Source organism: Podarcis liolepis (genome assembly GCF_965112155.1).
Source record: "Podarcis liolepis genome assembly, chromosome: 5".
NCBI lineage: Eukaryota > Metazoa > Chordata > Lepidosauria > Squamata > Lacertidae > Podarcis > Podarcis liolepis.
Genome location: NC_139556.1, coordinates 34,711,235 through 34,855,413, shown reverse-complemented (window position 1 = coordinate 34,855,413; position 144,179 = coordinate 34,711,235). Strand labels below are relative to the sequence as shown.

Sequence of the window (144,179 nt, the reverse complement as noted above, 5' to 3'; positions counted from 1 at the left end):
ACATAGGTTACATGCCCAAGAGTGTGTTGTGTTTTCTTGCAAAACCTTGTTTTGGTGTAATAAGACTTTGGCTCTTTTTTTATTCAAAATACTTGCCGTCCACAAAGATGGGGGACATGCTTTACACTGTGGTGAACTGGCAAGATAACTCGGAAGCAAAAGCAAAAAGTGAGGAACGTTTTGTTATTGTTATCAAGGGTCACATTCCCTTGAGGGAACTCTGCCAGGTGGGCACATAATAGCGGTGAGCAGGGCAGAAGCTGGCAATGGATGAAGCCACAACCAGAGATGGCTCCCTTTCCCCTCTCTGCCAATCACTTTCTACCTTGTTACCAGCATGAAATGAGACTGAGAGAGACATGTGGTCCTAGAACAGAGGTTGCCCACCCCAAATAATAATAATAATAATAATAATAATAATAATAATAATAATAATAATAATAATTTATACCCCCGCCCATCTGGCTGGGCTTCCCCAGTCACTCTGGGTGGCTTCCAACAAAATATTAAAATACAGTAATGCATCAAACATTAAAAGCTCCCCAAACAGGGCTGCCTTCAGATGTCTTCTAAAAGTCTGGTAGCTGTTCTCTTTGACATCTGGTGGGAGGGCGTTCCACAGTGCGGGTGCCACTACCGAGAAGGCCCTCTGCCTGGTTCCCTGTAACTTGGCTTCTCGCAGTGAGGGAACCACCAAAAGGCCCTCAGCGCTGGACCTCAGTGTCCAGATAGAACGATGGGTGTGGAGACGCTACTTCAGATATGATAGGCTCTTACTCTCACCTTCCCATGTGAAGAGTGAGGAGGCGGCAGCTAGGTTAATTCTGGCTTTCCCTGTCTCACTTGTAAGTGTCCAGTGTTCTGAAAGCTTGTGGAATCACTTCCAGGGCAGTCTCTGGACCACAACGCTTGCATAAATACACGCCAAACTAGATCTGCCCAGATGTGTGTGGGAGACTAACCTTCCCTATGAGGAAGTGAATTTCATTCAAGTCAACCGATCCCATTCCAAACAAAAATTAGGTCCTGGCTAGCAGTTGTCCAAGGAGATTAATGAGAGAAATTCAAAGTGATGGTTCATTTCGCTGAAACAAGGAATGTTTGGCTGGTCAGATATACCTCATGTACAGGATATTCTTGGAAATTAAGAGGTGGAAATGTGGCTTTGCAGAGGTCTGCAGATTCAGTTGGTAGAGCGTGATACTCTTAATCTCAGGGTTGTGGGTTTGAGCCCCATGTTGGGCAAAAGATTTCCTGCATTGCAGGGGAACTGGATTGGACTAGATGAAGCCCCGTGCTCCCTCCCAGCTTTATAATTCTATGATTCTATTATTTCAACTGGCTGTCGTGGAGCATGAAGGCCGAGGATTGTCATAGCAGCTTATTGTGCTCTGTGTGCTGGACCTTGGAGACTTGCACCAATTCATTCAATTGGCGAAGAAGGTCCATAGCTTAGCATCTGCTTTGTATGCAGAAGGTCACATGTTCAACCCCCAGCATTTCCTAATAGGGCTCAAAGAAAACTCTGCCTGAAATCCTGCGGGGAATTGCTGCCAGTCCATGTAGATCACAGTGAGCTAGATAGACCCGTGATCTGACTGGGTATGAGGCAGCTTCCTAACCATTTCCCCACCATTTTCTTTCCAGAGAATTTGTTAGTAGACAAATTTTCATATGGAAAAAAGTCTACATGCCAGCAAAAAAAAGTTAGTCATGTTTATATGGCCCACTGACTCAAAGTATGTGCTCAAGTCTCCTGCTGAAATCCATGATTTTTTTAAAAATTCCCAATTAATTCATTTAAAGTTTTTTTGCAATTGCTAGCATAGCTTAGAACTGTTATAGAAATGCCCATTTGTAGACACTCATAGGGAAAGTATAACTACATGGTTTGAGTACCCATTGACAACAGTGCTTTTTGACTTAAATGCTTTGGGTTGATGTGCTGTCTTCAGCTTTTGGGGTAGAAACTCCTATCAGCTGAGTTAGTGGCTAAAAAAGCTTTATTCTTGATGAGGCCTCGAAACCTACACAGAGTAGGCAGCCCTCTGAGCTAGCTGCTTCTGTTAAAGGGGCCACATGCCAGGTTTTTAGTCAATAACACCTACACTGCATGTCTGTTCTAAGCATCATTTAACTAAATAAAATTCCACGTTTCTAAATGCTGCAATAAGCAAGCCATTCACCTTATTCTCCAATTTTTTTAAACAGTTTATTCTTCTACGCTGGAGACAATCTTAGCTCTGGTTCTTACCTGGGTGCACATAATTTGATTTCTCATACAGTTCCCTGTGAGTGTGTGAACCAATTTCAGGTTCAAGTGACTGACCTGAATATTCTGTCTGTGGTTTAGTTCACATCAGCCTGAACAATTATTTGATGACTTCAATGCCCAGAGACATTGACTTGACTTGCATCTGTGAATATGCTGGCAAGGCTCTGATAGAACCAATATACCAAGTGCTTCTCAGTGGAATCTGTTTGCATGCGCAACTGCCCATCAAATGTACATTAAACAACGATAGCAAAATCAAATAATGTCTATGCATACATAAATAAGCACTCCATGCAGAAAGTGAAGTGCAAGCTGTCATTGCTGCATTGTGACACATATACATTTTTTAAAAAAAATACAAACTCCTGGATTGGGAAGTTGGTATATGCTATAACTTCCTGGGCTTTTATCCTAGCAAAACTCTCTTACACAAGTTTATATTCAATGAATACTAAAAAAGTAAGGGTTTTGAAAGTAAAGTAAGAGGCTTGCTTGTTTCAGCATTTTGTGGTGGCATATCTGTTTTTCCTCTACATAGAAGTTATCTCTGAGTATGAAACAAAAAGTTGTGTCTGAAATGGCCTTCTGACCTAGAGATTTTTATTTATTTTTTCTTTTTTGCTTTTGGACTAGGATTTGATCTTTGTGCCTCAGTCTTATCTGGGGGTCTCATTTCAACACGGTACATTAGAAAAGATGTCAGCACAATTTTTAAAACTCAGCAGTGCATAGACCTCGGCTTCTGAGACTGTTTGACTAAGGAGGGAAACTTCAACATGAGGAGAGGGGTGCTTAAGAAGAGGGGGAAGGGGGAAAGGCTGAACCAACTCTTATCAAGAGCCAGATACAAGGTCTTTTATCTGCCTGTGAAAAGGATAGTTGACAGAAGACAAGCTGGGTAAGCAACACTGTTGACAAGGTATCAAGGCCCCCAGGCAATCTTCCTTCAAACAATTAAAGGCGATAAAGCTGTATAGCTTTTGAGACCCTAAAGTGATATGCCCTAATGTTTCAGTGGGTTTGAAATGGATGGTAAAACAAAGGAGCTAGGAGCTAGCCGCCTGCTATCAGCACAACAATTCAGAAAATTGGAGGTGAAGCATTTTTAAATGATGCCCTGATGAGGAAGAGCATGCTGATAGGCTATGCCCGGGTCACTATAGGTTTATCTACAGTATATCAGCTTTATTTCAGTTTAACTGCCATCACTTTCACACAAAAAATAAAAAAATAAATGCTGCAAAACTGCACTTTAAGAACATAAGAATAGCCTGCTGGATCAGGCCAATGGCCCATCTAGTCCAGAGTCCTGTTCTCACAGCGGCCAGCCAGAGGCCTGTGGGAAACCCACAAGCAGGGCTTAAGCACAAGAGACTCTCCTTCCTGTGGTATCTAGCAACCAAATAATTCATGGGTAGGCAAACTAAGGCCTGGGGGTCAGATCCGGCCCAATTGCCTTCTAAATCCGGCCCGCGGACAGTCCAGGAATCAGTGTGTTTTTACATGAGTAGTATGTGTCCTTTTATTTAAAATGCATCTCTGTGTTATTTGTGGGGCATAGGAATTCGTTCATTTCCCCCCAAAAAATATAGTTCGGCCCCGCACAAGTTCTGAGGGACAGTGGACCGGCCCCCTGCTGAAAAAGTTTGCTGACCCCTGGATAATTACTGCAAAACACAGCCATCATGGCTAGTAGCCATTGATTGCCTTATCCTACATGAATTTGTCTAATCCTCTTTTGAAGCCCATTCAAAATGGTGGCTGTCACTGCCTCTTGTGACAGTGACTTCCGCAGTTTAACCAGGCATGTTGTGAATCCTCTGTTAGATATTCTTAGAGATGCCTAGGACAACTCCTCCAGGGATTCCCTGAAGACAGGGATAGACTGTTAAACCAGTTTAAGGCCTCGATCCAGTCAAAATTAGGCTGAAACAATTTATCGCTTGGGACTCTTCCTCCACTCAAGTGATCACACAGTACCACTGTTCTCGTGTTAAACTGCATGTCACCACAGCTAATGTAGAAGAAGACACTCCCTCCATCACCTATCCTAATGCAGAGGAAATTCCACAGGTATATTTCGAAATAAACTGTGGAAGATATATTCCACCACAACCATTTTCTTCGTTGCCTGCCCTCACGGTGCTTTCATGAGACAGCAAAGAAGCTGAGACAATGAAGGAAATGGGCACTAGCCAAATTAATACTGTCTGCCCTTGATTTGGTCAGTTTCACTGGAGATCAGAGGAAGTCGTTATTTAAGGGAATCTGTGCTGGCAAAACCATCAAGGATAATGTGCCATGCTTCTATACGGAAAGAAGACATGAACATTAGAGATGGTGCCACGCTTAGTATTTTCCAGCTCAGAAATCCAAATCTCGTCAGCTCTTAACGATCACCTCAAAAGTCATTCCCCAGTTTGGATTTTAATCCAAACCAAAAAAAGAATGAGTTATTCCTTCTCCCACCCACTTGTCTACCTCACTCATCCTGAGCCAGGAACCTTCCTTGCTTCCCCAATGGCAACCCGACAGAGTAAGGGAGAAGTGTCTTTTAGGAACACAGGGTGAACTACATTTCCCAACACCCCTCATGTTAGGCACCAAAGAAGGAAGGGGAAAGCGCATGCGGGCGCACACACACACACACACAGAGAGAGAGAGAGAGAGAGAGAGAGAACTTCTTTGCCTCTTTCATCCCTGCACCATTTCTGCCAGTTAAACAAGTTAGGTGGTTGAGAGGGAAAGGTGAGAATGAGGTGGGAGGAAGCAGGAAAGCTCTCAATGCAAACTTATATTCAGGCTGCAAAACCTGGCTTTGGAGGAGTAGAATTTATGTTTCCTTGGTTCAGGCATTATTATTATTATTATTATTATTAAGAGCTTTTGACACAAATAATTATAGTCATGAACACACCTGTCAATCTTCCAAGATGGTCAGGGCAATGGATGGTGTGGTTCACCTTGAGAACTAACAGGCTATCCATTGATAACAAAAATAATTTTCCTGAGCGAGCGCACACATCGCCCTCTGACCTTTTAAACAAGCAATATTGGTTTGTTTAAAAACTGCCTGGGGTTTATCTTGCAGCAATAAACTTCTGGATTTCCAAGCAACAATCTGATGCTGGTGAACTACTAATGGCTTTTCTCAGCAGAGTAACCTCTGCCTCCAGCTTTAATGGAATTTGCAGAAAAGATTCAGAGGAGACAGTGCCTGGGGATGTTTGTTTATTTCTGTATACCATACAATTGATTTTTACATCCAGGTAACTTGATTAATGGAGAATGACTGGTGCAGAGTAATTCAACATTGAATCGTTGTATTTATACAACATTTTAAAGAAGGGCTTCTCATAACTACCTCAAAGAGGCCAAAATTATGTTCCTATATTGCAGTTGGGGAGCTGAGTAAATATAAGAACTGGAGAGATTTTCATCCATCCATTCGTTCATTCATTTTATTTGTGTGCTACTTTCCCACACAAAAATATCATACTCAAACAAACACTACACAAACACTTTTCTAAAAACATAGCACAACAATAGCATAACAATTTCCTAATGGCTTTGCAAAACAATAGCAATTATAATAATTACGTACTTAAACAACAAGCAGCACCCAATAGCAAAAATAGCAAGATTTTAACCAGGGACCTCCTGTGTTTATCAAGAAACAAGAGCTGTAGCAACATAAGTAACCCGAGTGTGAACTGTAAGCTGGCAAGCGCTGTGCTTCGAATCTTGCCTGAGCTGCAAACGCAGTGGGTGGCCTTTAGCTAAGTCACCATTTCCTCAGCTCCTCAGGCACCCACACAGTCTCAGTGACATGAATATGCAGGGTGAATACACAGAGACATTTCTTAAGTGGTAAATTATCACATGCTGCATCTCACCACTGGGTGAGCCAATAGTCTGTGCTGCCCTGGCAAGCAGTGAGAAGAATCCAACCTGATTGCTGAGACTTTCTTCCCTACCTGACAGGGCATGTCAGGTGATCAGATTACTGAATAGATAGATAGATGACAGATAGATAGATGATAGATAGATAGAGATAGAGAGATAGAGAGATAGAGAGATAGAGAGATAGAGAGATAGAGAGATAGAGAGATAGATAGATAGATAGATAGATAGATAGATAGAGGAACCTTCGCTGTGTTTATGATGTATATTTATTTCAAAACTGCTCAGTATCTCTATTTTGATTATTTTTATTTGTTTTGCAAAGTTTGCCTTTATTAGTATTTTCTTATCCATTGTATTGTTTTATGCTGCTTAGAGGTCTTTTGCTGATCAGGTGGTATATGCATACAGAAATACATACATACAGGGCCATTTCGGCAGCATCAGGTATCTGCTGAGGCCCACAGCCCAGCAGGTGACACAGGGCAAAACCCCAAAGGCTTGTGACTGGGCTACTTCCTTGCCTGTTCACCTGTCCTCTCCAGGTAGGAGAGTACTAACAGGGGCAAGGAGGAAGAGTTGCAGCCTCTTCTCCTGGGCACTGGTGTCGCTTTGGCCTTCAGGGACAGGACAAACAAAACACCAGCAGCCATCACAAGGAAATGGTGATGTGGGACTATTGAGAGGAGGAAGAGCCTGCAAAGATTTCTTAGCCAAGCGGTTCCTCCCCTTCCCTCTAAAAACCTACCCTGGAACTGCAACCGGTGAAGTGTTTTTGAACACCTGAACTGGGCTATATAACAAACATTTGAAATGTGCCATGTGGAAACTGAGTGAATTTATGGTGTTCATGAAACTTTCCCAATGCGATTCTGAGCTCAGCCCACGCATAGGTAATCTGGCTGGATTTTGTGTTCCCAAAGCACCGAGTTGGTAAGGCTGCCTTAAACTGAGATGGTTGACTTTTCCCAGCTGCAGCAAAGCGTTTGAACTCTGCCAGCTTACTAGGCGTGAGTGACGGTGCAGAATGTAGCCTTTCCGTTTTTCATGGCTTTGTCTACTAGCAACGTGGTTGTGGCCATGTGCTCTGAGAGACCCAGTTGGGAGGTGGTGGTCTCTACCACAGGGGGGTCGGAATGACCCTATCCGTCTCCTACCTGACAAAACTGAATGGTGCCTACCTTCTGCCAGGGAACATGGACAGCAGAGCACAAGATGGAAACACAAGATCCACACTGGTCAAAACTGGAAGCTTCTGTGTGTGGGTATTTAGGCATGAGCATCAGCTTACCATTTGCTTCCCTTCAACCTACAAGAAGGGGTAGACTTGTGTCAAGGGCCATAGTCCCTCTGGGGTGATCAGCTGGGGGCCTCATGTTGATGAGCGGCCTAATTCAGCAGCCCCGGAGTCAAAAGGGTCTCTCTCTTGCTCTTTGCTTCCTTCCCTCCGTTGTCTTTTTCTGCCACCAATTTACTCTCTTCCCTCCTCTTCTTCCCCCCTGCTCTGTTCATTGCTGTGCCAGGTGCAGCACCAATCACATTTGCCAGAGGTCTGTACTGAATGCTTGCAGAGGGCCACTTGAAATGAGGCTGGGGGCCACAGGTTGCCAACCCTTGCCTGGAACGTGAGCTCAGAAGACCCGTCCACTCTAAAACACCTCCCTGGTGAGAATCCTTCAGCAGGATTTTTTATTTAATAATGTTTCTTCACTTATGCATGCAATAGAATGAACATCTCTATTATTATTTTTCATTGCCCCGGCTTTTCTTTTCCCAAGGTCTATCGATGTGCCAGTCACACATTTTCAAACTCTTCCCCCACAACCGTGAGGGCTAGTAATGTACTATTTTGAGATTATTATTTTTGTTAAAGGAGAGAACACTGAGTGTCTCAGGAAGCCACATTCTGCACCAGATTTAGCACAGCACAGGATGTCGATGAGCATGCAAAGCAGGCAGAGTCTTGTTCACAGGTGGCTGCACAGAATATGACAGAGGTTCTCACACACCATGGCTGCTCATGCACCATGCATTTGGAGAGCACGGCTTCAACCCCCCTCCCAAAGAATCCTGGGAACTGTAGTTTGTTAAGGGTGCTGGCGATTGCAGCTCTGCAAAGGATAAACTGGGGTTGTGGGGTATTTGGAGGCCACCCAAGACAGACTGAGCACATCTAGTTTAGTATTGTCTACTCTGACAGGGGAGTGGCACTCGGGGTCTCAAAAATATATCTTTCCCATCCCTTGCTACCTGAGCCTTTAAATCAGGGGTCGGGAACACGTGTTGCTCCAGATGTTGCCAAACTGCATTTCCCATCATCCCTGCCCATTAGCCATGTTGGCTGAGGCTGAGGGGAGTTGGAATCCAACAACATCTGGAGGGCAGCTAGGTTCCTCAATGTTTCATTTCTTCCTTTCTTACATTTCTAGACCACCTTTACCTTCCAAGGAGCCTAAGGTGATGTGCATGGTTCTTCTCCTCCCCATTTAAATCTTTACGCCAACCCTCTGAGGTAGGGTTAGGCTAAGAGATGGTGACTGGCCCAAGATCACCCAAGGAGCTTCATGGCTGAGTGGGGATTCGAACCCTGCTCTCCCAGGTCCCAGTCCGATACTCTAACCATTATGCCACACTGGCTCTGAACATGGCTTTTGATGGAGATTCCAGGGATTGAACCCGGCTATTCAAAAAACAAACAAAAAACCCCAGCCTCCTGCTTCTGTTTCAATACCAGGGTGCAGGTCTGCAAGAGATGAAGTAAACATAATTCTAAAAGCCCTCAATGTCAAGTACATCACCATCTCTATGTAAGATTAGGGACGCTATTGGAGGTCTTTGAGCCTGCAAGCTCTACCTGTCCCTAGAGTAGCAGTAGCCAACGTGGTGCCCTCAGCTGCCATCAGCCTCGGCCAATATGGCCAATGCTCAGGGATTATGAGAGTCGTAGTCCACATATGGAGGGCACCACATTGGCTACTCCTGCCCTAGAACTGTGATTCCAATGAGCGTGAACAAATTGATACTTACGTAACTCACACACTATTCAGAGAAGGCTGCCTGGATACAAGACTCAGGCGGCGTTACTCGTCAAAGTGTATGTGTTCCATATTATAAGAAATGATTAAGAAGTGCCCAGATGAAAGGGTTGTGGAATAGGGAAAGATTTGTGGCATCAGGGTTTTTATTATTATTATTTCTCAAAATGCTTGAGTGTATTTAAAAACAACAACAACGAAAAGCGGGCTACAAAAAGAACAAAACAATAAAATTACCAGCAAAAAAAACCAGTTGAAACAACTATTTAAAACATTCAAATCATAATAATTAAAACCAGATTAAAACATGTGTCAACATATGTGGCTCTGGATAGGCTTGCCTAGACAAAAATGTTTATCAGCTGCTGGAAAGAATACAGCCAAGGCACCTGCCTGAGGTAATGTGGCAGGGAGTTCCAAAGTCTGAGTGCCGCCTCACTAAAACACAGAACATTGTGTTTTGTCTATCTTTTTTGGTCTTTTTTGTGTCTCTTTTTGTGTGTCTTTTTCTCTGCAGCAGGCCGGGCAATAGAGAGCTGTTAGTGGCTCACTTTTACAGCCAGAGAAACCAAAAAAGGCAGTCACCAAAGACCAGGATGACAGCTCACCGGTCTCCAACTCCTGTTTGCAAGCTGTAATTACAGCACCTCAGGTGATGGCTGGTGTCATTCTAGCAACGCCTCTCCGGTGAGCAATTAGGATTGCTCCACTTCTCCAGCCTTGTTGCGGGAGGCGGGTGGAGAAGGAAAAGGCAAGTTATTTCTGTGATCAATAGGAGCCTAGTGAACACTTGCCCCATCTGTATAATTAAAGCCGTGACTCAAGAGGAGTGAGAATGCCATTGCTGTTCCTTGGGGGTGGCTTTCTCAAACGCTCTTCATAATGAGAGGCTGGAAAAAAGCAGCAACATTCAGGCTCTTTAAACCAAGAGCCTCAGCAAAGGGTGTCATTTAGCATTTCACAGAGGAAGGGGAGACATGTTGGGGTGTGGGAAGAGAAGCAAGATTCTCACAAAGGTTTACAGGCCCTCTTTTCTGTATATATTTGAGGTAAAATTAATGGCAGGACGTAAAACAACATGCGAAAGAAAGTGGCGGCTGCAATATACCACACACCCCAGGACCCTGGGAACTAAGATTTGTTAAAGAGAGCTGGGAATTACAGCTTTGTGAAGGGTAAACTACGGTTCCCAGGACCCAGGAGGGGTGTTCTTTAAATGTTTGGTATGTATCCAGCCAGGGAATCTGTGGTGGCAAGCCAGCTCTCGGAGTGAAGGAGCCTCAGCAACATGAGTCTCTTCCTACGCTAATCACCCTGCCGCCATTTAAAATTTCCCACAATGCCCCACAGCACCCAACCTAACAGGGCTACAAGGCATTGGGGGATTTTAAAATGGCAGGATCCAGAGGAGGTAAATAATTTGTTTATCCCCATGCTATGATTTCTACCCATCAAACTGCTGTCCTTTGACATAGGGGGCAGCCCTCCCCCCCACAACCCTTGTCATTTGGTAGTCTTAATAGTCAGTGACAGAGTCATACACTGGAATCTAGTGCATGTCTGCTCAGAAGTAAGTCCCTCTGAATTCAGTGAGACTTACTCCCAGGTAAATTTATATAGTAGGGATAGGGAATTTTAGATCTGGCCTCTGTCTTTTAATCTTGAGACTCTTCCCCAGATTATACACCCCTTCACCCCAGGCTGCACCCCTTCCCAAGCTAAGTCCCCTACCTGTCGAATTTTAAAGAGGTTTTTGTTTTGTTTTTTACATCTCATCTCCCCTTGTATCTAAACCTGTATTTTCAGTTGAACAAGCTGATTTCAACATGTCACTATTAGTAATCCTCCGCATGATCTGGTTATTATGGACCTTGACTCATTAGTCAAAACATTTGTTCATATTTCGTATTATCGGCCACTGTGTTGCTAGCATCATGGACCACTCCAAAATAGGGAAACTTCCTCATGCCAATCCATTGTTTGGTTCATCTTCCCCTATTTTAATATAGCACCCTTCTGTCCAACACAAACTTCCAGGACGGCCTACAATGGAATTAAACAGATAGTTAAAACAATCAAAATAAAGTTATAAAACAATGGCCAAGGCAGCAGTACAGACTGAAAGGATCAATAGCATGAAACAGATCGAAAAAAATGCATAGGAAACTGTGTAATCCTATGCACATCTATTTAGAAGTAAGCCCCATTGAAGGAATGATACTTCCAGGTAAGTTGGTATAGGATATTTGTTTGAGAGTCCCATGGACTGCAAGAAGATCAAACCTATCCATTCTTAAGGAAATCAGCCCTGAGTGCTCACTGGAAGGACAGATCCTGAAGCTGAGGCTTCAATACTTTGGCTACCTCATGAGAAGAGAAGACTCCCTGGAAAAGACTGGGAAAGATGGAGGGCACAAGGAGAAGGGGGCGACAGAGGACGAGATGGTTGGACAGTGTTCTGGAAGCTACCAGCATGAGTTTGACCAAACTGCGGGAGGCAGTAGAAGATAGGAGTGCCTGGCGTGCTCTGTTCCATGGGGTCACAAAGAGACGGACATGACTAAACAACTAAACAACAACAAAATTTGTTTACCTGGCACAAGAAATACATGATAAGTGAATCTGTCTGGCGAGAGAATTCCACAGACAGGGAGCCACCACTAAGAAGGTCCTTTGCCTTTGCAGCACTAGTCTTGCCTCCAAAAGCAGGAACACCCATAGAAGACAATTTCGGCATTCAGCCATGCCCATGACACTCATTCCAAGTCTAAGGGAAAACCAAAGGAAATGAGGAAGATCAGGACAACATGCTCTCAATCCTTGTCTATTTTGTATTTATTTATTGTATTTATTTATATAGGCATTTCTGTGCCATGGTTTCAGAACCATGTTCTGGAGAATTAGGAATGTTGTTGCACTGAAATTGACAGAGGGTGTGTATCATTACTATCCCCAGCAACCTACAGCTACAAGGACATACTGGGTTTCTTCTATGCTGAGAATGCTGGTGAAGCCTAAGAGGTTTGGCTGTGTGAACTTAGTGTGTCTTTAGAATGGTCCCCAGAATCCTTTGCAACATGCATGGATTCCATGACAACTAGTCAAGACAGGTGGAGCCGCTGTGGCACCCTCCTGATGTTGCCAGCTACAACTCCCCATTAGTCATACCAGCTTGGAGCTGATGGAAGTTGTAGTACAACAACTGGAGGGTGCACAGTGGCTACCCCTGACATGAGAGTTCCTCAATGGACAATTTTGTTTTGGAAAGGGTTTACGTTGACGTTACAAAACTTGGAAAACACCACCATGGATTTATTTCAAGAGTTACCCTACAGAGTTGAGTTCTTCTGATCTGGCTGGCCCAAAAGGAACAGCTGGTATCTGGCAGAGGGACGAAGGATGTTTGGCTGGTACTACCTGTACCTACTTTCTTCTCCAGAGCAATAACTGGGGGTTTTGAATTACATTGTGCAGCAGACTCCCATCAGCCTGTGAGGATCGTGTGATGCTTGCCTTGTGCTCAGTTAGCCTGACTTGCCTCCTGCAGCCAATCGCCATCTCATCTGCTCTCCTCCTACCAGTCCCATTCCAAAGCCAGCGTTCTCGGAATTCTGCAGAGCAGATTCCTTCTTTCTCAGAAACACACCGGAATGTGTTTCTTGACATTTCAGAGACTCCAGAAGAAGAGCAGGATAGCAAGGGAGAAAGAGCTTTGTTTTCATCTACGTATGGGATTTTGGTGTCCTCCTGAACAGCTGTGATTGTCCACTGAAGTAATTTGGGTTCTTTTATTTGTCACACCTCACACTGAACTGCAGCCCAGCGAGGAATTAATTTGTTTAGAAACGACTGGTGGTAATATGTGTGCCAGTCAACTGCATGGAAAGCTAAATTCCCTGAGTGCAATCTGCAAGCTTGATTCAGAGGTAAAGGTAAAGGGACCCCTGACCATTAGGTCCAGTCATGGACGACTCTGGGGTTGCGGCGCTCATCTTGCTTTATTGGCCGAGGGAGCTGGTGTACAGCTTCTGGGTCATGTGGCCAGCATGACTAAGCCGCTTCTGGCGAACCAGAGCAACGCACGGAAATGCCATTTACCTTCCCGCCGGAGCGGTACCTATTTATCTACTTGCACTTTAGCATGCTTTCAAACTGCTAGGTGGGCAGGAGCAGGGACTGAGCAATGGGAGCTCACCCTGTCTCGGGGATTCGAACCACCAACCTTCTGATCTGCAAGCCCTAGGCTTTGTTGTTTAACCCACAGTGCCAGAGGTACCAGCTCACAATAGGGTACTGAATAGGACTAAGGTTGGGCATGTTTCCTTGATGCTGGTGTGCAGTTGCCCCTACACAGGGATACTGTTACCGCCTAATATGGGCCACATTCACACACTTTGCCATGGGTGGGGTTTGATCCAGGCACCAATCCCTGCATGAAGATGCTCATAGTCCAACAGGAACATTAGTTGGCTGTCTACACATTGTGCCCAGCTCTCCGTTTGCAACACCTTCCAAATACAGAAACAGTTTTTTGCAGGCTCTTTTGCACGGAATTGCTTCGATTCTGGGCGGGTTTCAGTGTGCAAAAGGAATGGCAGTGAATATGAAGAAGAAGAAGAAGAAGAAGAAGAAGAAGAAGAAGAAGAAGAAGAAGAAGAAGAGTTTGGATTTGATATCCCGCTTTATCACTACCCGAAGGAGTCTCAAAGCGTCTAACATTCTCCTTTCCCTTCCTCCTCCACAACAAACACTCTGTGAGGTGAGTGGGGCTGAGAGACTTCAAAGAAGTGTGACTAGCCCAAGGTCACCCAGCAGCTGCATGTGGAGGAGCGGAGACACGAACCTGGTTCCCCAGATTACGAGTCTATCACTCTTAACCACTTGGAAAAGGAATGGACTTCCTTTTCCATAGACGGAGGAATCCCATGGTTATATGTGCACAACAGCTGATCGTGCAACATGCTTCCATGTCCTTGCATGCTAAAATGTGAAGACAGGAGAGCTGTCTTATCAGCCCCTTACTTGGCTGACCTTATTGAGTTTTAATTTGCAAACAGCTTAATGATGTTTTTGGTGAAACAGCTCAGTTGGTTAGAGCGTGGTGCTGATAGTGTCAGGGTTGCAGGGTCAATCCCTGTATAGCAGAGCTTCATAGTTCTGCATTTCAGGGGGTTGGACTAGGTGATCCTCAGGGTCCCTTCCAACTCTACAAATCTATGATATAATTGCACATTTAGAGAATTACCCATTCCTGAACCTTATTCTTCACGATCGAAGCACCAGGTTCAGGAGACGGGACTGGCCTCTCCTTGGATTCTTTGCTTTACATTCAGCTCCTTTCTGTGAGCCTCTGAATGAAGCTTGTACATTGTACCCAGGTGTTATTTTTTATGTGCGTCAAGTCTTTTGGCTGAACTTCTTCTTGGACGATTTGTGTCGCATCCCAGAGTTGGGTGCAGAAGTACTGGTCAGCAAATTCACAGTTTGACCACAGAAGACTCCCCCCCCACACACACACTTTGCAGGATCAACATTGAGGTTTAGCATCATAATGTGGGAAGAGGGATTATTCTGCCTACAATTATGTCATTATAGGCATTTTCCAGTGGATGCACCCAAAATCACATCCCGGAGACTTGCTTCAAGGAAGTATGCAGGCAGACTTTGTTCGAATGGCCCAGCTGCTGTGGTAGGACACACATCACCTTGAATACCAATGTACAATTCTCTGCCAAGGATTGAACTTAGGGGTACCGGTTTGGCCAGTTTTCTGCATCAACTCTTGGGGTTTGTGTTGTGACAAACCTATCTCTTCCCCCCACTGCTCACAAATCTCTAGAGAGCTGTTTCTAAGTGGGTGCTTTTTATCTGTTTTCCTCAAAAAATAAAGCTACAAATTAAATTTTAAATGAATAAATGTCACTTAATGCATCTAAACGCTGGAAGAGATGTAAGCAAGACAGGTGATTGAAATCAAGCTTTTTAATGGCTGGTAAATACATGTGCTGAATGTGTCATGAAGGTAGAGGGAAGTCTGGACAGGGGCAGGTATGTCCTGCTTAAGGGTGCATAGACCAGTACTCTATAATGCTATGGTTCAATATTTCCCTACTTTCCAGCACCAATGAAGGGCCATAGCTCTCAGGCATAGGACCTGCATACAGCCCCTGGTTGAATCACCAGTATCTCCAGGTCAGGACAAGAAGGTTCCCAGTCCAAAAGCCTGGAGAGCTGCTTCCAGTCAGTGCAGGCAACACTTAGCTACGTGGGCCAATGGCCTGTCTCGGCATAAGGCAGCTTCCTAGGTTCCTATGGAAAATGCAATACTCCCGAGGCAGTGGATCAACAGCAAGAATCCTCTGCTGGATTGCAGCAAGCTCTAAAACAATTTCACTCAAGGTTCTGCTTAAGAATCTCAAACTAAGTCAGTTTTAATGGAACACCTAAATCCAAAATGCATTGTCCCAAACAACAATTGTTGTTTTTAAACATTTGACTGTACTAGAATGCTTTTGAGGGATTCTTTAAACATTTGCTTCTGTTCTATCCATCTCCAGCAGTTTTCCTTGAATAAAGTGGCAATGGTCTAAGTTAAGAGAGATGGCTTAGGATGGTGGCACAGGTGCACCACAGTTGAAGTTGGTCGTATTTCAGGGACATCCCTAGGAAAGAATGTGGATTATACCTGTGTTGTAGATTGCTCTCATCCTTCCTTTAAAGTGTAACTGAACCCCATGCAATCCAATGCACTTACCTGGAATAAGTAACACCGAAGTAAGTCTTAGGCTATTCTTCCCCCACTCACTAGAAGGAATGAGTTTGTGCATGTGCTTTTACTAATAGCAAGGTGCCTTTTCTGGGTATGTCATGATGGGGTCTTACATTCTCATAAATATGTAAAATGATAGCTGTCAGGGTCTCACATCATCCATGAGCAGATAGACTCATCCTGGGGAAAATATGCTTGTCTAGCAGCAACCATATGCTGCTTCTGCAATGCATAATGGAGAAACGGAAGCCTGTTGCCCATTCCGCAATGTGCTGACATCGAGCTGAAGTCAAACATTCGTGGTCAGCACTGTGAAACGGAATGCACTGCTAGGCTTGTTAGGCGATTCTACAAACTTTTGTCGAGAGGCCACTTGTAGAATTCTGCTCCGCACATCACATATTCTGTGTATTATACCTATCAAATAGAAATCTATAGCAAAAACAGAGAGGTAGTGTGTGCCACTGTCACCTTCACAACATACATATGATCAGGAAGACACTTGTCTGCAGACGGTTATGGCTCTGGAGCTAGTAAGGCTGCTGGGCTGCGCTCATCCACAGGTGTCACAATGCAGCAGGCGTATCCCCATTTGCAGGAGTTCATGGTCTCCTTCCATGTTTGGGTAGCATGGGGCCATTATTGGCAGCACAGTCCCTACCTGGTGGGCTGTATCCATGTTTGCACGGATGCTGTGGGTGTCTCTCTTTCCCATACCATGTTGGTATAATTGCCTTTTGTGGTGCCCCCTCCCCTTCAGTCCCAGATTCTACTTAAAGACAGGTAAAGGATTACTCAGCCAAGTCTTAAAATACCAGTTGGTGGGAAGAGGACTGTTGCGCTCATGTTCTGCTGTAGACTTTTTTGTCCGACAGGCCACTCTTGAAGCAGGATATTGGACATTGTGGGCTTTTAGGCTCATCTAGCAGGGATCTTATGTTTGCCTATGCCTAACATTCCCACCAAAATTGATGGCTCTTCAGCTGGATTACGCACTCAGCTTTTTCCCTTTTTACTCTTATGTTGCGGGGGCTCCAGGCCTGACTTCAGTACACTTCCCCAAATTCTGTATGTTATCTGCCAAAAGTACAACTCATGAAACTTGACAAGATGGGCTCTGCATTACAGCAGCTTATGTCACACTCAATGGCTCAATATTTATTTTTTACCTTTTACTCAGTATTAGCCTTTAACTTGCCACTTAAACAAAAAATCTACAGCTGACTTACACACGGGACTGGTTACTTTTGTTGAGGTTTTTGATTTGTTTCCTCAAGTAACCTTCTTAGGGCAAACACACCCTCTATTGTACCACTGATTTCAGTCATTAGGGAAGAATTCTCATGCATATTCACCACTCTGCCTTCCTGCAGCAGATATTCGAGACATTGGCAACTTAAAGCCAATCCCTTGGTTTTCTGCGGAGGGAGTGCTCCCTAAGGACTGATAACGATACTTATCAGTTCTATTCACCAGCCCCTGCAAGGAGAATGGCTAACAATGGAGCAGGCCCCAGGAGAGCATTTGATGCAAGGCCCCTTCTGTGGTGGCTTTGGGAGTAGTTGTGGGGAGGGAAGTAAAGTAATTCAGATAGGTACAACACACAAGGCCTTCTGCCCTTGATGGAATGATCTCCATTGTACTGGTAGACATGTCCATATCCTTCTGAGGCCTATAGGCTAGTTGGTTTAAACCCCATTTGACAACCTGGTCATGAACAGGCATTTTTGGCTACAGGTCAATTGTACTCTAGGGCTTAGCAAATTTGAAGAGGCAACCACAGAACTTCTGACCAAGGTGTCCATTCCAATCTTACATCAAAGCAAGGGGCTTTTCTCTCCAGCTCGCTCCCAGCTTCTTAAGACAGTACAATCTGAAGGAAGGAGGTATGTCCGGAAGATGTTTGAAATTTGGGATTCGGGTGGAGAGAGGCACAGTGGGAACAGAGTGCATTGTTTTCCCCTCACTCAACCATATTTGAAAATAGAGGCCGCAGGCCAAATCTGATTCTAGGAAACCTCCAGTGTCCCAAAGTCCATTTCAGAAATCAATCATCCAATTTCAGAAGTCAATCATCCAACTCCCATCACCTTTTTGCAGCCCCAGTTAAAACACTGGCAAGGAAAAGGAAGGAGAGAAGCAGATTATTAGAAATGTTTTTTATTAGAAAAGTAAAAAAACCAACAGTTGCATAGGAGTCTTCAAAAACTTGAACATCAAGTGTATTCCATGTGAACTGTAACCAATGGAAGCACTACAGACCGACTGCGAGGGTTCCTGCCCCCCCACCCAACCCCAGCCCAGCATCACTTCACACCTCCCTCAAACACACATCACCAGGATACCCAACCATGACAGAGCACACTCCACCTAGTGTGCCCTGTGCCTCCCACACTGGTCTCATTCAGGAAAAAAATAAACATGAACAGAGCTGCGTAAATGACGCATGGTGGATTTAACGCCCCCATTCATTCAGAAGTCCTTATATTTAGCTGCCCTAGTGTGTCAGTAGTGGAGCTTCTTCATGCCCTTCTGTTCAAAGCAATGCAACACATTCTTGGGTCCCTTTAGACCTTAAAACACATATAAACAATTGTCCATGCACCTCACCACTCACCAGATATCCATTGATTACTATCTAAGTTTTTTTTCTTTCCAATTTCTAAAAAAAGAAAAGTTTATCACAAAAAAGCAGGCAACCTTCATCTATCCGTAGTGGCAGCCCTGCTGTTAAGTCATCAGCTGTCAGGGGAAAAAATACTGCTAAAGTTGTCCCACGTGTCAGACAAGGATTTTTTTTAAAGCTAGCACATTGTTTCCAGGGGGCTTTTTTTGTCAGTTACTAAAAAGCAGAGTGCTGTTGTTGTTGTTTTTAATTTTCAAACCTTGCCTTCCTCCTCCTCCTTGGACTACCTGCCTAGTATCACTTGTTAAGTCAATCTTCCATCTAAATCTAACCTACAGTGGCTCAAGAGGACAGCCGCGTCTTGGAAACGGCTTGTGTTCCACAGCCCTTTAAACACGCCTCCTCCCCACTTTGGACCGGTGCTGGCCATTATCTTTAAGAGAGTAAATGCTCAGTTTTAGTTCCAACCAGGAGACACTTCTCAGCACTCTTCTATGAGCAACTGCTCAGAGCTATACAGTTTCTTTTTAATGACCCTGAAGCCAGTGCTGAGCTTCAGCGATTGGCTGAAGCCTGGAGAAAAAGCAGAGCCGGAGCTAAAGAGTCCCTGGATTTTAGGCCAGAGGCGGGAATCCAGTCTTAGAACGAGAGTCAGCTGGAAGGTAGGCACCAGGCCGGGGTCCACAGCAATCTGCCCCACACTATGGCAAACCTTCCCTTGTTCCACGCACAAGTCAATGAGGGCCCCCCTCAAGCCACAGGGCTCCCTATAGGCCAAGTGGAGGAGCTCCTTGCCAACTTGGGCGATCAGCTGGCTTGGCATGAGGAGCCTGGAGGAGCGGTTGGAGTTGATCTTCGCTTTATTCAGACTGACTTGGATTAGCTTCATGAGATTGGCACACAGGAGCTCATCCTCCGGATCATTTAACAAGTCAAAGTCTGGCAAGGACACTTCATCCAGATATTCCTGGGCATCTGCAAATGAAGGAGAGACAACAGCCCCGTGACTACTCTGCTGCTAATGCTGCTGCGATACCTTTATTGCCACCCCCCCTGCCAAGAAATCAAAACAGCTTCGTGCGTTTCGTTGTTTTTAATTGGTAGAAGCCATTCTGGGCAACAAAAAGATCACATTATAAGCTTAAGTCAGCCGCTTCTCAGCAACCCCCCTGCTAGAGAAGGCAGGCAACAAAGGCAGTGGCTGCTTGCTGGTTTGCCCATTAAACATACATAGCACTTTAAATTCCTATTCTGACCTGTAGTTGCCCATAATGCTCACCATCTCCCCCACCCCCCCCATCCTCCTCCAAGGCTTCATTAAAGTAGGCCAATTCTGCATGCACTTAAATGGGAATCACTGAAGAGCTCCTTTTCTGCTTTAAAGGGGTGGGGAGGGGAGTTTTTAAACGGAATTAAGTAAACATGATAGAACTCCACCCCCACCCCGTCTATGTATGCAGGTCCCCAAAACTCCCCCTACATTAGCATCCCTAGTCACCTCCCCCCAATCTGCTTAGACGTGGTACCCATTACAAGCAGCTCCCCGGCCCCAATTCTCCCAGCCCAGACCGGCATATGAAGGCCTAGGAGCCCGTTTTGCAGACCTTAAGACAGACACCCCCGGTGAGATGGAGAAACCCCGCTTACCCGCTTCGGAGCTCAAGCTGCTATCCAGGGACTCGCAGTCGGAGCTCTCCAGCCGGGCGCTGCGGCCGGCGGCCCCTTGGTAGGCGCTCTCCTTCTCCCAGGCGAAGGCGGGCGGGTTCTCCCTCTGCTCCGGGATGGGAGGCAGCGGGGAGGAGAAGCTGTCCCACGAGACTGGCATCGCTGCCCTTCTTCCCACGGCCGCTTTTCCACACCGGGGGTCGGAAGACGGGTATCCGCTACTGGGATCGACGGCTCTGTAGCAAAGGGGAAGAGGAGGACGCAGGTGAGGATCGGAGTGGATCGGATCCGCTCCGGACGAGCTCCGAAAGATCAAGGGCAGCAGAACAGACCACGGGACCCTTGCAAAACCGGCATCTAATGGAAAACCCATGTACTTACCGGCTTCAGGGCGCCCGTCGAGGAAGCTAGTGGAAGCAGAAGCAGCAGCGCTGAGCCGTAGGACCCGTAAGAGGCACGCAGCTGCCCGAGCAACCCCACTGCCACCCAACCTCCCTCCTCTGCCCTTTCGTTGGCACTGCGGTTCCACCCCCCCGTCGCTCCGCCTTTAAATAGTCGGGTCAGGGGGTGTGCGCGCTCGGAAGCCCCGCCCCATTCCCTCCGCCGCCTTCGCCGCTTCGGCTCTCCTGCTCCGCCGCAGCTCATTGGCCGGGAGCGGGAGCTGGGCCGCTCCAATGGAGAGAGAGCGCACGTTCGCAACGTTCTCTCCTGCCCGGTTACAGCAGCCTGGGACACGCCCCCTCCACCTTCTCCTCCTCCTCCGCGCTGTTCTTGTTCTGCGGCTGCACGGGGATGGGGGCGGGGGGAGGCTTGTGGCTGCGGCGAGGGGGTGGCGCAGGCTGCAGAACAATAGGCTGGTGTTGGAAGTGGGGGGAAGGGGGGGAAGGGGCGCATAACAATGTGTGTGGCACCCACCCCTAAACTTCGCACCCCTCGATGCCCGATTGCAAAATTGCGCGTTTGCAATTGCACCCGGGTGCAAAGCCTGCAGAGTTCAACGGGGCATCGCTCCCAAGTAAGCCCGAAGTGCATGCATGCATGCATCTTAGCGAACGCGTTTACCTGGAAATCAAGCCCCCAGTTGTGTGTGACAGAAAGAGTAAATAACTCCCGCTAGGGATGGGAAAGGCTTACGGCTGCCAGTCAGTGTAGGCAGCACTAAGCTCGATGGAGCAACAGTGTGTCTCGGTATAAGGCAGCTTCCAAACTGGGGAGGGAGGGATGGGGTTACTTCTGAGTAAACGCCCTTCAACGTGCATGGGATTCTAAGAGTGGGAAGGCAAGCGATGGATCCCTCTCTGGGCGCCCATATCACGTAGCGAGCAGGCTCCGCTGCAAGCCAGTAGGGCCTGTCGCGCACCGGGGTGGACGAGGAAAGGATCGGCGCAAGCCTACTGAAAAGCCCGTCCCATTGTATTCAAGTGCGGCTTACACCCAGGTAAGTGTGGGTTAGGACCGCAGCCTTACAGAGTCAGTGGCGAGGTAGTTTTCATAGAATCAAAGAACTGCAAGGGACCCCAAGGATCATCCATTTCAAACCCCCCTACAATGTTGGAATCTCTCCCCCCCCCAACGTGGAACTCGAACCCGAGACCCTGAGATTAAGAGTCTCTTGAGTTCTACGGATTGAGCTACCTGCTTTGTTCTCAATCCCAGTGTTACGCACGGCCTGCTCTTTCTCTTTCATGAAGCTGTGGCTCCTTTTGCATGTTGTTTTCCCCAGACACACAATAGATCTGTAGTTAAAAGGAAGGACACCGGTATCTCTCACACACCCCGATCCTAGGTCAGAGAAATATCTTGGATTTCAAGGGAATACAGTATCTACATGATGCGCACGTAGAAACGGTTTGGCATCTGTCTGCCAACTTTAATTATAATATACCTCGGGACACTTCCAAAGCTTAAAGGATCCGTTTCTTATTTACAGTGTGCTCTCCCAAAGACCTTAACCGTGTAGGTATATGGCCACGAAAGTAACAGTTGCATTAGCAGTCAGGTTACATTATTTTGACAAGCAGCCGAAGAAGTGAATCTTCCACAAAGCGGCCTGTAGAGGGATGTGTGCGTGTTTTGTTGCTGCAAAGATCAGGACACCCCCCTGCCCGCAAAAGTACTTGGTATTATGCGCATTTTCATCGGGCTTTTCCTTGCAATGCACAACAAGAGGAGTGATGTAAAAGCAGGTCGGGGCCCGTGTCGGACTCGGGTTCACACGTTAAGTGTTGGCCACCCTGCCAGCACTTTGGATCGCCAAAAAATAACACGGGTTTTATTATTATTATTATTGCGCCTGCATTGACGTCAGCTCATGTCTGGGCGCCGGTGCGCGCAGGGCCGCGCTATCGACTGACCACCGCGGAGCTGATAAGGGCGGGTTTTGTTGCAATTCCTCGGGTAGAGGAGGAGGAGGCCGGTCGGTGAGACGGCGAGCTCGGCACGTCGGGGAGCTCCGTAACTCGAGCCGAGCAGTCCAGCCGCAGCCAGAACTCACACGGCGAGCTCGGCTGGGTCCTAGCGCCTCCCGGGTTCCCAGCCGTGTAAATTGCTGCGGGAATTGCATCACGAGCGAGGGGGGAGGGAGGGGAGAGGAAGCACCCGGAGCTGCTGCAAAAAAGCATATCGTTTCATCAGAAAGAAGGAAACTCCATATAATAAACTGCAGGACCTTTAAGAGGGCTTAAGGTCGGACTGACTCACCCGAGGTTTCTAGAAGAGAGGGCACTGAGTTTAGATCATGGGTAGGCAAACTAAGCCGGGGGCCGGATCCGGCCCAATCAACTTATAAATCTGGCCCGTGGACGGTCCGGGAACCAGCGTGTTTTTACATGAGTAGAATGTGTGCTTTTATTTAAAATGCATCTCTGGGTTATTTGTGGGGCATAAGAATTCGTTCATTATTATTTTTCCAAAATATAGTCCAGCCCACCACAAGGTCTGAGGGACAGTGGACCGACCGGCCCCCTGCTGAAAAAGTTTGCTGACCCCGGTTTAGATAAAGATGGGTCCAGTCCAATGCAAGCTTCACACATTAATTAGAGTGGGGGGGGGGAATAAATGAATTCTGAACATACTAAGCCCATCGACCTGGGGTCACAATAAGCTATTGGTTAGGTTGAAAGAGCAATGAGCCAGCGTTCGAATTTCCCCAAAACTTTTCTTCTTAAGTCAAGCAAAACCAAAACTAAAACTAAAACAGCTGGCAGTCCTGGGAAATGGTAACTTGGGAAACGGTAACTTCTCTGTCCGGCGCACCAAACTTTTTCTCCCATCTGCTGATGGTGGCAGCAGGCCTTAGCAGATGGCTAGCCAAGTTGCATATATTTTCATTTTCTCCCCCTTCCCCCACCCTTGCTACGCTTTCTCTCACCCATAAGTTTGGCTCCTGTTTTTATTTGCTTTTATATCATAAATGCTTTCAAATAGGCAAAATAAAAATATTCAGTTAGAGCAGATACATTTTTAAATGAAAATAACCGGGGGGTGAAATTAAGCTTGCCAAAACGGAGAGGAAGTTTGAGCACGTATGGGTGTTCTGTGCCCCATGGGACACGCGTGGTTCTGTGGTCTAAACCACTGAGCCTCTTGGGCTTGCCGATCGGAAGGTTGGTGGTTCGAATCTGCACAATGGAGTGAGCTCCTGTTGCTCTGTCCCAGCTTAGCAGTTCAAAAGCATACCAGTGCAAGTAGATAAATAGGTGCAGCTGTGGCGGGAAGGTAAAATGGCGTTTCCATGCACTCTGGCACTCGTCACAGTCCTTCGTGCACCAGAAGTGGTTTAGTCATGCTGGCCGCATGATCCAGAAAGCCGTCTGTGGACAAACGCCGGCTTCCTCAGCCTGAAAAGCAAGATGAGTACCATACACCATAGTCGCCTTTGACTGGACTTAACCATCCAGCGGTCCTTTACCTTACCTTAGCCCCCTTTTTAAAATCTACCTGTGTGCCCTATCCTGGGTTTCAGTTCACAGCGCTGCATAAATTGAAAAACAACAGAGCAGGGAGGAACACAAAAGAGGCCCCTGCCTCTTCCCTGGCGCCCTCCAGAACTTGACACCCTGGCGCCCCGCTCCACTAGCTTCTATGGGTAAGACGCCCCTGAGAACTGGTCCCCGCAATCCATTTAAAATGTGTGCGAAGCTGACTTAGGTTTATTTCCATCCTACTCACGCACATCAGTGGCTGTGTTGTGGTACATGTCCAGACAAAAATCCACCATGCCCTGGCAAGTTTTAGGAAAGTGGGCCAATCCAAATCCATGTGTCAGGAGATTTGCCTTAGTTTTGTCTCCCCCATCTTGGTGCTCTCTAGATTTTATTTATTTATTTATTTTTCTTACTACAACTCCCATCATTCCTGACCATTGGTCATACTGCTTTGGGGTGATAGTAGTTGTAGTCCAAAGCATTTGCAAGGCACCAGGCTGCCATAGCCTGTGCATTTCTGCTTATGTTCCCCACATGCACATAAACAGTGAGACTGAGATGAAGACGAAATCTAGAGAATCCTAATTAAAATGTCTCTCAACCTGATAGTAATAATGCTACTCAGCATTTTATAGAGTGCTTGAAGACTGCTCAGAGCACTCAATCTATATTATTATCTCAATCGTTCTTAAAAGAACCCTGTAGGCATGCCAGTGTTATCACGTTCATAATGCCAATGGGAAGAATGGAGGAGGGGCAGACTTCAAGATCCCAGCTGGCCTAAGGGCATCTAATGAGTTCAGGGATGAGGTGAGATTTGAACCTGGGGAATTCCCAGCTCACATCCTGAGTCATTCTGCTGCCCTTGACGTGTCCATCCTATCCCAAAGTGACCAGATCTCCCATCAAAGGCAGGCACATTTATTTAAATGCTCACATGTTGCTTTTCCAACATTCAAACTGATTTCCACCTGTAATTTAAGATTTTTATTTTTAAAAAATACAAAAAGAAGCAGTGTGTGTTCCTTATTTCAACAAGTTCCTGTTTTCTTCCATCCTTCTCCAGAATGGCCCCCGTGATTTAAACCAGCCAGGTCCCATTGTTACCCCAAATTGCTCATCATTCAATTATTTTCCTGGCAGCATCTCGTTTTGCCCTTATGTATTTATTTAGGAAGTTTTCTAGATTGCTCAATCACACATTGCTCAGGTACAGTATACGTAACGAAAGCAGCCATAAAACACAGCCCAAACCTATAAAACTCTCTCTGGATTTATTCATGCTTACCTTTTGCCTCGCTCTTTCCAGGCACAGGACTGTACAGTGGTACCTCGGGTTACATACGCTTCAGGTTACAGACTCCGCTAACCCAGAAATAGTGCTTCAGGTTAAGAACTTTGCTTCAGGATAAGAACAGAAATCTGGCTCCGGCGGCGCAGCAGGAGGCCCCATTAACTAAAGTGGTGCTTCAGGTTAAGAACAGTTTCAGGTTAAGAACAGACCTCCGGAACGAATTAAGTACTTAACCTGAAGTACCACTGTACTTGAAAGCTCTGTGTCCAGTGGTTTTGTTTGTTTGTTTTGCCCCAGAGTCCCCCCCCCATGAAAACCCATTCTTTAGCACTCAGAGCAAAAGTCAATTTTTGTTTTCCACCAATTTGTTTGTTCCAATTCAGAGCTAAAGAGCGGGGGGGGGTCTTCTTGTGGATAAGCCCCGCCCCCTTCACACACACACACACACACACACACACACACACACACACACACGTCTATTCCAAGATAATCCAGATTCTGTGGTTTGTGGATTGCAGTCACAGAAGAATTCAAGTTGCATCAGTACTAGCATTTCTGCATGCCCAGTGGAATAATCACACAGAGACACATATACACACACGTCCCATCTCTTGATCCTGCTTTCCCAGCCAATTTAGTGGTGCATAGGGTGGGGAGAGAGGACGCCCTACTGTGCTAGCGGTAGTCCTTGCATGGTTTTATGCTAGCGGGACCAGAATTTTCCTCCACCCCCACCTCCCATCCATTCCGGTTTCCGGACTGCTATGCCATTTAAATTTAAATTAAGAAAAAGTTAAGTGACTGCAGCTAAATCAAAGTCAAAAGTCTGGTGGTCTAACCCAAATCAAGCCATAGAATAGAGGTGCAAGTGATATAGGCACCACAATAGGGCAATGAGAATGTCATTTGTATGACCATGAGCGATGGAGCGTTCATCCACCATTCACCCGGATCCACTTTTTGGTGCATTTCCCAGCCACTTTCTAGAGATCAAAAGGTTGAGTTTCAGAAGTGGACTTGTAGGGTGACAGAGCACTTTAATCCGTATTAAGCTTTATAAACATGCACACAAAGCTCTGGTAGGTGCTTAAAACCCTCCAGCAAAATTCAGCAGGCTAGAGCTGTACAGAAGTGGAGGATCTCCCCACCGTTGCCATGTCAGTGGCTGTATATGTCAGAAGTGGAGAACCTGTGGCTTTCCAGAGGGTGTGCAACTTCAGATCCCAGCTTGTTTGGCCTTGTGTCAGGACATTCGCCTTCGCTCATCCTTCCCCACAGTGGTGCATTCTAGATGTTGTTGGCCTAACCATTCCCTCCATCCCTGACCACCGGTCAGGCTGTCTTGGGATGATGGGAGTTGTAGTCCAAAGCATTTTGGCCAGGGGCGCATCATATAGGTAGCTGTATCATGGCTGTATTTTCCCACAGTTCTGCAGGGCAATTCTGAGCTGAAGAATGGCAGGAAGGAAGAGCTAAACATCTGCTTCTCCCCGTGCCACTGCCCCTGAACAAAACTGGAGCCCCGTGTCTGCTTTAGAACAGTTGTTGTGGAAAGTCAGGAAATTTGATTACAGATCTCCTGTGTTGTGTCTGTTTAGCCTTGAATATGTTCCTCCATAAAATGTCCCAGAATCCTTTGCAGCATGATAGGGTTCAGTGCTGGAGCTCTTCAACCAAAAACTGATGTAAAAAAAATTATTATTTAAAAGCAGAAAGATGGAGGGATTAAGTAGGCAATGACTTAATGACCAGATTCCTTTTATCTTCATAAAGCCAATGTTTATCAGGCATTGTAAACCAACAAAGTGCACCATTGAATATAGAAGATTATCCCCTTCATCTGCCCAGCACTGTTTCCTCTCGCGTTTGAACATGACAACCTGGTTGTGTCTGCAAGCAATTGCCTTCTAATAAGATATTCCCCCGGTTTTTTCTCTCTGCAAGCAGACACTGGCATTGCTACAGAGGCTTGATGTCAATGGAGAGGGGTGGGTTCCTAGGACAGCAAATGAGAGAGGAGGTGGATTCGTGAATCAGCCTTTCTTTCCTGGACAACTCTGAAGGAAATGATTGAAAGCTTCTTCCAATGGAAATTTACAGGTATTTTTATTATCTGCCATAAAACAAAAGGTAGCAGCCCTCGGACCACACTTAGAACCATGTGGTTCTCTCTATGTGGTCATGTGACCTTGTGTGGGAATATCGTGGCACCCTGGGTTGTGAAACTGACCGGTAAGGGTGTATAACCAAGGCTGCGTGGACAATGTGTAGCATCTTTGCTGATAACATGGACACACAAAATAGTTCAACCCACAGATTCATTTGTTCAGTAGAATGTATTTTCAGTAGCAGGGAATTCACTTCCTTAGCCTTTCACTGTCACAAACTAGACTGATGGATGTTAAAATGGTGGCTTCTACTGAGGAAAAAGACCCCTTGCAGCATCCCAGCCCAGCCTTCAATGATGATGAGACTTGAAAAATAATGAATCCGACAAAATTTTATAAGCCCTTCCGCTCACCGCTCCTGTAGTGCTTTTTTACTACTATGACTTCAAAATTATCCCTGCAATAATGAGGACTCAAAATCTGTTTTTCTAAGAAACTAAATTAAAGGTTTTATACATTCTCACAATGTTCTGTGTGTGGGACACACAAAACTGCTTTGCGGACTGTCTCATGGGACCTGCAGGATATGCATTACAAACCCCATATATAGTGGCTCATAGATTGTAAAGTCACTCCAAAAAAACATATACACTGCAGAGAAAGGTGTGTGTTTGTGTGTGTGTGTGTGTGTGTGTGTGTGTGTGTGATGTTGGCAATACATTACAGCTATTTACATTGCATCTGTTAAAATACACGTAGTCCTTGTTTAAAAATCATTATTGTCTTGATATGTGGAAGCTTGTAAAATAGTGTGTGGTACTCAAATAAGTTTTACCTGTTGAAATGAATAAAGCTAACTTAAGTCCTATTCATTAACTTCAGCAGATGAGTAAAAATGAGCACATCCCTTGGCTGGAATTCAAAGTCATGCTGTGTTGAATGTTCCACCTCTACAAGCTTATTAGCTTGCCAGACAGAACAATCCCCCCTCAACCCTGTGTGCTGTTGTGGGGGTTCTGCCATAGTTAATTTTGTGCGGTTCAGGGGGCAAACAGAAGGAGGAGAGGGATTCATTAGGTTAACCCCACCCATTGCTTTTAGAAGAAGAAAAAATGATGGTAAAATGCAATCTTAGAAAGGAAAGCATTTCAAATCCCCCCTCTTGAAAAAGCACATGCCCTTGCATGGCTGTGAGTATGGAGGACCATAAATGTCCCAGTCCCTGAAAAGCAGTGCAATCATTCATATGTTTTCAGTTGAATGCCACCCTTTTTTCTGGCTGGTGGGGGGCTTGCCCGCTTTCTTTCTCTTCCGAGGGTCCACAGGTTGCCTTGGGTCATATCCAGTAGATCCTATGAAGATTTTATTTTTAAAACGTGCACCCTGGTTTATCTTCCTAAGAAATCAAAGCAGCTAGCCACATGAAGACCAGTAACACAACATTGCGAATCATGTCAAGAAAGTAGCCCCAAACAGGAGCAGACAGGAGCAAAAGCAGCCAAACAGCTAGCCGAAGCTAAGCAAGCTCATAAATGTCATAAAAAGTAGTAAAATCAGAAGCAGAACATTGAAAAGAAGAGCCTAGCCCCATCAAGGCAGCAAGGCAGCAAAAAGAAGGGACCGAGACTGATAGTAAAAGGCCTCTCTGAAAAAGGCAGGTTTTATTTAGGCAACTGGAAATATTCAGTGTAGTATCCAACATTAGTTATACTCAGATTAGATCCATTTAAATCAGTGGAGTTATGTTGCTTAAATCCGCTGGTTTATGATTAACACTGGGTATGATCCTCAGTGTTGGTGCCACAACTGAAAAGGCCCTGCTTCTTATGGGTAGACTGCCAGGGACGGTTTTGTAAATCGTGTGCTCATGTGATACACCATCACTGCAAAGGCTCCGATGCATTCTAAAGACGGTCTATTCAAATAAAGTGTCGTTAATGTTTAGATGCAGGGAATACAGCATTTTCTTTTGGTCTCATATGGTGCTCCTTTTATTTTGGAACTCTTCAGCTGGCAGCCCAGCAGGTGAATGAGGAGGCAACAGCAGTGAGGGGGATGAATGGCAGGGCCCCTGAATCAGAGCACACCTTGACAGATGCCTCAATCATGCTGGTCCTAGGCATCATCCCTGGTTGGCGAGAGAATATGCAGCAGAAACTCAGGTGTTGAGTGGAATGCAGGCGTGAGGTGGGGGGAGATGGGAAGACATACGGAAGATGGAGGTCTTTAAGTTGCCCAGGTCCCCGAACCACTTAGGCCCTTAAAACTAAGAACTAGCACCGGAACTCTTTCCTCCCAAGCTGTACCTGTACTGTTCTTGAAGCCAGTAATTCAGCTACAACCTGACCATTTCTCTACATCTAACTTTAATAAAAAATAAAAATGTGGCATTTTCTGAAAATGGTTTCTTCAAGCGTCCCCTGAGAAGTCTGGCAAATGCTCTAGCATTGCGTTTACCTAGGAAGCATGCTGTATTAGCCGATTTACGTTTTGCAAAGCCAAAGAAAAGGAACTGGACAAGTTAAGCATTTGACGCCACTGGACCCTAGGATGCAAATGAGTTTTATATGCTACAGATGGCGCACCATCTGTGCCCTGGGCTCAGCCTCGGGATCTGTTTTTAATGCCAGGGCTCTGAGTCCTGGAAAATGTGAAATAATCCTAACAAAACATGCCTTTGAGCATGTGCAGAGTGTCCCCTGCTCCCCACGGCCAAGAAATAACTGCAGCCTTTCTCCACATGCCTAGGGCTATGGAACGGGGGCTTCTAGGACAGATGGCATCCTTGACCCCAGGCACACCTCTCCTGTTTGAATGTAAGCACTGGTTAGAGAAAGAGGGAAGGAATTAGGCCAGCTAGTTCTATTTGTAGATGCCACTAATGACTCAGCATGTCACCTTGGTGGCAACAAGGAGGAACCGGGTTTTTGCTCCAGTGAATCAATCTATAAAAGATTTTAAAACTGTGTCTGATGCCTGCGCGGTGCTCTCAGACAGGTTTATACCTGAATGGTGCTCCTGTATGTCCAAATCTGCAATTGATTATCAAACAGCCAAAGATCAGAATTTGTTAAAGGCTGGGGAGCATTTCCCATGGAAATGTAAGCATCTGTATTAACTCATTGATAGCACACCCTCAATGTTTATTTTACTGCATTACTAAGGATAACTTTGATCATTGTGGAAGTCAGTATATATTTTTGAGCACTGTCCCTTCCTAAGGGATTAGCTTAGGAATGATGGAGCGGAAGATACATACTTCTAGGCAAAGGCTTCAAGTGGCTGAGGGACACAGATTTAAGCTCAACCTGTTATTTTGCCCATGATTCTTGTGCCGGCCGCAGATTATTTGTGGGGGGACTCGTACATCATTTGACCTCAATTTTCTCAGGACAATCGGTCCACTGCAGCTGACCTCAATTCCATCCACTGAAGTCATTTGTGTTGACTACAGACAAGCTGGCGACAATTCAGGGGGGGCTTGATTCGCGTTCATCATCGCCGACAGCATAGGTGACCTGCGAAGCAAATGGCGAGAGGCACGTTGTGAAGGGAAAGGTGCTGAGAACAGGAAGGACGGTTGCAGTCTGCACAGGACTACCTGTGATTACTGAATGTGTCGATAATACACAGGATGGCTCTCTTTGCTGCCTGGGGAGGGCGCTGTTCAGTATTGGGACTCCAGCCTGCAGGGAAAAGGCTAACCCTTTACCACCACCACCCCGGCACCCACCCAACAGCTTATTTCTCCTTGTTCAAATAGCAGTTGTGGGTGGGTGGGAAAGCAGTATTCATTAGGCCCAATGGCACAAAGAATGAAAGAGATGTAAGAAGACCCCACCCTAGCCCTGCTTATTCCTGGGGAAGAGGAAGGAGACACAACCACAACCACAACATTCTCTTGCCCATGGTTCTGGCAACAAGGACTTCAAAGCAGTCAAAAGCTTACCCTCCTTTTCCAGTACAGTCTCCCACACTGCTCTCAGGTTTCAGCCTTGCTGAATCTTTTAAGTTGCCGAAATCTTTCAAGTGAAGATTTGCATCCCAGCCTGTATCCATGTCAGACTCAACAACGATGTTGTTTTTTTTAATCAAGGCTTTTTCATTATTGGGTTGTTTTTGTAACTGTCAAATTGCCTTGGGATAATTTTTTATGAAAAGCTATCCGTAAATGAAATAAATTGATTGCCCATTATATATTGTCAGCGAAATAATTTCCTCACGCGAAAGCAAATTCATGTAGGTTTTCATTCTTTGCGAGGAGGCGGGGGCGGGGGGGGAGATGGTGTCTTTATGTTGATTCACATTTACTTGCATCATATTAGGAGACAAAGCAACATTTTGTGGGGGAACGGAGTTTTGTCGATTATTGGTAATTGTCAAGCGGCTAAATAAATGAATAAAAGCAACAGCTGGGGGGAAAACCAACAGCCTAAAACTAACGAAACATTAGCATAAAAGCCACATAGAACAGGGACTGATCTTATGGGTTAAAGCATGCTTTCTCAGCCTCAGCCCTCCAGATGTTTTTGGCCTACAACTCCCATGATCCCTAGCTAGCAGGTCCAGTGGTCAGGGATGATGGGAATTGTAGTCTCAAAACATCTGGAGGGCCGAGGTTGAGGAAGCCTGGGTTAAAACCTGGGCGAATGGATAAGTCTTTGCAGGATGTCCTCAGCACCTGATGGTTGCTACTTCACATATGGCAGAAGGAAGGGCATTCCATAATACAGGGGTAATGGCAGAAAATGCCCATTTTTCAGGCCACCGCTCAGTAATATTATTTAGGGGGCGGTGTCACACGTAGAATTTCCCCACAAGTAGAATGTTGGCTGAATGTCCACAACAGACCATGGAGCTACCTAGCAGGAGGTTGGATGGAGTTGGCTCTGAGGCCGTCCACCCCCAAAGGATTTAGAAGGATTCTAGCCTGTGATGTTAGAATCATGACTTGCAGGTCCTTCTGGTGCTCCAGGAAGGAATAGGGCGTTGGTGCCTTACCTGCAGGGTTCCTGTCATTACACGTCACAAGAGACCACTTGAGGAGCCCATCTTGCCATTTCTCAGTCTCACGGTATAAGGCTGCTTGTGTATGCAATGAGAGGGAGAGGTGGGGAAATAGAAACATCCTTCCTTTTATGTTTTTAAGCAGAGGTTGGATGGCCATTGGTCATGTATGATCTAGTTGACATTGCGGTTGCATTAGATGACCCTCGGTGTCCCTCTGCAATTCTATGATTCTATGTATTTGTTTATTTTATCAACTTAGATGCCCCTTGCCAGCTCTACAGCTCCTAAAAGTGGCTGGCTATGACATTAAAATAACAAATAGTCATCCCATGTCTGCCTTGATAGAAAAGTCTATCCGGGTTCTAACTGAGTAAGAAGAGAAAGCTGAATATAAATCTAGATACAGAAAGAAATGTAAATCCTGGTTCTCTAAGCCTAACATCAGTTGATATACCTGTCTTTGGACCTTATGATTTACTGATGGCCAGTTTTCCTTAATTTCAAATTTCATTTCCCCCCGCTTCCTGCAACTCTTGATGGCTGCATCCAAGAGATGTCTTTCCTCAAAAGCTGAAAAATAGCATTTTATTGCAGCTTCCTGTTGTTTCATTCCAGTGAATGGGCCTCTGTACCTTCAGTCTCTAGAACACTTGAACCAGTCTTTCTCAGAACCATCAATGGCAGCATAACACTGTTTCTGTTTTCACCTTGCTTTTTACCCTGTGCTGTGGTTCCGGAAAAAACAAGTCCACTGGAACTGAATATAATCCCTGCATCAGATACACACTTGACTGAAGGCAGAGCTGAGAGGGTGGGTTTAGACTCCTCACAGGGATCTTTGGGAGGAGGGGAGGTGTTGAGTAACAGTTAAGAGTTACTGCAAATTAAAAACAGCTTTCCTCTCCAAGGATGTCATGTAGACAACAGTTGAAGCTGCGCATTATGGAAAGATAGAGTCAGTTACAGAGTAATGTTGGGATCCTATGCCCACTCACTTGAGAATAAGCCCCATTGAACCGAAAGCAACTTACATCTGAGTAGACTTGCATAGGATGGGGTCTTGCAAGGGCTGAAAAATACTTAAGTATGGATCATAAATTTAAATACTCCCATTGCAACCCTCTGCACGCTTGGTGGCAAGCAGGATTTACCCCCTAGCCAGGGTGCAAGCAATTTATTATGGTATTATTCTGTAGCTATAGCTTCCCCAAACCTTCTTCATTTAAAACCAAATTTGAAAAAACACACACAACAGCATTATGTTCTGTCATCTTTTGTAGAGTAAGTAAAATGCTGGGTATTTTTGTAACAGAGGATTCAAACAGTCCTGACCTCAACTTTAAAACCAAATGCAAAAGCTACATTTATTGCAAAACAGTTTCCATTTCTTTTCTACTTTCTACCCCACCGTTGGTGGCCTAAAGACTAGTGTTACAACACTGGAAGGAGCACATGTCTCCATACACCCCAGCCAATTGCTCAGTGATCAGAAGACGTAACTTCTTTTGTGATTTATGAAAAAGTCACCTGAAGCAGGTGGCAAAAAGGGAAGAAACACTCAGATAGTGGGGACCCAGACTTGGAATTGTTTACAAGTAAGGACCAGCAGGCTTTGCTGGAACCTATTTTTCCTTTTCTCTCTCCCTTCCCCACCTGCTTCCCATTTTGGTTTTGTTCTGATTGCATTTACTTTTACAGTGGTACCTCGGGTTACATACGCTTCAGGTTACAGACTCCGCTAACCCAGAAATAGTACCTCGGGTTAAGAACTTTGCTTCAGGATGAGAACAGAAATCGTGCTCAGGTTGCGCGGCAGCAGCAGGAGGCCCCATTAGCTAAAGTGATGCTTCAGGTTAAGAACAGTTTCAGGTAAAGAACAGACCTCCGGAACAAATTAAGTACTTAACCCAAGGTACCACTGTACTATAAATCAATAACATTTAAAAACAAAAACAAAAAACAGTTTCACATTCCATCTGAACCCTAAATTGTGGTTTGTCTTAATTGTGTTTTGTTGAAACAGGCCAGCTTCATAACCCATGGTTTGAAGTTGGCTTGTTTCAAACTATCCGTATTTAGATTAATTGCAGTTTGTTAGATTTGAAGAAGACAACACGCTGTAGTTAGTAAGACAATGGAAGTGAAAGCTTCCAATCTCCTCCTTGTGGCTGTCTAGAGAAGGAGAGCATTTGACCCCAGGCTTTTTTTCTTTAATGACAAACCATGGTTATTGTGATGCTCAAAAGTAGCCAGAGAATTGAAGACAGGAAGACAGAAGCATTATTTTTTTAATATAATGTGTACAACATAGATGCATCACACTATTATAGGGTTACCAGACATCCCTGGCTCCCGGGGACAGTCCCTGGATTTGCAAATCTGTCCCCAGACAAATTCCATCCCTGGAATGTCCCCAGATTTGAAAATCTGTCCCTGGGAAACGTGGCAGTGGCAGCCTCAGCAGCCCAGAGCCAGCCTGGTAGCGCAGTTGGCTCTGGCTGGCTTCAGGAGCTGCTCGCTGCCGCCGCCACTGCCAAAGGAGAATTGGGGATGTTTGGTGGTACAGATCTCCTGCCCCCTTCGCCCTTTGTTTTGGCAGATCAAGGGAGGCTCAGGAGTCGCGGGTGGGTGGCTGTTGCCCAGGAGGGGTGTGAGGCACGCGGTTTCTCTGCCAGGCTAGGTGCAAAGCTCTTCTTTCGCACCCTGTGAAACATAAATGCACAGAGTTTTTAAAAAACTGGGCAATGGCCAGCTGCCTGCGACTCCTGAGCCTCTCCCGATCAGTCAAAACAAAGGGGGAAGAGGGAGGAGATTGGAAGAGGCTCAGGAGTCACAGGCGGGCAGTGGCCGTTGCCCAGTATTTTAAAAACTCTGCACATTTATGTTTCACAGGGTGCAAAAGAAGGGCTTTGCACCTTTATACAATGGTGAGGTCTTTTGCCTCACCATCCTCACTACTGACTCCCTGTTGCCACTCAGCTTCAAAAAAAAAAAAAAGGTATCCCCGGATTCATTGAAAAAAATCTGGTAGCCATACACCATTATCCCTCAGATTTTAGTGATTCTTTAAAATCCTGCAAAGCTGGTTTGACCAGAGATGAGGGTGGCATTTAACTAACATTTACTCATAGTAGATCCATTGAAATTGATGGACCTAACTTAGTTATGTATATTCGTTTCCAGAGGTCCACACTGAGTAAAACTTTCTTGAATTCTATCCTGAGTATCACATGGGGAAGAATGCCCGTCTTGCGTTACTTTCACCTCTCGGGAATTATTGCTTGTCTCCAGTCCGAGGAGGATCAGATCATACCTCACTTTACTTTGAGGAAAGTACAATTAGGAATTCAGTTCTGGTGCTTGATCTTGTGCAGAGTAAAGAACACTGCGCGAACCAGCAAGTGAAGCTTTTATCAGCATGGAGATCAACACAATCACTTGTCAGTGCCTACAGATCAAGCTGTTTTTAAAGGCACAGCTACAGTGGCTGGCTGAAAAACTGGCAAGCCAATCTTCATGCAGCTGTAAAGGAAGGGAACCCCCCCCCCCAATGTTTGCATGCCCAGTCAGATCTAGCATACCTACATCTACTGCTCCGTAAGAAAAACAACAGCAATTTGACTTTTTTAAAAACTGCCATTAAGTTCTTCCTTATAGATACAACTTTCTGGAAGTAGGGAGCAGGGGCATTTCCCCCAAAGAAGGGGGGGGGGCTATATAGAAAGAAGAGGCACCCAGCGACTTTAATTCCAAGAAATGGGCAAATAGAAAAGAAAGCAGTCTGAAGGTGACTCATCCAAGCTGATGGATGCCTGTTTCCCTTTGGGGCAAGTTGGGGCATGTGTCTGCTGTGGTTTCGACCTGCTCTTACCTGTAGCTTCATTTGGTCTTTTGGATCATTAGGCATGCAGAGATCCCCTGCGAGCATGAAGGCCAGATTATCCACGGTGTAATTGCAGCAGGGCCCATGCCTGCAAGGGGTCCTTGCCGTCTGAACTTGGAGCAAGGTATGAATTAAAATGTGTAACCTGACAGGGGAGCAGGTTTTCCAGAAGTTAGTGACACAGGTTTCATGCAGAACACTTCCAGAAGTCTGAAGGACCTCCCACCCTGACTGGCCCTGAAGTCATCGTCTCCCGCTCTCATTGCCTTTCAGAGGCAAAAGGTGGCAAAGGAGCATATTCTGTTGCCTAGGAGGAAAATGATGCCAGAGGTCGCTTCCTCCCTCACCAGGGCTTTTTTTGTTTTCAACTGGAAATCACTGAAACTCAGTTCTGGCACTTCTCAGGTGGGCGCCATTGCCCTCCAAGTGTCCCTATTTTCCAGTGACATCCCTGATTTAGAGAAGCTGTCCCAGTTTTCTGATTTGATCCCGGAATGTCCCACTTTTCCTTAGGACGTCCCTATTTTCTTTGGAGAAATGCTGGAGGGTATGGAGTTATCTGACCTCCAAGCCATCTGAAGGCAATACTCTATAGGGAAGGTTTTGTTTTTTTTAAAAAAGTTTAATGTTTTGTTCTGTTTTTATATATGTTGGAAGCTGCCCAGAGTGGCTGGGGCCACCCAGCAAGATGTGTGGGGTATAAATAGTAAAATTATCATTATGGAATGAGACGTCCTTGTTTTCATCGGAGAAATGTTATAAGAGAACAAGGGAGGCGTTCATGGTGCGTTCCAGAACCTCTTTTTCTAGAAAAATAGCTCTGGTTGTCACTCACTCACTTTTATGTGTTGGTTTGCACACTTCCTGTGGACGAGAGTGATTTTGAGGTAGGTGAAAGCAAACTAGAGAGCTGGTAGGTTCCTTCCCAGTCTTTAAGATACCACAAGACTTTTCTTTTTGGTACCTTCTTTCATGTGTTGCGTTGCCCCAGGGACCCCAACCACCTGGATCTGACCTTGGTAAGTGCATGCACAAGTTCTGTTTCATGTCCCCCAACATGGTACTTTAGCAAAGTATACCCATGGACAGGCCAGAGTTTTAGTATAGCCCAGTTTTATCCTTTTGGCCAGTTGCCCGGACTGGAGGATGTGAAGCTCTCCCACAAATTGTGTCCTCGGTGTTATCATCATTATTTCCTCTCCTTTTCTACAGAGGAAAACCAGCAGATTGTAACCTTCAGGGAGGTTGTTCTTCAAACACAGCGGCAGTCGATGCTATCTGACAGAGCGGACTCTGGCCCATGGAAGATGGCAAGGAGAGACGTCCTTCCTTGTTGGTGTTGGCACTGTTTTGAAGCAAATTGGTCAACGTTGGGTTTGGGGGATAGCTATGACCCTAGGTTTGAGTAGCAGTTGCTCAGTTTGTGGGGCACAGCAAAACCCGGGGGTTTCACTAAAAAAAAAAATACAAAAAAACTGCAACAGTTTGGCACCAGTTTGGAGGGGGTCCCAAATTTTGGGGTTCATTAATGTTAAGTACGAACCCCGTTTTTGATGTATCAGTTGCTCAGTTTATGGGGTGCTGCAAAATGTGGGGTTTTCGCTGAAAAACAACCTGCAAAACTTGTGACATAGGTTTGGAGAGGATCCCAAATTTGGGGGTTCGTAGTTAATTTTCCTGCGGATAAGCCACCTTTGGATTTGGTCTCCTCTTGGTTGTTTATCCGCTAAATTGGTTGGCTATTTGACCTTTTGTTGAACTTTGCCCTGATATCAGTATTAGTGAAGGCTGGATAATCAATCTTTTAAATGAGTAAATAAAGATTGATTAAAAGATTTATATGCCGCTCTTTTCAGTCTTAACTTTCCAGGTCCTAAAACCACTGATGGCTGCCAAGATAAGCATGTAAATAAGAAGGGCACAAATGAATTCAGCAGAGCCCTCAAATGCAAATGTTTAACCCAGCAGAAAGCAGCAAAAGTCACTGGAATTAAAACCAGGCAGATCACATGGTGGAAGAAAAGCCTAGGCGAATTATGGCAGCGATCCTGGCAGTCAGAATGAACCTAGTGACACTATTTTTGCCCTTGTGCAATTGGCTCATTTCTCCCGCCTCCCCGTCTGCTTTGGTCTGACGTGTCTGCAGTAGCCAGGATTCATTTGGAAGGAGATCAAACTCCAGAGCAAAGTAGCACACACTGTGGTACTACCATCCCTGGAAATGGTTAAAAACAAAAACAAAAATTCTTGGGCTGCCAGGGACGTGCTTTGTGAGGCAGAAGAGGCACTCCCCCCCCCCAAAAAAAAACCCCTAGCCCTCCCACCCAGCTCCAAGGCAGGCATGTGCTGAGGTCAGTGATTTTTGCTCATCTGAGGGAGGGGATGGGGGGGTCTGCTGAAATTGCACAGCAAAAGAAGGAAGCAGGAGCAGCTATTCAGAAGTGCAGGAGATGGGACAGTCCTGGGAACTCCCTGAGGGCTGAAGGGATGCACTTAAAGGATGACTGAAAAAGCCTTCCTGCCTGCATTTATCAAGTTCTTCCTGTGTGCCAGGAAGGGAACCTGTGGCCCTCCAGATGTTGTTAAACTCTGGTACCCATAAATCCCGGGCATCATTGCTAATGGACAGGGAGGCTAGGAGCCGAAGTCCAACAGCAACAGGAGGGCCAGGCTTGCTTTATGCCTCCGTGTAGCAGTCTCACATTTTTCAGAAACAGCCACTGAGGTGGGATTTTTTTTTGGGGGGGGAACAGATGTGAATAAAAAGGCAAGTCTCTGCCCCAAGGAACTACAGATCAACAGTAGGAGGGACAAGAGGGAAGGGAGTTTGTTGTTGTCTGCCTTGAGAGACAATGGAGTGAACCACTCAGGGTGAAGTGGAACTGCTGAATGTTAACAGCTCCTGCTGTGGCTGCAGAGACGGGTAGCTCATAACTGCTACCTCCCCTGCATTGCTTTTGCTGTGTTAGCAGCACCAAAGTGACCTCTCTGGGGAACAAGCCTGGACAGTGTGTACGGGGGTCCAGGGCTGCCCAGACGACAAGATCCCCCTCTTGGCCTTGCTGAGGTGGTCCAAAGGAAAGCAGAGCAACACGTTTGTCACCAGCTTGGCTGCAGGAGTCGCCGGAAGGAGGCCTACAAGCCGCCATCCAGCCATCTCAGGGACTCCAGATTTGTGTAGGGTTCACTGATGAGAAAATACACATGGGTTGCAGATGGCTCCCAGGGCTAGGTTTAGGGGCAGACAACCCAGCTAACTGCCTGAAGCAGTAAGCCGAGAGGATGCCAGGCTTGGGGTGCCAAGCAGCTGAGCTTGGTAGTGCAGACATATCACCTATGGCTGGGGGGGAGGCTTTGCATCCTCAAATATTCTTGCCTGGCTGGAGTATGTTCTTGAACTCTGATTATGTCTTTTGCTGGTCTGGGTGGATGCTAGAGAGGGATGTGCTAGTGTGTGGAGAAACTAGCCTCCTGCACAAATGGTACATTCCAAAGCCTTCACAAGCTTGTTGCTTCCCTTGTAGTTGACCAACTCCTTAGACATGTAAAGAGGATGCTTAACAAGAGCAGTTCCTTCTGTTACAGACTCCAACCTTACAGATACAAAACCTCCCTGCAGGTGACCCAAAGAAATCGTCCAAATCAACCCCCACAACCATATATAGTGTAACGATTCTAATGAAGGTAAAGGTACCCCTGCCCATACGGGCCAGTCGTGTCCGACTCTAGGGTTGTGCGCTCATCTCACTTAAGAGGCCGGGAGCCAGCGCTGTCCGAAGACACTTCCGGGTCACATGGCCAGAGTGATGAAGCTGCTCGGGCGAGGCAGCACCAGTGCAGTGCACGGAAATGCCGTTTACCTTCCCGCTATAAAGCGGTACCTATTTATCTATTCGCACTTAGGGGTGCTTTCGAACTGCTAGGTGGGCAGGAGCTGGGACCGGACGACGGGAGCGCACCCCGCCGCGGGGATTCGAACCGCCGACCATACGATCGGCAAGTCCTAGGCACTGAGGTTTTACCCACAGCGCCACCCGCGTCCCTTTTAACGATTCTAATACAGCATAATAAAAGCATCATAATGAACAAAATCAATACAATAACCATTATACAAACACACCCTAAAGCCCAGGTTGCATTCCTGCATCATTCATAGAATTAAATATGCCTATATGCCTGGGAGAATATGTCTTGTCTGACTGGCACCATCAGTAAAGGACACTGGAGCCGAAGTCTGAGGCCCCACTCAGCAGAATGAATTGGAGAGCTCCCCAATGTGGCAGGGCTGGTCTGCCACACTTTGAAGGAATGCAAAATAATGCACATTGCCATCTATAAAGAGGATGCTGTGCATAAGACCAGTAAGCCCCGAATTGAGCCTGTATCTCAGGTCAGAGTCCATGCATAGCAGGGCCACAAGGGAGGCAGAAATTGTTTCACCACTTCTTTGGGCACCCAAGGGCCACAACCAGTTTTTAGGGGTCATAGAGATGGCTGTACCTTCTGTGCATGCCAAAATAAGGAGGTCCCAGGGAGATTCTTCTCGTGTTTGGATTTTGCTTCCTGACTCCAGAGCAATCCTCAATAGCTCAAGGGATTGAGAGGAAATCTAAAGCTGGGCTTCTTGCCAGAAGTAGCTGGTCTAGACAGAGATGGTCTCCGTTTCCCCGCCCCCCTTCGCCTCCCCTCCTAGCTGCCAAACCGGTCTCCATGAATGCTAATTCTTCATGCACCCGGTCGGCTAGCTTCATAAAACAGCATCCAGACAGCCAAGCACGAAGGGCAAAGGGCATTTCTCTGCTGGATTCATTTCTACGCTATTCCCGGTGTTGTCTAAATTGGGGGCCTTTTTTGTTGTTGGTGGTGCATAGCTGCACTTATGCGTGCCATCTCATCGTCTGGGCGGTCACATTGCTGGAGTGTGAGGGTGCTGGATCATGTATCGCCTCCCAGAGAACGGAGGACAAACTGGGAAATGGAGATTAGAGACGAGGAAGGAGTTCTAAACATCCTCTGCAGCAGCCGCCTTTCCCAACCGGCAGGGCTGGGCTGGGAATTGTGGGCCGGCACATCTTGAGGTCACCGGGTTGGGAAAGAGCTGCTCTGCACTGTCAGCTCCCTCTGTGCACTTGCAAAGCCGGGATGAGAGATGCCATCAGATTAGCTCAGGCCTGTACAAGCTGCAATCCATCACACCCAACACAGCCCACAACTCTGCAAGGCAGGCACACCAGGAGGGGGCTTGATAAATCTCCTGCCTGGAACTGTACAAACAAAGGGGTCGTGCAGCCTCTGGCAGACCGCATGACCAATGGGCTGCCTCTGGCTCTGTGGGGCACATTTTGTGCAGGATTGTGCTCCGATTAGGTTGGACAGGGATTGGCTGTCTCCTCCTCTTGCTTCAGAGTGGATCCGTGATTCTGATCCTGGCTGGGGACCCCAAGTGAAAATAATAAAGAGGAGTTAAAAATAAGAGGGAGGAAAGACTGCTGCAGAGGCAACGTGCTTTTAAAACCGAAAAGCGCCTTGCCTTTTCAGCAGAGCAGTGGATGGATACTTTGAAGAACGCCTCCTCTGTGCTTCAGGATGGGCACAGAGGATGCATTGCAATTTGGAAATGTTTCAATGACACCTCCCACAGCGTGGCTGTAATATTTTACTTTCAGTGCTGTGATCACCTATGAAGAACAAGAAAACCAGATTAGCGATCCTCACCTTGACATAACAAGAGTTTAAGAGCTGAATGCTACAGTATGTACACAATAGTGTCTACTCTGGCTCCATCAGACTCCCACTGCTGGTTTTTGAAGCCGGGCACATGTGATGTTAGCCACAATCCATCTGAATCCTGTTGTAACTGAAGTGCAAAGTAGGCTCTCAAACCAGCTTCCATCCAATATGAAAATGCAAGCCGGTTAAGCTGAAGTGTGGACAGTTCTGACAGCCTTTTTTGCACATGCCCAGATGACAGCATGTGCTTAGATGACATCATCTTTGAACAGAAGTTGGAGGGGGTTGCAGGCATGGGGAAATAAATCAGGTAATGAGGGAAGACATTCCTACCCCCCCTCCAGTTTGAACAGTAACATTAAAATGTGACTTGAAACGTAATGGGGTGGGGTGGGGGGACGATCTTGCAGCATTTTAAGTTGCTAATTATGTACATAGCCTTACTATTTTACCAGGTACTAAAATAGGCTGTTGGCCGGGACACGGGTGGCACTGTGGGTTAAACCACAGAGCCTAGGACTTGCTGATCAGAAGGTTGGCGGTTCGAATCCCCGCCATGGGGTGAGCTCCCGTTGCTCAGTCCCTGCTCCTGCCAACCTAGCAGTTCAAAAGCACGGCAAAGTGCAAGTAGATAAATAGGTACCGCTCTGGTGGGAAGGTAAACGGTGTTTCCGTGCGCTGCTCTGGTTCGCCCGAAATGGCTTAGTCATGCTGGCCACATGACCTGGAAGCTGTCTGCGGACAAACGCCAGCTCCCTCAGCCTATAGAGCAAGATGAGCGCTGCAGCCCCAGAGTCGGCCACGACTGGACCTAATGGTCAGGGGTCCCTTTACCTTTAAAAAAGGCTGTTGCAGGATTTTGTTATTAGGCTTTCTGTCATGGGGCTATTTGCCAGATGATCGGTGGGATAGTGAGCAGGTAGGCTCAAACTCCTGCTCATCCACGATGCTCATTGGGACTATCATTTTTTTACTTGCCCACAAGTGATCTGGAGTTAGAGGGGAGCACTGAAATGGCCAGGTTTGCTGACAAACACCAAGGTAGTAAAAAAAAAACCAAGCCCCAAAAGGATTTTCGAATGGGATGGACAATAAAATGAGAAATGCAGTTCAATGTAAGCAAGTACATGCCCCAATGCGTGTTTTTCATTTATATTGCCCCCTGGTATGAAGTCCATCAAGCTGGTTGGCTGAGTCTCTCCCTCTGCATGTAGCAGAATCTCAGCCAGTCTGCCCGGACGCTCTAGAACCTTGGAAGTTTCCTGCGCTGTGGTGACCAGTGGCAAGCGACAACGTTAAGACCCTGTTAGTTAAGAGCCCATTTCAGGGAGCTGCTCTTTCACTTCCTTTGCGTCTAGTACAACCAGTTCCAAAGTAGCAGCAACAAACAAGGGGCCTCTGGTTTTGCTCTTGTTCCAAGGCAATCAAAACCCTCCCACTGGTGGCTTATGTGGGAGACTACGAACTCCTTAAGAACCTTTTTCACAACTTAAGAGAGCAGCTGAAAGGAAACCCACAAAGCTGCTGAGGCTGTTTCCCTTTCAGACCTGCTTTTACCAGATAGCAGATTTTAGAGCTACTGTTCCGCACCAGATAAGCAGGGGGGGGGGGGTTTGTCTGTTTGTATACCTAAGAGGTTTTTGGTTTATTTAAGGTGCACATTTAAAAATATAAAGAGTGGGCGAGACAAGCACTTAAAAAACACGTGTTCTTTTTTCGGTGTGGTTTATTTCAAGATTACATGTATTACATAATCAACAATATAAAGTGCCTGCTAAGACAGATAAGCACCTTATCTATCTTATCTTTCTATAGACATAAAAATGTAAGGTTGTCATCACGCTGTAGTTGGCTTGGCTGCTGATAGTCAGCCATGCCAACTGCAATGTGACGAATGGCAGCCAGGTGAGTGGGGAAGCAGTGCAGGTGGCAGACATCCCAGAGCAGCTGTTTAATGGAAGGGGACAGTTTAGAAAGCTATTGTGTGTAGTGCCTCCTCCCCTCCATTAAACATAGCTGCACTGAGGTTTAAGGGAGGTGCTTCACACAGTGGTTTAACAAGCTGTTCTTTGAAATGCCTGCCTGTCCTTTAAAGGAGAGGGTGCAAGGGGAAGGGAGTGGGGCTTGGGGCAAGCTTTGGGGGGGGATAAATGAGGGGATGGGTGAGGTGTAAAAGAGGGTGGTCAGATGTGGGGGAAGGGCAATTGGCAAGAGTAGGTAGCCCCTAGTATTTGTGTTTGTGTGTATAGACACACACACACACACACACACACACACACACAAACAAGCACACACAGAGGTTGGGAGGAAGAAAAGTCTCTCTGTAGCCATCACAGCAATTGAAGAGGAGAAACTGAAGCTGAAAAGGAGGGTCACACTCAGCTGGGATTCCCTATTTTTGGTTTAATCAGTGTGGAATGCATGCGCTAGAATAAGTCCAAGTATGCTATGCACATGTGGTCCACCTCCCCTCTCCTGCACATCAAAATGCAGACCCTTCAAGTATCCCTATTTTCCAGGGATGTTCCTGATTTTGAGAAGCCATCCTGGTTTCTGTTTTGATCCCAGAATGTCCTGCTTTTCCTTAGGATGTCCCTAGATTCATTTGAAAAACGTTGGAGGGTATGGAGCTAGCCAACCCCCCAGCAGTCTGAAGGCAATCCTGTACAGTGGTACCTTGGGTTAAGTACTTAATTTGTTCCGGAGGTCCGTTAACTTGAAACTGTTCTTAACCTGAAGCACCACTTTCACTAATGGGGCCTCCCACTGCTGCTGCCAGAGCACAATTTCTGTTCTCATCCTGAAGCAAAGTTCTTAACCCGAGGTAATATTTCTGGGTTAGCGGAGTCTGTAACCTGAAGTGTATGTAACCTGAAGCGTATGTAACCTGAGGTACCACTGGATAAGGAAGTGTTTTTTATTTTTAAAAATGTTTTCTTGTGTTTTATATATGTGTTGGAAGCTGCCCAGAGTGTTAGGGCAACCCAATAAGATGTGTGTGTGTGTGGGGGGGGTATAAATAGCACATTTTTCATTATAGAATGGGACGTCCCTATTTTCATCGCAGAAATGTTGGAGGGTATGCAAATGGAAGCATTTAGTTTTGCTTTCCCTGAATCTTGGCTCGCTGTGTCATCCACACCAAGGATCGGCATTTATAACAAGCTCCAGTCAAACCATGGTTGCTGAAGCTGATTTGTTAAACCAACCAGTGTTTGGTATTTACTTATTATTAATTTTATAACCCACTCTTCCTCCCAAGGAAGCTCAGCGTCATCCTTGGCCCAGAAGTGCAAGATTCAGGGAAAGCTAAATGCTGGTTCAGTTTGATGTTTAAATGCAGCCAGTGAGACTTACACCTGTCCACCTCAGTTACTAATAAGGCAAGTAAAGAGAAAATAGGGAAGGACACCCAGCTAAAGGCATAAAAATTCCACAAGCAAGGCAATGCCTACATCACAATGTGTCACAGCACAGACATTCCCCCAGATTTCCTAATGGATGCTAAGACTTCAGGTTACTCCACAATAGATTTAGCTAGATCAGGGCCTTGTGTTTAGAGTATGAGCGATGCCAGCTGCCGGAGAAACTCATGAAGCAACAGGATCAGTTATTTTCCTATGAGTATCATTTCTGTGTTCAGTTCTCTTACTGTGTTGATGCAGAAACAGTAAAAAGAAACATTAGCGTGAGTGTGGAATTCTCTCTCCCTGCCCAACACCCCCGGTGGAAATTTTCTGCTTGGACCAGAGAGCGTTAATGATAGGTTATATTTAATGTCCAGGGCATGTCACTTCCTGGAAATTAACAACTGTGCTGAAGATTCAGAAAGCATTATGGGATTCAGTTATGAAGTTAAGCAAACATCCGATTTCCTTATTCCAGGGCAGTGCAATGGAAATCTCCACAGCCCAGTGAGTGGCATGTTCTGTGCTTACATAACACTCAAGGTTCAACCTCAGGCAGCTCCAGATAGAGGGCAGATCTTGAAGAGCCTTTGGCAATCAGAATATGCCATACAATAGCAGACTAGGTGGACCAATGGTACGGCCCACTATAAGGACTAAGAGACAGATGGATGTCAACAACAATGCATTCAAGAGAAGATGATCAGATAGCTTGGGAATGGACTTTGAAATGATATATCCTCACAGACTGATCAGATAGCCTGCGAACAGACTTTGAAATGATGGATCAAAGCCAAGTTATTTCTCCTTATCTTCTCAGAGGATGTCAGATTGCAAGTTGCATTGTTGTCCTATACAGTGGTACCTCGGGTTACATACGCTTCAGGTTACATACACTTCAGGTTATAGACTCCGCCAACCCAGAAATAGTACCTCGGGTTAAGAACTTTGCTTCAGGATGAGAACAGAAATCGTGCTCTGGCGGCGCGGCGGCAGCAGGAGGCCCCATTAGCTAAAGTGGTGCTTCAGGTTAAGAACAGTTTCAGGTTAAGAACAGACCTCCAGAACGAATTAAGTTCTTAACCCCAGGTACTACTCTATTCATTGGGGATGGCCATTCCCAACGAGATGCTACCTATATCCTCAGGCAGTTGCAGAGTCTGATGATGCTTAATACCAGATGAGAATAAAGCATATGCAGAGTGCAACTCTCTGTTGACACTGGCATAGGAAATCGTTTCGCTCTCTGACTGATGTTTGCTGTCATTACAAATGTTCTAACAAGCGCTTTGTTCCATGCTGCCTCCTATAAATGCGTTTTCAAAATAAGAGAATTGTCTTAGTACTCCTTAAACAAACTCCAGGAATTGTTCCAGGACACAGAGTACTGAGAAATTTTAACAAAAACAAAGACACCTAGGGCTGAAAGGGAATATGCAATCACCTGGTGTAATCATCCTTAGGTCTGTTTACTAATTGATAACCTATACAGGCAACACTAACCAACTCCACCCACCCACCCCACCGGCCCCATTGGTATGCATTTGTGAACATGTGACATGCAGAAATTAAGCGGCTGAAGGCTTCCCTATCATCACACCCTTCTTGTTTCATCTCTCCAATTCCTGTACTATGGACAGTTGGTAAAGACATAGAACATCAAATTGGGGTCTTCTATTGCAGCTTCATGATCAACCATTTCATGATGTGGAGGGTGTCCTCACCCTGCCACTTTAATGCAAGGACCTATTGTAGGAGCCAAGGCTGCCTATATAAGAAAAGCCTGCTGGATCAGGCCCATCTAGGCCAGCATCCTGTTCTCAAGAGTGGCCAGCCTATGGGGAAACCGGAAACATGAGCACTCTCCGCTCCAGTGGCTTCCACCAACTGCTATTCAGAAGTATTGGTGGAAGCATCTTGTCTATTATCCCCTTTCCATTAATGTTGCTGTTAACTACCACATGGCAAGCACGAATTCAGCAGGTGAAGCTATTCCCATCACTTCATCAGTTGATCTGCTCATGGGTTACCGGTGCCCTTCAAGGAGAAACAAAACAAAGTTGTTCAGAAGGGTGTGCTGCTCCTTTAGCACGGACAATGGAGCAAGTGGCCCCATTCCAGGATGCAGGAGTCCAGCACAACAAGACATAGATGCGTGACTGAAGCCACATGATGGGGAACATGTCAGAAAATGTGCTAGTTTCAGCTCTGCAAGCATACACAACAGCGCAGCAAGCCAGGTCAGAAGTACTGGCTTGCTGTACGGCTTCCTTTTGGCTCGGATCGGTAATATTTGCTGTGCCATTTGCTCCAAGTTATTTAAGAAGCCTCCCTTCTGCTGTCTGAATCTGGAGATGTTGGCTGGAGATTTGTTTGTACATAATTAGAGTTCATGTACAGATTGTAGCACTTTGGGAGGGAAGAGCTGCAGAAAAGGCTTGAGTCAGTACAAAATGTTCCTCTGGCATCTCCTGGAAACCCTGAGAACATCACTGCACAAGGCCTTTTGTTGTATTCTCTCTGCTTGTAAACTATTTTTACGGCATGTTTGGCGTTCCACAATCCTCCCACTTCTAAGAAAGGACGATGCACTTGAGATGGTGACCTCCACCACAAGGATTGGGATGGGTCAAAGATCCAAACGTTAAATGGAAAGCATTGATCAAAATTACTTCGCAATAATCTTCCCCTTCCCTCCGTTTCTCAGAATGAAAACATGTCAAGAACCACCTCTTTTTTCTTTTTTTAAAAGGGTCAAAATGTTAATGTTAATGAAGATGTTGCAGATTTCTTTTCAGAAAACCAACATGGGTAAAAAAATTATTTTATGGCCAAACTGTGCCCCTATTAGGATAAGGACAGCCTAACAACTGTTGTCTATGCTCTGGTAACCTCCATGTTAGATTGCTACTGCAACACATTATACATAGGGCTGCCTCTGAAGACAGTTCAGAAACTTCAGCTGATGCAGAATTTGGCAGCCAGATTGCTCACTGGAGCAAGATGGTGTGAGCATATTGCATTCTGGCCTGACTGCACTGGCAGACAATTAGTTTCCAGGCCCAATTCAAAGTGCTGTTTTTGACCTACAAAGCCTTAAACACCTCAGGACCGTAATATCTCAAGGACCACCTCCCTCCATATGAACTGACCTGGACCCCGAGATCAAAGAGTTTTAATGGGATAGATAATTTCACAAAACTTTTCCCCTGCTTAATAACAAGTTTGCTATATAATCTGCTCTACGATAAAAATTGTGGAATGCAGATTGCTAACAAATTTCAGTATGTGCATGCTTAAAAGAATGATGTATTGTGCAGTTTGAGAAGTTCTAGTTGGACTATACCTTGGATTAAGAATGCTTTGCCTCAAAGGATCACCCACTTTCTATGAAATAATTTGAGATGTGGCTTTGTGTAAAGGATACGAGACTTTTCCGTATAGCCATTGCATGTGACACATTTCTGGACAGTTGACAATGGAGAGAGAAATGGACAGCTTGATCAGTTATGAGAAGATGGAAATGATTCACTAGTTGTCAACTTGTTAGATATTTCAGCTGTTTGCAATTTAATATCCTTCGTTTACCTTTTATTATGAATGCAGATGTGGAGCAGCAGTAGGCTAGCATGCTACATCAACTCCATAGTATTTGTAATGTAAAATTATGACCCTCAAACTATGACGAATTTGAATAATCTGTAACAAAAATTAAACACACGAACTGGAAGTCCAGTCCTAATGGTCAGCCTGCAGTTGTAGCTAAAGAGATGCTCTTCAGCATTTCAAGTTGGTTAAAGATCATGCCTGTGTGTCCCATTGTCTGTCTGTTGAGCTGAGGTCCTGCTTGCAGGCTTCTATGGACATCTGGTTGGCTATCATGAGAACAAGATGTTGGACTAGATGGGCCTTTGGCCTGTCCCAGTAGCAAGGCTGTTATTCTTTGTCACTGAAGATCTGGAATTTCTCCTCAACCTGAAAGCAACAGGGCATGCATAAACTTGCATAATGCTGGGATGTTACTATAAAAAAGGAGTGCAGGACTGTCTTCCAGAGACCATAGGGACTTCTTCGCTCCTGCAGCTATCCCAGTATCAGAAGACCTGGATTCCTTGCAACTCCACGTAAGCCCTGGTACATAGCAACTGTCCATACAGAGAACAAAAGGCGAGAAAGCGCAGTTTGCTGAGCCTCAGCATAATTTACTTAAAAGGAAGCTCCACAGAAATCTAGGTAACTTAGGTTAGGCTTAGGCTGAGAGTTGACAAATTTGATGGACTTGAACTTTTATATACGTTTGAAAACATTCCAACTCTTCATGAGAGCTAAAAACAAAGAAGAGAAACTGAAATGTTTTAGTACCCTTTAAGGCTGCACAGAAGTTGTACAGGAGCTGTGTTTTTCTTGCCAATCTTAAACTGATTGTATTAAAGCCACAGCAGACTTGTGATAAAATCTGGTGCAAAATTGCAGCAGCAACTTTTTGGTTTTGAGCACCCACTGCTTGCAAAGTTGTGGCTGCAGTATTACAGCAGTTCCTGCCTCCCACACTACACTGCCCGTGTAGGTGGAGCACTGCTAAAATACACAACAACATTCCTGAATGTAATATATGACTCTGTCCTTAAAATTTGATAGAAACCAGGATACACAAAACCCATCCGCAAAACGTCTTCTACAAGCAAATAAGTGCTTAAGATGAGATGCTGCTCTTGTGCTTTGGCAGATACAGCAGCAGAACTCATCCACTCGACTCATAATCATCCTTATGGAGTAGATTTTAAAAAAAGATTTAAATATGGACAGCTGCTTTATAGAAGCTTGTGTTGGCACCAGTTGATTCCCTTTTTCCCAACTCCAGAGCCCTTGAAAAGAATACAGGAGCAGACACCATAGCAGTAGAAATAATTTAATTGCCAAACAGACGGTTCAAGTGAATTGGAACAAAGGAGAGGACAGCCAACGCTGCTTTTCAGAGGCTTGCTCTGCATTTAACAGCAGTCATCTTCTGCCAATATTTCCACAGTCAGTTAAGAGAGAAACAGCTGACAAAATGCAGACTCAGCAAAAACCAAGGAATCTAAATACAGGAAACAGTTAATGTTCTTCTGCCCTTCAAGTGAGCCTATCCTATTGTTTTATCACATCCATCTTCAAAGGGACAGCTTAAGGCCAAAGCCTGTTGCCTTTTGACTCTGCCCTCCAGGAGTTTAACTTGAACAGTAACAAGGGTCCAATTACCCAGCCAACTTTCAGCACACATGCTCCAAGGTCAGCATAAAGGGTTGTAAGTTTAAATAGCCACCCCTTCCCTTTTGAGCAAACAGGTTCTTCTTCAAAAACTGATTGTATCTCCTTAGTTACAGCAATCACACCCTCCTGAAACATGCTCCTGAGTGAGGCTGCTGGAAAACCGAATAAATTTTTTTCTTTAATAAAACCTTGTGTGTCTGCAGTTTACTGGCTCTGGTAAGAGGCAGCCCAGTTATGGACCGTTCTTTACTACACTGCAGTCCAAGCAATGGAAAACAGCCAAGTGTTTTAAAAGGGAACCGTGCAAGTGATTTATCTTTCCACATCAACAAACTTTCAACCCGATGAAGGAGTGAACCCCAGCAACTGTTCTATGGGTTTGTACCGCCATTCGTCTGCCTCCAGCTCTTCAACTAAACCAGCGAGTTTTTCCATCCGAGCAACTTGCTGATCTGCAACAGAAAATTTGACTGTGGTTAGCAATAAACTTTCAATTAAGCTTTTCAAATGAAACACATTAACAGCCATGAATAGTCTCTTGCCGCAGACAATTCTTTCATTGGTTACAGAAAAGTTATCCCCGCCCCGCCCCCCACTTCAGCAAGTTGGTTTCAATCTGCAACAAAAATTAAGTTTTGTTTTTATTTATATATGTATTCTAGATGTACATTCACCTGTGCCTGGAAAAAGCAGGATGAAAGGTGTGAATAAGTGTGAATAAGCCCCCCTTCCTTTAGTTGTGGGAGGCTCAATTCCCTAGGAGGTGCAGGAAAACTCTTAATGTCTTCAAAGAGGAAAACCCTTTTGCACTACTGAGCTACAGATTACAATTACAATAGCTTTCAATAAATGTAAAGAAAGGTTGTTTATATAGATAACCAGAATTTACTCCCCGGAAAAAGACACCAGTAGAACTGCTTTTGCACATTAAACATGAAGATCTGAAAGGAAATCTGACTTCAGAACAGTCATCTAACTTTTAGTCCACTTGGATTGATTATTGCAACTGAAGGATTCTTGTCCAATCTGCTGGGCCACAGAATATGGCTGGAACAGTACATTATCTAGTTTCGTACACAAAAAGTTAATCTAACCAGATAACACTTTGAACATTTTTCACAGAACTGCAGTACAAAAAAAATATATGTATCCGATAGAGATCTCTTGCATCTTGATGGCACTTCAGAAATACCAACTGATCTCCAATATACCATGTGAGCCAGGAAGGAGGAGAGGAGGTCATATTCAAACCAACTGACCCGTGGGGCAGAGAGTGTTTTTTTAACAGCAGAATTGCATCTCACAAGACTACCTAGTATGAATGCAGCATTCATACTACTCCTCTTATGCATACAACGCAGGAGTAAGTAATAGAGGTTTCAAGAAATAGACTGCATAAATAAATATTGCTTTTGCAATTCTATTATCTGAGATAACATTGTGTCAACAGGTTCACAAGAGATCAACTAGATTAAGATATATATATATATATTTGCTTTCGTAGATTTTCACGGGTACAGGAATGCAGGTTTAGGTGTCTTCGGGTGTCTTCCCGTGTAAGAGTTGGGGTGTCTAGGCGACGTTTCGACGAGGTCTCACTCGTCATCTTCAGGCTGGTGCTTTCGGCTTCTTGTTACTGGAACAGAGCAGGATCTCAGTGTTTGAGTTCCTATAAATACTGTTGAGGGGGTGTGGTGTATAGCCTCCAACGTTCTGGGCAGAGAGGAAGTTCCCAGGTTAGTGTGCCTTTTCTTCTTTTGTTCCTTAATTACTTGAGGGATATCTTGAGTGATTTCTTGAGTGATATTCTGAGTACCACTTAGGTGGGTCATTAGGTGTGGATTAGTTGCTAAAGCTTTCGTGTCTTGACCTCTTGAGCTTGTGAAGAGTTTTTCTGAGAAGATGGCTGTACTGCACTTAGTTGTGCTCTGGCTTGGCTTCGTGTATAGGGGCGAGCTGTGGTTTTGTGCCCTGTGCCAGCCAGATCTGTGTAGGGATTGCAGGGGGGTGCAGCATCCGGAGGTGCCACTATGGTTTGGCTACTGGATGGTGTCTGTAATTTATCTGTGGAGAGGGTCTGGGTTTGGGTCTGGTGTGGTTGATTGGTGATGGCGTTCTGTGTGCCTCTGGTTCTGGTGTCGGTTTTTGTGGGGAGGGCTAATTTCCAGATGTCTGGCAGGCGGGACGTGTCGTCACGCTTGTTCATGTTGTGAGGGTGTTTCTCTATCTCGATGGCTTCCATGATTATTCTCTTGTGGTGATGTTCCATGTTAAAGAGCAATTTGGAATCTGCAAAATTAATTTCGTGTCCTGTTTCTTTCATGTGTTGGAAAAGAGAGGAGGTTTTTTCTTCTTTTTTGACGGCATTCTTGTGTTCTGCGATACGTGCATTTATTCGTCTGTTTGTTTGTCCAATGTACGTGGCTGGGCAGACTTTGCAGGGTATTTCATAGACCCCTTGGTTTTCCAACTGGATTTTATCTTTGGGGTTTCTGAGGATATTGGCTATTTTTTGGTTGGTGCAAAAGGCTGTTTTGATATTGTGTTTATGGAGGATTTTGCTAATTTTATCTGTAGTGCCCTTGATATAAGGAAGGAGGGCCATGCCATTGTTTTCTTCTGTGTCTTGGTTTTTGGGGGGTGTTTCTTTTTGGATTAGCTTCGTAACCCTGTTTTGCTGGTATCACTCAAGATATCCCTCAAGTAATTAAGGAACAAAAGAAGAAAAGGCACACTAACCTGGGAACTTCCTCTCTGCCCAGAACGTTGGAGGCTATACACCACACCCCCTCAACAGTATTTATAGGAACTCAAACACTGAGATCCTGCTCTGTTCCAGTAACAAGAAGCCGAAAGCACCAGCCTGAAGATGACGAGTGAGACCTCGTCGAAACGTCGCCTAGACACCCCAACTCTTACACGGGAAGACACCCGAAGACACCTAAACCTGCATATATATATATATATATATATATATATATATATATTTGCTTTCGTAGATTTTCACGGGTACAGGAATGCAGGTTTTGGTGTCTTCGGGTGTCTTCCCGTGTAAGAGTTGGGGTGTCTAGGCGACGTTTCGACGAGGTCTCACTCGTCATCTTCAGGCTGGTGCTTTCGGTATATATATATATATATATTTAAAAAACCACTTGCAAACAGGGTCCCTTCTAACTCTACAATTCTATGATTCTATGATTATGGAACTTTTACTATCGATATATCCATTGACGATTCTTATATAAGTTGGAGAGTACTTACCATGTTTCACTTGCTTTAATGTGGATGCAACCTGGTAGCTGAAAACGGATTCACATAGGAATCGCTCTGAGCCATCTGTAAATAGAAGGGGAAGATAATTTAGTCTATGTGGGTGGTGCTGTGGTCTAAACCACTGAGCCTCTTCAGCTTGCCGATCAGAAGGTTGGCGGTTCAAATCCCCACAACGGGGTGAGCTCCTGTTGCTCGGTCCCAGCTCCTGCCAACCTAGCAGTTCAAAAGCATGTCAAAGTGCAAGTAGATGAATAGGTACCACTCCAGCACAAAGGTAAACTCTGTTTCCATGCGCTGCTCTGGTTCACCAGAAACGGCTTAATCATGCTGGCCACATGACCCAGAAAAACTGTCTGCAGACAAAACACCAGCTCCCTCAGCCTGGAAAGCGAGATGAGCACCGCAACCCCAGAGTCGTCTGCAACTGGACTTAACGGTCAGGGGTCCCGTTACTTTTTTTATGCCTCCCTATGTCCATCTAACGGTGCCACTGGAAACAACAACCATTTCTTTTTGGACCAAGGATTCAAGCCAACCTGGGTTTGGACTCATGGAGTACTGAGATAGAAAATGGTTTTTGGTTTTGTTATCATTAATAGAAAAAAGGGGGCGGGGAGTGACAATTAAACAACCGCCTGCAAGGCTTCACAAAAACTCTGCCGGATAGCATCTCCAGGGAACACTGGGGAAATCTCCTCCCTGAAACCATGGAAAGCCACTGCCAGGCAATTACACCAGAGAGAAGGAATCTATGGCCCTTCAGATATTGTTGGGCTCTGGATCCCATTAGCGCCAACCACCACAGCTGGGTCAGGGATAGTGGGAGTCGGAGTCCAGCAGCAACTGGATGACCACTTTCTCCAGACAATACTGAGCGAAACTGACCACAGGCCTAATTCTTTATAAGGCACTTTCCTATGCTACTGCACCCACGTTAAACAGAGACACTGGAATGCAAAATTTGAATCAGGGTGTGTCGTACAAACTGAGCAAGCCCCTCGCGAAGTTTTTCTCGCGAACGGCCTTTGCTAGCTCTTAGGGACAAAAGGCCTTCTACAAATATAGCAAATAAATATTGCCTAGAAACTTGGACATTCCATTAACCATCACATAGATTTAGCTCAGTCAGTACAGCATGAAAACCTTAATCTCATGAGTTCATGAGTTCGAGCCCCACATTGGGCAAGATTCCTGTATTGCAGGGGGTTGGACTAGATGGCCCTCGTGGTCCCTTCCAGCTCTAGGATTCTATGATACACCATGGTTAAATAGCTGCTGATGGATCTACCCTCCACAGATTTGCCTTTCCAAGCCATCACTAACATCTCAGGGAAGCAAATCCTGCAAGTTAAGTTTTTGTGTTGTGTGAAGGAGTATGCTTTTGTCTGCCCCAAGTATAATAATGCCAATCATCTCCTTGGGTGACCCAGAGCTATGAGAGGGGAGGCAGGGACTTCTCTCTGTTCATAGGTTTTGTAAAACTCTATCACACCCCTCTTTAGTTCTTTAGGGAGAAAAATGACTAAAGAGTGTTTTGAAGATGCTTCAGCTTTTTTATATCGGAACGATGCTCCCAATACCTTGATCAATTTGGTTGTTGTTTTTCTGCCCTTTTCTCAGCTCTACCATATCCTTTCTGAGATGGGGCACAATCAGGGTTCCTAATGCAGCCACACCAAACTTTATATGAAGGAATTATGACCTTGGCCAGTCTATTTTCAATCCCAATTATCCCTAGCACATAATTTGCTCCTTTCACTATCACAGCACCCTGAGGTGATGCTCCCAGTAGCAAGGCTACCCATGTGAAAAAAGAAGAAGAATTAGCTCCTTAAGTGATATCTGGACTGAAAAACAGATCAGAAAAACTGAAGCAGACACCTCCTCCTAACATCTATGGAATTGCAGTGCAGAAAACCTGTTCTTGACTAGCCTATGTTACTATTGCTCTTTCTTTCTTTCTTTCTTTCTTTCAAAAAGGCAAATGAACTCCAATTCAATTGCCTTAAAATACAAAGATGAGGACTTTCACCCTTCAAAGAAAACAATTCTTTGGTTTTCTGGAAGTGTCACAAAGATAGTGGGATTTCAGTTAAGATTCAATAGCTCTTCAAAGCAGCTACAAGACAGAGCACCATGTCAGTGCCCAAAAGCAACTGTAGGTGATTCTCAACCCAAGGCTTTAGGGAGGTTGGGGGGGGGAGCCTATTCTCCCCAGGAATTGCTAATCTCAGGAGACTATAGGTGACTCATCCAGGATGGAAACACACACCTTGCCTACCTGAGAGCAATGCAAAAGAATAGGACAATACATGTTTGAGCATCTCAAGGTGCAATCTTAGCAGTGAATGGAAACAGTGGCAAGAGCAGCCATTTTTTAGCTGGCAGCTCATGCTCACATTGCAGAATGTTAATCAATATGAGCACGGGTACTTGTCAAGTACAGGCAATCCAACATCGGAAATAGGCCACTGTGCAAATCCCTGGGACAAAACCTCTAAGATGTACCATGGCCACATCACTCATTGAAGAGAGTGCATTAGCACCTCCCACCTTATGAGAACAATCTTCAGAGAGTAGTTAGCACTGGATTCCTCTAACTTGGAATTGCACAAGACCACCACCTTCCCTGCTCAGAAAGAAAATCCACTCATCCCTGCAAACAGGGTTAGGAATGGGTTGTCAGTCATACAGAAGAGAAAAGAGGAGACACCATTTTGACTCCCCATGACCATCATGTAGACTTCAGAGATTCTACTATAGAGTTTCAAGGGAGGAAAATGTATTAAACATGCCTTTGATTGTTTGGTGGGGGCAGGAGGGGAAATGACTGCACTCTATATACACTGAAGGCAGTTAGAATTATGACAGAATGGAGCTAGCGGAGCAAATGGCTATAAAGCATATCACTAAAAATTATGGTTGGAGAGAAGCAGAAAGATTTCAGCTACCAGAAGTGTGAAGTTTTGCACAGTTTCCTCGGGAAGAGACTTCTTCCCTGTGGAAAGGGACAGGTGTTTGGGAAGGGGTAGAGCAAGTGAGATTAGGTTTGCCAAACAGAGGAGGTTCCCCAAGCCCATCTTAAACAGTGGTAGCCACAGAGAATCATAGATTAGAGTTGGAAGGCACTGTGAGGGTCGTCTAGTCCAATCCCTGCAATGCCCCACATGAGGCTTGAATTCACAACCCTGAGATTTAGAATCTCATGCTATTAGGCAAGGGTTCCAGATGAAGTTGGACAATTTTGAAAACTAAAACTGAAATCAGTTACTGCACACTGTACACTTTTAGTGTACATTTTGAAATTAACATGCATCCGCAATCTGCACTTACAGGGACTTTGGACATAAATAAAACAGTCTTGTGCTTCGGTTGTGCCCAACTACAGTTTGGAATACTTTGCCTCACCATAGACATCTCTGTTTTCTCCCCTCTTCCTTGGAGGCACCCACAACTAGAGCAAAGCAGGGATGTGTGGTACTTTGCCCCAAATAATTTATTGATGGGGGTACAGTTACTGGAAGGGTTTTTGCTTCATACTGGTGACCTGCTCAAACAGGGCAGTCAAGGCTTGGAGGAAATTTACACTTAGACAACACTGGTCAGTGACTGTGTGTGTAGACTGCTTCCAAAGGAGCCACCTCTGCACTCTTGGTCATGTGGGCACTCAGTGGCCTTATACACCTGGCTCACCCCCACCCTGCAATTGCGGGATCTGAGAAATAATTTAGTACAGGGATTAATTACCTTAGTCTAACTCATGCAAGAGCTGGTTGTTTTAACTGGAGGAACTTCAGGTCTGTTTTGAATCCTATACATCTCTTTATTCTGCTGACAATTACCCGAAGAGTTTGCCTTGTAGTTTCATGAATACTTGCAAAGCATGCAAAGGAGTTTCTGAGGCTTAATATTTAACATGCTACCAACATAGCCCCATCTGAGGTGTCTGAATAGGAGGTGTGAAGGTATCTGCTTTTCTCAAAGAAGACTACAAGCAGAGGGCCTGGGGAAGCAAGCAACTGCAGGAGGTACCTGGAGAGGTCCGGGAGGGCCTTGGAATAAAGGGCCTGGTCACAACATAGCATGCACAGCAGTTGTCTGGTGGAGGAGAGGAAAGTTGTACTGGTTCTGTGGGGCAGCCTTCCATGATGCTCTGTACCTTGGAGAGGCAGAGAGCAAAGCTGCACCTCCCACATTTGATTTTGCAGATGTATTTTTGTGGGGTACATCCTTCCCCATAGTGTGAGAATTGTAAGTGAAAGTGAAATATCCAAATGATTGTTCTAAGAGATGACATGCTCTCACATACAGCTGACCTCCAGCACTCAGCAACACCATATTATGGTCAGTGTCTGAGCTGAGATAGATGATGCACTTAAGGCTGCAAAATGCACAGTCCGGCCAAAAGGACAAAAAGCCCTTTGAAGGACAAACATCTTGCTTCTGCCAGACTGTACTTCTATAACTCATCTGAGTAAAGCTGCACAGGCATTAAAGTTTAGTGATGTATTATTAGCCACCTAGGTCATTGCTGAGCACAGTCCAAGCACAGTTAAGCACCTTTAAGTCTAATTGTTTTTGTGGGACCAGAACGTGCTTAAGTTCTGCTGGATCACACCCACTATCTTTTATTTGTGCTGTCATTTCTAATACAGTGGTACCTCGGTTAACAAACTCAATCCGTTCCGGAAGTCCATTCTTAAACCAAAGTGTTCTTAAGCCAAGGCGTGCTTTTCCTATGCAAGTGTGGCACTCAAAATGGAAGTGCACCCCCGAACGGAGTACGTTCGGATTCCAAAAAAAGTTCGCTAACCAGAACACCTTCTTCCGGTTTTGAACTGTTTGTGTTCCAAATAGTTCGTGAACTAGGCTGTTCGTAGACTGAGGTACCACTGTATAGAAGTTTAAAGGTGTCAGTTAAGTGCAACTGACAAAGGCAGTACATGTTACCAGGCCAAAAAAAGCATTTTAACTCGTTAAGCCAAGAGAACCACTTGGCTGGAAAAAACAACCAGTTTTAGTCGATCTTCTAAGATTCCTTTTCTTCTTTGAACATATTGCTTCCTGAACACTACAAACCATTTTGCAATCTATGGCATTTATGTCCGTGCAGAATGATCTGTAATGAAACTCTCTTAAAAGCTAGATTTCTCCAGATAGGAAACAACGTGGAATTTTCCACATAATGTCTAGCAGCCGCAATCTGTAATCCTTCAGCCAGAACTGAACAGAAAATTATACTTTTCAAAGAAGTAAAATTTATTATTTTAAAACTGGACATATATACTAACTTGAAGGAGACATGAGACGTTTGATGCAATATGCAGCTGCCATGGCTCAGAGGTATGTCACTGACAAAGGTGGACAAATGATGTTTATGTGTTGGAGCCTATAAACTTCTGAAGTGGTTTAGAGTCAGGGTCCAAAGAACTGGGTAACTAGTTCTGCTTTTCTAAAGGAGTGCTCTCAACTTGTGCATCCCAAACAGCAGTTTTCCCAGTGGTTTCCAGAAACGAAGGGGAGTAGGGTGGCCAGGTGAAAAAAGATAATTGGGGCCCTGCATCTTTAATATTTAATATTGCTTAGAACTGAGAATTGCAGCTGGTGTAGCCAAGCTGAAAATGTCCTCCTTTGTGCAATTACTTTGTGCGCAGGAGCCTCTTTTCCCCCTGACTACCCTGCTGCAGGTTCTGCCTCCCATAAGCTTACACCATACATAATAATAATAATAATAATAATAATAATAATAATAATAATACAATACATTTATTGTCATTGTACAACCGGTGTACAATGAAATTAAATGAGCCCCCCCCCAACACACTGAGGAGCACAGACATGGTCACTGATAAACAGCAAGTACTTCGCTCATTGGTACTGCTAGCCAATACAATGCATTCTTCCTCACAGGCTCAGATCCAGGGCACATCAAGCAGAACACACAGTAACCAGAGAGATAATTCCAATGCAACTTCCTGCATGGGGTGAATATTATCTCCATAAGTGCATGTTCTCCCGAAACTGGTGAACCTCAAAACAGTGCTATCAGCAGCAAGCCTACGAATGGGAAAGATGGTGCCTGCAAAAAATCGAACAGTACCTCTGTGGCCAACACCCTCTTTAAACTACTCACTCAACAACTCCTAATGAGCACCTAGCTGCAGCTTCTACCCATTATTTAAAGCTATTTATGCCCCACCCTTCAAAGAAACTTTCCCAGGGCAGCTATAAAAGTGCAAAACAAAAGAGAGAGAGAGAAATTATATATAACAAAAGCAATGAAAATATATGCAATAAAAGCAACAGCAATAAAATCAAAATGAGCAGATGGCTCATTTGGAAGATCTGAAAGGTGTTTTCCTGGTACCAAAATGATACTGCACTAGAGGCCAGGCAAGCTTCCTTAAGCATTCTACTGGACCACTGATCAAGGAGATGGAGCCCCCAAAACTCAGTGCTCTCCTGTCTCTCCCACCCCTAGATAACAACGGTGTGATAATAAACCAAGCAGTGTTGTTGCTATGTGGTGGAGCCAAAATGATCAACCTTTTTTAAAAAAAGGTGATAGAACAGACTGTGGAAACTATCAAGGCATCTCTTTATTAGCTGCGGCCAGCAAAATTCCTGCAAGGATCTTAGTAAACCGTCTCCTAACTATATCTGAGGCTACCCTTCCTCAGTCTCAAAATGGGTTTCGACCTTATAGGGGGACAGTGGACATAATTTTCACTCGACAGCTTCAAGAAAAATGCAGAGAGCAAAATCAACCGCTGTATATGGCGTTTATTGACCTGACTAAAGCCTTCAACACTAAATTGTAATGGCCTTCTGAAAATTGGCTGCCCAGATAAATTTCTGAACATCCTTCAGCTCCTCCATGATAATATGACAGCAACAATCACAGGTAACAGTGGTTCTCAAAGTGAACCATTCACAGTGGGATCAGGTATTAAACAGGATTGTGTTATCGCCCCAACTCTATTTATTATTTTCATTGCCATGATCCTATACATTGTCAAAGGGAAACCCCTCACTGGGGTAAAAATCATATACTGAACAGCAGTTCTCCCAGTGGTTTCCAGAAGCAAAGGGGAGTAGGGTGGCCAGGTGAAAAAAAGATAATTGGGGCCCTGCATCTTTAATATTTAATACTGCATAGAAGAGAGAATTGAAGCTGGTGTAGCCAAGCTGAAAATGTCCTCCTTTGTGCAATTACTAAAGGTGCAGGAGCCCTGCCCTCTTTCCCCCACAACTACCCTGCTACTGATGGAAAGCTCTTTAACTTGAGTTGGCTGAAAGCAAAGAGTACAGTTACTATAACTTCCGTCATAGAGCTTCAATATGCTGATGACAACGTGGTGTGAGCACACTCAGAGGGTGATCTCCAAACCATCCTAAATAGCTTCACAGAAGCTTACAAAAAGCTTGGCCTATTGCTCAACATCCCAAAAACCAAGGTGCTGCATCAACAAGCACAAAACAACCCCTCTGCAGTGCCACAAATCCAACTCAATGGTGCAACGTCAGAAAATGTTGATCACTTCTCCTACCTGAGCAGTTATCTTTCCACAAGGGCCGACACTGACGCTGAAATCCAGCATTGCCTGAGCTCTGCAAGTGCAACTTTCTCCTGATTGAAGTACAGAGTGTTTGAGGACCGGGACATTCGCAGGGAAACCAAAATGCTTGTTTACAAAGCTACTGTACTACCAACCTTACTGTATGCTTGTGAAACATGGACCACTTATAAACGTCATCTCCAACTCCTTGAAAGATTCCATCAATGGTGTCTCCGAAAATTTTTACACATCACCTGGGAAGACAGGCGAACTAATGCCAGTGTACTGGAAGAAGCAAAGATCACCAGTGTCGAAGCAATGATTCCTCAACATCAACTTTGTTGGACTGGTCATGTTGTTCGGATGCCTGATTATCAACTTCCAAAGCAACTACTCTATTCCAAACTTAAAAATTGAAAGTGTGATGCTGATGTCCAACAAAAGAGGTTTAAAGACTCTCTCAAGGCAAATCTAAGAAAAGTGTAGTATAAACACTGACAACTGGGAAACACTGGCCTATGAGCGCTCCAGTTGGAGAACAGCCTTCACCAAAGGTGTCAAGGTGTCTAAGTCAGGACAAAAGGGAGGAACGTGCTAAGGGGAAGGCACGTTTGGCAAACCCTCACCATGATCAACTCCCACCCAGAAACCTACGTCCCACTGTGGAAGGATGTGTGGATCCAGCCACTTCCGGACTCACTATTAAGACTGTGCTCATTGAAGACAATCTTACTCGGCCAAGAGTGATCACCAAAGAAGGAGAAGGAGCAGAGAAAATCAGTCAGGAGGCCTGCTGGAGAAATAACCAGCAGATGCCGGCAATGATCCAACTAAACATGGGGATCATTGTCTTGGGGTATGTCTGCATCAGACACCTATCTGCATGCTGGACTCTACTGTCTGTGCCCATCACTCATTAGTGGAACAGTGACTTCAATTCTCCTAAGAATCCATAAGCAGAGATTCCACATGCAATCCTTTGTATAGGCTTGCTGTTGCAATTCAAGCGAGACGTCTTCCTTCTCTGCCCATTTCCCTAACAAAATTGGATCTTTTGTGGGCTGCAGGTGGCTATATCTGGATTCCCAGGGGATTATAATATCTGTTTGGGTGCTTGGTGGAGCCCTGGAACTTGCAACTGAAGGTGTCAGTTGCTGTCTCCCTAACCTATGAACCATGGAGTCCTCCGTGTACAAGGAAGGCACTGCAGGCTCTTTCAAGCAGCAGGTTTGTGCAGAGTGGGTGGGGGTGTCTACTATGTTCCATGGTAGAAGCGTGTTAACGCTGCCAGGCTAGATGACTGCAATGCGTTATACATGGGGCTGCCTCTGAAGATGGTTTGGAAACTTCAGCTGGTGCAGAATTCAGTGCCCAGGTTGCTCGCCAGGGCAAGATGCTTTGAGCATATTACACTGATCCTGGCCCAACTGCACTGGCTGCCAATTAAGTTTCTGGGCCCAATTCAAAGTGCTGGTTTTGACCTATAAAGCCTTAAATGGCTCAGGACTGCAATACCTCAAGGACTGCCTCTCCCCATATGAACTGACCCAGACCCTGTGATTGTTTTATTGTATTTTACACCACCCATCTGATCATCATCTAAGGTCCTTCTTCATTTGCCTCTTCCACAAGAGGTCCGGAAGGTGGCAACACAAGAATGGTCCTTTTCTGTGGTGGCTCCCTGTTTGTGCATGTTCTCTCCCAGGGAGGCTTGCCTGGCACCTTTGTTACATATCCTTAGGCACCAGGTAAAAGCATTCCTTTCGTCCCAGCCCTTTGGCTAATTAAACAACAAATGGCCTTTTAAACTGTGGGGGGGGGTGTAGGTCTGCAAATAGTTGATTATTTCAACCAAATGCCTGATGGAGAGGTAGAAAACACTACCGAGAGACAAAAATTGAATCTTTGATGGGGGGGGGGGATGATAAGATACTCTGATCCATGTGAATGATCAAAAGGCTAGAAATGCATATTAAAATTCATGAAAGATGATGCATAACACTATGGTTCTTTTGGCATTTCACCAACTTGCAGCTAATCTTACTGTATGCTCTTTGAAGAATCAAAATTCAGTTTCTGGTCTAGTATCCCCTCAAAAAAGTATACTACAATCTGAGACCCTTGCTTTAGAGCATGATGAGGCAGTGGTAAGAAACCTGTGGCCCTCCGAATGCTGTTAGACACCAACTCCCATCAGCCTCAGCCGGTATGGTCAATGGTCAGGGATGAGGAGAGTTGTAGTCCATCAACATCTGGAGGGCCAGAAGCTCCACGTCTTTGCTCAACAGGCTGCCAGACTTGACAAATGGCAAGAACTGGCCCACCCGAATAAGGAAGCCCTGTAAGCAATTCTAGGCAAGGCTGATTTATCATTATGCTATCAGAAAAATACTATTAAATTATCAGAAATATCTCCTCCAGCTATGATAATATTTACTGTTGTAGTCATGAGACAAGGCAGGGGGTGGTGGAGGCAATTGTTTTATTGCTTTGGAGATATTAAGCGTTCCTAACTGTGGTGGAGCCATACATTCCCCCTCCTCATATGAACAATCCATTTAGTATAAGTCTCACCAACTATCACCCCCTCCCCATACTTTTCCAGTACTATTTGCAACAAAGTGGGGGAAGGATAATGGGTGATTTTCAGTGTAGGAAGTTTTTTTTTTTTTAACTTCTCTTAAATATATGTGGCAGCTGAGGAGTCTTATTTCTTCTTTTGGGAACAAAAAGCCTCACCAGACATTCTCTCCTGGGCACATGCCCAGTAACACAAAAATACTTCAATATTTTAATTGGTTCTAGAGGCTCATTAAGTTTGAGGACAAGCATTTAATCTTAATTAATCCAACAGTTTGGCATACAGATGCTAATATGTATACATATTAATTAGGGTTGTGACACAGTATATAATTAGTGCAACATGGCAAGTATTCATGCAAAGTGATGGCATGATCTACAGAGTACAATGCTCTTCCCTCCCCACACCGAACTCTGCATATAAAACTCTAATGAAAAGCAACTACCTCTCAAGAAAGGAAACAGCAACTATACCCACCCATCCTGCCATGTTTTATAAAGGAAGAGTTCCATCCCAACTTTCTGTTTTTTAAAAAAATAAATGCCTACCATTCTTAGATGGAGAAGCTACACTATGTGATGGCAAGTGCTTCCAAAGCTATTTTTTTTGGCGACGAGCAAGTCCCCATGCCCATGCCTTGTGTTGTTTCAATATGTTAGTTTTTAGTCTTGAAATGCCTATGGGGAAAAGATTCATTCTTTCAGCAAAAAGACCTAGGATGAGTGAGTCTGGAAACTGCCCCCAATTGCAAACCTTAAGGACACATCAGATTCAAGTCCCACAGCTGAACGGTGCATCCTATTCCTGATATCGGTAAGACTTGTGAGCCACCTGTTATAGGGAAGACAGCTTGTAAAAGCAGACCATGCCATACCCAGATATGGCAATTGGATAAATAAGCATATAATTTGTTCTTGCTATGCGTGGGACTAATTGTACAATTCAGTTCCATTCCTACTTCCAATACGTAAATGTAAGGAGGATCCATCCTTTCTTGCTGTCATACTGTTAACTGTCCTGAGCTGTTGGGGGAAATGGCCAACTCTAGCCTAATAAATATAATCTATACTGAAACTTTACATATACTAGCAATCGATTGCTTTCAAGGATTAAGAGACATACAGGTCAGTATAAAGCTACCTAGAATTCAATATCTTGCTCCAGCAGTAGAACCCAGGGCAGCTTTATTCTGACTGATATGTATTTGCATTGCTAAGTAGTAGCTACTGCCTCAGATCTTAATGAACAGGCTATCATCCATCAAGCCTGAGCAATTGTACTGACAGCATAGCATACTGGCCAAGAAATCTAAGCCACTGAAATAAAGCCTGAGTTTCAGTCAAAAGGCAAAGTGCCCTTACAAGAGTCTAAAGACTACTTGGGACTCTGTAAAGGCGGGGGAATGAAATGCTTTTGCTGCTTCCTGCTTGAACTCAAGGTTTAAGCAGGGAGAAGATGGGTAAGTGTAAGCAAGAGGAGGAGAAAAATCCAGGCACTGCCAAGGCAAAATAGGAACATATGGGGAGAGTGCTGATGCACTCCAGTCCAGCTTGTAGGCTTCCTGTAAGGTATCTGGTTGGCCACTGTAAGAATAGGAAGCTGGACTAAATGGGCCTTTGACCAGATTCAGCTGTGCTCTTATGATGTCCTTAAGTGTGTCTGGAGATCTATTACTGATAGGATTGCCAGATGCTAACCTAAAAACTTTGCTTGTCTGTTTAAGTGCTTGGAGATGCTGCAGCCTCTGACTTTACCCCTTTGGCTTATCTTGCCTGCTGCAGAGCACAACCAGTCCTGCTTGATGCAGAAGGCAGGACAGAAAGATGGGTCAAGCATTAACTGAGTAGAAGGTGCTGTGGTTGCATGCTCTCCTTTATGAGCCCAGAGGCTCTGAGACAGGCAGTCTCCTGGCTAATACCGGGCAGCTCCTAAGTATCCAAACGGGCTCTATAATTATCTGCAGCGAATCCTGAAACAAGGGTGCAAATCATACATCGCCGACATTCCAAAGCCCAATAGATCAGATCAGCAATGCAACATCAGCCGAGTGGTGCCTGGAATCAATGCAGCTTACTGGGCGAATGACTCCATCCAACTATGCAAGTTGAAGAGATGCAAAGGGATAACAAAAGTAGCACAAGCTCCACTAGAGCAGGTTTACTCTGAAGTAAAGTCCCCCCCCCCCAGGTTCATTGGGGCTCACTCCCTGGAAAGCAGTGTAAGTTGAGAGCCCATATGCCACACACAAAACTGTTTTACCGCTACTACCACCTGGCTCTTAACCACTCTCGCCTGTACCAAGAGAAAACCACTTTACTGCAAAGACCTACGCACAGGCACAAGGGTGAAAGCTTATGTGATGTTTAGCAGTGCCCTTTTTACTCCCTTGACGCAAAAGGAGGAGATATGCAGAGCAGTTACCTTCTAACATTTCGCCAGCTCCTTTGGGGTACGTAAAGAGAGCTTTTCTTGGTGTGGCAAGGTCTGAGACGCTGAACCCAGACCCAGTTACGGAACTTCCGCTAACTCCACCAGCTGAAGACGATGACGAAGAGGCAGCCATTTTGCTCAATCTGAACCTAAAGGCAAGAGAAAGGAAGACATGAAAACCAAGTGCTTCAAGTGTATGTACCATCTTGATTGCTTTCTTCTTGTGCTGTTGTTTACATTATGTGAGGCTATCAGTGGAGGGAGTGTAGCAGCACACTGCTGAGTTAACTGGGGGAAAACAGCATTTTGTTCACACATAAGATAATTGGGGAATATATTCAAATTAATGGGGGACTTGGTTTGAGGTAATGTTCTGTTTGTCTTAGCAAGGGAAGAGTGTAACTCAAGTGGCCAGTCTAGTACCAGCTTCTGGTCAAAAGATTTAGCCCTGCTTCCTAGGCTGGAAGGAAGGTCAATGTATTTATTCCAGACCCATGACTCAAATTAAATTGAAAACCTGCTTCCAAGCAAACCCACAAAATCTATGTGCCTGTGATTATGAGAACAGTGACAGAAAAACCAATTTCAGAGACTGCCATCCCAACCTAAAACAAATCTTAAACATATCTGAAGAAGTGTGAATGCACATGAAAGCTTATACCCAGATCAAACTTAGTTGGTCTCTATGGTGCTACTGGACTATTTTTTAATTTTTTTTATTTCAACTGCCTCAGACCAACACAGCTATCTACCTGAATCTAGAATCATGGAAGGCACCACACTGAGCTGCAGGAAATGGAAGTCCATCGGTATCTGAAGAAGTGTGCATGCACACAAAAGCTTTTACCCAGAACAAACTTAGCTGGTCTCTAAGGTGCTACTGGACTATTTATTATTATTTTATTTCTTCTTAAACACAGTAATCTCTAACATTATCGATGGGGCCTGCTTCTAAGTCTGTGTATTTAGGATTGCAAGCTGAGAAAACAGATCACACAATCACAATATAGCTGTGTGCCTTTGAGCTAGAATTGGCAACTTTTTAATTCCCCCACCAGACCATACTATTGAAACACATCAAGATTCAAAGGGAGCGCAGTGTAAATCCGCCTCCCACAATTTAGCTGGTTTACATAACTCAATAGATCAAAGCTGGAGGCTGTGCTACACATCTTCTGTGACCCAGCACAAAGTCTGAGCTAAGACAGCAATATGATTTGAAAAGGATTAACTTGCTGAAAGCTTAATTTACACTAATTATACTCAACATAGTTAATGCCGATTGTTAAATATAAATGATAACAGAGAGGCATGGCAGCTTACATATCAGCTGCATGAATTCACGCTATTTCAGACACCACAGAGACCTTTGTACCAGGAAAGGTTTTAACCAAAGTTATGTCCCTGATAGCCAGATTCCATGTAGCTTAGGTAGTGATGCAAATTCCATCCAATCTGATGGGACACCATGCCGACAGAAATGATTATTCTCTGCAGTGCAGGCTGTGGCCTAACATCCCAAGGATGAGACACTGAGAACAGGTTAAAGCATCATTCATTCAAATAAATAGTAGTTTTATTGAAGTGCTGTAGGGCTTTCAAACCCAGACAGTTCTCATCAAGTCAGGTACTCAGAGCAAAACATGATTGCATGTTCCACACCATCCATCTCCACCCAGCAACTCTGAATGACCCACATACTGTGGCTCCGGGGAGAAGTGCAACTGCTGGATCTCTCGACAGAAGATGTGGGCAAGCCTGCCATCAAAGAAAATGATGGACATGTTGCAGTGTGCTTGGCACTATGTACACTTAACCAAAGGCTGGCAAGGAGAAAATGGCTCAATTATATGTGGGGTGTGTGTGTGTGTGTGTGTGTGTGTGTGTGTGTGAGAGAGAGAGAGAGAGAGAGAGAGAGAGAGAGAGAGAGAGAAATGGGATTGCTGTAGAATTTTAAAAATCAAAATAGATTTGACTTTCAAACACAGTCAAGTAGAAAAACATGCAGCTGGATATTCTGCTTTTCTTTTTCTAAGAAAAAAAGAGAGTCCACAGAAATCAAACAGTTTAACCTTGGGAGCCAGGTTTCTTTAAACCCATTAGGAATTAAGAGGTAGAAGATGAATATATAAAACTTGAATCTGCATCTGTAGGACAAACAAACAAAAGCTACAGGTGCTCTTGTTCTCAGCAATGCATAAGAATATTTGGACCACAAGCAGCCACAGCACCATCCCCAACTTTCAAGTCTTGACTCTTCTTCACCTTTTGCCACAATATGTATGTGTACCCTGCTGCTCCATTTGCTCGCAACATGTTTGCTCTTAGAAACAAAATGCAATAAAAACTTTCACCACTGGGTGGCAGCCAGAATGCAGAAACCCAAACATTGGAGTTCTATGGCACCTCAAAGGCCAAGGTCAATGTCATACATTTCATTATATTATTTGCATTTATTTATTGAATAAAATGCATACACTGCTCGAATGTAGAAAAAACCTCAAAGCAGTTTACAAAGCCCAGAGAAGTTTCCATGAATCTCCCAGGGGTCCAGGACGAATTGGGTTCACATGCTCTTAACTTCACTGTTAGAAGATTAGGTGCTCCTAGACAGGAACTTGGTATTGTGATCAAGAACAGATTGAAATCATTATAAAAGGTCACAAATAATGAGCTTTAACGTGCAAAACACACCTGAGCCAAGTGCTCACAGCTTTTCCAGCTGCCGCTTGGGTGTGTTTTGCAGGCAAAAAGCTGTGCATTATATAGGTGGGTGCGATTTTCAGAGATGCCATGCACATTTATTTTGCATTCCAGATACCAGTTCTCAAGTGCAGAAAGTAACAAAAGAATTGGCCCAAGATGCCACAGGATTCTTTTCACCATCAGAGGCTAACAAAGATGGGTAATGTTCTGAATTGGTTACCAAACACCTTGTGGAATCAGATAGCAGGAAGAGGAACTGGATATGACAAGTTAAATGCCATGCAGTGGACTTCTCCCACTGCTTCTTTCCTTTTGGGTCATCTACCTATTCAAGGACAGAAGCAATGATAAGGACACCATTTCACCACCAGAATGAATATTATTAGAATATGCACAAGGAAAACCAGGAAAGAGCTTTTTTTTTACTTATAATGGGGAAAGCCCAGTCAACACAAACTCTTCATACAGCTTAGAAATACAGCAAGTGTAAAACCCAATCTAAGCATTGCTCGTGAATAAAGGAAACATTTTTTTCAGCCCCCTCCCCCTAACAAAAACACCATTAGATCTACAATGCCTCCTCACATTTCCTGTATTAACATGGGCTGGAGAGGCCTTAAAGCTGTTTCAATTACCTTCCCCAGTTGAAGTCCTTATTGTTATATAAAATCTTTTAAAAGTAAGATACAAAACCTTTAGGTTGTTTTGTGGAGCCGGCTATCTTACAGTATTAACTACTCCCACAACCTAAAGAAAATGCTCTTTTAAGCTGTTAATGTATTTTTTTTTAAAAAAAAAAACCTACAACACACATAACACAGTTAAAGCAATTGCTGTCTGTTTAGTCACTGAATACCTACTGTTTTTATTATCCATTCCAGATCTACCACAATTATGTACAGCATCTTCCTTCATCTTTTATGAGCCATGCAGCCCATTTCACATTTGTAAATCGCCATACTCCAATGACTACCTGATCAATGGCTCAGCATGGTACCCAAGCATTTGCGGGAGGAAATACATCTTCCAAAAGCTGGCCACAGTGGGAGCAGTAAATTAATCCAATCAAGGATGGCTTTTTGTGAGCTTGTATTTCCTTGTGTTGTCCTAGCTAGTATAAGCCAACAAAGCTATCAATTCTGAGGTACACAGGAGTCACTGGATGGCCTATAAGCCAGACAGGGGTTTTATAGCCTTCTTTTTAAAAGACTTCAGTGTCTTCTCTGCAACAGGATAGAGAATATTGGGAAAACCAGTTCACTGATTTTGAAATAAACAAAGGAAAGAAATCTAGTACAACTAGAATCTCTCTAAGTAGTTAAGCATGAAGATTCAAGTACTGTAAATGTAGGCTCTCTCTCTCTGAAAGGTCCTGGGCATTTCAAGTATTCCTCTGCTGCTGTGCAAACCCATCAACAGACCCCAAACCTCTTTCTATCCCATATGGTCACAGACATAGGTTAATAACCTGAAATGTGCTTGCATCAATTAAGTTCCGGTTAGAATCACAGCTACTGCAGATTCAAAAAAGGCACTTTTGGGGGTCTTTATGAAAGCAAGTTCAAAAAGAGTAGCAATGTAGTGTTAGTCTGTTGTGACAAAAGAAAAACCGTGCACCTCAAGGTGTTTTGCAACACCTTAAAGACTAACGAATGTATTGTGACACAAACCATGCAAACCTATGCACATCTGCTAGAAAGCAATTCCAATTTAAATCATCAGGACTTACTTCCAATTAATGATGCACAGAATTGTACTGTTAATCTCCTTACCTCTGTAAGGCAACAAGTGGCTTCATGCAATTTGTAGTCAGAGAAATCCCACAAAATACAAGAGGATATGTAATATAATAATGTAATGAAGGCATGCACAGCAAGTCCTGAACTTGGGGTGGAAACTCAGTTCATGGGCGCCACTGCCACACTCTGAGCAAACAAAAGAACTGCAGGGAAACCAACCAGGAAACCACAAGTGCACCCAAGTGAATCATGCGGCACTTCACAACCTATAAAAATGCCCCAGTCAGACTTGCTGTCTCACCTAAGCCACTAGAAGACGCTTGCTGTTGCTCTCTGTCCTTCAAGAAAACATGGTCAGAAGGAAATCAAATAATCTACAGCAGACAGATATTAGAACCCGAACAAATGCAAAAGAATCAATAGGTTAAAAATAGATGTGACATTGTACATGCCTTTAGCCTTGTGTGGGGGTGTATGGGGTGTTAGGGGAGGGGTAATACCTCTGGTGGGGGACACAATGTGCTCCTACTGGGGCAGTATGTCCTCCTTGGTCCCCACCCTGCACTCAGCTCTCGTCTGTGGCTCCTAGAAGCTGTCAGCATGCAACAGCGGCCACACCCCCATCTAGCACTTCCTCACATTGACTCTTTTTTAAAAAACCAACCAGCCATGTCAGGGCTAAAAACACGAAAAATGTTGCATCTAGTTTGGCCCTTTGAGTGATATACCATTGCTTATATGAGATATGAAATAAATGGCTGTAATACGAGGCATTTCCCAGAAACAGAACCAACATCGGAATAGTTGGAGGGGTGTGTCCCCACAAATATCTTGCTAAAGTTCTCAGACTGCCAGCTACCTTCATACTGTACCTCTTCAGTCTTTGAGCAAACCTCCTCATAGCCTCAACGGGGGCTTCAGTGTCCACCAGAGATAGCATAACATGTCTGAAGCTAGTAGGGCCGGCCATCAGTGTTTCCCCATATCACTGAGCAAGGCATAGATATATGGGCACCTTTGTGGGGTCACAATTGGGAGAGGACCACTCATCATGCTACGTAGTTGTAGGCCAGTGAGCAAGACCTATTACTAGGTTGGTTCATTCCACTGTGTAGTAACTACTTTGTTTGTAGATGTAGGTAGCAAATAGCCTCACAAATTTTGAGCTAGGTGTCAGCAGGTTTAAAGAAAAGATTTAAAGACACAAACCTAACCAATTTCTGCATCCTATTGTTAAAAAAGAGATTGCTTCTCCCGCCCCAGCCCCACAACACACTTTCCCCTTACTTTGCAGCCAAGGGCTCAAACTCCTGGAAGAGATCAACAATGGCTTGGCTTACATGTTATCAAACTATGGCCTAGTGGGACCGCACAGGGCTCAGGGAGAGGACCCTACAGCCACTCTGCTCATCCTTGGTCTTCGGTTACAGCTTGTGGTTTAAGAGAGCTTAAATATGAGCCCCAGTCTGGATGTGAGCAAAATGGCTTTCCAAGAGCCCATACACCTGTTTCCTCTAAGCCATAGTTTGGCACAAAATGATGTGCAAATCAGGTCAGTTTAATGAAGTAACGAGGGAGGGTACCATCTAAAAGAGGCAAGAAGGGTGAAAGTTAGGCAGAACGAAATCTGTATCTTTAAACTGTGTCCTGACATGGAACTGCACGACATTTTGCAGAGAACTTTTAACTCAACGTTAGTGGCTACTGTGGGGAAAGAAGTTTTCAGATAGTGAAACAAGAATCACTTTAGCTCTGTTTAGCAGCTATACAAAATATGTAAAGGTCACTAGGCCACCCCCAACACACCTGCCCCACACTCTCCACTCCCAACCATGCCATATTCAGCACAAAAGTCTGAAGGGAGATCCAAAGCATATTCAACTTAACATACTTAAAAACCTCTCCACAATCAGGAATTCTGATAACACAGGTTATGATCACAAGGAGGCTGCGTTCAACTCAACCTGCATTCAGTGGCAGGGGTGGATGCTAATGCTGACGGGTGGATGGGTTGAGTTTGCACCCCCATGCATTCAGCTGAATAGAACTTTTCTGAACACACTTTCCTTGTCACTTGATTACACACATGGGTGTTGCTAAGGGGGGGGGAGAAGCTGCCCCCCTGAAATCAAGTAAATCAATAAAAATACTTAACTAACTGAGGTTCTGTCCTCTAATATAAAGCCTGCCCCTCAACATAAATCCTGGGCTGGCTATGCCCATGATGTCACGTGCCATACCGAGACCACAAGGTCAGCAAATGGGAGAGGCGCTGTACTATTGGAGTAACCCAACCAACTGAATTCTTGTGCCTTCAAGAATGACTTCCAATGAAACTCATTGGGGAATTCATCATCTTATTAAACGCTCTCTACATTTTTGAGTACCATCTTAAGGGTTTTCTTTTCAACCATGCACTGACACGCTTGCACTGAAACAGTTTCCAGGTGCCCACGTAGACATGATAAGCTACCAAAAGACAGTCATGCAACTACCTTTAGGCTGCAGTGGTATCTCTGCTGGTTTGCAATAAAAAAGCCACCCACTTGCACAAGCACTTATTTTACATATGGACAATCAGGGGTTCACTTCTTGACATGACAGATACAAGCACAGACATTCTGTTTAGCTAGTTCGTTAATTGAACTATCTGTTCTGTATAGAATGTGACCTTCACAGAACTATTGCAAGAATAAATCAATATCTATGTACTGGGGAAGAGCGGAGGGCAAGTACAAGTAGATCCAGAGCTGATGAAGCGGCTGGGCCAAAGCCGAAAGGATGCTCAGTTGCGGATATGCCTGGAAGCGAAAGGAAAGTCCAATGCTGTAAAGAAAAATATTGCATAGGAACCTGGAATGTAAGAACCATGAACCTGGGTAAGTTGGAGGTGGTCAAAAATGAGATGGCAAGAATAAATATTGACATCCTGGGCATCAGTGAACTAAAATGGACGGGAATGGGCGAATTCAGTTCGGATGACCATCACATCTACTACTGTGGGCAAGAAACCCGTAAAAGAAATGGAGTGGCCATCATAGTCAACAAAAGAGTGGCGAAAGCTGTACTGGGATGCAATCTCAAAAATGATAGAATGATCTCGATACGAATCCAAGGCAGACCTTTTAACATCACAGTAATCCAAGTTTATGCACCAACTACTGGTGCTGAAGAAACTGAAATTGACCAGTTCTATGAAGACTTACAAGACCTTATAGAAGTGACACCAAAGAAGGATGTTCTTCTCATTATAGGGGATTGGAATGCTAAAGTAGGGAGGCAAGAGATAAAAGGAACAACTGGCAAGTTTGGCCTTGGAGATCAAAACGAAGCAGGGCAAAGGCTAATAGAGTTCTGTCAAGAGAACAAGCTGGTCATCACAAACACGCTTTTCCAACAACACAAGAGACGACTCTACACATGGACATCACCAGATGGGCAGCATCGAAATCAGATTGATTATATTCTCTGCAGCCAAAGATGGAGAAGCTCTATACAGTCAGCAAAAACAAGACCTGGAGCTGACTGTGGCTCAGATCATCAGCTTCTTATAGCAAAATTCAAGCTTAAACTGAAGAAAGTAGGAAAAACCACTGGGCCGGTAAGATACAATCTAAGTCAAATCCCTTATGAATACACAGTGGAAGTGAGGAACAGGTTTAAGGATTTAGATTTGGTGGACAGAGTGCCTGAAGAACTATGGATGGAGACTCATAACATTGTACAGGAGACAGCAACGAAAATCATCCCAATGAAAAGGAAATGCAAGAAAGCAAAGTGGCTGTCCAATGAGGCCTTACAAATAGCGGGGGAGAGAAGGCAAGCAAAATGCGAGGGAGATAGTGAAAGATACAGGAAATTGAATGCAGATTTCCAAAGAATAGCAAGGAGAGACAAGAAGGCCTTCTTAAACGAGCAATGCAAACAAATAGAGGAAAACAACAGAATGGGAAGAACCAGAGATCTGTTCAAGAAAATTGGAGATATGAAAGGAACATTTCGTACAAAGATTACCATAATAAAGGACAAAAGTGGTAAGGACCTAACAGAAGCAGAAGACATCAAGAAGAGGTGGCAAGAATACACAGAGGAATTATACCAGAAAGATATGGATGTCTCGTACACCCCAGGTAGTGTGGTTGCTGACCTTGAGCCAGACATCCTGGAGAGTGAAGTCAAATGGGCCTTAGAAAGCACTGCAAATAACAAGGCCAGTGGAAGTGATGGTATTCCAGCTGAACTATTTAAAATTTTAAAAGATGATGCTGTTAAGGTGCTACACTCAATATGCCAGCAAATTTGGAAAACTCAGCAGTGGCCAGAAGATTGGAGAAGATCAGTCTACATCCCAATCCCAAAGAAGGGCAGTGCCAAAGAATGCTCCAACTACCGCACAATTGCACTCATTTCACACGCTAGCAAGGTCATGCTTAAAATTCTACAAGGAAGGCTCAAGCAGTATGTGGATCGAGAACTCCCAGAAGTGCAAGCTGGATTTAGAAGAGGCAGAGGAACCAGAGACCAAATTGCAAACATGCGCTGGATTATGGAGAAAGCTAGAGAGTTCCAGAAAGACATCTACTTCTGCTTCATTGACTATGCAAAAGCCTTTGACTGTGTCGACCACAGCAAACTATGGCAAGTTCTTAAAGAAATGGGAGTGCCTGATCACCTCATCTGTCTCCTGAGAAATCTCTATGTGGGACAAGAAGCTACAGTTAGAACTGGATATGGAACAACTGATTGGTTCAAAATTGGGAAAGGAGTACGACAAGGCTGTATTTTGTCTCCCTGCTTATTTAATTTATATGCAGAATACATCATGCGAAAGGCTGGGCTGGATGAATCCCAAGCTGGAATTAAGATTGCCGGAAGAAATATCAACAACCTCAGATATGCAGATGACACAACCTTGATGGCAGAAAGTGAGGAGGAATTAAAGAACCTTTTAATGAGGGTGAAAGAGGAGAGCGCAAAATATGGTCTGAAGCTCAACATCAAAAAAACGAAGATCATGGCCACTGGTCCCATCACCTCCTGGCAAGTAGAAGGGGAAGAAATGGAGGCAGTGAGAGATTTTACTTTCTTGGGCTCCATGATCACTGCAGATGGTGACAGCAGCCACGAAATTAAAAGACGCCTGCTTCTTGGGAGAAGGGCAATGACAGGCCTAGACAGCATCTTGAGAAGTAGAGACGTCACCTTGCCAACAAAGGTCCGTATAGTTAAAGCCATGGTTTTCCCAGTAGTGATGTATGGAAGTGAGAGCTGGACCATAAAGAAGGCTGATCGCCGAAGAATTGATGCTTTTGAATTGTGGTGCTGGAGAAGACTCTTGAGAGTCCCATGGACTGCAAGAAGATCAAACGCATCCATTCTCAAGGAAATCAGCCCTGAGTGCTCACTGGAAGGACAGATCGTGAAGCTGAGGCTCCAGTACTTTGGCCACCTCATGAGAAGAGAAGACTCCCTGGAGAAGACACTGATGCTGGGAAAGATGGAGGGCACAAGGAGAAGGGGGCGACAGAGGACGAGATGGTTGGATGGTGTTGTCGAGGTTACCGGCATGAGTTTGAGCAAGTTGTGGGAGGTAGTGGAGGACAGGGGTGCCTGGCGTGCTCTGGTCCATGGGGTCACGAAGAGTCGGACACGACTAAACGACTAAACAACAACAACAAAATGTACATCCTTTGGTTTGCCTAGCAGACTGATCCCAGCCCCAGTGAATTCTTTTTACTCTCAGTTGGGCTAGCTTCCCAGTTGCCTCGTCGCTGTTGTTTGCGATGATAATTACCTCCTATCATGAGGGCAATAAAGCAGGATAGACATTTTATTTACTATATTCTGGGTCACTGCAAGTGTCAACTGTAAGTCATTAATATATTTTCTATTTGAATACAAAATGCTGGAAGGTGAGGAGAGGGAGGTGATGGAACCACGGCCAGATATGTAGCAAGTGTTTCTGCTATGCTTTAAGCAGCCTTTCCCCCTTTATTTTCCAAAGACCTACAAACTTGGTCCTGTGCACTGACTTCAAGAACGTAAAATTTGCCCAACTTTTTATACACGCCTGTAAAACGTCTGCCTACCCTGCAGATTTGGCAACCAAACATTTCCCCTCTTAATTCGAGCAGCAGGATCCTATGCGTGCCTACTCAGAAGGGAACCCTTGCTGTGTTCAATGGGGCGTGCTCTTAGGTGCGACGCGACTAAGGCCCACTGAGCTCGCAGGACGGTTTCCGCAAGTAAACATGCACGGAAAACAGGGGTGGCAGCATGTCCAGAAAGAAATGTGGGAACGGCGGAACTCACCGCGACGTTACACCCCGCCGACTTAACTTTCAAATGCCCAGTGCGCTTGCGCCGTGGCGGGCAACCGAATCGAAAGACGCATGCGCGCAGCCACCCCGCCAATGTGAGGTAGATACCAGGCCGAACAACCGCGGCCTTTTGTTACTCGCCCGTTGGCCTCCCGGTGACCAGCCACGGCCGCTTTAGTGCGCCCCACGGCACCCCCGGTAAGTAACGCGGCAGAATCTCCCCTCCTTATCTCGTCCTTACCTCGCTTACCCTCAGCCGCCCTCAACTTCACTTACGAGAGCCTTACCGGAATGACGTCGGCGAGGAAGACGTGCGCGCGCCTGGGGGGCTGGCGGCCACGAGCACGCCCTGAATACGTACAGCGTCGCTTGAGGAGGCGGGGGCCTCCTCCTCCTCCCTCCTCTGGCCGTTGGGTGCCATGGCAACAGGAGAAGGACTAGGGAGAGCGCTGAAGCCTCGAAGGCAGGCCGCAGTCCCGTCCCCCCCCCCGAAGTTTATGAAATTAAAGGGGAGGGAAATACGGAGATATTATTTGGTGCCAACTTTTTTTAAAAAAAAAAGTTTGGTGTTTAGCATTGAGATGTAGGTTAAAAAAACAAAAAAACAAAAAAAACTAGTATTCGAGACCTTAACCCATTTCAGCATCTGCCACTTATGCCCAAGAGGCTGAAACTCAACCGGTAAAGCCTCCCGCTTTGTCAGGATTCCTTGATGGGGGAAAAGCTCGACCAGTTGCATTTGGGTCTGCCACGTCACAGCAAGAGCTCTGCAAGGAAAAAAAAAAGGCAACACTGCCTAGCAAAAGTGATAACGTTTTCCGACCTGCTAATATATATATAGAGAGAGAGTGTGTGTACTACAACGCCTCACTAAATACGGGGGATGGATCATCTGGCCAGATTTTTATTCTTGGTACTGCTGCCCTTCTTAATTTATGTATATATGGGTTTATAATTGTATTTGATTTATATCAATGTTCCTTGCACCTATATCACGTGGTGGTGGGTGCCTTAAAATATTTTAAACAAATCTCCCCAAGACATTTGCACATAGTATGACAGAATGGTGGCAAATTGCACCGTCACTTGGCACAGAAGTGAGGAATGCAAGATCAGGAAACACTGTCCAGTTGATTCGTTTAGAATCGTTCAGAACAGTGCTCCTTTCCCCCTGTGTAGACAGGACGTCCTGAGAGCAGTGCAAGTTTTTGCATCTCAGCCATGAAAAGAACCACCAAAGATCTGTGCAGGGTTATGTATAAGTGCCCGATCTTTGTATGAACATACCTGAAATCCACATCCACAAGTAAATGGAGCACAACGAAAAAGGAATGTGGAACCTGTGGTCCTCCAAATGTTGTTGGAGTTCTAAATCCCATCAACCGCAGCCAGCATGGCCAGTGGTCAGGCATAATGGGAGTTGTAGTCTAACAACATCTGGAGGTTTTCCCCCTGTCAAAATGGATGGGACAGAGAACATATTTGCATAAGCCTTTGTGTAACTTGCCCTTTTCCCTGTGTGAAGAACCAGCTCATATATATAGTGTAAGACTTCTTTCTCTCCATAAATTTACTATTTACTATTCCAACATTCTATTCCAACATTCTGTTTCCAGCACAGTTGCCAATCAAATGTTTGTGGAATCTTAAAAGTAGAGTATGGCCCTTTTTCCCCCCTTTCCAGCACATAATATTTGCAAGTTTGCCTTGCCTTGTTTAATGGGAGGTTCTGTTTAGATATCATAGTGAAGGCTGCAGTCCTTAACATGTTAACACGGGAGTAAGTCCCATTGGACACAGTTGGATTTACTCTCAAGTAAACATGTATAGAATTGTGCTGTTGTACTAGTGTACATGCGGGAGGCAGTAGAGGACAGGAGTGCCAGGTGTGCTCTGGTCCATGGGGTCACGAAGAGTCGGGCACGACTAAACGACTAAACAACAACAAAACAACAACTAGTGTACAGTTCTAACAACATCTACTCAGAAGTAAGTCCTGTTGAATTCCACTTAGTCTTTCAGCAAAGGGAAAACACAATGGAAGTTCTGCGGCCACCGCTGATAAGAATTGGAGGACGTGTTTACAGGAAAAGACATATTCGAGAACAGCCACACCAGCATGAAGAGGAAGAGGATTTCTATGCAGGTATGCTAAGAATCCACAGAGTTCCATTTCATGAGACTATGATATGAAACTGATCTTGGCATTAGGACTTGGACAGAAGTACTGAATATGGACCATGATTCTCAAGAAAATGCCAACACCCATGCTGTCTGTATGGACTCAGTATAATAAAGAAACAGACACTCAAGATGATAGAGAGTGGGTCTCAAAATTCTTAACCTGTTTGTTTAATACCGGTGAGAGAATGTATGAAATATATGGATTAGAGGACAATATTATACTTAGAGTAATGTAGAGATGTGAGGGTAAGCATCAGGAATACAATTATATGGGGGCTGTAGCTCCGGAATAATATATGGGCTTTGCATATTTATGGTTATATTTTCAGATCATGGTCTCTCCAGTTAACAGAGCTGGATAGCAGGGCTGCCCGTGACTTGCTGCACAAGTCAATGCAGACTAGGGATGGGGAATCTATGGGGCTCCAGATGTTGTTGGACTCCCATCAGCTCCAGCCACCATGGAATGATTGGAGTTGTAATGCAACAGTTTTGAGGGCCACAGATTCCCCATTTGTGGAGCTGGCCATACTAGGCCTGGGGGACTATTGATATGTCATGTTTTATGGTTATTTTTGTTTTTGTGTTTTGTTTTTTTTTGAAAATAATATTTATTACTTTTCCAACAATTTAAACACAACACTACAAAAAACAACAACAACAATACAATACAATACAATACAATACAATACAATACAATACAATACAATACAATTGTTGCTTTTTTTTGTTCCCTTTGTGCATGATGCCATGGCCTTTGGCTAGTGCAACAAAGTTTATGGTGATGATATGTCTTCGTACAAGGGGACTTCATCTCTTGCTACTCTGTTATATTCATAGGAAACACAGAGCTCTCTATGCCTGTGATTATTTGTTCCTTTAACTTTGAAAGCAAGCGCTTGCCTCTGCTTTTCTGGAAGTGTATGCAATTAGTCAGACTTTTACCAAAAGTCAATTGTCACCATTGATATCACAGTCTTAACTCACAGTTTGGAGTGGAATTCAGCACACTGCTGAAAAATGCCAACATTAGTAAGTTGTGTTGAATTGCTAAATATTTCACATTCTGTTATGGAGTGGGAGTTAAAGCTCTATTGTCAAGAGGCAACACTTGTTTTTGTGCCGAAGTTGGCTTGCATTTGAAACTACTGTTGTAGTCACTTTAACGGAAGCACCAGATGGGTTTCTGAGGAGCCATCCTGCCCTGAAGGGTGGGTGGGCAGAATAAGAAGCTTAGGCATGAATTCATGAGCAGAAAACATAAGGAGAAGAGAAACAGCAGAAAAGGAAAAAGAAAAGGGGAACAAGGTGGTAAATATCATGCTAGGTCAGAAGAATTGATGCAATGCACACCTGATCCTTATAATGTGTACACTTGGATCCAGAATGGATATATTCCCATTCACCTAGGCAACTGAACCAGCTGCTATCATACTTTTTGCATCTTGCTTCCCAATCCCTTTTCCTTGTGTTCCATGTTGTGTTCTTTAGAGGATAACCCTTAGGACAAGGAGTGTCTGAGGCAGGTAGTGGTAACAAGATTAAATTCCAGACCTAATAGAAAAAATAAAAATGACAAATTGCTGGGTCTGGATGGCATTCACCTGAGAGTTCTCAAGGAACTCAAATGTGAAGTTGTAGATCTTCTAACACTGTGAAGCATAGATGTCAACTTTCCCCCTTTTTAAGGGAAATTCCCTTATTCTGAATAGGATTCCTCACAAGAAAAGGGAAAAGTTGACAGCTATGCCGTGAAGTTGTAGATCTTCTATCCCTTAGACTAGCCTCCACATCTGGAAAGCTGCCAATGTAACACCAATTTTTTTAAAGGAATCTGGTGGGGGAGGGGGATCCTAAAAATTACAAGCCACTGGTGGCAAGTATTGTCAAAGAAAAAATAATTTGGCATATAGAATAATAAGCCTTGCTGAACAGAGACAGAAATCTCACCTTTTAGAGTCATTTGAGAGTGTCAACAAGCATATAGATTGGTGAGATCCATTTGACATAGTGTTGTTGGACTTTCAAAAAGCTTCCAACAAGGTACTTCACTGAAGATTCCTGAGTAAGTTTATCAGTTATGGAGTAAGAGGAAAGGTCCTCTTATAGATAAGGAATTGGTTAAGCAGCAGGAAGCAGAGTGTACATGTGCATTCACAACTATCTGAAATGTCTATGTGTGTATTGCACTATGAGTGTGCAAATGTCACTGTGCAACACTGCACATGTACAGACACACATTTCAGGCTGTATATTTTGGTTTGCTATAAACAATCAGTTTATAATATATTTGCCTCATTTTTTCCAGTGGCCTGCATCTTGAACACCCTTTCAGCAAATTACTCGCAGTTATTAGCCTTAGCTATAGTTCTTTCTTTGACAAACCACAGTGTTTATCAAATCAGTAACATACTGTAAATTAAATTTAAGGCGCTTTAAAATTCTGCATCATACAATGAATTTTTTTTTCCACCTTAACAAATCCGATGATGGTGAGAGTGGGATAACACAGAGGTTTGTGACATCTTTTGAAATTATATTTCTGGTTAGCTGAAAAATAGTTGCAGTGTTTTCTTACTGAGCTAAAAATATCCCATTTTCCAACATATTACAGTCACTGCTATTGAGAATAGAAGTCAATATCACTTTGCCTCAATTTTCAGCTTTTGGGTCCTGCATCTGTATCCACTGCTGTTCAGTGTTTTCTTAAATAAGCATTTGTATGAGGCCAAAAATTCAACATCTAGGAGAAAATTTTCTCCTACATCTCGGAGAAAAATAGATTTCCACAGGGCTATTCTGTAGATTATTTTCAATGAGAATATAAAAGAAGAAAGAAAGAAAGACCTCCAGTTGACAGCAACAGCTGCTTCCTGACGATGTCAGGAAGACTTAAAAGTTAGCATAATGGGTGGAAGCCATTGTAGTGTGAGTGGACTTCTGCTTATGTAATTGGATTTAACTTCCTTTCCTCCTCCTGCCAGCCCCCTCATAGGCCCCCAGATCTAGAGGATCCCAAAACCTTTGGTTTGTGAGGTGCAACAGGGTGGTGGTCAAGTCACATTTTGCAAACAGAAGTCTGTTTGTTATTTACCGTTTAGATCAGGCACCCCCAAACTCGGCCCTCCATATGTTTTTTGGGGACTACAACTCCCATCATCCCTAGCTAACATGATCAGTGGTCAGGGATGATGGGAATTGTAGTCCCAAAAACATCTGGAGGGCCGAGTTTGGGGATGCCTGCTTTAGATGAATAGTTTCTAATCTCTCCATACCTTGCAGGTCCTGAGGATTGTGCAGATGAACCCTGTGATGCCTTTGTGGTGGAAGAGACAGAAAGAGGCTACCAATGTGCTGTGGACATTCCCAGCCCACTATACAAGTAAGTCTGTGTGTGTATATTCAGAATTGCTAATCATGCAGCTAGAACAACAGAGGGGAAAGTCAGGTGTTCTCAGTCTTTATTATTGATTTTACAATTAGCTTTTGACAACTACTACTGGGAAATTTGGGATAAATTAGTTGCCGTAGCCTCACATTGTGGGGACTGTCCTATGCCTTGATCACCAGGAAACTGGTGCTTGTATTAGCATTTAGGATTCCAAAATGGGTAGGATGTTTAAGCTGTTAAAGTTTGGAACTACTTAATCATTTCTTTTTTAAAAAAACTATCACCGATTCCCTTTTCTGTTTTCCCACTGTATGCTTATATAGATATATAATAGGCAAAAAAGGAGAAACAAAGAAGAAAATAGAAACAGAAACCCGAACCTCTATCATTATTCCTAAGCCTGGAGTTGAAGGAGAAATTGGTGAGTTCTGGGTTTTGTAAAAATTTAAATGCCTTTAATTTTTATGCATGGGTCTGACATGGTGTGAAACTTAGAGATGATAAAGGCATCCTGGTAGTACTTGGAAAATAAATGTAAAAACTGTCATGAAGAATGAAATTAGCTGCCTCTATAATACTGAATTCAGTATAGGAAAGGTAATATGATGTCTTCATTGCAGAATGTCAAAGTAATTTGTGTGACTATGACTGAAGGGTGGCAATTATTACAATCCCGAGATGCCCATGGGATCTTGGCTTGGATCCCGAGATCCCATGGGCAGGTCCGTGCTCAGTGGATTCTGCCCTGATGGAAGAGGAACGGAGGCGATTTTGGCTGATTCTACCTGCAACCCTTGAAAATCTGTTCTGTGGTGTTGACAAATCCACTAGAAGAGTGTAGGAAGTAGCATGGGAGCTGAAGTGGATATAGGCAAAAATTGCCTCCCTCTCTTCTGCCATCAGAACCCCCTGCCTAATTAAAGACCCTCCTGCACATAGGAAAGGCTAGGTCCAAGCCACTGAAAGTATCTAGTAGTGAGCATGTCCTTCCATGCTGTGAAATTCCCTAATAAATGCCCACTATATTACACCAATTATTGCCTATTGCAGCTCATTTTTGCTCTCCCCCAGCTGCTTTTGTCCACTTAAGTCTTGGTTGAGGCCACTCATGTATTCTTTTTTGTGTCCAAATAGCTGCTTATCCCCTCACTATCTCCTACATCTTTCTGGGTATAGGAAAAATTAAGCCACCTTTTAGAACTATGGGCTCTTTACTCTTTTATTCTAGTCCTTGTTTCACTTACTGCCTTCCTGGCATTTGCTGCCTCCTCCATATATTATCTGTCTGCTTATCTGTCTCCTGAGGCTTCTGGGAATAGTCTTTCTGTACTTGCCTTCTCCTTTGCTACAACTCCAGACAATTGCTTTCTTTCCGCATTCCAAGCTCTTTCATGCACACCCAGAACAGGATGCACAAAAACGGGTTTTGAGCATGTTTGTATTAGGTTTGTTTGTATTACTGTTTTGGTGTTGATTTGAAGACTTTCAGTAACTGAATCTTCACTGCAGTTGGCCCACCTACGGTCATTTTAACTGAAAATAAGGAATGTAGAAGCACAGTGTGAACACATTTTAAACAGACTGAAGAGGGTCAAATTCTTTAATTCCACTTATGGTATTGCCAAAAAGTAATCTTGTGGATCTAATGTTAAGGCTATCATTGTTGGTTGCATCCTGTTATTCTAAAAGAGGGAACTACATTTTTCTCTTCGTATTTATGCTTTGCATAATTGTGCAGAGTCAGGTACCATGGTTAGCATGACTTTTTTTTTAAGAACCAGACATGATTGAATGCTTGCTATCCATTTATTTATTTCCCTCCCCTTAATTACCGGTATACTTTCTGCATGTAACATTAGATATTTATTTTCCACACAATACACTTTATTCATAAAGTGTATGGACTGCTTTTACACAAATCATTGCACAGTAATAACAGTAACACACATGAAAATCTCTTTGGCTAAAACGAGCCACAAAACTCTGCAGTGCACCCATAATGTGAACTGAAAACCTCAAATGTTTCCAGAGGAAGTAGAATCAGTTATTATAACAAAGAGACTCAAAAATAGTCTACTTTGATAAGAGAGAAAGTCCTGGCAATATCAATAGGTATACATAAATAAATACAAACCTGTATCAGGAGAAATAAAAATTGTATGAACTAAAGGGCAGAAACATTTTAATGGTTAGATTCTAGTAATACATAAATATTAATATATTAAAACCAGGGAGCTTCATCTCACACTTTAAAAACACTAGTTTGATAGTAACACTGACCTGTGTATTCATCCGAGATAGCTCTCACCTTGTTAGGAAGTGGCTTTCTAGTACAGTGGAAAATCTTATTAATTCTAAACTTTTGTGAGCACATGTAGCAAGCTGTCATAAATCCTGTCTTCTGTTTTGCTTGTTTCCAGTGATCACAGGACAACACCGGAATGGTATTATTTCAGCTCGAACGCGAATTGATGTTCTTGTGGAGAGCTTCCGCAAGAAGCAACCCTTCACACACTTTCTGTCATTTGCACTCAACCAACTTGCAATCCAGGAAAAGTTTCTACAGTTCAAAGAGGAGGTGTTGGAGAAGTGCTCAAACGTAAGTTGCCATGATAATACTCATAAATAATCTGAGTTTAAAAAATAAGTAGAGAATGTTGCAAAATGCTACATGAGCTTGTCTAGATTGGGAGACACATTAAAAATATGTAACAACACTATTACCTGAGATGATATACTCAACGTTAGCAATATGGTGGGATAATAAGTATGATGATAAGCCATGAGAGATCATAGAAATACAATTTGTATTTTGTCCCTGGAATTCGCACATTATAAAGATAAAATCCAGGATTTCCCCCATTGAAGCTGCCCACATCCTTTAGTGATGAAGAAGTGAAAGATGTTTCCCTTACTAAAGCAAGTATTTCCCCAGCACTGGCACCTTGCTACTTCCAGGACCTCTAAGCTAAGTTCTGTGGCCTGTCTGTGCAGAAGGGGTCAGAAGTGCGTCCAGTTTACACGGAGTCACATTCAGAAACTGTGTAGTGTTCCTCAAATGTTGGTATTCCTGGAAAAACAGACTTATATATAGAGTATAAGTTATATATAAACTAAATTTTAAGAAAATCCCTAAAAGTTACAGACAAACCAGTCCTTTTATTATCTATTATCTATTATCTATTATCTATTATCTATTATTTATCTATATATCTGAAGATCAGTAAGTCTCACAATATATTTATGGCACACTATTTTCATTTCATGTTGAATAGTATTGGCACCTTTCTGGTGAAATTCTGTGTGCAGCCAGATAAAAAACAACTTCAAACTACTGATACTCTATTCTGAGAAAATAATTTGATAGTGCATCAGAATGTGTGACTCCAGTATTTTATGAGGGTTTAATTGGATTCCTTGAAATCTGACAACATAATCCCCTTTGTCAAAATTCATAGTCTTCACATTTTTAAAACCTAGAATTAAGTCACTGCAAGAGAGACTGAAGTCTGTGAGGTACATTATTTTTTCCACACTTTTCTCTAAACTCTGTTGTATAAAATACACAGCTGCTAGTTAGTAGGAAAAAAACATACTGCTTTCGCATATGTCTCTCATTCATTTCATGGTCAGTTATCCCACCCTTATGTCACTTTATCTCACAGTGGGATGTGCCAGAAAGCAATATTTGCAAACCTATGCTTTGTAGCACGTTATGAAAGTATATACAGCTGTGCAAAGCAGCGGGTGAGCTTTTAGGATGCTTAGAACCTGAATATGGTGCTAGTTATGGAAGCTGTATGTGTTTGTTCTTGCTGCTTTTTTCAGCTTCAAAATAGAGCAGTCAGTTAATGATGTCTCTATTCAAATGAGGCTGATTAACAGCCATGTTATTTAAAAAATGGAATAATATCAGGTGTTGAGATTAGCATTTCTGCTGGTTGTTGAGCAATGGTACGGAATCTTTCCCTTTCACTATAATAGTTACCATGGCAACCGAACATCCATCATTTATATTGCTGTAGTCTCATGCGTCTGTATATGCTGCAGATAACTCTTCCTCTTTTTTGCTTCATTAGAAAATTAAGGGTGTATTAAAATGTGAAAATTAATAAGCATTGTCCATCTAAGCTTTTACACTGAGCAGACAACTTGTACTGAAGATCAAGGAATATTTATATTTATTATAAGTTATTTTTATACAAACCACAGATTTCTTTCTCAGAGGAAAGCTATGGTTGCCTTAACAACATCAGAATAACAGCAATTATAATCAAAATTCATAAAAATATCATCCCAGATAACATGGAAAATAAATCTAACACAAATAAGTTGAAATCAAGATGCCTGCTTGAACAGAAAATATATAGCTTGCCTTCTGAAAGAATAAAAGTTTGAATACAAGTGTACAAGTTTAATTTGCCCTGGCAGATGTCTCAGGGGACTAAGTTTTCTCATCAAAGCATCACAGCAAAAAAGGACCCTGCCCTTACTGATTTTATTTCTCAAGTAGCTTCTGCTACTTGCAGCTTGTGGGTTTGTCCCTTTGTTAGTGTCAGTATTTTTATATAGCACAATCAGAGTGCCTAACACTTTACAGAACAGATGAGGCAGGTTCCTTCTCTGATGAGCTTACAATATAAAGTTCAGTTGAAGACAGGGCAGGAGAAATAGGGGTGAGCAAGGAGGCAATGTGCGATTGTGTTGGTTTCACATATTTAGGTTAAGTTGCAGGCTGATTTCCATTAGGGCCCTCAAACTGTTAAAGCAGGAAGGATGAAGCATGTTTAAGACAACTAAAAACTAACAGAAGTTGTTGTGAACAAGTGAGCATATAATTCTAGTAGCATATAAATCAAAAGCAGTGAATGTAATGATATATGCCCAAATAAAGTCAGAAAGATGGAAAGCGCAATTTGATCAAGGCTTTAATTATTGAGTAAATCAAGTACAGTACAGTGGTACCTCAGGTTACAGATGCTTCAGGTTACAGACGCTTCAGGTTACAGACTCTGCTAACCCAAAAATAGTACCTCGGTTTAAGAACTTTGCTTCAGGATGAGAACAGAAATCACACGGCGGCGGCAGCAGGAGGCCCCATTAGCTACACTGGTATCTCAGGTTAAGAACAGTTTCAGGTTAAGAACAGACCTCCAGAGTGAATGAAGTTCTTAACCCGAGGTACCACTGTACTTGTATTACATCCTCAAATTAAATTTCCAAATTAGAACAAACAAAGCCATGACCAGCTTTAGTCCCTTGAAAAAGACTATTCCATTGATTGTATTGCAACAATTGATTATTGCCTTCTGAAATGTTTCTGAATAATGACCACCAGGCGGACATACCATAACAAATTGTCATATGTAAACTTCTGTGAAAAGACTGCTTAAAGGTTGGGGAATGAATATTGAAGTTCTGGGGCTCAAAGAAGGCAATAAATCTGATTGGAACAATTGCTGTCCAATTAGCCTGTTAGACAGACAACAGCTCAAGACTCCACCAGTTTCTTTACCAGTAAGTTGCAAGATTGGGCCAATTTAAACAACATAATTTCAGAAGAGCCGGTGGTGTTCAGGAAAGAGAATGTTGTACTAAATCACCCAATTAGCAGATATACTAAATATACAAAAAAACCCATAATTTGTAGCTTTTCATGATGTGCCTCCGCCGCTTGTCAGGATCAACTGAAATAAACTGTTGTTGTTGGCCTTCATTACAAAAATCATACAGATACTGCAAATGCCATATAATCAGATTTGGGGATACATATCACAAATGGTTATTTGATGGGTGTCATCAAATTAGGTCACAGCTTTAATTATTTGGAGGTTGAATTTTCAGAAAGAGGTACCTACAATTAAGTATGGGGTGGGTATGCAGTAGGGAGTGCCTTCTAAATAAGGCACTCTCAGTTCCTCAGTGAAATCTCCCTTGTCTCACCTTCTGCCTCCGTTATTTGCAGCCAAGATCTCCATCCTCCCCTTTCTGCTTTTAGGCAAGGGTAACAGGTAAAGAGGAGCAGAGGCAGTTTATGGTAGTGTGACCTATGTAGTGGCACTGGGAACCACAAGGCAGGGAGCGCCACAACAATGCTGTAGAAGCCAGAGGCAGGGGCACCAAATTTTAGTGTCACACAGGGCACTGCTGAAATCTGAGAACCCAAAGTCTGCTACTGAAGGGGAGTGGTGGAATTGCTTGCCTGTTTAAGTCTTCTATCAAGTACTCACCTTTAAGAGTGTTAAAAATGCCTTGATATCTTCACACGTTACCCTTTCTTTTGTTAAAATTAAAAGAAAATCTCACCTGTTGAAGTATATATGAAGAAGTTAAGATCTGGGGTTTGATGGTGATAGAAGAACTGGAAATAATCTTGGCCACAATTTTCAAAAGTTCTGTACTTAGTACTCTCCTGATACATTGACAGTATGCATTGGATAGAGACAGGATTTATGCCTGAAGTTTTTGTAATGCCATTTTTTTATGTATTGCTGTAAATTTCGAAATGGATAAAAGCACATTACCAAGAAAATATTTCCTGGGGGGGAAATAATAAATCTGGAAATAGCTGTAGATCCAAGTACAAACCTAAAATGCAGATAATTTAATATTGGTTCCCAGAATCTAAGCAAATGGAGCCCAGACCAGGGCAAATAAAATAAAAAAATTAAATAGGCAGAAGGCTCATTTATCTAATCAAGCCATAGATTCTATGTAACACTGCCCCATGGTTTATTTAGCATTATGTGAATGGTCAGAAGTGAGTGTTGGGCTTGTGACCTACTCAACCCCTCTTTCGTTGGTGCAGTTGTGAGGAAGAGCTTAGTGGTATCCACTTACTGGTTTAAACTAATAAGAGTCTTTCATTTTATCTGAAATGGGAACTCTAGTTAGTTTAAACTGTGGTTCGATGAAATGCGACATCATCACAAACTGGTTTGAAAGTGTCTTGCTGCAATTAATAAACCATAGTTTAAACTCACAGCAGTTAGTAATTTTGGGCCATAACAACAAACTGTAGTTACTTTAAACTAGGAATCAGGTGTTTCCAATCTTCTTGCTGCCTTTGGAGAAATCACCTTTAAAATGAGTTTACTGAGACAGGGTTTCCTTTATATACAATAGATGAGCTTACTGTGCGCATGGGGCTAGGTTTGAAATACAGTGGTACCTCTGGTTAAGAACTTAATTTGTTCTGGAGGTCCGTTCTTAACCTGAAACTGTTCTTAACCTGAGGTACCACTTTAGCTAATGGGGCCTCCCGCTGCCGCCGCACGATTTCTGTTCTCATCCTGAGGTAAAGTTCTTAACCCGAGGTACTACTTCCGGGTTAGCGGAGTCTGTAACCTGAAGCGTTTGTAACCCGAGGTACCACTGTACTAAGTACAGTTTCTGGTAGATGGCATCTGACAGTTACTAAATCGCATGAGACTGCCATAAGTGAAAGTAGGCCCTGTTATAGATTGTTAACAGATTGTAAAAATGGCACTTCCAACTGGCTGGCTGGGTGGAAGTTCTTGGTCGCTTGTTGGATGGAAAAGGTGGTCTTCCTGGCATCTCTCCCTAAACCTCTTTCAAGGGCTTATGGGCCTTGCTCAGTGGAGGAGGATGTGGAATGGAGGGCTGAGAGTGGAAGGGGGAATCCCAAAATCAGCAGAGGTACCTTCCATGCCATAGATTATTTAAGCTACTATGATGATAAAGTTACTATGGTCTCCCGAGTTCTTTTAAATCATGAGTGAGGAATTGGTGGTTCTCCAGATTTGGTTGGACTACAACTATCACCATCCCTGACCATGAGCTATTTTGGCTGTTTAAAATATAACTTCCATGTTGAAATAAGAATGTTCATGAAACTAACATTTTTATTTGTAGTTATTTTTTCCTGTAATGTAAGTATGAAGAAAACATTGTCGGGGAAAGCCTCAGCAGCCTTATTCTCAATTTTCTCTTTCCTTCAAATTTTAATTTCCTTCATCTGTTTCTAAGCCTTCAACCTTTAGTATTTCCCACTATATGGAACAATTATGGTTATTTATAGGGTTATAAAGGCTTGCCATTACTTTGTGTCCAGCAGAGGGCAGTGCTAGGAAGGCAGCAGTAGTGGATATCTGAAACTCAGTATTTTAAGAGTCTGATGCGCGACTCCTACACATGAATGTGAAACAAATGATATTGGTTTAAATGGAATGTGCTTCCATTATAAAAAAAAAAGGTTCTTAGATGTTGGATAGTATATTCAGTTTTGAATATACTGCCCTTACCAGCCTATCCAGGGAGTTCCTCAACAGCTTTGGGGAGGGAAAATGTGAGACTTAAGTGGCTCAACAAGAATTGGCTACCCAGACTTGCATGAGCAAAAATGCTTTCTGCCATTGTTGGATGAAACCCATCAGCACACGCTGTCTCTTCTCAGTGCATTTACTTAGCTCCATAGTTCTGATGAACTTTTAGGCTAACTTTGATTCTGGGACATTTCTCATGATTCTGGGCAAATTATTCCTTGGCAAACATGAGTAGTTATCCCACATCAAAAATAAACAATCGAACTTAAAATTGAATTGGAAATGGCTTGTGGGCGGGAAGGAAATAAACAACTACAGTCATATCTTGGGATAAATACGCTTCAGGTTGAGCGCTTTCGGGTTGTGCTCCACGGCGACCCGGAAGTAACAGAGTGCGTTACTTCCGGGTTTCGCCGCTTGCACATGCTCAGATGGTCAAAATGACATCACACACATGCGCGGAAGTGGCGAAACGCGACACACAGATGCGCTGTCGCGTCTTACGCTCTGTTCACATCCCGAGGTGCCACTGTATCGGATTTTAAGAAGACATTTGAAGGCAGCCCTGTTTAGGGAAGTTTTTAATGTTTGATATTTATCACATTATTATTATTATTATTATTATTATTATTATTATTATTATTCTGTTGGCAGCTGCCCAGAGTGGCTGGGAAACCCCAGCCAGATGAGCAGGGTATAAATATTATTATTATTATTATTATTATTATTATTATTATTATAGTTAAGAGGTTTCTTTTTCAGAGCAGGCAAGTATCTAAGCCGAATTATAAGGGCTGTGAAAGCTAGAGCATCTTTTTAGCTTCTGGTGGAGTTCTAAATTCAGTTTAGCATTTCAAGAGTGAGCCCCAGAGTACAACTCATCCTACAACAATATAAAAACTGTGACCCTAAGTACACACATTGAGAAGAGGCAGAATGCACTGGACTACTGGGTACTTCATACTTTAGTAATTTGATTGTGCTTATGGATACATTGTGTTCTGCTTCTACCATATGTGCAGACCTATTACAGACAATTGCTTTTTAAATGAAATCTAACCACTATTTGCATAGATAATAATATCTAATTACATTGTCCTTCTGTTACATGAAGCAAGCTGAGTTTGCACCAATGTGTCCAGCTGAATTGAATGTTCGTCTTCTCTGAGGCATTAATAATAACAGTGATAGTATGGTACCAACATTATACATTGCATTTTATGGTATACAAGAGGACTGCTTTAACTGTTTGGTGGCCATCAAAGATTTCATTGGGTTTATGCACACACAAGGCACAATCCCATAGATAGTAATAGAAAGTCATTGTACACATGTGGCTCTGAACCATTCCAATCACTTTATATCCCTTTGTTGCTTTATCACAATATAACTGATGCATTTATTGCTAGAAACTTATATCTAAGAAAGCTTAGAAAAAAATTGTGACAAGTATCTGAGAAGTAATCTCGTGTTAATGGTAGCTTTCCATTATAATGTGGAGGCTCCAAATTAGTTTGTGTCAAGTTAAATGCTGAAAGAAAATAGAATTTAGATACAGTGGTACCTCGGGTTACATACGCTTCAGGTTACACACTCCATTAACCCAGAAATAGTGCTTCAGGTTAAGAACTTTGCTTCAGCATAAGAACAGAAATCGGGCTCTGGCGGCACGGTGGCAGAGGGAAGCCCCATTAGCTAAAGTGGTGATTCAGGTTAAGAACAGTTTCAGGTTAAGAACGGACCTCCGGAATGAATTACCGTAAGCACTTAACCCGAGGTACCACTGTATACAGCTTGTAAATCTGGTTTAATCCAGATTTTTGTGAGTGAACTTTCTTCCCTAACTTTGCTTTACTTAAGAGTTGTTCTTGTTATGTACTGAAGTTCTCACCCTGGGCCACCCTGGGATACTGTAGATAGTTATGCAAATGAAGGATCGAAAGTGACGTTCAGTGATTGGATAGTTTTAGAAAGTTGTTACTGGAGCTCTATATAAGCAGGCTGACTGAGCCCTTCAGTTCAGTTCTGTTCCAGCTTACAAATAAAGAGCTGCTTTGGAGAAATCGCTGTGTCGTCTGCTATGTCTACCCACAACTTAACAGTTCTAGATATGCTTCTGACTCGCTTTTTTATTATTGTTGTTGTTTCTGCTGCTGTTAGGATGCTCAAGTACAACAGGGGTTGTTTGAAGATATTGCTGGGTGCAGATGTAAAGGAAAAATCAATGCAATTCAATGGCACTGCATTGATTACTAAATAGTAAATTATGAACTGGGAGTTTGAACAAGTAATTTAAAGGCTCTTTGTCTTAAAGCAGGCAAGCATCTAAGCAAAACAGCAAGGGCTCAGCAAGCTAGAGCAGCCTGTTGCAACTTTGCTGCAGGCTTTTATTGGGAAAAGTCCACTCAGAAGCGTCATGGGGTTAAATTGTTAATATTAAAACACATTTGCAGAACAATCCTAACCCCCAACCTCCACTGCTGGGATGCATTTAGGGTATGGGGAGGATTTTCCTTCTGTCTGTCTCTGACCATCAACAATGTGAGTTGTTGACATGCTATGACTAGTGGTGTTCCCGTTGGTGGTAGTCAGTTTAAGGGCTCAATATGGGGTGGAATGGCAGTGGAGTGAAGTTGGACAAGCCATGAGTTTTCTGGACCCTGAATTGGTCCAGCAGCTAGGGAGGGACTTGCTCCAGGTCTCTCTGCTGTTGTCACATGAAGCTGGCACAGCATAAATTAGGTGAAATACTCCTTCCCTTTCCTCCATGGCCAGTGTGAGCAGCAGAACTTCAGATGTGGTGGCAGCTCTCCTTCTCTGTTCAGCCTGCTATTCCCTTGCCCGGAATTAAGATTGCGCCTTCAGGTAAGGAGTAAGATCCATTGAACTCAGTAGGTCTTACTTCTGGGTAAACCTACTTAGGATTGTTCTGTTTATACCAGGCATCCCCAAACTCGGCCCTCTAGATGCTTTGGGACTACAACTCCCATCATCCCTAGCTAACAGGACCAGTGGTCAGGGTCCCAAAACATCTGGAGGGCCGAGTTTGCCTATGCCCAATTTAGACCACAATCACTAGAGCTCTGAAATGTAGTAAAAGATGAGAAGCAGTTGGTTTGATATTTGCAGATAATTTATAGGAAGGAGTTATGGATCTTCTCTGCTATTAATGGGGCTTCCTCCTGCGAAGCTAGTTCAGGTGTTTCCTAGTGATGTGCAGCATCAGAATACGAAGCTGTCAGAGCATGTAAGATACCACTGATTCCTGGAAAGCTGTAGAGAAGAAATTCAGCTGATTAGGTTGCTGGTAATTATAACATGAAATCTCCTTTCCCCTCCCCCATGGGATTAGATTGAATATGCCTCTTTTCCTAAAAGCTGCTTATTTATTGTGTTAATATATTTTGTGCACATCATATCTGTGAGCATTACAGAAATTAAAATGAACTGCTGTCAACAGTTGGAACATAACAAACCTGCCCCCTGCTGCCTCCCCAGCTTCTGAGGCTCCCTGTGTTCATTATGGACTAAATGGCTTCTGGGGCTTGTCCCATATTTGAAGAGAAAGCTCATAAGTACAACCACTTTGTCTTTGCAGTATATCCTAAATAAGCTTTCATGCAGAAGAGAATGAGGACCTTTTTCAGCTTTGTTTTTGTACCAGTTGGCAGAATGGAAAGAATGGGAGAGAGAGAGCTTTTGTTCTCAGCTGCTTTGAGCATTCCCATTGAAAGGTGGAATTGACATTAACTGAATTGAATTGAATATTATCAATTTGGCCTCCTTTGTCTGTGAGGGCCTGGAAGGTAGGAGTGACGGTAGTAACGCTTTCCCAATAACATGGGCAGCATTGATAACGGATTCCTAGCTCTGTCTGCAGATTATTGCCCATGTTCAGTGAGTCTTGGAGTCTGCAGGATCATAACTGGAGTCATAAGATATGGAACAATACAATGGTTTGTTTAAAGCAGTCTTTGCCAACCTGGTTCTGTTCAGATGTTTTGGACTGTAACTCCCATCAGGCCTGTCCATTATTGCCTTGCTATCTGAGGTTGATGGGAATTATAGTCCAAAACATCTTGGGGACACCAGGTTGGCATAGACTGCTGTGGAACTTTCTGTTTCTGGAAGATTTCAGCGAATGATTTAAAAGTTTCTGTGTATAAAGGTGGCTGACAAAACTCAAATTGGAGCAGTCTTTCTAAAAGCTTAGAAACAAGAAAAAGCCTTTGTCAAACTTCTACTATTCAGGGATCAAGACCTCTGCGTTCCTCATACTTGGATCTATTTTTACACTGAATAGATATGCTATAGTGATTCCTGACTCTTGGAGGATTTAGGGCCCTAAATCAATGTTCTTGGTCTTTCTTCCAGTTGGTATATTTCTTCCAGTTGGTACAGTTCATTCACTGTTGAAAATTCATTTCCCCGTGTAGATAGTGTTTAAAGCCCTAAATGACTTAGGCCCCAAATAGCTGAAAGACTGCCTCCTTCTCTACAGATCCTCTCAGGTGTTAAGATCGGGGGGGGGGGGTCCTGGTAGTTCTGCCACCCTCAGAAATTCAGGGGGCAGTGGCCTGGGGAAAGGGCATTCTCTCCGTGGCAACCCCTAAGGTGTGGAATTCCCTCTTCACAGAGATACAACTGGTGACTTCACTATACAGCTTTCAGTGAATGCTGATGACACGCCAATTCACCCCGGCCTTTGGCACCTGAAATGTGTGTTTCCACCCTATTCTGTGACTATTATTTCTTTTTAACATTTTTAATACCAAATTTTAAATTGTTACTGTTGTGGGACCTGCTGATGAAGGGTTGGTAATACATTTAGTCATCATAATTCCAGGGTCCTTGTGTGGCCGAGCCCCCTGCTACTCCAACGCTTCCTGCATCACCCGGTGTCTCCTGCCATGCACTGTCATCTGACACACATGCGCCCCAGCCTTGCTGGTGCCACGCCTAGCCACGGCATATAGCTATTCCAGTGTGATACATATTGCTAGCAGCTCCCATGTGTGCAGCACATAGGCAGGCATCAAACAAGATGAGAGTAACATGAGAGTAAGGGTGTGTTGATTCTACAGCCTGCATCACTGTATATGTGGCCGGGGAGTAGCAAATGATCTGCCACTTTGCTCCTTCAAAATAAGACTTGCATATAAGAAAGGGAGTCATTAGCTGGCCCCCTGCTGTGCAGCATCACTTGGGTTTCTGAAATGTAAAAATTAACAATGTGGTTGAATGGAGACAAGACAATTACCTGTAGGGAAATTACCTTTTCTAAAGCAGCTATGAAGATAAGAGCTAACTGATTTTAAAATGCAGCAGCCAGCAAAATGTAGGAAATTATGTAATGTAATTTGAATACATTTATCTGGGCATTTTTTAGTTTGCTGTTTTTTAAAAAAATAATATTTCCTATTTGTTGCTATTGCCATGTTATTATATGACTTTAATTTTGCATGTCACCCATTTTGAATTCTGATCATCAGACGTTCTACTTCAAAAATCTGGAGTTGGTTAATACCTTTCTCAGAAGCAAGCAAAACATTACAAAAAGTTATTGAGTTCTCAAGAATTCTTCAATTAGGCAAGATGTTACACAAAATAGGGGATTGGGAGAGAAGGAAAAAGAAATAAAGTAAAATTGGGCTGGATGTTTAGCTATGAGGTTACCTTGAAGACTCAGTTACAAGATGGAGATAGCAGTTGAATAAGTCTCCCTAAGATGCTACAGGTACCTGGTTACAAATCTGTGAGATTGGAATAAAGAACCAATAGCTGCTCCACATTTTTTAGAACATAAAGCCTCGCTTGTAATAGAGATCTACTCTATACCTTAAAAGCGACACAGATTCATAGATATGCAAAAGTAAAGAGAAACATGAATTTCTGATGTCACTCAATGAATTTCTCAATGTTTCTACAGGACTATGGTGTCAGTAGTAGCCTGTTCCAGAACCCTGCCAAGCTCCATCTGACTATTGGGACGCTGGTACTCCTGAATGAACAGGAAATCCAGAAAGCCCAAGAACTCCTACAGAGGTGTAAAGAAGACTTTGTTGAGTGAGTAAATTGAAAGCACTTGGGATGCCATAATCCAGCTGCAGCACTCAAAAAGAAGTACTGGTTCTAGGGCCAGGGTAACTTAGAGGGGTGTGGGGTATCCCAGCTTGCAGCAGTTCAGCAAACCATTATTAGGAGTAAATGAAAAGCCTACACAAAACAATACAAGGACCTAATTGCACTTTGTTCTTGATATAAACCATTTAGAAGCATCTCTTTGCTTGCAATCTTATTATAACCTAGCATTTCTCTCTCTCTTACAGTAGCTGGTTTTATTTGTACATGAACAAAGATTGATTCTCCCCTCCTGGAAGTGCATGAAAAATGTGATTGCCTTGGCACTTTTTCACTAGCGGAGCCTTTGGCAAATAGCTCCCCCCACCCAATGGTCGTATATCCCTGAGATTAATTTCCGAAACAAGTCGAAGGTAGAGAGTATTGAACTGTATTAAAAAAAATAAGCTCTAATACAGTAGATCAGTGATTCTACAGTGCAGGAGTTGTCATAATCTACTACACAAAACCATACTCTTTGAGCTTTAGAATTAGCAAGCTATGAAACTATGAACCCCCCCCCCCCGATATTTTTTCCACTTCCAATCTTTTTGCAGGGACTTTTTAGCAGAATGATTCCTAGCTTGCAGGGTGAGACCCGCAGATGAGCTTGCAAATGATGAGCATATTTTTTTTAGCAGGTAAGCACATTGGTGGCAAATGCAAAGTGAGTTATGGCCAGGGGCTTGTCTCTGACCTTGCTTTGGGCTTCAGAGGCACTTGAAATCAGGGAGGTGCTCAGAAGTGGCAAGAAGTCTTACTGTGCCCCGGAAGCCCAAAGCAAGGTCAGAGATGAGCCCCTGCCCATCTCTTACTTTACATTCCTTTTGTGACTGCAGGCTTGAGCCTCCCACCACTCTCTCCTAAGGAAAAAGGGGGTGGATGGAGAGGGCTTGGCCCTGCTTTGCTGAGCTTCGGAGTCACTCTAATGCAGCCAAATTTCTCACTGCTCAGTGCCTCCAAAGTGCAATGGCATAGATTTTATCCATAGCAGGAGGATTGGTGGCAGTCACAAAACTGAACTGGCTTATTGAGGCCACTAAAAATTGAGGACTTCTGGACCCAGTTTTGCATCACAGGACACTTGTGTGTGTGGCACCAAGTTGACATTAGTGTGTGATGAGGACTTGGCAGCACAATGAGCAACGTGCTTTTCTAGATTGTTTGTTTAAATTGTCAGAGAAAAGGCCTTTGTCTGCGTTATTCAGGGAGCAGCTAGCTGCATGGATTCTGATACTATCCACAGAAATAGATAAAAGTCTCATCCGTTGCTTTACTATTTGACAGTATTTGGCAGTTTATTATGTATGGAAAAGATTCTACAGTTGTTTGTACTCTTTAACAGTTAAATATTACTAGCACTGTGCTGTATAGTATCTAGAAGTTGCTGCATGTAAAGCTTGCAATCTACATTAATAATGAAAGGATTTAATTTTCCTCTATCACAGTGAATCCCTGTGATGACCTCATATGAACTGACCCTCATATGATCTTACAACATTCCATTTGATGGGCCCATTAATACAGCCTGTGACACTGTATGTGGCAAAATAATCTGAATGTCTTCATTATAAGTTTCACAATGAGACATAAATCTGTTGGGGCTTAGGAGGCCTGGAGGCATTGCTCTGTATGATTCAATGTTCTATAGTGTAAGATTGTTGTGAGTTGAATCCATTGGGTTGTATACGGCTAAAGTGCTCAGAGCAGATGCACTGAAATTAATTGAACTAAGTTAGGTTTATATGATTCTAGAAACAGCAGAAACAAGGGCAAAAGTCAATAGTGATGAACAATCCATTCTGTCTTCTAGGGAAGAAAGGGTAGGTATTCTGAGGAATTTGCTGGGGACCGGATATAGTTGTGAATTCTGCCGATGATCATTTTATTTTGTATGATTTTCTGTTCAAAAAAGTATTCTCAAGCAGCATACAAAGGCTTAAAACAAAATAATGAAAATTAAAAATTAAATATGCATCAAACTATTGAAATAACAGTCGCACTAAAATATATAAATGTAATTGAAGTAATCCATAAACCTCCATTAAAAAGTGGGGAAGAAACTGTGTTGGTGAATTGGTGTAGCCTAGTGCAGCTGACCAAGTGAATTATGCAGTTGCCAAATCTTAAATATGAACTGTGTTTGGTGTTTCCCCCCTCTTTCAAACAGCTCAATTGCTGGAGGCAAACCACTAACTGTAGAAGTAGCAGGTGTAGAGTACATGAATGATGATCCAGCCATGATGGATGTTCTCTATGCAAAAGTTCATATGAAGGATGGCTCTAACAAGTAAGTTTCCCCTGCTTTTTTAATTTAAAAAAATCATTTTCATTCCACAAAGTGATTATATATGAATTTGCAAAAGTAATATAATGACTCTTGAGAAGGCTCTCAACCTCTGAGTTTGATTGTTTCTGCCAGAAAATATACCGCAAGATATCCAGGAGATAAGGTTATTGCAACCTCTTTGTAGGTAAAAAAGGGTCTGTAATGAGTTTGCCCTTGGGCTGATAACAAGTAGTATTACTGAGAGAGATAATTATGGAGTATCCACCTGTGCAGTTTCTGCTTAATGTTGATACTTCTGAAAACTAGAAACTGTTTCCACTCTCGTTAGTTCTAATTTAAATATGTGGTTGAAATTCTTACCACTTCTAGCTGGTGGCTGCGTTCACACGTATGTTGGTGACCCTGAAAGTGCCCAAACACAGCATCAGCCTTGTGCACTCCCCCCTCCCATCTTCTCTTTCCATGTAGTCAGGAGCAAGACGACTTCAGCAGAGTTTTGTTTCACTTTTAAAGCGTTAGGTTTGAACCACAGATTTTGATTTAAAACAAACCTTGGTTCATTTTAAAACCCACTTTCATAACCCATGGTTTGGAGTTTGTTTGCTATGTGGCTAGCCATAGGCTTTTTAAAACCAGGATCTCTGATGCACATGCTGGTGCTGAGCCAGAATTCTTTAAAAATGAAACTAAATGCTGCTGAAGTCCTGGCCCCATGGAAGGCAGAGAGGGGAAGGGGGAGCATGCAAGCTGAAAACTTTGCTTGAACCCGTTCAGACTTGTCTAGATGGCTAAACTGCGAGAATGTGGCCCCTGTCTTTGCTACTGACTGCTAAGTCACATTGTTATCACAATTTTGTAATGCTCTTTACTTTGCCAACTTGCAAAGTATGAATGTTCATTTATTTTTGTATTCAGTGTTGACACTACCTTCCCTAAGAAACCAAAGTTTAAATATAGACCAGGCCATTCCTTTTGTTTTCTTTTCAAATGTATATTGAATGTTTCAATTTCTTTCTTTCTTCCCTTTGAAATGTATCTGCTTCTTTCCTGAAAAGAAGCATCAGAGTAATAGTTGCAGCAAAATTAAATAAACAAGATTTTAATGTATCATTTCAAATTACTGTAATCTTCAGCTTTTGTTAAAATAAGGACTACCATGTTTTTATTTGCTTTAGTTACAGATAGGTAGCCGTGTTGGTCTGCCATAGTCAAAATAAAAAAATTCCTTCCTACTGAAGTGTATCTGAAGAAGTGTGCATGCACACGAAAGCTCATACCAATAACTAACTTAGTTGGTCTTTAAGGTGCTACTGGAAGGAATTTTTTTATTTGCTTTAGCTTTCTGCCTTACAATGAATCTGATCAGTAGGATCAGTGGTAGAGACAGATCCTAATTACTTTGGGATTTTACAGTTTCAAAGACCAAGTGTCCATTGCTTCATAGCTCTCACTACCCATTAACTGGATTCTGTGCTACCAGGACGTACATATTTGGGATGATATGAAAGCTAAGGCGCTTGGATTTAATAGATACACTCAGTAGATTCCATGAGTTTAGTAACTAATAGTAACATATTAGTTACTATGATACCTTAAGAAAAGTAACCAACTCTTTCAACACCTAGGATTATAAAATAAGTTCTTGATCCATCCTTTATATGACAATGTGAGAAGCAAATATACTTTGTGATTTTTGTTTGCTTCTGAATAGTTGATTTTCCAAAACATAAGAGTTTCCATTTCCCTCCTTTACCTTGGTGATGCTGGAGACTGTGTTTAGACTTGGGGGGGGGGGGGAGACAGTGAAATAAGGTTACGCTCTGATGGTTCCCATGTAGCAAAGACTTTGTAATTCATTTTAATTTGTCTCATTTCTTTGATTAATTTTATAACATAATAAAGCACCATTTTCACTTGAGCTATTTTGTTAATTTGTTTTAGTATCATCTGTGATGATACTTCTTTCATTTGTCATCGCTAATTTTAAAAGTCACTGATGTATCACCAGAAATAAAATGATGAGGGGCAAAACATTAGATTCAATCAGTAAGACTAGAAATTGGCCAGTAACTGCTTCAAAGGGACAGCTCAAAGCTAGCAGGCTGTAGCGTTAGCTCATCAAGGATTGTCGAGCAAATGGTGACCAGAGAGGGAGAGGGAATAACCTTATTACTGTTCCATCTCTGAGTAAGACCTAAAGGGCCAAGGTGGCAACTTATAGCTGGAAAGGGATGAGCTATCTGGCAAATTATGTTGCTAATGGACTTAGTGACAAGATTGTATAAGACTTCCCATTTGTGTGATGAGCTCCCATTTTAATGAGCAGGAATGTTTGGTTTTAATGAATGTTCTCTGTCCATGGTGCTATGAATCTTGCTCAGTCCTTTCAAGGAAGAAAACACACTGAAGAGCTACAGGGCTTTAGAAATGTGTTCATCCCCTAGTGCACACATTTAGCTTGCAGTTAGCACAAATATGAATCATCACACTTTTGTGTGGGGAAATTACTTGTATGTTCTAGCAGGGACAAGTTCCTGTACACTTATCGAACTTCCTGATTCCCGTATTTGACCTTTCAGAAACGTGCAGTTGTAATCAGAACTGGAATTAAACTGATGCCTTTAAGATGATGTAGAACCAGTGCTTTTCTTTTTGGGGGAAAAGTGGGGGAACTCACCACGAAGTTTGTTTGTTTGTTGCGGGCCCAGTCATAGTCCCACCGCCCCCACAGGCAGTGGCTAAATGTAAGATGTAATTAATAAACTCAAGCAGACAATGATCTGGATTAGAAATGGCCACAACTTTATTGCGTACAGATATAGGTGGATTTTTGGCTCAGGCATTGGGTATATATTGTTGGCTATTTGCAGTGTAGTAGCACTGCAGAGAACTTGCTGGGGAGACCATGCATTAAAAAGGGACTCAAAAATAACTTAAACCAGGTTTTAATTACAAAAACAAAAACTCCTCATACACTAAATACATCAACAACAAACCAGACCCAACCACCAACCCATCCCCCAGGGTAATGGGAGAGGTAGGTGCTGCTCCTTATATACTACACCCAATTGCTGACACAGCTTAATCAATACAACTCAACAGCACCTGCTATGTTTCACAGCTGTAAAGCTGGGTCTCATTAATTTGCTCTGGCCCTTGCTCTGGCCCCTTAAAGACATACACATCGGGTGGAACAATGATGAACCTTTACATTTAAAGAAACAATTCAACATATATCTGTTCCAGTCCCCCTGCCATATATATGCATATATATATATATATTTCCACATATAGAAGCAACATAGTTCATTATGACTGATGTCATCAAAGACAGCTAAAATCTCACAGCAACTCTATACAGTTCTAGCTGCTTTGGTCAACTGCTCATTTTTGGGAAGGCGCTCTCAGCTGGGAGCATTGCTTTGCCTCTTTTCTATCACTTTCTGTCCTTCCACTTTTCCTGTGGAGAACCATTATCTCAAGCCGGAGCTGAAATGGTGAGGAGAGCTGCTGTATATGGTGACCTCATGTTTTCCTTCTGTCTGAATTCCATCACTCTGTGCTTTAAATGGCGTAAGGCAGAATAATTCATTCATAAGCACCAGCCTTGGAAAGCATCCCCAGATAAACCATGCAGCTGAGCTGTACCGCAGCAGATTTAACCAAATGGGTTCAATTATGCTTGGCAGTGAATAAACAAAAAACGATGCATCTGACTTGTCTCTAAATACATCTTAACACTTGACTGTAAATGTTTCGGGTTATTCTGGCAACGTTCAGAAAACAAACATGTCCAAATAAAGCTCCATCCTGCGGCTGTGTGCTGCAGGTTAATTCCAAAATGAATGTGATGTGCACACCCAAATAAAACGATCCTGTATGATGACCTGCCTGTGCACTACATTGTCCTAGAAATGTCTGCATTGTAGGGTAGGGGAAGGTGTTGTATTGCTAGGGTTAAGCAAGGTATCGTCAGTTCCCAGCTACATTGTTTTATCACCTCTATCACTAGAGACAATTAGTGACAGGTACCAGCATGACTTGAAGAAGTGCTTGTGATTTAGAGGTGATTTCTTTATCTCAGACAAGCATCCTTGGCCAAGTTTCTGATTTCCACACTACAAAGTTGGACATGGAACAAGATAAATTGTTTTTTAGCATGATATCAAGCCATCTTCAGGTGGGGTCAGTATATTTTTGGTCTTAAGAACATAGTTTTGTCATCTCATCCAATGATTGATCCCTTATCTAGGCTTGCCTTGTATTCTAAGCCCAGTGACAAATGTGACTGAAACATTTTGTTCTGTACTCCAGACCCGCCAATTCCAACTTTCACCACTGATATCTCCCTACCTTGAAGAAATGGCAGGCTGCAAATGCAACATCTGTTGTTTTAGTAACAACAATTTTATGTATTTTTCCTTGCAGGGTTATGAACATACAATTATGTATCCCATTACAGTAATGAAAAAATTGTGGCTTTCCTTACTTACTTTCCTTTCTCATAGGCTCCAGCACATAGTAGATAGACTGACAGATCGGTTTGTGACCTCTGGACTAATGATGAAAGAGTGGGATCGGGTGAAACTCCATGCCACAGTCATGAACACAATCTTCCGGAAAGATCCTAGTGGTGAGCATTTGTTAAGGTCTCCTTGAGGAAATATAGCTACGACTTTGATCTCTGAAATTGTTATATGGTTCCTGTGTTTGGTGTTGCTCATTTGTTATTGTTTTGTGACCTTTAGGCAGAAGATAATTGGTTCATGACCCTCAAAAGGAGTTGGGTTCCTTCATTAAGGTTACACAGTACAAAGCAGAGAAGAAATCTTTTGCTAAAACATTAAACACACTGTTTATGTCTGGCAGAAATTGGCTCTTTCTTCCCCTTATGTCTGATGAAAGTCAGGGTATTGTATTGCTTTTTTAGACAAGACTGTTACTGTCTTCATTCGTATTTCCTGTATCTAAAAAATGGATTTGGTTAATGCTATGTACTTCCAGGCTCCTGTATTGTTTTGTTTTGTTTTAGTGAGAATGACTATATCAGTAAATAGAATAGTAACGGAGTAATTGAACTGAACCCTGAACATGCCTTGCACTAATTATAACATACTGCTTACAGCGAACTATGACAAGGACATTTCCTTAAGTCACTCTGTGCATTGCATATTTTAAGGCCATAAGAACTACCATGCTAAGTTCATCCAACTAACTGTATATCAAGATTTTGTCTTTGATTTTAGCTGATGGAACAAATAGGACACTTAATAGATGTGTTTGTGTGATGTCTGCATCTGAAAATTCAGACTTTCTATCAGAGTCCACACAATCTCAAATCCTGTGCCTGGACTGCAAATTAAAAAATATAAAAATTCTTAGTCCACCAAGGTTTTTACTATCCTTCCTGGAAGCAGTTCTCACAGGTGAACAGGTAGCTTGCTGCTTACAAGCCTGAATTACGAACTACTGCTCATGTTTATTTTTAACAAATAGACAACTTCCAAAAGTCGTATTTTCAGATAGCTGGTTTGCACAACATATAGTAAGCCAAACTATGGCTTAGTGAGATAGCACTGAAGTTTTTTCTTGATTGTAGCTTGTGATTGGTGAGGAGAGAACCACTGTTTCCGGTTCTTATGACATGCTAAGCTAAACCTTGGCTTAGCTCAGTGCAATGCAACAGTTTGTTCCTTGCTATCATAAGGGCTAGAATTTTGAGGGGTTTTTAATGAAACATGAACATCTCAGAAATCATATTGGTGGTTATATGCTTGTGAGGAGAATATGTAGATTGCAGAGTAACAGAACCCTAGCTAAGGGGCAATTCATCTTCTTGAGTTTGTTCTCAGATACTGGCATTGAGAGATTAGAGACACCTTGTGAACAAGGATGCATTGCCCAAGTGCTTACTTTTCCTCATTGGTTTTAAATATATACTATGCAGAGTGATCAGATATTTGATGCTGGACTTGGTAATTCAAGAGATGAGAGAATGCTTTATTGCTGAAATGTGCTTTGACAGAGCACTGAGTATTACACTCTCGTTTCCCCTTGGATGATTCTATTACACCGAGCTGTCAGCCCTGCATAATCCTTGCAACAATATTGATGACTGTAGGAATTTTGACATGATACTTTGGGAAATAATTTGCAGGTTTTCTTTCTTGTATAAAAGGTGAGTGCAGAGTTGTATTCCATGTGTGAAAAAACCCTTTTAAGGATGAGCTGTAATTTGATATATTTATTTTGCAGCTGAAGAGCAAAGTAATAGATCTGCAGGCAAATTTTTCAAGGAAAGGGAGTCATTTGATGGACGAAATATATTGAAGGTCAGTGTGAAGTAGGCTTGTTTAGCTTATGTTAAATGACTTTCCAGGTGAAATTAAAAATAAATTTCAAACTTGCACCTGTATATTGTATCTATGATTTCCTAATTGGCGGGAGAGAGGATGTACTATTGTATGTACTATGTATGTATGTACTTAAAAAGAATGTATGTACTAAAAAGAAAGGAATTCAATCTGAAATGCTGTTGGCATGTCTAACATGTGCAAAATGTATAAATGACACAGACATATGGAGGCACATTGACTGGACTAAGTGAGATCCTAATATAGCTATTAGACATGTGATTGCTGATGCATGGGTCCTTTTGGACCCAGAAGAAGTTGGGATGGGGGCAGAATGGGGTGGGGCACACGTATACAGATATTGAAACTGTAGTCCAAAGCAGGTAGCCATAGTTTACCAGTGGGAACAAAATGGGAAACTCTGATTAGTTAGAAATGCCTGCATTTCATTCAAGCATGTGTGTGTGTGTGTGTGTGTGTGTGTGTGTGTGTGTGAAAGACAGACAAAGACATACAATAATAAATACTTAATTGCAACACAGCAGAAAAGAATATAAGCTGTCATTAGGTCTACCTTAAGCTACTTTTGAGTCCTTCATTCCTCGAACATTTCCCAAATACTTAGATTTTTAAAAGAAGCATACATTCAAGTAGTTTATTCATCTCCCACCTGTCCCATCTTCCTGCTTGGCAACAAGTTAAAGATTGTGTCATTTGCACCTCTGTGTCTTGACTTGGCATGCTGATGTATGGAGTTTCTAAGTGGAAAAATACATTAAATTTGATCACCCATGCCTATTATTCATACCACAGCTCTGTGAAATGTGAGACAGACCAGTTGTTTTTTAGAAGCATTAATTGTGGGTTTTTTTTTTTTTTTTTACTGTTCCAGCCAATAGAACCATTGGCTGTTTGATGCATGAGAAAATGCTGCTAATTTCCCCTAAGCACGCCTTCTTTTAAGAAACACCATCTTTCTCCAGCACCCCCACATTCTTTCGCCACTCATTTGGCATTTCCCTCCTCGTTGCCAACTGCCCAGAGGAACACCCACTGGCACTAATTAAGTATGACTCATAACTGGCAGTAGAGCCCTGACAGCCCGACCATTGATCAGTGATGCATTCTTTTGAATTTTGCTCTGATAGGCACTCTTGCTCCTGCCATTTTATATTAGTTACATTCTTCTGCTAATTCTCTTTGCAAAGTAGTTTCCTTAGGTTTAGAGACAGAAACCCAAATGTCAGATTGGTTACGAATGCAGCTGCAGCAACTGTCACAGCATACCAGCTGCATCCTGCCATCCAAATGCAATGTGCTATACAAACTCGCCCATTCTCCCTTACTCCTTAAATTGTAGTCTTTCTTTTTTTTTTACTTCCAGTCCAGATTATGTATTGTTGACTTGTTATTTGCTTTGTGGATGCTTATGCAACCAGCTCAGTGATTGGGGTTAATTCTCCCAGTCAGATAACTTTCAGATTGGTTTGATAACTGAAAATGAGAGCATGTCAGGTAAGAGCAAGCCCCTTTTTATAGAGCATAACCAAAAGACGTCAAGCAGTTGTATAAAGAAATTAAAGTATATTTGCAAACTCCAAGTGGGAACAGCCAAAAAAAAGTGCGCAGCTCAGGCACAAGCTGATGAACTTCCTGCAGCAAGTTAGACACAGGCCTGTTTTAAAACACTTATTCATTTTTGTTCTGCTATGATACTGGACTGGCACTGTATCAGCCACCGATGATAATATGGAGAATCAGTACACCTCCAGTGGCATTTTCTTCCATAATATGCCACTGCAGATAGCCTTTCCAATAACGTTTTCTGTTATAAATGTAGAATTTTTAAAAATTTTGCAGTCATTACATACCAGTGTAGATCTTTGAGATCTATTAACTCACCTTGAATTAATTTCATCCACATCAGCACATCTGCCAGTGTCTTCCAACAATTATTTAATGCTTCACAATAAGCAATATGCATATTAAAAACAAACCTTAGGCTTCTGTGCATCCAGACGTTTTCCAGCAACAGCCCTGTTAGACAAACAGAAGATCCGTTACAGCACAATCCCGTGCATATTTACTCAGAATTAAACCCACTTGAATCACAGAGCAATCATGACACTGGCTGGGCAGCAGAGGGGCATGAATGAATGGGGTGGCCACTGCTGCATCCAGAGCCTTGCTACTCAACATTGCCTGGGGCAGATAAAACCCTGTTCCATGCTGATGTGGAACTGATGTGGTGACTGTTCCTGGATCAGGCCCGATACCATCAAGTGACTGCAGTGGGGTTAGTTTGGGATTTATCAAATCTAGGGCCAGTGCAAACCCACCCCCCAACATGCCCCATTTAGGGGCTTTCTGCGAGTTCCTGCTAGCGATACTTCCACCCCAACCTACACTTTCAGTGGGCAGAACAAGGAGCTCCAGGCTGGAGGAGTGATGCTAGCAGAGCTCTGAGGAGAGGCTGTGACAGATTGGGGAGTTGGATTGCAGCTTTAAGTGTGTTATGCCAAGTATGTTTAGGATTACTGCCACACTTTGATCAGTCATTTTGCTCTTGTGAAGATACTAGGACAGGGTTTCTCAAACTGTTTTTGGACTACAGTTCCTATCATCCCTGACCATTGGTCCTGCTAGCTAGGAATGATGTGAGTTGTAGTCCAACAACAGCTGGAGACTCAAGTTTGGGAAACCCTGTACTAGGGGCACCCCTGCTGGCTTAACTCACCAACTTCATTTACCCCCACCCTGCCAAAACCAGCCTCTCTCCTTCCTTGCCAAAGCCACCTCCCCCCTTACAGCTTGCCAAACTCCTCCCCATTAGATCAGGCTCAATCTTTATCTCCCCTACCCCTAGTGGGCCAAAGTGATTTTTTTGAAGCTGTGCTGGGACATCAAAATGAACTGAGGTTTGAAGGGGGAAGTTTATGGGGGGTGGGTGCTGGAGAAGCTGATAGGCAGGTGGGTGCATGACTTCCAGTGTAACCCCCCTGTGGAGGTTTGAATGAGAAACGTGGGGTGGGGGCATTTGAAAACCTTGAGTAGCCAAACCTCCCACCTCCTCCTCTTAGATTTTGTCAAATCTCCCCCTCACTCTATTTACAATATTCAGTCTGGTTTGTTTGGGACTTGAGTACTGGCCATTGCCTTTAAATTCCTAAACACCTTAGGATCAGTACATCAAATGCACTGGCGCCTCCTACCTTATGAGCCTGCCTGTTCTGTGAGGTCATTTGGAGAAGCCTGTTTGTGTATCCCACTATATCTGAGAGTGGGCTGGTGGGAATGTTCAATACAGCCTTCTCCCCTATTGTGTCTAGGCTTTGGATTACTCTGCCTGGCAGATTTAATTATTATTTTGTTCCAGCAGGCCAGTATTCAGTTTGTTTCTCCTTTTTTGGCCTTCTCTTTTGCATGTATTTGTTTTGTATTTTCTGCTATCCCCCCTTTTTAGGTGAGTTTTTAAATAGTGATTTGTAGTGTATGTGTGTATTTACCATGCTGTGAGTTACACTGAGTGCTTCATGTTAAGGCAGGAAGGCAGAATATAAATGCGTTGAGAATAATTACTCCTACTACTATTGAAGAAGCCAGAAGTTAGGCATTAGGATGCAACAGTAGGGGCTCAAGAGGTAATAAGTCTGTAAGAAGCCAGAATACATGAGGCTGGGAGAATTTTGAGATTAAAGTCTGCTGGTACCTTCCTATAGACAACACCATACTGACTGTAATAAATATATAGTAGAAAGTAATCTGATAGAAAGGGCTCAGCATGTTTTCAAATGGATGAGAACATAAAATAACTTTTTGCCTGCTTTTAGCTCTGCTACCAAATGCCAATGTAAACAGAAATGTTTTCTTGCTTCCAACAATGTTTAAACTTTGGAAAATTTGGGGCAGGCTTGTGGATTCTATGTTTGGACAGCTGCTGATAGTGCTTTTCTGTGTGCCATTGTCACCAGAACAACCCAGGAGTGTGATCCTGAAGAGGGCACTCCTAGCTGATCTTAGAAATCATGAAGAAACATGTGAGAGGAAGGCTTTAAGGAAGGGTTTCCCAAACTTGGGTCTCCAGCTGTTTTTGAACTACAATTCCCGTCATCCCTCACCCTGCTATCTAGGAATGATGGGAGTTGTAGTCCAAAAACAACTGGAGACCCCAGTTCAGGAAACTCTGCTCTAATGAGTCTAAGCCATTATTGACTGTATGTTCTGAAAGAAGATGTCATCTCTTCCTCCATATGCAAAGTCCAGTATAATGGGATCCCAGTGACATAGAGTCCCCTTTTGTTTAAAGAAGGAGTAGTCAACATATTACGGATATTGGACTCCCAATTTCCATAATCTCTTGCACAGGCTAAAGCTGATGGGAGTTGTAGACTGATAAAATATGGGGGCTATTGCAGTGTATATCCCCAGGGTTGCAGATTTCCAGAGGCTTTAGCTGACAGTGCTCGGCAATAATCTATCCCTTCATAAGATTCCTGCATACACTTAACTCTTGTTTATTTTAAGGATAAAACCTCTAAGTGGTGAACAAGAGTGCATAAAAATGCATAAGATAAAATCCACCATAAAACAAAACTACAAAGCATAGTTGGAATGTATATTGAGTTAGATCATTGATTCATCTAACACAGTACAGTGGTACCTCGGTTTTCCAACGTAATCCATTCCGGAAGACCGTTTGACTTCCCAAACGTTCAAAAACTGAAGCATTTACTTCCAGAAGCATTTACTTACAGAAAACTCAATACGGAAGCCGCGTGGAATGTTTGACTTCCGAAAAGTGTTCGAAAACCGAAGCAGTTACTTCTGGGTTTTTGGCGTTCGAAAACCAAAACATTCAACTTCCGAGACGTTTGAATAACGAGGTACCACTGTATTGTCTATACTGACAGGATTTCAGGGTTTCAGATGTTCCCAGCCCTACCTGACAGAGAATGAGGTGGGACCTGCTGCAGGCAAAGCAGATACTCTGCCACTGAGCTATAAGCCCCTTTTCCATAATAAAAAAGCCTTCATCATAGATCATATCAACTGAAAAGCAATGAATAAATAATAATAATAATAAATTTTATTTATATCCCGCCCTCCCCAGCTGAGCCGGGCTCAGGGCGGCTAACAACAATCAAATAAACAATCAAATAATAACACATTCTAAAAATATTTCATTATAAAAATTAGTTAAAATCAAATTGATGGCAACCGATTAAACAAAATTCTGTGCAGGTTGCCAGAGGAGGGAGTCAGGCTGCGCCCTGACCAAAGGCCTGGCGGAACAACTCTGTCTTGCAGGCCCTGCGGAAAGATGTCAAGTCCCGCAGGGCCCTAGTCTCTTTTGACAGAGCATTCCACCAGTTTGGAGCTGCAGCCGAGAAGGCCCTGGCTCTAGTTGAGGCCAGCCTAACCTCTCTGAGGCCTGGGACCTTGAGGGTGTTATTATTTGCAGACCGTAGGTTTCTCTGTGGGGCATACCAGGAGAGGCGGTCCCGTAGGTACGAGGGTCCTAGGCCGTATAGGGCTTTAAAGGTTAAAACCAGCACCTTAAACCTGATCCTGTACTCCACCGGGAGCCAGTGCAGCTGGTATAGCACCGGATGAATGTGATCCCGCAGCGAAGACCCCGTAAGGAGTCTCGCTGCGGCATTCTGCACCCGCTGGAGTTTCTGGGTCAGTCTCAAGGGCAGCCCCACGTAGAGCGAGTTACAATAATCCAGTCTGGAGGTGACCGTCGCATGGATCACAGTGGCTAGGTCAGGGCGAGAGAGATAAGGGGCCAACTGCTTAGCTTGGCGGAGATGGGAAAATGCCGCCTTTGTTATAGCTGTAATCTGCACCACCATAGAGAGGGAGGTATCGAAGATTACACCCAAACTCTTAACGGACGGTGCTGGCACTAATTGCACCCCCGCAAGAGTTGGGAGTTGCCCCCTCGATCCCATATCGTCCCGCCCCAGCCAGAGGACCTCTGTCTTCGAAGGATTTAACTTCAACCGGCTCCCACGTAACCATCCAGCCACAGCTTCCAGACATCTGGTCAGTGTGTCTGGGGCCGAGTTAGGATGGCCATCCATCAACAGATAGAGTTGGGTGTCATCAGCATACTGATGGCAACCCAGCCCAAAACTCCGGACAAGCTGGGCGAGGGGGCGCATAAAGATGTTAAAAAGCATCGGGGAGAGAATCGCACCCTGAGGCACTCCACACACCAAGGAGTGGCGCGATGACAATTCCCCCCCAAGCGCCACCCTCTGTCCCCGATCAGAGAGAAACGAGCGCAGCCATTGAAGGACTGTGCCCTGAATCCCCACATCGGCAAGGCGGTGGTCCAGGAGTTCGTGATCGACCATGTCAAAGGCTGCTGACAGATCTAGAAGTATCAGCAGCCCCGACCCGCCTCGATCCAGCTGCCTGCGGAGATCATCTGTTAGGGCGACCAGAGCCGTTTCGGTCCCATGACCAGCACGGAAGCTGGACTGGAATGGATCCAAAGCAGATGCTGGAGAAGGCCTGAGTAAAAAGGACAGAGTAGTAGGCTTGTCGAATCATCAAGGAGACAGAGTTCCTTAAAACTGGTACAATCATGCTGAAAGCTCTGTTGCCAGTTGAATGCATGACACAGCAAGCAAGGTCTCATCATACATTTCCTTAACAATTCTTTGCACTGCACTGGCCCACTAAGGTTTCCCTTTGATCCTCACACTTACTTCACTTCCAATCCATTAGAATGTCCAGGCCTTGAGGTACTCTGCTCCTGTAATGAAGCGAAGATCATTTGGTGTCTTTGCATCTCTCTGTGTTTGGGAAAAGTAAGGGAGATTTAGCAAAAGATAATAAAGTGATAATGGGGTATGATCTGTGAGTACGCTTGTAATCCTCATGTCAGTAAATAGATATAACCTAGATGCAGGACACAGATTTTTAGTATGACCCTTAACTTTGTAATGTCATATATTTAAAGTGAAATAGAGGGGAACTGCCTGGATTTTTTTAAAAAAAATAGCCTAGAGTAACAGCTGCCTACATAATGCTGAGCAGAGTTAATTACATCCTGATAGGGAAGGGTTTTATGGCATTCCACAACAGCCATTATTGAGAAACTGACAGAGCTTAACTTTCTTAATAATGACCCTCCCAGGCTACAGCCCCATCTCCACTAGTGCTGAACACTGAAAATCAGTTTGGTTATTTTATTTAATTACAATACGAGAAAGAAGTGCTAAGGCATTGTTGAGTTTGTACAGGCCATACTGAGGGGGTCTGGTTGCAATCTGCATGACTTGGATGAACCCACAATCATATTCTTATAAAAGCTAGCTCCTGGATTCTCTTGTTTTGTCACACAAAATGAGAGACTAGTCTATAAAGCCAAGGGTGGGGATATGCATATAGGAATGGACTTAGTTCTTAAAGGCTTCCATAGAGTCCTATTGGGTAAAGTAAGCTAAGATGCAAACTGGGACTGGATTGCAGGGGACTAGGAAAATCTACCTGTGCTCTGGACATGGGGCTCATGAGTGTATCCTAGTGCAGCTCATTGGCTATGAGTCAGTTGCTTCCTGTGACAAATAAATGAATTGAAAGATGGTGTGTCAGTAGGGATGGGAGTGGAACATATCTTGTATTGCATCTACTTGGGTCACTTGGTGCAGGAGTGGGTTCAGCTCTCATCCCAGCAGTGTTCCCACATGCATCTTTTTATTTTAAAATGAGTAGCTGCTGTCTGGTCTTATAGGTAAAAGTACTGTACTTGGGTACACTGTTCTGAAGCCTGCTTCTTTCTTCTGAAATTAGGAGATCCAGTCTCCACTGACAATGTTGCATACTAAATGTACACCAGATGGAGATACTTTTTTAGTCAAGCTGTTTATAAAGTTTCCAAATAAATAATATTATACTCACACTTGTGAGTCCCAGTAATATATGTGCTCTCCTTCCACCCTTCATAATGACAGGCATTTCACAAGTAAATTAATAAAAGCAAGATGACTAGAACACACTACTGGCATGCTTGGTAAACACCAGAAGATAAAACTAAGAAGCTGATGAAAAAAATAATATATGTTTTGTAGCATTTTTGGATAGAATATTCGGTTAAGAGTGGTTTTTTAATATTGGAGTGGCTAGGTAGAAAAATTGAAAGGAGAATTGGAAACACATAATGCCACTTTGCACACTGCAGAACATTGCATCTATTTCTGATCCCTGCATTATTAAAGGATTCTGATATACTAGAGAAAATTCAAGAACACACCATTAGAATGATGCTGTGGTAGGGAGACCGCAGGGCTAAAGAGAGATTCAAAATCAACTTTTGCATTGTCTGGAGAAAGGAAGATTAAAGGGGCTGGATGACTGTATAAATACATTAATAGAAATCTAATATTTGAGGGGGGAAAGCTTTTTTACATCCTCTGAATATGGGCAATCCTTAAGCTAGTGATCTAAGAGAGAATATGAGAACATTCAGAAGAGAGACTGGGAAGAAAATTTATTTTGTTGGAGTAACTCAAATACAGCAAAAAAAGAAAAAAAAGGCAGCCCACTAGAGAAACAATTCTAGGAAGAAGTGAATAAGAAATGTAATATAGGGAATTTGTGATATTTTTGTATCTTTTCCTTTCCCTCCCACTCCTTTCCATGGGCATTCAATCTTAGGTTCTCTTCGATCAGTATAGCAGCAATTAGCTCTGCCTCTTTTCTAGTAGGTGAGTTGAAAGTCCTACACTTGATTTACAGTGGCCAGTAGACCACACCAACCCAATGCAGTATGTATCTTATGAGACAGAAACTTTATGGGAGAAAGTATGTGATTGATTTTGGACATTCTGTATCCCCTTTATGTTAGACTTTCCAGAGTATGTGTGCAATTCCAAACACAGCTGCAAGGTGATAAGTATCATTGAGCACACTCTCACTCCTATACTTAAAAGTACATCCTTCCATTGGGAGAGCTATCCATTTATTACAGCTCCTGCTTCCTGTTCTTTAACCAGTGCCTGATCCATAAGAGGACCTGTCCTCTTATCCCATGACTGCCCGCTAAATCTATTCTCTCCCTTAAAACAAAGCACTCCAGTTTGCACTCTACAATATACTGGGAGTCGGGTATTGTTGTCATCTGTAAGTGCTAACTTACTTGATTATTCTCTGCCTCTGACCTTGAGTAACCTTTCCAGAAAGCATGGGAAGAATGCCCAGAGGCAAGCATATGTATAGAAAGAGATGTTCCAGTCTCAATCTTTAGGTTTATTGTAAGAGTAATTCAGATGTTTTTGCCTGAGAACAGACTCTTGGGGGACCTACTTGTGGCATATTAGCATATATGAATCTTTGGTATCACTCTAAGGAGGAAATAGCTCTTGATCTGAAGACGAATGTCTAGATTCCTTAAACTCTTGTGAACACCTCAGTGTTCTATCCTTCCCTCAGCAAAACACAAACGGAGGAATGGGGCACACAAATTGGTTGCCAAAGAATGCGATAGTTCCGCTTAAGGTAGTAGAAAGAGGTCACATAACAGCAAGATACTGCTTCACAGGAAGTAGCACTGGTACCAAGACAACAGGGTCTGCTGAAGGTGTGAATGGAATATTGTGACATGCCCAAGTTTTGCAATATGGAGAGACATAGCGGAATGCTTGCTTCTGTTTCAAGTAGTCTTTGTTTAGCTGCGAGGCTACTTGGGAAGCAACCAATAAGGCCCATTTTGCAGCCTAACTACTTCTAAAGCCATCAATACCTCATTAACACATTAGACTCTCAGAGGCCTACATGGCTTCATTCAAAGTGCATTAAAGTTAATGGAGCATCACTAAAATGTGCCGGAGAGCTCTGTGCAGATGTATCTTTAATTCATTATTTTTCAGCAGGTGCCATTACTGCTTGCTTAACTCTCTTGTAACACCGATTAAAGGAGAGGGAACTCTGTATGTGCTTGTCTCTGTGTGCAGCTAGTTACCCAAGAGTATGATCTGTTACTAATTTGAGTGCGGTCCTGTGGGTGAGCTAGTAGTTTGTTAGCAGTGGGTATTGAAAATAATGGAGCATAAAATGCAGCAAATGGGGATATTTCCAGGTATTGTAATTAGGTCTTGTACCAAGAGTGACTCTGTTGCATGATCATTTAAGTATAACAGGCCTTTGGCTAATTAAACAATCTATGGCCTTTTAAACTGTTTTAGGGGGGTATTGTTTTTGTTTGTTACTGTGGTATGTATTTTTGTGTTTTTATACTGTAAACCGCTCTGTGGTGCTCGGGTGAAGGGAAGAACAGCGGTCTCCCTTGGGAGGTGAGGGACTCTCTTTCCTTGGAGATTTTCAAGCAGAGGTTGGATGACCACCTGTCGTGGATGCTTTAGTTGAAACTCCTGCATTTCAGGGGGTTGGACTAGATGACCCTTGGGGTCCCTTCCAACTCTACAATTCTATGAGTCTATGAATTGCCTTCATAATTCAAACACTATCTAATTTTGTTCTCAAATCTTGGGGTTTTTTTAACCCTAGCATGAGACTTTTTAATAAGCTTCATTATATTAAAGTTCTTGGGGAAACAGTTAATCAAAATGAGAACTGAACAAAAAGAATATTGCACTTGCTGATAAAACAGAGGCTTCTGTAAATTGCTTGACATGTTAGTTTTGCAGAATAAGCCACAACGTTTGAGGAACTTTGAAGGTGTTTTTATGGAATACTAAGGAGACCCCATTAATCCTTTATAATCCTACATCTCCAGATCATAGCTCTTTAAAAGATTAATACAATACAGAAGACATTTTTTAAAAAAAGAATGGGAAGGGAAGTGGACTGGATAGACCACTTCATTCTTGAAGGCAAGGTCCTTCGTGAAACCTTATCCAGATCAATAGTCTCCTCCAATGTTCATTGAACACTTTTCAGGCACACTCACTAATGGAAGAACCACTTTCTTATTATTTAGTGGAACAATCTGTCTGAGCCAAGCCAAATGCTGCAGTAGGAGGGAAAAAATGTCGCTGGATAGCTAGCCTGTTGGATCAGGAGGAAAAAACCTGGTAGCCTCTTGAGGATGAAGCACAAGCTATTCAAATAAAAGGCATTCTTATCACAGCATCATCCCAGTCAACATTCTCAGTGTGACAATCTGTCTTGCTCCAGAAGTGCAGGAAAAAGCTAGGATTTCCCAGCCTGGCCCTGAGAAGGCTTCTGTACCTTTTGTTTCATATACAGTGGTGCCCCGCAAGACGAAATTAATTCGTTCCGCAATTTTTGCTGTCTAGCGAATTTTTCTTCTTGCGAAGCACGGTTTAAACGGTTTAACAAAGTCGCAAGACGTTTTCGTCTTGCGAAGCAAGCCCATAGGGGAATTCGTCTTGCGAGGCAAATCGCGAATGAAAAAACCTTTCGTCTAGCGAGTTTTTTGTCTTGCGAGGCATTCGTCTTGCGGGGCACCACTGTAAGGGAGAATTTTGGCATGTGCTGTCTTCCAAAGTTTTGTAGTGCCTGGAGATGCAATTGGACCCAGAAAAAAAACATACAAGATTGAGGGGTGGGGGGAGAGAAAAGCTGAACGCAACATATTCTGAGTAATACACCAGATTTTAAAGAAAAAGAATCAAATACTCTTACAAATTATTCCTTTGGGACTTGATGACATTATTTGCTCCCTTTTGCTATTCTAGGGAGACTGTTCCAGAAATCTGTCAAGCTGTATTTTCAAGGTGGAAGGCCTTGATAACCTGTGGGTTGTTTTGGAAGCCCTGCTGTGGGAAGTAAGGAAAGAATGCCAGGCCTTCATTTTCTTCTTTTCATTTTGTCCCCCATGCTTTTTGTGAAACTCTGCAGCACATCTTAATCACAAAGCACCTGTGCCATAACAGAAGTTTTTGTTCTTCATCTGGCTAGCATGCCTTTAAAAAGCCATTAGAAAGGAGCAGCAGGCTCATTTTGACAGAAGGTAGCGTTCATTTCACTCTGGAGCAGAAGGTAGGGTCTTTCGCTCTGGAACAGCACCAGCCTACCTGCTCTTTTAATGGTTGTAGTGCTGGAAGGCTTCTAGGTGCCATTAAATGGTGTAAGGTAATTACTAGGCTTGCAGAGTCTGGAGTCGCACACAGTCGGATATATGCTTTTTGTGCGTGACCAAAATGTTATTGAAAACATATTTCGAATGTGGAATGTAATGATCTGAATCAACTAATTAAGCCTCCATATTTGTTCCTTCGTTGTGATGGCTAGTTGTATGCAAACTTCTGTCTCCTGAGCCAGTAAAAGATCTGACTCAAGAAACATATCTATGAATTCCACTGAACCTGAAGCATGGGCGTAGCCAAGATTCATTTGGGGGGGGGGGTCAGGCTTTATGTTGGGGGAGGGCAGAACCTCAATTAGTTAAGTATTTTTATTGATTTTATTGACGCCAGTGACCTGAAGTAGGCTTTGCTTTGGAAATGTAGCAAAGAGGCCCTTTTGTTAAAAATAGTTGAACGATCTTGGAACATAAATCACTGAAGTGCTGTAAGTTTGTGGTTCTTGTTACGTAATAGAGACTGAAATACATTTGTCATGTTATTTTTCATCTATGTAATGTGAAAATGGTCAGGCTCCTTTCTGAAGTGTGTATGGAATGCTATCGATTAGATTCACATCTGATCATTTCAGAACTATAACAACATGCACTTTTAGACATTTTCTGGCCAGAAACCTCATTAGTATTTTTTTAATACCGTGGTACCCCAGGTTACGAACTTAATTCATTCCGGAGGTCCGTTCTTAACCTGAAATGGTTCTTAACTAGAGGTGTGCTTTCGCTAATGGGGCCTCCTGCTGCCACCACGCCGCTGGCACGCGATTTCTATTCTCACCCTGGGGCAAAGTTTGCAACCCAAGGTACTACTTCTGGGTTAGCAGAGTTTGTAACCCGAAGTGTTTGTAACCCAAGGTACCACTGTACTAATGTGCCGGGGGCAGGGGACAGACAGGCTCTTAACTCAACTGTTTTACTAAATGTTCATTGACTGCATGTTCGTATTCCTTCCTGTTTCCTGTTTGGTGAGGCATTGCAATCTGGATCACCTGTGTAAATCAGTGTGTGAGAGAGAAAGAGAAAGCATGATGACGTGTAGAGGCTGGATTTAGGTGATTTTTAGATTCCTTCCAGCTTCATGCCTTCTAGGAACTAAAATATCAGATTCATTCCATGTCGCAATGGAGGTTCATTAACGAGAGTTGTGTGGGACAGATGGCCAAAGCATACTGCGTCCATAGTTCCCATCTGCCTGCTAGCCAACTGAGATCCATTCCACATATTCATGAACTGTGAAATTCACCCCATTTGTATCAATCAGTCTCCTTTGTCCTATCAATCACTTTGATTTATTTCTTATCCCTACAAGCATTCCTCCTCCCCCTTTCTCTCTCCCACAGTATCAATATCTGCCATCTCAGGATAGCATGTGTTTCTAAATCCATGTGGTTCCCAGAGGACTGCAGTAGAGGTTCTTTATTTATACTTGCAGACCCCTCTTTGGTTTTAAACCAATCTTCTCCTTGTCAGAGACCTTGTAGCAGATACTCATTTCTGCCAAAAAAGACTGAACAAGAGCTGCAGGCCAATACAACAAACATTGTCTTCTTTGATAAATTATCGTATGCTTGATGGGTGAGCTACTTACAGCTTATTTCCCTCTAGCTTGTGCTGGTATTAAGGTTCTGATTTAGTCAAAGTCTGAAAGATTATAATAATTTGCACTTTAAGTAATATTTTCCACAAAGACAGGCTATAAAGAGCATGGGTTTAACTAGCTAGTTCTTCTAAGCCACAGGACCAATATATTTTCAATTTAGGTCATTTTATACTTGTTTAGGGTAGGATTATTAAATTTTTTCATGGATAATTTCAAGAGAAGCTGTCTGAGGGCTTGGTACCCTCCTGTATTTTGCAATATAGGCTAGGCACTTGAGTAGATGAAAGTTTGTGAAGCCAAGGGCTCTGGAATGCCTGTTTTAAAGTGTATATTTAGTTGTAGTCACTTAAAAGTCTCCAGGTAGAAAACTAGGGAGAGCTATGATACGTAAGTCAAGAACTGAGCAAATTTACTTTCTATTATCTTCATGATAGATGCAGAGCATGTATTGCTCTTTAAGACTGTAGTCAAATAATGTTATCTTGAGTGTAATCCCAAACTCTCTACCAGTCTGTACCTATTTAAATGTAGCTGAAGTCAAGTCCTCCCACTTCTTCATCACTGTGGCTGAGAGCTAATTAATATGTGTATGGTGAATTTGCCCCCATATTTTAAGCGTACACTTTGGTGCTTTTCATTTGTGGGAGAGTGAGATGGTAGGCGACCATTTTCCCTGCTAAAAATGATGTAGTGAACCTTGCTGCTTCGAAATAAGTGTGAATTTTGCCTTCAGAAAAGAGTGGACATGAAAACAATCCCAATGGAATCTTTTGGTGGGGATTTTTTTATCTCCTCTGGGGAAAACTGGGTGCTGCAGATGTGATAAAGGAAAGGGCAGTCACCGCAAACATTTTCTGTTGATGGAGTGCCCTTAGAAACATCCATCCTTAGAGTTAAGCTGAGGTAATCATATTTTTAGTTCCTTTTCTGTGGGCGGGTCATGATGGGACCAGTTTAGGCAGCTTGGCTTGCCTGAGGAGGAAACTGAGGGGTGGGTATGGGTGTGTTGTCTCTCTCTGCTCCACCAGCACCAGAAGTCTGACTATGTCCCTGGTTGCTCTTACTGTGTATCCTATCTGACCTTGTATCCAAGTCTAAGAACTATCACCCTTAGGGGTATATTTAGATTTGGGGCTGATACCACACAGCATAGCTGCTTTGTATCAACAACAAGGCATCTGATTCCTTTAACACAGTGTTTCTCAACCTTGGGTCCCCAGATGTTGTTGGACTACAACTCCCATCATCCCTGATCCCTGGCCTTGCTAGCGAGGGATGATGGGAGTTGTAGTTCAACAATATCTGGGGACCCAAGGTTGAGAAAGGCCCCCCTCCATCTTCTGATGCTTAAAACATTCTTACCTTCAGGCTGAGTCCTTAGCCTCCCACACCGGTGGCTGGGAGTATCTGGTTTTGTGAATAAACTGTACGGGCGGCTAAGGACATGTTATTTCTCTTGCCAGCCTTCTTGTGCTGATTCACAAAGGACAGTTTTGCACCATTAATCTCCTTATCCTTAACCAGTGCTTTATATGGTTGATACTTTTCAGCAAATGGATTCCCTACAGACTGACTGCATGTGTGTATTCATTTCCGGGTGAATGTGTGCATCTCGTCCTCTGATACTGCTTCTCTTTGTTGGTAGATTTTTAACTGCAGAACATTGCAGTGAGTTGTTCCCATGGTATTGAAGTATTGAAATTCTCTGCAGAACTAGGTTTTCTTTTTCTTTTCTTTTAATTAATTCCAAATGGTCCTTTTGGCCTTGCCACTTTAGGCAAGAGCAAAGCTTTTGGAACTGATCAATACCTGTGACAGTAACAGTGAAATCCAGGCCAGGCTGCCCAAAGCGCAGAGCAGAGAGATTACGTGAAGGAAGTTTTAAATACCTCTGCTTCCCCTTCCTCTCTTCTGGTTATATTTGTCGTCCTGCTGCCCAGCACCTTTTCAGCCAAATCTATTAATGTTTCTCATGCTTGCTGTGTTCATGACAGGTGATTTAAAAGCAGTAGTTTGTGCTGGCATGTCCAGGTTTTCATAAATGGAGCTGCAGTGCTGCTCTGCTGGTAGCCTGGTGTATATTAGCCCTGTGATTGATTGTAGCTATTCCCAGGTTTGAAAACAGAAGTGGTGCATCACATTTTGGGGGAAGGTAGCCGAAAGGAAACTGCAGGAACCGAGCAGACGAGAAAGGGGGTGTTTCATTCATTCTGCCCAAAGCAAAATATATTGAGCACATTTATGGAAGCCTCACTTTGAAGTATTCTTAATACTATAGTTAAAATATTTTAATTTTATTAATCCTTTTTATAACCCATTCAAGACCATGGGTTCAGGGTGGCCTACAGCAGTTTCATCTCTGTCTTCAAATGACCTACAATCATAAATAAAGTTTGGGTGGCTTGAGAAAACAAAGGAGGGCAAACGAAAGATCATCCAACTTGCTAACTTTTTTTACTTGCTGTTAACTCCCCTTAATCTGAAATAATGTAAGCAAAATCAGGACAGGTGTGGCACCTTTTGAAAACTAATTGATTATGTCATAGGTTTCCGTGGCCCAGAGTCAACTTCATCAGATGTGAAGTAGAAGGCAGCTCTATTAAACCTAAGCTCAGGAGGCAGGGTCACGGGACCCCTTTTTCGAAGCAAGAAATTAACATTGCAATATCAGAGACCTTTTGCTACCATCTGTGCTCCCAAGAGCCTCTTTCCAACTGTGCTTTGAGAGGGAGCTTATGCCCTTTGGACTACGCTATTGCCCTCATCTGCCTACTCTTGGTATCCAGCGGCTTCAGTCACCTGAGGCCTGAGGGAATAAAGTGAGGTAATAAAAGTAGGAGGCTTGATGTGAAAGCGGGAAGAGAAAAGGCTGCGGCTGTTCCTTAAATCTTGCGCTATGCTCATGCTTAATGTATGGCTGGTACCTTTCCAGAAAAATCAATTGTTCTAGTAAATTTTACTGTGGGAAAGTGCTATTTTCTGTCTTCTTTTTTTTACATGTTGAGGTCACACCCCACTCTGGGAACAGGTGGCTATTTTAAATAAGTATATCCTTTTTTCTTCTTCTTTTTTATCTTAAAAAAAGGTAAAGGCACCCCTGACCGTTAGGTCCATTTGTGAACAACTCTGAGGTTGTGGCGCTCATCTTGCTCTATAAGCCGAGGGAGCCAGCATTTGTCCACAGACAGCTTCTGGGTCATGTGGCCAGCATGACTAAGCAGCTTCATGTTTCCCCTTACCCTTTCTTGAGCGATAGGGCTGCTGTGGGGCTTTTTAGTTTAGACAAAAGGTGACATGATAGAAGTTTATAAAATCATAGCATGGCATGGAGAAAGTGGATCATAACATTAGAACTTGCAGACACCCAGTGAAGCTTAGTGAAACTATGGAATTCAGTCCCACATGAGGCAGTGATGGCTACCAACTTGAATGGCTTTGAAAGAGGGTTTGACAAATTCATGGACAATAGGACTTTCAGTGGTTACTAGCCATAATGGCTATTTCCTGTCTCCATTGTCAAAGGCAATATGCTTCTGAATACCAGTTGCTAGAAACCACAGAAGGGGAGAATGCTCTTGCACTTTGTTACTATGTCTGTGTCTGTGTATGCAAAGTGTGTTTGTTTGTGTGTGTATGTGTGTATACATATATATATAATGCTTTTTTTCTAAAAAAAATAGGTGCTGGTACTCACCATGAAGTTGTTACAGTAAGTGCTACACTTTTTAACAACAACAAAAAGAGGTGCCGGTACTGCGTATTCTTGAGTACCCCCTGAAAAGTGTGGGGGGGGGGGTTGTGTGTGTGTATATGAGCTTATTTTCAAATAAGAACTGCCTATATGGTAAGAGAGAGCTTGCTTTTGTTATCTCAAATAGATATTTGCAATATCCTGTATATGCATTTTGCTTCCTGTGCTAGCTTGTCTTGAGGCAAATAATCCCCTTAGAAGTGAAAACTTCAACATTCCGCCCCCGCCACTGCAAATAAATACTTCAATATTCCTCACTTTAAAAACATCTTCAGGCTCACAAACAATCTGACAGTAACAATTTCCTGTTGTGTAGGCAGTGCAGGGAGCATCCTGTTTGCTGGGTAAGCAAAAAGGTAGGATTATGAGGACCTGTGAGAGCTACTTATTTAAAATATATGGAAAATAAAAAACAGGTGTAGTCTTAAAATCCCACTTCTGGCCACTGAGCTCAAAGCCTATGCCCTGTCAAAATTGCTGTGGTCTTCAAAAAATATTCTCTAAATACTGTGCTCAGTCAAACTGGATTTTAATTTAAAAACAACCCCCTACACACACCATTATTAGTTCTTATATATGAGAAATGTATATCTTGATTGCAGGAACATAAGATTTTGGAGCCTCATTATGGATTCATGTTTATAATTGCATAGGGCTTTTCAATTCTCCTTTTTTACCCTGTGCTTTAAATATGAAATAAAAACTTATTTTTAAAAGTTTTCGATAAACTGTATTCTCGCTAGGCTTAACAAGAAGCAATAAAAGGATAAGTCTTATTATCCAAATATTGATTTTCCTAGAATCTTGATTATTTCAAAGTAATTTTTGGCCTCCTCCTGTGTAGTTTCATGTCCTTTTCAAAATGTAACTGCACTTCCAGCAGTTGTTGGGGCAATCTTTTAGCAAGTCAGGTTTTCAGGACCAGCTCCCAGACCCAAGGGTGGAGGACAGTGAGGGCCACATTCCCTTCTTGGCATGCTTCAAGGGGCCACATGCCAATGGTGGGCGGGACCAGAACCAAAAGAGGGTGGAGCAACAAATGTAAATTCTACTCTTTACGCAGTAGGTGACTTTCTACACTGACACTCCACTCTGTCCTCCATCCAGGCAACCAGAAAAATAGTCAAGGAGGGGCCAAAGTAGGGACAGTGAGGTTTATTGCAATTCTCATTTGCTACTTTGTTCTCTGAAGCTCTTGGGTAGAAGAAGGATCTGAAAATAAAAGCTAGATTTATAGTTTAAGAACCTTTTGTTTGTTTCCAAGACTCCATACTTAGAGACTCAAGATTTTGAAATTCCTTTTGCCTACCTATTAGATCCCGTAATGTATTCTGCCCAGCCAACCAGATCATTTTAAGTCCCTGTCTTTGCTTCTGCCCATCCCCATCCATATATCTGCAGCGAGATTGACAGTACAGCCCAGTCAGCTGCAACTTGCCTTGAAGTGAAATCATCTTTGGGCAGTACAGTATATGTCTCTCCCTCAGGCTCCCCTAGCATACTCTTATGGTGTCAGATGCCCCACCCACTTGGGCAAATCCTGATTTACATAAGAGGGTCATGGAACATAAAATAAATGGCCAACATCAGTGAAGAAGTGGTTTAAGATAAACCGTACCAGGGAGAGTTCAGTACATTTCTGGAAAGAAGTGAAATATATTACATTATGCCTGCCAAGTAAATTTTTGAATTTCATTGGTTTCACACAGAAGAATCAATGCATTGTCAGCTCTGGATGAGCAGGGCTTAATGAAGCTGTAGATTTTTTCAAAGCCGCTGGGAGTCTTTAATGGCCAGAAGAGTTGTATGTGCCCATGTTGAGCTGAGGTCTGTAGGGACAGATATAAAATGCAGAAGAAGTCAGATGGAGTGTGGGTTTTTAAGGCCTCCATGTTGGGGAAGCTAAGCTACTCAGCCCTTGTTGACCCTTGGCACAGCAGCATTAAACCGAGTTTGAAATTAGTGTATTTGCTGAAAGGTTTTCCAAAGGCATTTTAAAGGCAGAGCAATTTCCTGCTTCTTAATGGAATGGAGAAAAGCACTTGAATGTGATGTTTCTTCAAAGCAATATTACTGGCTTCCCTTTGTAATATATTCTGATGTAATCGTTTCATCTGTCTCCTGTACAGTGTTAATCACTGGAGCAGTTTCTCCTGAACTAGGTTTCAGGAGTGGTGTGTGTGTGGTTTAAGTGCCCTTGAAAGACTTCATTGAAGGAATTGGGTCAAAGAGCCTTTTGTTCCGGTTCACTCTTCTTATCTTGAACAAAAGCACCCGAGGGTGTCTCCTTTCAGTATGCAGTTTGATAACCTGCATTAATTAAATGAACTCAGTTTATTTATCATGAACGTTACAAACTAGCTCTCACCAAAGAAAGCCTCGTTTAACCTAGTTCATGAACTACTGGCAATGACCATTTTGTGCGGGGCTGTTATTTCTGGTCCCCCTACCCCACATTTCCCGCTCCATTACACCCCAGCCCCCCTCTGTTCTGCCATTCTTCCAGGTCCAAAAGGACCTGTGGCACCGGCGATCACATGTCAGTCAGACCTAAAATGGTCGTCGCCTATATTATATTCAGGCCTAACTGAAGAATGAAGACTCAGGGTGAAACTATAATTTTACCTCTTCCTTGAGCCACAATCCATATCTTCTGTGATACCACTACATACCAACAAAGAGAGGCAGTAACATCTTTTATGAAATCTACTGGGAACTTGGTCACTGAGCTCATTTTGGCTGATGAAGGAGCAGCACTCACATTCCAATCTGTGGGGAGCCCAGGGAAGCAAGCAAAAGTTTGTCTGAAGGGCTGATTCCACTTTTATGTTTCCCTTTGTGTTTTACTGAGGCAAGTGTAAACAAGGATTGTGAAATGTCAGGAACAGAGATGGCCAACGGTTGGGCCAGAGGCCAGATATAATCTGTGATGCTATTATATCTGGCTTCTTACTGTCCTACAGAATCAAAGTGTTTCAAAAATATTGTTTGTAGTTTCACTCATAAGAAATATGAGCACACGCTTTTAGAGATCTTTCATTATTTCCATCTCGTTTCTTTCAGCTCTTTGAGAACTTCTGCTTCGGAGAAGTGCAGCTGAATTCAGTCTACCTCTCTCAGAGATTCTCCTCAGATAGCTCTGGTTACTATGCAACATCTGGGCAGTTAAATTTCTCCTGAAGTAGAGACCAATGCCCCAACAGAATGACATCAGAACTGCACAATGAAGAAGAAGAAGAAGAAGAAGATTTAAATGGATCCTGTTGATGGGCCAGCGTCATTCTGTCCTCCTTCTAAATTTGCAAATTCACCTTTGTCTGAACACAGTGAAAAAAATTACTTGTTCAAATAAGATATTTTAGTTGATTGGTTCTTTTATTGAAGAATAGGTGCTGATTACAGATGAAATGATACATTCTGCTTGTAACAGGTTTTCAGTTAGTTGTAAATAAATTAATCAAGGTTACCAATCCATTTTTTTTTACTAGCTTACCTTTGAACACATAGCTAATGCTAGTTATTACTCATGGATTGCACTAAGAATCGATTCTTTCAGTTTACAAAAGCTCCCATCTTCAGTTGCCTAGAAGGGGTTCTTATTGCATGTCCAGGTGGACTGCAAGTAACTCTTTTCATCTCTGAAATGGTCACTGTAATTCAGAGAGCACAATCCATGCAAAGCGACATTTTTCCGTACGAGGGGCCAGGTTTTGCCACGTGGACAACACCCTGGATGATTCTGCTTACATGATGGTGAAAAATCACACCCAGCAGTGTGATAATGCTTGCCTATTTCCTTGTGTTAGCCCCCAAAGGCAGTAGGCATGATGTGTTCGCTTGTGTGCGGCTCTGAGCATTTACTATGGCTCACAGTGTTATGACCTGTATCTTAAAAACATCTACAAGCTGTTGTGTATGAGTTCTAGAGTTATTTCATCTCATAACAAAAAGAAGGGAACAAGGGTATATAAGGAGCAACAGTGAGAAGTGAAACGGTAGATGGAAGGGAAGGCAAAAGCAAATACAAGCATCATAGTAATATCTGAAATATTATTCCCCATATTACTGAATGCTTGGAGTAAATTCTGGAAGATCTAACCCAGTCTTTCTTAATGACTGATAGCCATACACTGGGCAAAGGATGCCTGGACTGAAGCGGGTTGGACTAGATGCCCCTCGTGGCCCCTTCCAACTCTACAATTGTATTGTTTATTTGGTTGAGAGTAATTGATTTGGGACTGAATCATGCTGCTTATTTTAGTACTGGCAAGAAATGTCCAGTTCACATCCATATCCCTGCCCCCTGAATGTTACAAAACAGTTTTCTAGAAATTCTGCTAAAGAGAATAAATGTACACCTGCCAATTTTTAGAATGCAGGAGCTATTTTCCTGTTTCTCACTTGGGGGATCATCTTCACTGTCCACATCCAGTTATACTAGCAGCACAATTGTTTTCTGAGGGTGGGCTGGGCTTTGTTGTTTACCAGCCCAACCAACACCTGTTTCCTTGTATTAGCATCCCAGGATGTCCTGTCGTGGCTTTTTTTTAAAAAAAACAACCCAGTGGCATATGGGAACACAGTAGCCTGCCTTATACTATGTCAGTCTATCTAAGTATTATCTTCTCTCACTGCCAGTGGCTCTTCAGTATATAGCAACGTAGGAAGCTGCCTTAGAGTCCTACCATTGGTCCATCGACACCAGCTGGTGGTGGCTTTCCATGATTTCAGAAAGGATTCTCTTCCAGCCCTGCCTGGAGCTGGGACCTTCCACAGGTAAAGCAGACCTACAGGACTATTTTCAACGATTCCTTACCATCCCTACCTGGAGATGGGGATTGAAGCTAGGATCTTTGAATGCATTATGGCCCTTCTCCCAAAGGCAGGCAGAGTGAAACTCTTTTTGTGGCATATGAATAACTACGAACCATTTTAATGATTACTCTTAAAATATGCACCCCCTGCATTCCCTATTCACTCCTTAGCTGGCTGATGTCATCACTTTCGTTCTTCAGCTATCAAGAGTCTCTTCTGAGGCTCTTAAGGCTTGACTTTGCCAGTCACCTCGAAGAGCACAGTTAGTTCATTGGAGGTCTGATCCTGAGTTCTCTTCTTCTGCACACAGCAATTTTCAGCACCTTTTGAGAGGTACTCTGCTTGCCCAAATACAGGCCCCTTTGGTTCTTCCTTTACGCAGAGCAAAGGCAGAGGGAGGTGGAGTTTTTTTGTTGTTCCACTTGCTCACAAAAGCCAGGCATCTCTTCTGTCTTCTGCAGCAGAAAGAAAAGAAGTACATCAGAAAGCTTCTTGACATATTTTTATTTTTAACAACAGTAACCAAGAAGCTGTTTATGCACTTAGCAATGCACTTCATGCTGAATATTAGAGCCCGAAAAGGAGACGAGGACTATTTTTATTCTTCTTTGTCTGCAGTTCCCTCATAGAAGCTTTTCCAATAAATTTTCTTTCCTGACCGGTTTTGTCCTTTATCGTCTAGCATTGATTTTCCCCCTAGCTGCTTGTTGGTTATTGAGGTTGACATTAATATGGCTGGGTTTGATTATGCAGGGCCAGATTCTGCCATTCTCATTGTTCATGAGAGTAGTTCTTTCTGAGTACTACCACCAATACCAAATGGGCCAACCTGAAGCTTGACAAATCTTTTTCAGTGCTACAGATTAAGTAGTATAGCACTGAATTTCGGTGCAAACCCACTATAATATAGTTAATTACTTAGTAGGTCAAGGCCTAAACTCGGAGAACACAATTTATTTTAAATGAGATTGGAAAGGGTTTCTTTTAATTGTATGTACTTTCTTTTTCTTTTTTGAATATATATTTAATAAGTTTGTTCCTTTATAATGTATGAAGTATAATTAATTCAGCAATGCTGGATTAAGTTGGTACATAAAATTCACAGCAGAGAGAAGCAGATCTGGAATTAATTTCTATGAAGCTGAGTAGTAGTCCAATACCTCATATGGACATGTTTAAGGGCAAGCTGATTAATAAATATATTTTTGTTTTATAGCAAGTTATTTTAGATACATCTGTTTTGAAAGCTGTCCTCAGCAGATCCTTGGCAGTTAGCTAATACAATACACACAGCTTATAAATGCTTAGCACTGGGGATACCTCAGGTGCCGCATCACAAGTCCTATCAAAATTCTTACATTGCAGGTAGGTGTTCTAATACAAACGTTTGGACTCAGCACATCACAAACATAATGACTAGGTACCAGCATCGCGGGATACCTCTTTCTGAAGACAACTGGGAAGTCTGTCCAAATAGCCATCTAACTCTAACCCACCTCAAATAAATGGACATTCAATCTATTCCAGCCCTCCAGCTGTGTTATCTGGGGATAATTGGTGCAGTACTGTGGCAGTCCAATACATCTGGGGCACCAAGTTGAGCAAGCCTGGCGTATGCTGTTGGTGAAGGCAAATTGTGATCACAAGAGCTGGTGGCATAGGATTGTCAGAAGTTCAGTGACTACAGAAACTTGTGTTTCTTGATGCTGGCTTAAGTCTTAAGATTTGGGAAAGGCCCCCCCCCCCCAAAAAATCTGCTGGTTAGTACAGTATGCAAACCTACACATTGTTGTTTAGTCGTTTAGTCCGACTCTTCGTGACCCCATGGACCAGAGCATGCCAGGCACTCCTGTCTTCTACTGCCAGGCACTCCTGTCTTCTACTGCCTCCTGCAATTTGGTCAAACTCATGCTGGTAGCTTCTATAACACTGTCCAACCATCTCGTGCTCTGTCTTCCCCTTCCCCTTCTCTTTCCCAACATCAGGGTCTTTTCCAGGGAGTCTTCTCATGAGGTGGCCAAAGTATTGGAGCCTCAGCTTCAGGATCTGTCCTTCCAGTGAGCACTCAGGGCTGATTTCCTTAAGAATGGATAGGCTTGATCTTCTTGCAGTCCATGGGACTCTCAAGAGTCTCCTCCAGCACCATAATTCAAAAGCATCAATTCTTCGGTGATCAGCCTTCTTTATGGTCCAGCTCTCACTTCCATATATCACTACTGGGAAAACCATAGCTTTAACTATACAGACCTTTGTCGGCAAGGTGATGTCTCTGCTTTTTAAGATGCATATTATTGCAGTGAGAGAGAAGTGGCTTACATTTTGCAGCGAACACAAATCCTTGCATTTCTACTGGATTGACTATGCTTTTGTTAAATGTTTGGAGGACATTCACATATTTCAAAGCAAGGAGTGAATATACCCCTGGAAACTTTGGCCAATTGTGGTAGCTGGGAAATTGTCGGTAATGTGTTTACAGACGTAAGCATCCTTTAAAAATTGTGAGGTGCAAAAATGAGGATCTGTCTTGACTGTTGTAACATGTAATAGCACTGAAAGAAACACAAGCACAAAGTCCAGTCTTATTTGAGCTTAATGGAGCTGGTGCACAATGGACACTTTAAGGGCCTTTAAAAATTAAAATTATCTAAAAACGTGAGGTTCTGGACATTAGCACACCTCAAATAGGTGCTGACAAGGGGTGCAAGGCATCCCAAAGGGAGGGGGGTGGAGAGAGAAGAGAACCCTGCGTCAAAGATGTCTAAGCAAGGTGACCTCACAGGGTATACCACCAAAGGCCCTGAATAACAGGATCAAGACAGACAGTGACATGGAACATGCACCTCCATTTGCCTCTGTTTCCTCTGGCATCTCTCCTGTCTCCAGTTGGGCAGGGGCATGTCCTCTTATGCAAAGTGCAGTATACATTGAAGATGCTACGTTAATATATATTTTAGTCGGAGCACGCCGTACAGATGTATCAGGGTACAGAAGTATACGAGCCTTAATTACGAAACCTTTCTGGCAGCCACAAGGTTTTGTGAGACACTGCACAAAAATCTACAAGGAGCAAGCAAATCAAAACATTGCTCTGCAACCACTGGATCTGCTGCCCAAGGCAGTTTCAAAATCACTGCATTGTGTTCTAAGCAGTCTTTATTTCTGAGTCATTGTGTTGAGCACTGTAGCATTAGCTGACTGTAGCAATTGATTTGTGCCCTGCACAAAAGACAAGCCCAGCTGACAGGGTCAACACTTTAGAAACATTAAGAACTGGGCTCATCAGGTTGTAGTCGCACAGCCACTTGACATCTGACAAGTGTGTTAGATGCAGGCAATCTAAGCACACCTCTGTCTCTCTGCTTGCAACTGGCTCCGGCTGAAATTTCTGAGCACAGCATTTTGACTTGGGAATTTTCTTCCCCCCCTGACAGACAGCTTGGCACTGCGCTTTGACAAAGCACCATCTTTTGCAGAGCAATACAGCTGAATTGATTCTGCTGCTCATGTTGCCCTGCTTTATCCATCCCTTGTGATTCTAGCTGGAAATTACAGGGTTATTCTTACCGTAAAGCCTTTCATCTTGATAGCCACTTTGAAATTGCATCCCTGACTTGAAAATGATACTGTGTGTCCAAGATTACATATTTTTTTGCATCTCAGACCCCAAACATTCAGGACCAGCTTGTGAATAATGCCTGCTGCGTACTTTTTCTATCTCTTTCTCCCTATCTGGAATAGAAGGAAGCTTTGCCAACAATGGTGTCTGAGCTGGAGATAAACACTGCTTGAATTTTCTGGTTTTATTTTATCTTTGCTTTTGCTAAATCTCAAAACACACACAAAAGCTCTGTGCATGAACTGTGTCTAGATGGCTCTTCCTATGATTTGTTACTGGAGACAGGGTTGGGAGGGGGTTAGAAACCCGTGCTGCATAGACCTGGACCCTTCTGAATCCTGTTGCCATCTGAGTTCCTGTCTGTAATACACGTTGCTTAAAAGAAGGTTACATGATGTGCCATCTGCATGCAGACAATAAATAAGAGCAGTTTAGGATGGGCTGCGTTTGATCAGATTATGTGTGGCTTTTAGTAGATCAAGCCTCTGTATGCCTCACAGAACAAATATGACTGGCAAGTGGAAAAAAACATGTGACCAGCGATGGCTGAGTTTCCTAATACAAAGGCAGCTCTCAGGAGTTTAGGAGCGCCTTTTTGCATTCATCAACAAAATGCTTTCTGACTCTAATTGTGGCACAAATACCTAGGATTGCAAGAAACCAGGATTTCTTTATTACGTTTATGTTCTGCCTTTCCTCACAGGAGCTGAAGGCAGCATACACACACCTCCCATGCCATTCTACCTTTACAACAACCCTGTGAGGGAGGCTAGGCTGAGCGAGAGTGATTGGCCCAAGGTCACCCAGTGAGCTTCTTGGCTAAATGGCGATTTGAACTTAGTTCTCCAGTCTAACACTCATGGTCACTATACGGTGCTGAATCTTTTGTATGTTTAAAGGCACCCTGGCCCTTTATACATGTAGCCTGATCTTATGTATGATTCCTTATTTTTGGTGAGTTACCGGTATATGGGTCTTCCTTCCAAGTTAGTCTGCATAGGGTTTTAGCTCTATTTCCCCCAGAAAGCACCCTCCTCTCTGTCTGTCTGTCTGTCTGTCTGTCTGTCTGTCTGTCTCTCTCTCTCTCTCTCTCACACACACACACCCAGAGACATTTTTTGCCTCCTCCCCTGCATAATTAAAGTTTTGTATGCAAACAACTGCAAGCTATGGCTATAATGAACGGATGGTGTAAATAGTTCAGATCACATGACTGCATTTGTTGGCTTCAACAGAAAACCGTTCTTTTCTAGTTCATAATCCTGCATATTTGCAAAACCACGTCAGAGAGTGGTGCCCGGTTTATAGATTATGACTTTGGAGCCAACAAGCTTTGGCTCCATTTAAGACCCTCAGCAGTCCACTCTCTGTGTAAATAGCAGCATCTTAAACCAAGTTAAGTTGCACAGCTAGCAGTGTGTCACATGATACTTAATCGTGCCTCTCTTGCCAGCGGAACAGATGGCTGATGCATTTCTGTAATGAACGTAGTGCCGCAAAGGCATTGTCTGCAAACTTATAGCCACATGTGGCTTATTCATAAATCAGGCAACCAAGGTTGAATCCGCTAAGGTACTAATTCTGCACTTCATTTACTAATTGCATGGGTCTAGTACTCAGTGAAGTGCTAAACCCCTGTCTGGGCTGCACTACTCCAGACAGGGACTCTTAGGATGGAGTGCTTTCCATTCAAATCTCTTTCTAGATTTTTTTTTTTTAAATAGGGATGGAGACTGTGGGGTGGGGAATAAGATTGGTCCACTTAAAAGCTACTTTACATTTGGCATATGATACTGAAAAGGCTAGTCAACTGGGTTCAAGAAATAAGGATCTTTTACTCATGTGTGATAGATTAGCTATGATGTAGATATCTTTGGGGAATGAGCATTTAGCACTATCTCTGACTTGGCAGAATTGGTGCAACCAGAACCATCATTTTCTCTGTTATCTTGAAGGCTCCCCTCTAACCTGCAACGACAGTTTCTTCTTAAATATGTTATACTAGTGACTGGCAGGAAGGAAATAGCTGAGACCTCCAGGTATAGGGCGGTATATAAATTTAATAATAATAATAATAATAATAATAATAATAATAGACATTTGAAAACTTTGTGCTGCTATATATTTACAGTATTGGGCTGGGATTTTTTCTTTATTTTTTTAATTATCTGAGTAACAGGGACAACATGGACACAACAACATCCCATGCTATTTGTCATGTTGCCTGGGCCTCATAGGAATACTCCCCCCACCCCCACTAGGAGACAGCCAAACAAGAACTTTTTAATGGTCTCTGATTATTTCCATATATCAATAACGGGATTTCTAAATTTCAGCTTCCCCCATCACATTTTGGAATGACTCTTCATCTGATCCACGGAAATAATCACATATCTTATTATGTTCTGGCTTCTTCTTTGGTTAACTCACGCGATGTTAAAAACTCACCCTCTAGTTTTTGTTTAATGTCTGTTCAATATACCCATCTGTACTCTTCATGTGCAATGTTCACTGATGATACATAGATAGATAGGGTGGCCCACTGTGGCTTATAGTTTCCAGCAGTTGGTTATAAGCAGGTCAAGACAGTGAGAAGCATGTGTGTCAACTCTTGAAACGGGTTTCAACATCCCTGCATAGTCCAATGATTAAATGCCCTACTGGGATTCCTTGAAGCTTTCTATCAAAAATGATTGGCCAGGAAAAGGTACAGGAGAGCTCATTTGTTTCCTGTTCTTGGAGGATTTTCTGAGAAGAGAAACCATAGCTCTTTGTCTGCTTCCCTAATTTAGAGTGGATGAATCCTTGACTATGGACTTGGAGGTTCTTGAGGGGGGTGGGTTTGGGTTTGAAGAGCTGGAAAGATACTGTCTTAAGCATGCACAACATTAGAAGATCAAAGTGTTGGTTCCTCCCCCCCTTTACTCCTATGCATGTTCAATGGTGTTTATGTCCAGATAGGTGTGCACAGGGTTGCAGCGTGAGTCTGGCAAGACTGTAAAATCCCAGCACAGGAAGAACCAGGACTGATTGGCTTTGTTGCTGCAAAAGTAAGGAAGTCTCACTGTAGACTTGCAACATCAAATTCTGCTAGGTGGTTGAACCCGTAAGTGATATGCTAGATAGTGCACTTAATTGCCCAGTATAGTAGCAGCATAGAACAGGGAGGGTGGACATCTGGTGAGGTAGAGGTTAGTTTTTATCGCTGTTGTTTCAACTGACAGGTTCTACAACTACAGTATTCAGGTCACCAAGAGTAGCTGCATTTAATAATCTGAGTACAGTATGCATTTTGGAAGTGAGGGGAGTCAGTGTTGTAGACATGATCCTGCCACAGTTAAGCACTTTCAGTTCCCACTTATTATTTCAGAAGGAAAGTCCAGGACATGCATAACTCTCTCCTGTGGAGAACAATGGCCTCACAATTATCAATACTGGCCCTACCAAATGGGTGCCCCTTCCCCACTTTTAAAATGTGTCCAGATATTCTGATAAGGTGTTTGTGTTTGGTACAGGCCTGGTCCTTTGTATGATCTTGCTGTTGCCAAACTGGTGCTTGGGTGAGAATAGGTTAGGATCCCATGAGACACCAGATTGTACGGAATCCAGCAGTTTTCAGTTGGGGAGCAGGGGTTTGAGTAGAAGCAGTTGGGCTTGAAATGTTTAGTTATCACATTTGGCAAAGTCGTTACAAACAGCTGTAATCCCCCAGAGAGTTCGTGCGGTATCATATAGCTAGGAAGTGGGGGAAACATGGGTGTGGGAGAAACAGTATCTGATGTGACTTGAGGGGTTAAAAGCCTTTCCTGTAAAGCCACTCTAGCTGCAGGGGGCCTTTTTGGGGGAGTAAAATTAAGATGTAAAGTGTGAATGCAACAAACAGCTACAGTGGTGCCCCGCAAGACAAATGCCTCGCAAGACGAAAAACCCGCTAGACGAAAGGGTTTTCCGTTTTTCGATGCGCTTCGCAAGATGAATTTCCCTATGGGCTTGCTTCGCAAGACGAAAACGTCTTGCGAGTCTTGCGATTTTTTTCGCCCCCCCTTTTTCTAAGCCGCTAAGCCGCTAATAACCTTTTAGCCGCTAAGCCTTTAATAGCCGCTAAACCGCTAAAAGCGCTAATCTGCTAAGCCGCTAATAGGGTTGCTTCATAAGACGAGAAAACCGCTAGACGAAGAGACTCGCAGAATGGATTATTTTCGTCTTGCGAGGCACCACTGTATATCGAGTGATGCCATCTAGGCAGCACCCCAAACACAGAGGGGGTAGCTTAGTACATATTGCAGGAAGTGGAAATAATACACATTACTAACGGTCCCATATGACCATGAAGTCCAGAAGCTAATATTACCTAAGGGCATCACTGTGTGTATCCTTTGGGTACACTTGGGCTCGCTACAGCTCCCTATTGAGTGCCAAGCCTACGGCAGGCCCATACATCTTGTGTGACACAACCCCTTAAGGGATGGAGAGACTCCTCTATGAAGAAAGGCTGCAGCACTGGGAACTTTTTAGGCAAGTAAGAGGCGACACGGCGCAAGTTTATATAACTATGCATGACATGAGGAAAGTGGACACGGGGGGGGGAAGCACCCCCCCCTCTCTCAATGCCAGCACTGGTGGTGGGCATTCAGTGAAGCTGAATGATGGAGGATGCAGGGCAGATAAAGGAAAGTGCTTCCTAATGCAGCGCATAGTTAATCTATGGAACTCAGTTCCGCAGGAAGTAGTGGTAACTAACAACCTAGATTAGGGTTACCAGATGTCCCTGGATTTGCAAATGTGTCCCCGGGAAACGTGGCAGCGGCAGCCTCAGCTCTGGCTGGTTTCAGGAGCTGCTTGCTGCCCGCTGCTGTGGCGCCAGCCATTTTTCATCGCTGGAACTTCCGGCAAGGACAAATGGTGGGCGCCACGGCAGCGGGCAGCTCCTGAAACCAGCCAGAGCCAACTGCGCTACCAGGCTGGCTCTGGGTTGCTGACTGCCGCTGCTGTCACCGCTGCTGAAGGGGAGCTGGGGACATCCGGCGGTACAGATATCCTTCCCCCTTTGTTTTGACTGATCGAAGGAGGCTCGGGAGTTTCGGGCAGGCGGCCATTGCCCAGTTTTTTTAAAACTGCACATTTATGTTTCACAGGGTGCAAAAGGAGGGATTTGCACCTTTATACAATATGCATTTGTGCTTGGGCCCAGGGTCTTTTGCCTCACCATCCCCACTACTGACTCCCTGTTGCCACTCAGCTTAAAAAAAAAGTGTCCTTGGATTAATTGAAAAAAAATCTGGTAACCATAACCTAGATGGCTTTCAAAGAAGATTGGACAAATTCATGGAAGAGAGAGCAATCGATGGCTGCTAGCTGTGATGCGAAGCTCTGTCTCCACAGCTGGAAGCAGTATGATGATTTAGAATACCAGTTGCTGGAAACCACAGGAGGGAAGTGTTATTGCGCTTGGGTTCTGGTGGGCTGCTGTGAGGACAGGATGCTGGCCTAGAGGGGCCATGGGCCTGATCCAGCAGCATCTTCTGATGTTCTTACCTGTCCTATAGCTTTAAAAGAAACTGCTGTCTGCCCAACCTGCTCAGAGTTCTGTATAACCCTGAATGCTTGGATGCCTTCGATCACAATAAGCTCCTTTTTCGTGTATATTTCTTCTGGGACATGGGCGTAGCTTGGGGGGGGGGAAGGGCAGTGCCCCTCCATCAAGTAAATAAATAAATAAAAATGCTTAACTAAAAGTAGAATTTGTGAAAATATTTTTTCTGAGCACTTGGTGTCAAAAGAAAGCAATTTAAAACAACAGTTGTGGAGACATTTTATTCCCCATGACAAAACAAGACAGAGGATGATGACTAGTGCCCACCCCGGTCAACATAAATCCTGGCTACGCCCAAATTGTCCACAGCTACTGAACTAAAAAGCTGTAGGGTTCCTGCTCATAAAAATAATCTAGGACCCCCCCACCCAAGGTCTTTCTTGGGCTATGCACTGTCATTATGAGTCAATAGCCACACTGAGTTGCCCTTTGCAAATTAGGCAAAAGTCGAAGAGACCGGTGCATTCCGAGTCCTTACTGGCCCCCCCCCGCCCCTCTCCCGGTCCCCTCCAACCCCCTTCCGCCGGGGGTGGGCTTCTTTTAACAGGTATGATGATGTCAAATGTGATGCTGATGCTCCAGTGACTTAAGCCTGCCTCTTTTGGCGCAGACTCCGTAATCCTCCCGGTGGCTCCCAGGCAGCGCCGGGCTTCGCAGAAGTAGTGCATCTCCTAATCAGGTCACATTTCAGCGGGGATCCAGCCGCCCTTCTCTCCCTCCGAGCCGGGAGAGAGATCAGAGGAGGAGGAAGAAGAAGTCTCAATAATCGCTTTGCGGCCAGCGAGGGAGCCACCGCCTCGCAGGCAAGATGAGAGCCCCAGGCTGTTGTCTGGTGCCGCTGCTGCTGGCCCTCGCCTTGGCGGAAGGGGACGGCAAGGCGGCCAAGGAAGGCGACAATCCCGGCAATTTCATGGAGGACGAGCAATGGCTGTCTTCCATCTCCCAGTACAGCGGCAAGATCAAGCACTGGAACCGCTTCCGAGACGTGAGTCCGGATGGAGTAGCCCATACATGATTTTTTATTTTATTTTTTTACCTCGTAGCATGCAAATTCCTCCGCCCCGCTAGCATCCAGGGCAATCCGGGAGTGGGGAAGGGAGGGAACGGTGGATAGAGGCTGTTGCAACGCGTTGCACCCGCGGGGGTGCATGGGCAACGGAGCGATTGGCAGCCTGCAACAATTGCTGCTGCTGTCGAGGATGTAGGTGCAGGCGTGGCGTGGAGGAGGCGGTGGCGGGTTGAGGCGGCTCCTCTTGCAGCGCCAACCCGCGTGCAGGTGGCGCGCCGGGAGCCGGTTGCAGCAGCAGCAGCAGTGCGCGGAGCAACCGTTGCAAAGGCTCGGGGTGGGGGCTCCCAGTGGCTGGTGCATTTGGAGCGAGAAAGCTGGGTGGGTAGGTGGGAACCGGCACACGATTCTTTGCACGGCGGGTGTCGAGCAAAAAGCGGGGCTGGGAGAGCTGAGGTTGCACTGTGGGTCCCGATTCTTTATTTTAAAACGAGAGCAAGTGGGATTTGGATCCCCGACTATAGCTTTTGCAGCCTCGCGGTTTAATTCCTGTTACGCGCACAGACACACTCGAGTTTGCAAAGATCTTCCCTGGCCGCCGCGCAAGCTCGCGTTGCAACCTCTTTGCTTGGCTGCGCAGAGCCCCGTCGGAACTCCCGTTTCCTTCCGACGCGGCCAGGCGGAGACCCGCCCTTGCGAACTTCGACGAGTCCTTTGGCGGCGGAGCCGTTTGCTGCAAGGCAAGCCACGGAGCGCCGGGGGGGGGGGGCTGTGCGTGTGTCTCTTCCAGGCTGGCATCTCGCCTTCTCGCTTCCTGCTCAGTTTGCCACCTTGTGCAAAAATTCTTTGCTATATATTTAAGGTCCTGGAACATTAAACGCGGGGTGGAGTTGGGACGGGGCGGGTGGATCGGTTTCCACGTTAGTGTGCTTTGGTTGGTCTTTCTTGTTACTGCAGTGTTGGAGCGGGCACACTTCACTCGCCGCTCCCCCCCTTTTTTTTTACGGCTGACGCCGGCGAAATCGGACATCAACGAAAGGACAGAGAAAATTGAGGGAGGGGGAATAGTAGATGCAAGGGGAAACGGAGCCACATTATACACGTGTGCAAACTAAGCAGAAGAGGGAAATCTGCCTGGCTGTGCAATCCTGACTAGTCTACTCGGAAGCAAGCCGCCTTGAGCTCAATAGGACTCATTCCTAGGTCATTTGGGTGTGTAGGATTGCAACCCCAGCCTCCCTTGTTCTACGACAACTACCCACACCTACAATATTTCTGAGAAATAAATGTGCCTAGTGATTGTTTAGGATGGTCACTAGGGAACAGAGAAGCTTCATCTTACACCCAGATAACAGATGCAGGTCCTCCTTTTTCCGGGGGCGGGGGTCTGGGGGTGCTGCTGTTGCTGAGGTTGCTCATCTGGCATCAGCTATCAGCAAGAGAGTACAAGGAATGAGTTGACTTACCTTTCAAGGCCAAAACTGAGAGTGATTCATTTTCTACAGATTCTTGGGACCCAACCCAATAGAGGTCAAGGCTCATGTGCTTTTAAAAGAAAATAGGCATGTAGAAAGAGAGAATTTTGGCAGTTGCAGCTTTTCCTTTCTCCAAGCAGCACCGTAGCGGTGAGCCACACCTGCCGAAACTGCTGCATCCTGCCTGGAAATAAGGGGGAGATTTTGGAGCCTGGACTTCCATTGGCAAAGGAAAGTGTATTTCTGCCCATGTCTTCTTACCAGCTCACTTACTTCCATGGCAGGTTGTTGTGAACCCAGACTGAGTTCGGATCAAGCTGCCTTGCACTGGAGATAATTAAATTAAATTCCCCTGGGTGCATCTGGATAAATGGACTCAGGCTCACGAATCCTGAGTTTGGTGAGCTTTGCTCCCAACTAAGCCTATGTAGGATTTGGACTGACGGCTGCTTTTGCTGAGCAGACTCATGCAGCAAGCTCTCTGGAGTATGTGGCTGTAGATTTCCTTTTGAAAGCCCCTTCGTCTGTTCCCTGCTGTTGGGACAATGGGTGGATAAAGCTCCAGTTTGCTCATCATGCAACCAGATGGGCAATTCTCCCTGCTCCCCGCCCTGCTCTTTTAAGATTTATTCTGTGAGGTCCACACTAAATGAAAGTCGGAAGAGAGGCGATCCCCAGGGAGACAAATATTTGTGGGGTGGGAGGAAAAGGGGTTAATTTGTATAGTTCTCCTTTTTAAAATTAATTGACCAGAAGATCACACCACAGCCACCCTTCCCAGTTTGAATAAATCTGCTATTCGGTCCTCCCTGTGCCTCATCAGTAAAACGGTGCCAGTTTTCATGGGGACTAGGCAACCGTACAAACGAAACAAAGGATAAATGAAATAGGCTGATGTCTAGGCTTGTCATTGTTGTTAACTGCTGTGCCTTTTAAGGGCAGCCCCCACCTGCAGAATTTTACCAGGTGACACTTTACCTGCCATTTGCTTGCTTGCCAGGTAAAGCGTCTTCTGCTCGCTTTGTGCGTGCCCAGGCAGGTGATAAAGAGGAAGAAGCAGGTCCAGTCAAAAAAAGAAAGAATGCTTGTCTCACTGCTGGCTCCCCTATTTATGCAGCGTAAAGTGTAAATCCTGCATTTGGAAAGGGGGAGAAAAAACATTTCCGTGGGCAAGAGCACTTAGATGAGTTTGCCCTCGAAACATCTGTTAAAAACCTTAGTTTTATTCACCATCAGGTGGTCAAATGATGGGTTCCCCCTCCCCCAAGAGCCCCACATACAACCTCTAGTAGCAGAGGTTGCGAGCACTTGTGGATTACAAGGGGGCGGGAAAAGAGCTCTTTGCACCCTGCTTGTGGTCTTGGTTGAACATGGTGGAAACAAGAACTAACTAACTTAACACCACACTGGGGTATGCAGGCCTTTCGCCTGGTTCCCTGGGGTTTTTAGGTACTCGCACATGCACAATTCGTGCTTGTGGGTGGGGGTCTCTGAGGGGAACCTGCAAAACGATTTCTTACACTTCCACAAACCTCTGCTCCCCCTCTCCTCCCACAGACATTCTGATTGCCCCCACTTCTTTCTCAGCAGCCCCCATTATGGCTAAAATTATTTCGGCACTCGCTAGCTGAGTTTGGCATCGGAGGGATGCTAGTGATTTTAGGGAGTGCTAGTTAATTCCGGGTTAATTGCTCCCAGGGAAAAGTCTTGTGAGCTTGCCAGCGTGGGCACATGTTTTTCCGACATAGCCCCTCCGACATCTGGTTTGGTCTATTTCAAAAACCCACCGAGGAGGCTGGGAAGATGTCTGGTCAGCTGATGGGAAGGGAGGTTTGGAAGCAGCTACGGTTTCATCTAATGGCTGTTCCATCAGAAGGAAAAGCAATTTGATTAAGCAATAAAACTCAGAAAGCTTGGCTTTTGCCCTCTTGACATCGTCTGAAGAGCCACTTAGTTCTTCCCACTACCCCTCTGGAAGATTTACTAGCAAAGGCATTAAATAAAGGGTAGGATGGACGGACACACACACACACACACACACACTCACCACCCCCACAAAGACATGCTGCAATCTGAGCAGATTGGCTTTGGCCAGGAACAATGCATTTGCAAAGGATTATGAATGCACCTCCCCTCCGCCCCCTGCCAGATTGTCTTTTGAGTCAGTAATGCACAGCCAGCTTTCCATTCTGCAGGTCTGTGCCCATATAAAACATAGAACACTAGAAAGTTGGGGGTCACTCAATGACATTGATTGGCAGCTGATTCTGGACGGGCAAAAGAAAGCGCTTCTTCTTTTTCGTATGAACTGTGCTTAATTGATGGGCTGTGCGCCGACACAGGTTGTGATGACGGAGGCTGGCTTGGATGCTTTTAAAAGAAATAAGACAAATTTATGGAGCAGGGTGGGGTCTATCAAGGGCTATTAGCCACTGTGCGCAAATCGACTCCCTTGTGTTCAGAGGCCGTATGGCTCTTGAACACTGCTTGCTAGGCATGGGGGCAACAGCATGAAAAATATATTGTCTTCCAGCCTTCCTGGTGGGCTTCTTAAGCATCTGCCTATCGATTATTGGTAACAAGATGCTGCTCTAGTTGGACCTTTGCTTGGTCTGATCCAATGAGGCTTTTCTTACGTGCTTTTACGTTGCACAGCAAACATACTTTGGCATAGTAAGGAATTGCGCAAGGGCACTTTTGTCCTGGCTATTCTTGTATTCTTTCTTTGAAGGGCAAGAGAGAGAGAGAGAAAACTATAACTATATGTGGAGACCTACTGTAATGTAGCAGCTAACAGTGGGATCCTTTACATGTCTACTACTCAGAAGCGAGTGTCACTGAGTTCATTGGAGCTTACTCCCAGGTAAGTGGGTCTAGGTTTGCAGGTGTGAACTGGGTCCAATCAAAGCTCGCTGCTGCCAATAACTCAGTAGGTCGATTCAGGCAGGTTTCTGCCTGCCCAGTCTCCCTGTTGCATCTGCAGTAGAAGGATAATCATTCTGACCCACCTTGCAGGACTGTTGTTTGCAAAAATTTATGAAAACAGTACATGCAAAATGCCTTGAAAACCTGTAATGCTACATATTGTGATTTTATTGCAAAGCACAACAATGTGTAAGGTGCATAAATGAAAATACAAGGAGCTCGTTTGAAGTCTTGGTCGGCTTAACTTCGCAGTATATCAACTTGTTACATATCGCTCTTGGTTTGAATACCTTGTCTGTGGCTCCCTTTTGCATACATAATTTTTTTACTGTTCATTAACTTGGACATGTCCGTCCCCCCCCAACACCTTCACTTTAATGTGGGCCCACTCTGAGTCCCGTGTCATTTTAGCAAAACCTCCTGGTAATCATATTTAAAACTTTTGGAAGCTAGAGAAGGAAAACATGTTGTGCCTCTCCTAAAGAAAAACAAGCATAAGAAAATTAAGCTGATTCAGTTATTACTGAAGCCCGTGGTTTGATGCATATCAGTTTGGGGGTGATTTTCAGTGATGCCAGGGAACGTCAACGTGTACACACACACATATATATATATATATATATATATACACACACACACACACACACACAAGCATTCCTGATAACAGGGGATGTTACAGATGCTTTGCAAGTCCATTGGCTCTCAGCTTAGAAAATATTGTAATATTTGGTGCCTTGGCAACCCCACCCGATGTTTCCTCTAAGGAATGCGAAAGGAAATTACTCCCTCTTCCCCATCCTTTTAAAAAAACAAACCTCTCTAATGTGGCTGCATGTAGGATTGCAACAACAGTGTATGCTGGATTCCGAAATAAAATCACTCTTCTCTTCCCACCTGACTCACGCAGACACTTTTAATAGAGCACCTGCCTTTCAGCCAGTCCTGTGTGCAGGATTGCAGCCACGGTGCATGCTGGTCTTTTTGAAGCAGCGTCTCGTTCCTCCATCCCTCCGGGTTTCCATTTCTCACGGAGTTGTGAAATAGACACACGCAGCTGCTCCTCCGCATAGGACAGGCTATACTCTTGACCGATGCCATGCGTGGCAGCTCCAGAGGTATGCTAGGTTCCCAGGGATCCTTTTAAAATAGAAACAGGGCGGGAAATGTTTCCATGTTTGCGTGCCAACAAGGTGGGCCGAAGAAATAG

General features: G+C 43.6%; 4 protein-coding genes and 1 long non-coding RNA gene across 9 annotated transcripts; 3 read left to right on the top strand and 2 right to left on the bottom strand.

Annotated features, from left to right (window-relative positions):
• Positions 1 to 18,126: 18,126 nt before the first annotated feature.
• Positions 18,127 to 21,519, bottom strand: DDIT4 (DNA damage inducible transcript 4). The gene is made up of 3 exons (XM_083505175.1): positions 20,655 to 21,519; positions 20,256 to 20,509; positions 18,127 to 19,583 (listed from the first exon to the last, which is right to left on the bottom strand). Exons 2-3 carry the CDS (start codon positions 20,431 to 20,433, stop codon positions 19,090 to 19,092), a joined length of 672 nt encoding a protein of 223 aa, XP_083361301.1. The 5' UTR covers positions 20,434 to 20,509; positions 20,655 to 21,519; the 3' UTR covers positions 18,127 to 19,089.
• A 7,777-nt stretch (positions 21,520 to 29,296) lies between these two features.
• On the top strand, positions 29,297 to 31,684 carry LOC310707791. The gene is made up of 3 exons (XR_014526732.1): positions 29,297 to 29,763; positions 30,350 to 30,417; positions 30,993 to 31,684. It is a non-coding gene; the product is annotated as an uncharacterized lncRNA (long non-coding RNA).
• An 18,840-nt stretch (positions 31,685 to 50,524) lies between these two features.
• ANAPC16 (anaphase promoting complex subunit 16) lies at positions 50,525 to 77,893 on the bottom strand. 4 transcript variants are annotated; one of them, XM_083503260.1, is made up of 4 exons: positions 77,780 to 77,893; positions 66,719 to 66,876; positions 54,146 to 54,220; positions 50,525 to 51,336 (listed from the first exon to the last, which is right to left on the bottom strand). In XM_083503260.1, the coding sequence occupies exons 2-4, from the start codon at positions 66,858 to 66,860 to the stop codon at positions 51,221 to 51,223; spliced, it is 333 nt and encodes a 110-aa protein (XP_083359386.1). In that variant the 5' UTR covers positions 66,861 to 66,876; positions 77,780 to 77,893; the 3' UTR covers positions 50,525 to 51,220. The 4 variants fall into 4 exon arrangements, with proteins under 4 accessions (XP_083359386.1, XP_083359387.1, XP_083359388.1 ...); XM_083503261.1 differs by having other exon boundaries at positions 77,734 to 77,859; XM_083503262.1 differs by having other exon boundaries at positions 77,743 to 77,809.
• Positions 77,550 to 127,016, top strand: ASCC1 (activating signal cointegrator 1 complex subunit 1). 2 transcript variants are annotated; one of them, XM_083503217.1, is made up of 10 exons: positions 77,550 to 77,690; positions 79,507 to 79,638; positions 82,959 to 83,058; positions 83,391 to 83,488; positions 85,488 to 85,666; positions 97,282 to 97,418; positions 99,643 to 99,762; positions 104,271 to 104,395; positions 106,018 to 106,094; positions 126,606 to 127,016. In XM_083503217.1, the coding sequence occupies exons 2-10, from the start codon at positions 79,530 to 79,532 to the stop codon at positions 126,720 to 126,722; spliced, it is 1,062 nt and encodes a 353-aa protein (XP_083359343.1). In that variant the 5' UTR covers positions 77,550 to 77,690; positions 79,507 to 79,529; the 3' UTR covers positions 126,723 to 127,016. The 2 variants fall into 2 exon arrangements, with proteins under 2 accessions (XP_083359343.1, XP_083359344.1); XM_083503218.1 differs by lacking the exon at positions 77,550 to 77,690 and adding an exon at positions 77,902 to 78,405.
• Positions 127,017 to 138,090: 11,074 nt separating this feature from the next.
• LOC310706879 (testican-2-like) lies at positions 138,091 to 138,738 on the top strand. Its single transcript, XM_083503282.1, has one exon. It carries the CDS (start codon positions 138,375 to 138,377, stop codon positions 138,579 to 138,581), a length of 207 nt encoding a protein of 68 aa, XP_083359408.1. The 5' UTR covers positions 138,091 to 138,374; the 3' UTR covers positions 138,582 to 138,738.
• Positions 138,739 to 144,179: the final 5,441 nt, after the last annotated feature.

Excerpts from the sequence above, each read along its gene's own strand:
- DDIT4 (XM_083505175.1), bottom strand. The coding sequence starts at position 20,433 with ATGCCAGTCTCGTGGGACAGCTTCTCCTCCCCGCTGCCTCCCATCCCG. Across the intron at positions 19,584-20,255 it reads CAGCTTGAGCTCCGAAGCGG|ATGCCCAGGAATATCTGGAT; the intron begins GTAAGCGGGGTT and ends CTTCATTTGCAG.
- ANAPC16 (XM_083503260.1), bottom strand. The coding sequence starts at position 66,860 with ATGGCTGCCTCTTCGTCATCGTCTTCAGCTGGTGGAGTTAGCGGAAGT. Across the intron at positions 54,221-66,718 it reads AGCTGGCGAAATGTTAGAAG|ATGGCTCAGAGCGATTCCTA; the intron begins GTAACTGCTCTG and ends TTCTATTTACAG. Across the intron at positions 51,337-54,145 it reads ATTAAAGCAAGTGAAACATG|ATCAGCAAGTTGCTCGGATG; the intron begins GTAAGTACTCTC and ends TTTCTGTTGCAG.
- ASCC1 (XM_083503217.1), top strand. The coding sequence starts at position 79,530 with ATGGAAGTTCTGCGGCCACCGCTGATAAGAATTGGAGGACGTGTTTAC. Across the intron at positions 97,419-99,642 it reads TGTAAAGAAGACTTTGTTGA|CTCAATTGCTGGAGGCAAAC; the intron begins GTGAGTAAATTG and ends TCTTTCAAACAG. Across the intron at positions 104,396-106,017 it reads CTTCCGGAAAGATCCTAGTG|CTGAAGAGCAAAGTAATAGA; the intron begins GTGAGCATTTGT and ends TTTATTTTGCAG.
- LOC310706879 (XM_083503282.1), top strand. The coding sequence starts at position 138,375 with ATGAGAGCCCCAGGCTGTTGTCTGGTGCCGCTGCTGCTGGCCCTCGCC.